The sequence below is a fragment of the Rissa tridactyla genome, chromosome 1, assembly GCF_028500815.1.
Source record: "Rissa tridactyla isolate bRisTri1 chromosome 1, bRisTri1.patW.cur.20221130, whole genome shotgun sequence".
Taxonomy (NCBI): domain Eukaryota; kingdom Metazoa; phylum Chordata; class Aves; order Charadriiformes; family Laridae; genus Rissa; species Rissa tridactyla.
In genome coordinates, this window is record NC_071466.1 from 190,092,701 (window position 1) to 190,236,879 (window position 144,179).

General features: G+C 39.9%; 1 protein-coding gene and 1 long non-coding RNA gene across 9 annotated transcripts; both read right to left on the minus strand.

The window, feature by feature from the left end:
- Nucleotides 1-13,955: 13,955 nt before the first annotated feature.
- On the minus strand, nucleotides 13,956-101,233 carry LOC128904178 (uncharacterized). Of its 7 annotated transcripts, none has more exons than XM_054188135.1 (7): nucleotides 101,131-101,227; nucleotides 87,619-87,698; nucleotides 71,657-71,735; nucleotides 69,681-69,811; nucleotides 65,413-65,557; nucleotides 61,908-62,073; nucleotides 38,645-39,269 (listed from the first exon to the last, which is right to left on the minus strand). In XM_054188135.1, the coding sequence occupies exons 4-7, from the start codon at nucleotides 69,770-69,772 to the stop codon at nucleotides 39,058-39,060; spliced, it is 615 nt and encodes a 204-aa protein (XP_054044110.1). In that variant the 5' UTR covers nucleotides 69,773-69,811; nucleotides 71,657-71,735; nucleotides 87,619-87,698; nucleotides 101,131-101,227; the 3' UTR covers nucleotides 38,645-39,057. The 7 variants fall into 7 exon arrangements, 6 of the variants coding, with proteins under 6 accessions (XP_054044114.1, XP_054044113.1, XP_054044110.1 ...); XM_054188137.1 differs by lacking the exon at nucleotides 87,619-87,698 and adding an exon at nucleotides 74,098-74,167 and having other exon boundaries at nucleotides 101,131-101,153; XM_054188139.1 differs by lacking the exons at nucleotides 38,645-39,269; nucleotides 87,619-87,698 and adding an exon at nucleotides 13,956-14,000 and having other exon boundaries at nucleotides 101,131-101,233.
- A 20,863-nt stretch (nucleotides 101,234-122,096) lies between these two features.
- On the minus strand, nucleotides 122,097-132,044 carry LOC128902033 (uncharacterized). Of its 2 annotated transcripts, none has more exons than XR_008463600.1 (4): nucleotides 131,999-132,044; nucleotides 125,468-125,601; nucleotides 124,311-124,501; nucleotides 122,097-122,288 (listed from the first exon to the last, which is right to left on the minus strand). It is a non-coding gene; the product is annotated as an uncharacterized LOC128902033 (long non-coding RNA). The 2 variants fall into 2 exon arrangements; XR_008463601.1 differs by having other exon boundaries at nucleotides 131,409-132,040.
- Nucleotides 132,045-144,179: the final 12,135 nt, after the last annotated feature.

Genomic DNA, 144,179 nt, shown 5'->3' on the forward strand with positions numbered 1-144,179 from the left:
TTCAGGGCATGCTCTGAAGGGCAGAGATTGTAGGGGGGTTTTGTTTTGTTGTTTGGTTTTTTGGTGGTTTTTTGTTTGTGTGTGTGTGTGTGTGTATGGTTGGACTCAATGACCTCAAAGGTCCTTTCCAACCGTGAAGATTCTATGATTCTGTGATTCATATATTCTGAGTAAACTGAACTCTCAAAATGAACGCAAGAGGACCAAGTTATAATGATAATAAATATGGTAAGAACCAAAATATGAAAGGTTTCCTCTCATGGCTATCAAGTAGGACTCTGCTGCTACAGCAATTTGACTACTGAATGTGAAGATAATGTCAATAGGGGCTCAGGACAATTGCAGCACATTAAAATGATAGTGGCTTGTTCTGAAAGTATGCAAAGAATATGCAGGTGATAGTGGAACTTCAATAAAACTATTAGGATACCCTTCACAGCTGGTCAACCTATGCTCTAAACAAGATGCTCAATAAAGTTACAGTAAGGTTGTAATGTAAGCACTGAAAAGTTACTGAAAAGAATTAAGCTTTCCGTGTATCTATCTGAATTTCTGTCTGTACGGCCCTGGGCTGTCCCCTTGTTGTGTATGAATTGTGGCAGTTTGACTGAGGATCACATACTGTTTTTTCTGCAGGACTGTCTCATTCAGTGCCCTGGGTGGACAGCACTCAGTGATTGAGTGGCTCTTCAATATTTTTGTTTTATCCTCGTATTTCAGCACATGGCCCATGGACACATTTACTTTATGCTACTCAAACCCTTCCATCTGACAGAATCACAGATGTCCTCAGGGAATTTTCTATGGTGTTACTCATTTTAAATTTTATTCGTGCAGTATTTTTGTGGCATGAGGGGTGATATTATCTACATTTTATATGTGAAGACAGACAGATTAAGATTAAAATTAGCCTTTAATTTGGGCAGATAGTTTGAGGCACCAAAACCTATATATTTTGTAGAGTATTTAGTGCAATGACTACTCTAGCTTTAAGTAGGAATTTTCTGGCATGAATAGGGATAGGATTATTGTTAGACTGTCTTAATCATAAGACCACTCTTATAGAAATCCTGTCTTTCTCAACACAAGCCTTACAGCCTCTGTTGCAGATGCATTGAGGGACCTTACATCGGAAACCTGAGTCGCCCCAGAAAATGGTCCACCTCATACAACTTTTATTCTGTGTTTGATTCCACTGTTTGGGCTAAGGGAGAAACTGGGGGATGATGTTATGTCGACATCTTTCATGTGGTCCAGTGTTAGAAGTAAAATACAAACATTAAACAAAACTCAACACTGACAAGTCCAACCTTTAAACAGTTTTGGAAGTTCACCTTAAATGTAGCTAATTTGTGGTATCGTGCACTGAAGGCAGAGCCCTGTGGGCTGCCGTAGCATAAGCAAAGCAGTGCACAAGTCACAGTTGAAACAGATCTACCCCAGTCTCCCTGATGGGAACAGCTGGAGGGAAGCAGATGGCACCAGGTGTCCAGCATAAAGCCTTGACATGATCAGGAGAAAAACTAATGAACAGTTATTGTCACTCACCCATACTCCTACATCTTCCTACATCCTCTTGGCATTTCTTAGAATAACTGTAGATGCCTCATGGCAGCTGTCATATTAGCCCTTCACCAGACAAGGAGACGGGAAACTAACTGTTATGGCTTTAACTGGTTGCAGGGTTACATTTCTCCTAGCAACTTTTAACCTCAAAGCAGAGAGCTGCTGTAGATCTTGTCAATATGTGTTCCCCTTAAGATAAAGATAATTAAAGTTTATATCAAGTCAACAGTTTTATTGAATCTGTTTCTTTCTGTGCCTTTACCCCCTCCAAACACTGTGTTCCTCATCACATACCTAAAGCCTTGGGCTCCTCCCATGGGCTTTTCAATGCAGGTGCTCACTGCCCAAACCTGCTATCCCCTAGGGACGCGGTGTCTCTGCTCCCTTGCCATGTGCAGGGGTTCTTTCATTTTCAGAGCTGGGTTCCTTACGCCAGTCTTTCCACCTCAGTTCTGTCTCCTTACGTGATATACGAGTACCCTCCTGTCAGTCCCCTTCCTGTCTCCATCCCAGAGCCTTGTTTAATCTCAGCCACCCTCTGCTAGCAGCCATGCAGGTGCCAACATCCAAGGCCTCTTATTCGCAGTGCCTTTTCCTAAAACCCTATTGCTCATACTACTCGATTTTCCTCCTCCTTATCCTCAGCCATGCTCATTTTAATCCTTCATCTTGCCTTGTGTCCGTGCCGTTCCTGGCTGGGCAGGAGAGGTGGCCTCCCTGGCTGTGGCTCCTACGCCCAGTGCTGCACAGCTGGGGCCGGCAGTGACGGGGACAGCCCTCCTCTGTCCTCTGGACAAAGTCCAGCAAAGTTATGAGCAACCGCAAACGGGGGTTTATAATGCGAAGTGGCAGATGAGGTTAACTCGGCGTCACTACTCACTCTGCCAGTGACGGTGCTGTCTGTAGCAGTCAACAGAGAGCAGAAGACAGCTGATGTGTGCCACTTGCATTACCTGTCCTTACACAATGAAACCATTTGCTATTTTTATCTACCCAAGAGCTGGCTAAATTACAGAGTTCCTTCTGCTTATCTCTGTCTCTGACATGCAGCTCATATAAAGCTAGTCATCTGGTAAAGACAGAAACAATGGACAAGCTCCTGAAAAAGTGCTCAAATAAGATATAAAATACCTTTTCCCCACCAAACAATCCACGATTCTCCGCCAACACAGAAAATAAAATTAAGGCTGTTAAAAACCTGATCTTGTTTAACATCTTTGTCAGTGCCATGGACAGTGGCATAGAGTGCACTCCCAGCAAGTTTGCCGACGACACCAAGCTGTGTGGGGCGGCTGACATGCTGGAGGGAAGGGATGCCATCCAGAGGGACCTTGACAGGCTGGAGAGGTGGGCCCACGCCAACCCCATGAAGTTCAACAAGACCAAGTGCAGGGTCCTCCGTCTGGGTCGGGGCAATCCCAAGCACCGATATAGGCTGGGCAGAGACCGACTTGAGAGCAGCCCTGAAGAAAAGGACTTGGGGGTCCTGGTGGACGAGAGGCTCAACATGAGCCGTCAGTGTGCATTAGCAGCCCAGAAAGCCTATCGTATCCCGGGCTGCATCAGGAGAAACGTGGCCAGCAGGTCGAGGGAGGTGATTCTCCCCCTCTACTCCACTCTTGTGAGACGCCACCTGGAGTACTGCATCCAATTCTGGAGCCCCTACTACAAGAGAGATATGGACATGCTGGAACGTGTCCAGAGAAGGGCCACGAGGATGATCAGAGGGCTGGAGCACCTCTCCTATGAGGACAGACTGAGGGAGTTGGGGTTGTTCAGCCTGGAGAAGAGAAGGCTCCGAGGAGACCTTATAGTGGCCTACCAGTATCTTCAGGGGGCCTACAAGAAAGCTGGTGCAGGACTTTTTAGGATATCGGGTAATGATAGGACTAGAGGGAATGGATTAAAACTAGAGATGGGATGATTCAGACTGGTCGTTAGGAAGAAGTTCTTCACCATGAGGGTGGTGAGGCCCTGGACCAGGTTGCCCAGAGAAGCTGTGGATGCCCCATCCCTGGAAGTGTTCAAGGCCAGGCTGGACGGGGCTTTGAGCAGCCTGGTCTAGTGGGAGGTGTCCCTGCCCATGGCAGGGGGGGTGGAACTAGATGATCTTTAAGGTCCCTTCCAACCCTAACAATTCTATGATTCTATGATTCTCTATCAAAATTCAGGGAGCCAACTGCCTACCTGGACCTGTCTAAATAAATACCAGTGTATTTATATGACAGCCTCATGAAATATCTAATCTTCAAAGAATTCACACTGCAAGACGGCTGTTCTGTTTCATGAACAGATGCTGCAACAATGCAGGATTTGTGCACTGAGATCTTTTCTTTAATTGATTTAAAATCAATCAAAAGGGAAATCAAATTGGCAAAAGGAATTAGTCAAGTGAGCTAAGAGACTGACGAATGTTCAGCTAAATGGGAGCATCATGTGCAGTTGAAAAAATGTGGAGCTTGCCCACGAGCATTACACTCTTTGAACTTGTCCTTGTATCTTTTAGGGAATGGCCTGTGCCTTTCAAAAAAGAAGAAACTTGGGTAGGAAATCATGGAGGAGCAAATATATAAAGAAAATTATCTAGCTGGGTCTGACAGTTTATAATCTAATAACTGTTATGATTTTGAGACATTTAAACTGTGATTCTTGCACTATTAAGAAAGCTTGGAATATTTTGAAGTACGAAGCTGCAAGACAAAAATGTAACAGGTTTGGACCATCAAGACAGTGACTGATCTAGTGTCAGAGCCACTTCTCAGCCCAGGTGTGCTTCTTCAGACGAATGAGCTCAAATCACTGTAATCAACAATTGCGGATTCATCAGGGAAGGTTTTTTTCCCAAATCTCCTCACAGTTAGTAGATGATTTATAGATGTTCTCCTTCTGTAAGTGCTTGTCCTTCTTAATATCCTGATAAACTCTCAGATGCAATGATAACCAGTGGGAATGTAAATATGATACACTAAAAATAAACAAGAATCAAGAACTTAAAATTTCCTTTTATTAGTTATAACAAATTGCTTTTGATTTTCACTGAATAGTTTAACTATACTTAGCTCTTCGTGGTTCATTCCATTCATAAAGCCAAAGAAAATAACTTCCATATAAAACTGGGGGTGAAAACTTTAGGCTAGAAATGGTCATTGTGATATGTTCTAATTTTTTACACGGTGCAAATCAGATAATCTGAACCAGAAGTCCCTATGAAGAAGCTGTTTTGGAGTAGGACTGTCAATACTGAGAGATATGAAGTTGATTCAGAGAATGAAGGCTATTATGCTCTCCCCATAATCAGGTCTTCCGGTGGTTAATTACTGCCACTATTAAATATTGTCATATAGCTTCCATTCCGAATGCTTTTAGTTTAAATTTCTAGCCATTTGATATTGGATTTGCTTTTTTTCAAGGTTAAAGATTTCACAAACATTTTGATGAAGGATTTAATGGGAAACAATTTTGGATACCTTCAATAATTCTTTCTTACTCTCACGGCTCTTCTAAAGTTGAATAACAGAAAAGATCCTCCCACTGAAGGCACTGCAGACATTAGGCAAAAATCCTTTGAAAAGAATATCCGGGATTCTAGGACAGCCAATGATGCACTGGGATAGAAACCATCTGCCTGTAGCGATGCCACAGGATGTGTACACAAGTATCTGTTCCTCAGTGGACACCAGGGTGCAAAATACTGAGAATAAAAAGAAACACAAATGCAACTGACAACATCCAGGAGGACAAAACAGCCTGAAGAGCCTAAGCATGAGATCTGCCACGAATCTTCAGTACTACTGCAGAGCACTCCCCAAAGGGACAGATGGTAGGAAATTCTGCAGTCATATCTGGTTAACCTGAATCCATTTCTAAAATCAATATTACATATCCTTTTAAACTGGTTATCACCTTTAGAGCGGCTATCATCTTTTAGAGACCATGTTCAGATAATTGAGAAATCAGACCTGTACTACCATTATCTGATTCTTTCCTAGGCAATGAAACTGTGTAAAATGTCCATTTAATCACACTCTACAGACATTCTAATTTATCGTTTTTATTACTGGAAGAAGTAAATGAGAAAGAGGAAGGCTACATTTTTAGAATACATATTTTAAATATTATTCTAAATTATTTTTCTTTTAAAAGGTGTTTTCTGCATTAGAGATTTTTGTTTCAATTTTGCATGATTTAAGAGGGTAAAAGCCAAGTGTTGTTAAAGGCAGAGTATTTAATTGTGTGTCTACAATAGCTGGATGAATCACAGATAGTTCCAACTCACGGAATTTAAGGAAGAATCCCTTTCGGCCAGGCTCCTGGCCCTCCTCTGGTCTGTGTTTTGCTGTGTCTCACTCGCCTATAAACCACAGATCAGGAATTATAATGGCACATACCACATCACTTTGCCCTTTTTAATAGACGGTGGGATTTTTGCTCAATTCAGCAGGAGAATGGCTTTCCAGACAATTATGCGAGTTAGGTGGGAGTCACAGATCTGCAGCACAGGTGTACAAGGACAGGAATGAAGCCAAGAGTCTGCACCCCTCTCACTAAATCCTACATCAGCCTAAGGTTTTTGGGAATGAGAGCTCACTTGTGCAGTCCGGAAAACACAAGCTTTACCTGTTTATGACACCTGTACTGCTACGACCTGTGAGTTTTCCGCTGCCTGGTGAGTCATAGTCATGTACGCATAAAACTGAATCAACACTGTGACCTTACTCACTAGTCACAGGTACTGCATGGATATAATGGTTTATCTCACATTTACAGTGCAGAGTTTAAGAAAAAAAAACAACCCAAAACCCAATTAAATTATGATTCACATCCCAAAATTTGATTAAAATAGCACTGATCCCAGGACCTGTGGTTCCCTTGCAGAAGGGTGATCCAGTTCATTACATCAGTTATTTTATTCAGCCCTAGATGTGCAAAAGGTCTCCGATGTCAGAGCACTGAGAGCTGCAGTAAGTCGGGATTTCCAACATGTAGCTTCTGGTGTTGTGGGAACTCCTTCAGGAGTGGGTAACCAGGTTTTTGTCCTTGGTCGAACGCTATTTCTTTGTGTCGAGCAGGCTTAACGTGATAGCATTCTGAAAGAGACTTGGAAGCAGAAACCAGAGCCTGATCCTCTCTCTCTCTGACTTCACCTGAGAGTCCTGATCCTCATGTGAGTCACACCTCAGTAATATGAGGGAAACAGCTTCAGCGGGAGGGACAAAATAGCCGTGCCTACGGTGACAACCCGGAGACTTTCCTGGGAAGGTGGAAACGGGCTCCCCTGGCTCCAAGCTCCATGGATGAGAGCCCTGGCTGAGCCCACTGCTGTGCCCTCCCCGCCTGGACCAGCACCCCGGGGGTCACTGGCTCCCCCATGTGCCTGGAGCGCCGTCTGGGCAGGCTGAAGGGAAGGGTGCTGGGTCTGTGGGCTCTGAGGGAGTTTGTGTCACCACCGTGGTAAGAATTGGGGGATTTTATTCATTAAAAAATTAGGTGTCTACAGTTTTCAAGCATTGACGGAGTCAGACAGCAGCCGAGCAGAGTTTTCAGGGATCTATATTTGGACTGGAGTCCGGAGAGGCAGTTCGGTAGGATGTCAGCGTGACAAATGTGACAGGCTTATACAAATCTTCACCTTCTCTTCAGAAAGATAGTTAACGGGGCTTGGAATTACGGAGGGCGCAGATGCGAGATCCATTTCACACCGTGACTTCGGCTGTCTGACTCTCACACTGCTCCGGGAGGAGAATCCAGGTGCTCTGTGCTTCACCAAATTTGTCTTCTGATGCCATCCTTTCCTTGACACTGCCAGCAAAGCTCTTCCCCCTTCCTATTCCCCTCCCTGAGCCAACAGGCATTTTAAATATACAAGTACAGCTAAAACTTTCATTTAGATTCCTGACGACTGGCACCACAGTTATTATATCCCCAGACTGACAGTTCCTGCTGATTGGTGCCACTCAATTCAGAAAGCAATATCGCTTTGATATATCAACCTGGCAACTGCCTGCAGGAAGCTATTCTAGTCCTTCTCTCTGAATTTCACTCTAAGAAATATACTCCTTTCAACAGGATTTTTCAGGGAAAGAAAGGCAGAACATTTAAGAGAGGGGATGGGAAGCTCAGTATGCCCCCCATAGCCTTAAACAAGAGCACCTTTTTTCTTATTGAGGAGGTAGTAACTCTACAGGAGGTAAAGACCCTAGGAAGAGCCTTTACTCCAGGATTTTACACAACTGAGAAATCCAGGTCTTATTCATAGAAAAAGGAAAGGGTTTGAAAAATTTACCGCTGACCTATACGTCCTTTATGAAGAATTTGACATGTTGGTGTTTCAAGAATATGTTGTTTGATGTTTCAGTTCAGGCTTTGTTGCAGAGCACAAGGGTCAAATAGTCAAGATGTTATGGAGCGAAAACAGTTGGGAGAGTTGTGCTCAGCAGCACTTCGGCTGGGAGGATTAGGAGAGAGTTCCCTGGGATACTTACAGTACTCAGCTGCCGCCAAGTCAGGGGACAGTCCATTTGCCCAGTGTGGGAACCTGCCCGTGCTAATACTTATAGGTGAAAAGTAAAGACAAAAGCATAATTTTTAAGTGTTCATCTCAAAGGTGGAAACTAACACAACTGGAATATAAGAACCAGGTAAATGATTTTTATTTAAACTTTCTAGAAGGAAGGGGATCTGAAATCAAGGAGTAGTAGAACCAGAGTACAATTAGATGAAAGTTGATACATATTCCCATATATATTCCCACTCATGACCTAGTACAAGGCTAATCATGTTCTTTTGCCTGTGACTGCCAAAGTGCTTTCTGTTTTTTCTGAAAGATGTTATCAAACAACCCTAGTCATGACCAGCTCTTCCCAATACTATTTCAAACAGTGGTCTCAGGACAGAAATTTTCCCTCTGTCCCATAGGACAAGCAAAATCTGAACCTGGGTTCCCTATGCAAGCAGCTGGGGCTGGCCTATTGGGGTACCCTGACATGCTTGGAAGAGAGTCTTGTGATCCATCCCTTAGCTCTCCTGAAGTTCCTCAGCTTTGTTTTTTTTAATGCTTAAGAAAGTTTCACTTCCGCTCCTGGGGAAGAATTGCCTGGCTACTACTTATTTCTAATAGTTTTTCCTATTCCTAAGAAACCACTTTCATAGAGGTAGGCTATCCTCACAATAGCAGCGCAAGCCAGAGCCTGTGGTTCAACCTGAAAGCTTTGGGAGCAGACATGGGTGTACGCTGTGAAGTGTTTTGCTAGAATTGCCAATAGCAAGAGCCCAAGGACTTTCCAGAAATGCAGGTGGCTGCTTATGATTTCTTCATCTGCTCTGAATGTGATTGCATTCCCTTTAGCTATTGTGTGTATCATCCTTCCATTTAGAGTTATTTTCTTAAGTGTATCTGTAGGGCAGTGGAAAGCTTTTAGTGAAGCTGTATTGCATGCTTCAGTAGTGCTGTATGAGAATATTCATTCAATGGTTTATTTAAGAAGAAAGCAGATGTTTTTGACATGTCAGAAATGTAAGAACGCTTTATCTTGGTGAACTGCTTCTATCAGTTCCTACAGATATTATTCACCCGTGCGTGTCTCCAAAGAAAGAAAGAGCATTTACAAGCAGCAGAGAACTCCTCCTGAATTCTCCAATGTGCTGTTAACAGACAAGGTCAGAACATCTCTGTGCACTTTGTTATAAATACGATGGTAGGTGGAGCAGGTGGCAACATGCATTATATTAAATCCTATTAATTGAGTACCTGGTCAAAAATATCCTTTTTTTTTTTTAAAGGTTATTGTATAGCTACTAGCTACAGTGATTTAAAAAAGGACAGTTATTCAGCACATTTTCCCCAAAGATTTCTACTGATTTCCTTGTAACAAAAACCCCATAGTTTCTTTATCTTCTTACCCTTCCTTTTCCTGCTATCACGTCTTGGTCCCCTTGTTAGGGTGTAACATTTTACACTTTGTTTGCATGCATCCAGTAAAATATTTAGGTCTCCTTCTTCGGCACACCTCTGAAGGAGATGCCATCATGTAAAAGAGGCTTTTTTATATTTCTTTCAAAGCTACTGTTACCTGCATGAAGTTGTACTTCTGAATTACTTTACTGCCAAGAAGTTAGAATATGAGGTAACTGACAGCTCTCTGTATCTGCGCACCCTCACATCCTCATTTACATGCATGAAAGTGAGTGAGAAAAAGAAAAAAAATCCTATATCTCCATGTGACTGTTAAGGCAGCTGCGTATAATATTAAAAAAACCCTAGACTTTTGGTGTTTGTGCTGGAGCTGGAAGAACACGCAGTATGTTTCTGTCCAATTGGCAGGTCAGTTGATTGATGGACTACCGTCTAAGTGGAGCACTGGAGAATCAATGGGTTGTGGTCAGGCCACTCGGTGCCATAGCGCTGCGGTCACGTTTGCTAAGCTGTGCGCTCTCACCGCCGCTGAGAGGAGCAGTGCTGGTTGCCTTCCCTCGTATTCACCCGAACCACACCATGAGACACCATGGCCTGCGCAGTGAAATGCATCTCATCCCCCACACTGTGAACCATTAAAAGGAATGAACCCACTGCCTTCTTTCTGGGCACTCAGTCAAGTAAAATTTGCATTTAAAATCATGATCATTCAGAAACGTATAAACCCCTCCCCTCATAGGACAACATTTTGGGTGGTATCAAGAATGATTTAAAGAGTCCTTTGTGGGAGGAAGAGAAAATTTGGGACTATTCTTGTAGCTGTATTATCTTTCTTATGTAGACAACAAAAAATGCACCCAAGGAAAACAAAAGGATGACAAGGGAAAATGTTTCTTGAGAATGTTTCTGTTTCTGGTGCAGACTCCCCCATAGTTACAGGAACACAGCACCTGGCCAGACGGGCTGCTCATACAGCTAGTACGTCCTTCCCAGTGTCTGGCTGTTGAAGACATTGATTTATCTCACAGTGTCAGTCACAGCTCACAACAAAACAGCAAGATTTGCAAACTACAGGCTTTTTTGAGACATAAAATGGAGAGTGAGATTTAAAAAAAAAAAAAAAAAACAACAAAAAAAAACAAGGAAAAGAGATGAAGATGGAAATGACCTCTTGGGACTGTCGGTAATATCTGTGTGTTTCTCTCCTAAGCATTCCTGGAAATTTGACAGGAGCAGGCTGAGGTGGTGAGGCTGCCACTTTCTTTCCCTCCAGCTGGTTGTCACTGAGATGGCTCCCAAGCATGAGTAAGCCTCAACAGGGCCAGGAGGACACAGTGGTGTTGAGGACGATGAGAAAGCCATGAAGATTCCAACTCGTTTCCAGTATCCCATGCACCCCTGCACTCACCATTAGTGACTTTTCCACTTGAAAGGGATGACAGATTTGTTTGATAAATTTAACAAATAAAAGCATATATGGATACAGTGTCCATTTCTTCAATCCCCAGCTCTGTCCCCAGCCTAACCAGTGAAATAGTCTCAACTTGATGAGCTAAAGAGGGAGCATGTTTTGCAGTTTTCTGTGGGAGGAGAGGAAAGGAAAAGAAAAGGCTACGACATCCAACGAAATTCTCAGAAAATGTGAAACAGTTAGGTGAATCAACAGTCTGATTTATAGTCTGTGCAATATCAGCCACGTCTGGTTGTGTAAGATGCCATTGTAGATGTGAGTGAAAGAGGAAAACAATAAATGGAAAAGAAAAGAAGCAAGGGGAAAAAGAGCTGCAGAACTAAATACAAGCCTTTTGTAAATGGGCAGTAGTCCGGTGATTTAACATAAATTATAATATTCTGCTGAGAAAGACAAAATGGATATAAGGTTTTGACAGACTGGTTTCATGCAACCTGGAATTCAGTCATTTTACTTGTGAAATGTCTTTGATATTGACTAAGAGGAACGGGTGCCATAAGACCTGCTGCATAAATACTCTACCCGTGCTTCTCTCACAGCAACAAAGAGAGGTGAGAGTGTTATTAACAATGAGTCAGACCACTGAATTCTCTGTAAGTGCTCTCAGGACAGCACAGCAAATTTATAAATTCTCAACACTTTCCAGCTAACGGTCTTATAGCAAGAGTACCTTCACAGATTCCACTCACAGCTATTTGCAAACTTCATCGTTAATGGGAAATATTATTTCAGTTTTGTCAGTTGCATTTGTAGAAGGGCTGCACTGTTGACAAGGTTTTCTGAGTTTGCTGTTGTTTTCCTAGAGCTACTCTGTACATTTTCAAATGAAGTATTTCTTCGTAATAAGATATGTCAAATTTCATTTTGCAGAGAATCAAAGAGATTCTGCATTGAAGTGCCTGGGGAGAACTTTAGAAACTGAAGCGTGCCTAGAATTAAAATTTGAGGTTAGGCGGTTTGTCCTAAAAGTCGGGTTAAACATCAAAGATTCCCAGCAGATGGTAAAGAATACCCTCTGTAGAAGATAGTCCAGGATAATAATATCATTTGATTACTTTCTTGGTTTGCTACATTTGAGTGTTTCGGCTTGATAAAATTCCCTTGACGCGCTACTCACATGCGTACATTTACTTGAGAATATGTGCTTCTGGAACCCATCAGAGGCACTACCTGAGCCTGAGATCTGGTCTTATTTCCTACACGTAACCTGATTTATAGTTGCTTGGAAGCCTCCAAAAAGCCCAGATTCCTGAGGCAATGATGTTAGTGTTACAGAAGGTGGCAGTCTGCCTCTGAATCGTAAGTGAAAAAATTCTCCAAAGTCGAGGCAACCGGACAGGAGGTGAACAATACATAAATCTCAATACTGCAAAGTGCTGAACAGTCTGGTACTGCTCTAATAAAGCACTTAAACAAGTGACCAGTCACTTCCCAAAAATGGACCCATCCAAACGTGCTGGACTGGACTGAGTCAATGTCAAGAGTCAAAGGCTTTGGGGCTCTTTCTGTGATACAGGTCACACAGCTGGGTTGTTTTCATCAATTCTAGTAATAGTCTGCATAACAGTTTTCCCACAGTAGAGTCAGTTTATCTGTTTATCTGTTTTCAACAGTACACTGGTGGGCAGAAAAAGGAAGAAAACAGGTAAATCATCCAGGATGTTATGAACCATTGACCTATATTTGCAAAAAAAAAAATCAAGTTTATGCAATGGCTAGGGTTTGAGTACTCAGATTAAAAATTTAATATTTTCAGAAAATTACCTACATTGGCCTCATGAAGATTGTCCCCTATCAGATGGTTCAAGATGTGTACTGATAAATAAAGGCATTCAAAACCAACAGCCACTTTGAACAATATAACTCCCTTAGTATAGAATGACCTGAAATTAGTCTCTGTGTGTATAGTTGTGTGTACATAGATGTATATGTATATATATGCTGTTGTCATGTTCATGAAAGAACTTTTTTCAGGTACTATATAGATGATTCTGAGTGGATATTCAATACCAATTCCTCTACTGAAATTATGAACAAATGCTTGTATTAAGAGAAAAAAATCTGTATGTTCCAAAATTTTTACCATAGGTGTAAAAAGTATGGTGTCCCAGGAAAAGGAAATCTGTTTGCTGAATTTTTCGGCCTGTTAAAGATGAAGGCTAAATGTCTTTAATGGTTTGCTGTTCTATAGACATGAATCAGAAGGAGGCTTCTATCCAGTTTGCTTTATGGTATAACACTCAAAACTTGTTTAGAATATAATTTCTATGATCATGATTACTCAGTCATAGTTTCAAAGCTTCTTACCTTCCCAAAATGACTACTAAAACTGCATTGCATTGAAATATTTGGATCTTTGCCTTTTATGTCTTCTGCACTAGAATCCATCAGTCTTAGGGTACTCATCCCACAAAACAGCACATAGGAAAAACCAGTAAGTTACACCCAAGACAGGGTGAGGTCCCTATCTCCATTCTTTTTACAGCAAGAAACTTTTTACATATTTATAAAAAACACATCTTTGCAGCAAAGATTTCGGTCACCTCAGCTTTTCTTCTGTGTTGCATCCCAGGCCAGCCAGCATTCACTGCATTTCTGTGCAAAGCATATGTTATTCCTTAGAAATTAGAAATATTAAAATAATACAAGAAAAAAATACTGTTTATGCAGAGAAAACATCCATAAATAAATGTTTTCTTTGGACAAATCTACTACATTAATGTGTCATTGCATACATAGAACAGCTTCACATAAACATTACTCTCGTAGTGCAATAAAAATGATTAAATACCATAGCAAAATGGAATTATCAGCACCTGACCACATCTGTGAAATGTTTCAAATACAGAGGAGGCCTGTAATGTGTTTGTTTTGTTAAACTTAGAGCATAGAATAAAAACATTCACTTCTGCATTTTTCTGATTGCATTTTTTATTTCTTTACAAAGGGAGCATCAGTGCATGTGAACAAAACAGTTCCACTCAGTAGGGCACATAGCTCAGAGCATTCTCTCCCATTTTCAGTGACCTGGAAAGCACAAAGGCTGTTGTGCTGAAAAAAGAGGAAAAAAAAGAAGAAAAAAGAGAAAGAGAAAAAAAAGAGAGAGAGAGAAAAAGACTTACCAGGATAGCCATAGACAAATAGTACCTTCATTATCAACAAAAATTTGAAACCTATCAGTTTCCTTGGAGAAAGCGATTATCAGGGAAATAGAAGCATGGTGCTCTATCTCACCATGGTTTCATTTGGGAAATGTTGAGAAACAACAATGATAAAGAATTTGAAAAGCAACATCTCTGTTACTGTCATAACAAAATGGTAATAGATGAAAGACAAAAAAAGCAGACACTGAAGAAAACGATGGGACAATTCCTCTCATAGAAGAACTCTTATCTTGTAGAACACCGCTGACTAAAGCCCTGTTTTATTTCACAGTCTTTCTTTGTGGAGTATTACACAACATAATGAGACATTATTCTGGTTATACAAAATCAATTGGAATAAATTCCAGAATTATCACACAGCGATTACAATTCAACACAGCCACATTGAAATAATGAAGACAATAGGGCTTCTTTCCACTGCCGTATACATGACCTTTTCCATAGTCACCCTGCAGCTAAAGGATGCATGTCACCGATTCCTCTTCTCTCCTGTAAAATGACCGTGTCACTCACCTGGCAAGCACTTAGCCTTCAGGGCAAGACACAGGCACACAAGGGGGTCAGTGCAATAGGTATTCATGGAATGAACAGGAAGGGAATTTTGGCAGCAATAATGTTGGGTAAGGTAGAGATAACACTCCAGATGATGAGAAAGATGACTGAGCAGGCACTGTATGGACATAACAAAAGCTTTGCTAACAACAGTAGTGATTCACGTGGAGTTTCCACATGCCACAGAAGGTGGCAGGCAAAATTTAATGGAACTCTCGCATTGGGTATAGGAGCAGCGCATGAGTGGGACTGAAGGACATGCAAAAGTGAGTAGTCAAATATAAGAGGAAAAGCTATTTCTTCAGTAAAAGATCCCTCAAACTTAGGGCCGTGATGATTATTTGTTGCTGTCTGTTTTTAATGAGACAACTGAGGGGGGATCTTATCAACATTTATAAATACTTAAAGGGTGGGTGTCAGGAGGATGGGGCCAGGCTCTTTTCAGTGGTGCCCGGGGACAGGACAAGAGGTAATGGGCACAAACTTGAGCATAGGAAGTTCCATCTCAACATGAGGAGGAACTTCTTTACTTGGAGGGTGGCAGAGCACTGGAACAGGCTGCCCAGAGAGGTGGTGGAGTCTCCAACTCCGGAGACATTCAAAACCCACCTGGACGCGTTCCTGTGCAACCTGCTCTGGGTGACCCTGCTCTGGCAGGGGGGTTGGACTAGGTGATCTCCAGAGGTCCCTTACAACCCTATGATTCTATGATTCTATGATCTAGTTGGTGGCCAATGGATAATTCTCAAGCACTTGACAGCACAAGCTCAACTCAGGATGTTCTGTAGTGGAAAAAGTACAAATGAAGAGGTAAATTTCTAGAAGAGTGAGACTCGCATTTGTGGATATACCCCGTGTGCAAAATTTGCATCTGTAGTTCAGTTATGCATAGAAATTTGAATAGCCCTACTTATAACTACCAGATAGCTAAAAGGTTAGATCATTTACCTGGAGAGAGATATGCAAACCAAACACATATTTCAAAACATAAAGCATGTTTTTCTTGCAAACTAGGAAAGATGACCTTGATCTGGCTAAAAATATCCATTGGTGACTGCCACCTTCACTGAAAGTTATTCTTAATAGGCTAAATCCAAATATCTAAAGAAATCCATATCCATTTCTTCTAATGTAATAGTCAATCATTAGACTATTTGGTGCAGAAAAAAATATCTGCTTGACATTGGCATCCAGCATCTTCCATCTTTGTTCTAGTCTTACATATAGCTGAGAGATGGTAACTCTTGCTAAAATTATTGGTGTCAGAAATAGGTAAAAAAACAACAGTAAGATCGAAGCATCAGAATAAATCAGTATGATACAATAGAGTATACAAGGACTATGGTATTTTTATATGTGTAAACCTGCAATTAACCATGTTTCTTTTTGAAATTGAAGGACGAATGTCTTCTTTATAATTCCTCCCATGAAGACTATTCAGAAATAGCATCAACTTTATATATAAAGTTATTCCTGCTTCTAAACTGGAGAAAAAGTGGCAGATCTATAAAAGTAGCATTCCAAAATAAAATTAGCTTTATATATGAAAAATCTCAGAATTATACTACCAAAAAAAAATTGCTGTCACTGGTGTGAGAGACTGTCTCATTCAGAGGAGTCTTATAAAAATTTAGGACCCAATTCCACCAACTAGCTCCCCAATAAAGTGAAAAGCATTGTGATGTGGCTTTAAAATCATGTGAAAATCAGATACACTGTGGGAAAATGGTGCTGGAATGGTGACATCTATTATGTAGAAAGGCTTTCCAAAATCATAGAATCATAGAATCATAGAATCTTCATGGTTGGAAAGGACCTTTGAGATCATCGAGTCCAACCATACACATGCACACACAAAAAACAAAAACAAAAAACCAAAAACCACCCCAACAACCTACAATCTCTGCCACTAGAACATGCCCTGAAGTGCCAACCTAGACGTTTCTTAAACACCTCAAGGGATGGTGACTCAACCACCTCCCTGGGCAGGCTGTTCCAGTGCCTGACCACTTTTTCAGTAAAATAATTCTTCCTAATACCTAATCTAAACCTCCCCTGCCGCAACTTCAGACCATTTCCTCTGGTCCTGGGAGAAGAGGCCAACACCCACCTCTCTCCAACCTCCTTTCAGGTAGTTGTAGAGGGCAATGAGGTCTCCCCTCAGCCTCCTCTTCTCCAAGCTAAACACGCCCAGCTCCCTCAGCCTCTCCTGCAGTCAGTACTTAGGAGGAGAGTACCAATCAGTACCAATCAGGAATATGTTACTGATATCCTCTGATGTGCTTGTGGGGAAAAAAAAGGAAGAGGTAAAGCAAACCTTACTTTAAGATGGTGATTTGTCGAATGAAGAAGTGGGGTCACAGAAAAAGTTTAATCTTTGAGTAGCATATTATGTAAAATATTGAAATTATAAAGAATAATTTTTCTGTGTCCAGTGTCTGCACAAAAATCCTGTCGTGATAGTAGCCAAGGTGAAGCCAGATATACAAACCTCAATGCCAATACCCGTATTTGCAATTTTAAAATGCAATAACAAATTATTTTGCCACACACAGTCACAGTTTTAAATAACACGTAAGGCTGCAAAAGTGAAGTATATCACAGTTAAGTTTTAGATGATATGCAGCAAATTCTGTCAACAGAATATGTATTTATCAACAAATTTCCCAAGTCTTCTGAATGGTTTTACATTCGATAGAATCCAAATTGTGTTGTCTGTGTCATGAAATTTGAAATGATTTGTAACATATAGTGGCCCACACTCCTTTCAGCTCTGCAAAACTACTGGATGTGAGTTCATTTGCACATTAAGATCGGTCAAATGAGTTAGCAGAAATATTGGAATACGTAGGAAAGCAGTAACTGAAAAATAGTGTTAGAAAAGCAACATCTGGACAGATTCAAAAGATCAAGCATTAGCTGATATTAAAACTTTCCATTGTCGATGTCCATCAGACTCTCCAGATTATGGATTCTTCTCCAGTTCAAGTCACTTCAGAAAAAGCAATTCTAAGAACAAAAACTCTCTGCTGGAAAATAATTATTCTCTCTGGAAACTGGAAATATTTTGTTGTGTAGGGGTAGAATTTTATACCTGAAAAACCTTCAACTTTCCTCTCTACTTCTCTCATTTTCTTCTTCTCCCCTCACTTTTCCTATACCTGTTATATATTTTTTACATTCTTTCCTTTTTTTTCCTTCACATTCACTCATTTACTAAGCTTCTCTTTCTGTTTCTTTGACCTTCACGTGTCACTGTTTGTCATCTTCCTTTGCTCTTTTTTTTTTTCTTTCACAGTTTCCCTTTTCTCCCCCCTCCTCCCCACTTCTAAACTATTTTTTTTGTAACCTCTTTCCCACTAAGTCTCTGTTTCTGCAGGAAACAATAAAAACCCAAGTCTTAGTAGTTTGATAGTACCAAGTCCTCTGCAGTAGCTTTGCAGAAATGGCAAAGTCTGTTGGAAAATGCACTGACTAAAGAGTAGATAGGCTCCAGTCCTGCGCTCAGATCTGTTACTATTAAGCTTTGTAATTAAATTTTTGAGCTTTGTTGCCTGGCTGCTTTTAATTTGCCTTCATATGGGCACAGGAAGTGGAAGGTAAGTCCTTCAGTTTTAATTTGCCGCTTTTTTAAAAATAAGTTTAGCTGACCCAGTATAGACGAGAAATACGATGCTCACTAGTGAGTGCATTGTAGCTGGCCACTGCTGTCTCACATTTACCAACGGCTGGTTCATTGGTTGGTTGGTTGATTAGTTTGGTTGGCTGTAGGACTGAAGAGTGGCAGCTGAAACCCCTTGACCTGCTGCTCTTATGAAAAGTCCCACCTCTTGTTTTCATGACCAGCACCTACTTTTTAGCTACCCGTACTAAGAATCACACAGGGTACTCTCCAGTGCTAGTGGGCACCTTGGTGATGCCATGGGGTTGTTACAGAAAGTTGCGTGCAGTAGTATCAGGGTCCTGAAAAGAGTTTTGGAGGGAACCTTTCCGTACGTGCTCACAGGGACTGGGGTGCTGTCAGAGGGATCCCTCATGCAAGCTGTCCGGTCCGTGTTGGCAGAGAGCGAGCCACACCGGGGGTGGTTATAAAGATGAATGTCCTTTGGAGTATGTTTCCCTGCCACGCCAACTGGGCAGCTCTCAGCATAACCCGGAGCTGCCTCATGAACAAGGCAAAAGGGATAGTGAAGCAGTTTGGTGTCAAGGATCCTGCCACAGATGATCTAGAAAAACGTGGAATACCATGAAGTTTGCTGTGAATGAGTAAACAAGTCCTTAAAGCGTAAGTGTTGTTAGCACTGTGTGAACAGTCAGGAAAGGCAGTGCTGGGAATAAATACCTGAAGTCAGCTAAACATCTCATGGCACTTCAGTAAGGTCATTACTGTGCAAGTTGATCTGAACTATATTTTATAGTCACTGCAATAGTCTGTGAATTTTTAACTTGAGAAGTATGTTGGTATTTGTCATGAAAAGGGCACCACGAATATATACTATCTCTGTGTCCTTTTCTTTTTCTAGACTTCCCTCTGCTTAGTTTTCTTCTTTTGTCCTCTTTTTTCATTTTTCTTGTATCCTTTCTTCAGTTTTTCTCATCTTCCTTTCTCTCCATCTGTTCTTTGGAAGATGTTGAAACAAATCCTAATATGTGCTAATGAGTATTCCTAAGTACTTTTAAAATTTACATAAGGAGGAGCAGAAAGAGAAAGAGTGAGCTGAGGAGAAGAAACAGCAGAGCTCAGTGTTGCTTCCAGGTTTAGCTCATTTCCATCATCAGCTGCGGTAAGTCCTGTGGCATTTGTTGTGTCAGGAAGGAAAGGAGGGAGAAATGCAGAGTTTATTTTAATTTTTTTCATAAAGTAATGTTGAAATTCCACAGAACCTCTTTCAGGCCCCCAGCAGAGTTGCTTAGTCACTGTGATATTTTCCAAAACACAGTCATTACCTGTACCTGAAGATTCATTTCTAAATTAAGAAAAAAGAACGGCAGCACTTTTTTTTCCATGAATGAAGCTGAGAGCAGAGCAATACCACTCATGTTCATCACATGCAGCTCTGCTCTTTTGACTCCCCCAAAATTCACGACACAATGTAAGAGCCTCAATCGCTTGTACCAAGGTCTGAGTCCCGTGAGGATGAGGCTCTGCCACAGCTGGTGTTGGAAGATGAAGAAGCTGAGGAGAGCAAGAGAAGCCTGATGAACAGCAGCGTGTTGCAGTGCTTGTGCATGTCATGGGGCTTATAGACTTTGTACCAGCTGAGTGTGGATTTGTTGGGCACAACAGAAGGCGCTGCCCTTGGAGCCCATGCTGGAGGAGGCAGGGAGCACCGTGGGCCTCGTACAGAAAGGCTTCTCCAAGGACTGGTGGCACTGGGAGAGGGAGGGTCGTTGCTCTGTTACTGTGGAAGGGAAACAGCAAGATTGATGTCATGAAACTTCTGCTACCCTCATTCACGTTTCAGTAGTCATCTCTTAAATGAAGATAACACCTCTCTGGGAGGCTCTGAGGAGAAAGCCATTAGTGATTATGAGCTGCTCAGACACTATAATAGTGGAGGCCATATAAATAAATACAGCTCCATCTCCTAATGAGAGGGAGATGCTGTCTTCATGTGAATGAAGGAGGTTATCAACCTTCATCCCTTCCTCACCATTATTTTTTCCCTCCTGCATGAGAATTCCCCTCAAAAGTCCCTGCATCCTTCTTTTTCCTCTCATGTTGCAACAGCATCTTCTACTCTGCTGAATGCCAAGGTGCCAGCTCCTTCCAGTAAAGGGACACAAGAAAAACACCTTTTCTAAAAGCTCAAATCAAGCTATAAATGGCCGGGCAGATTCCTCCTTCTCTGGATTACCGGTTGAAATGTCTTTGGTGACTTCTCTACTGAAAGGAAAACTCTGAAAATATGTGTCAAAAAAAAGCTCACCAGATCCCAGTCCCACTCCTTATCTTCTCAGCCTCCTGCGAGTTTGGCTGGCAGGCTACTGAGCGAGGCTCCCAGGCATGTGGGACAGCCCCGCTGCACAGGCAGCAGTTGTTAGCTGTGGGATGGGGAGCTAGATTTGGCAAGAGGTGGGGCTCCCAGATGTGTCTAACAAGTGTCCATCCCGGGTGAGCCATGCCCACAGGTGGATATCTTCGAACTGTTCGAACTATTCCCAGCACGCTGGCAGGAATTCACACAAGTTTTGGATAGAAACCTGCCTGATGGTCCAAGTTCCTTCAAATGTCTGCCTGTGTTTTGGCTGGGGCTTGCTGAATTAGAACTCTCCTCACAAAACATTTTGTTCTCCACAAATCAGCATTTTGATGGAAAAGCAGCTTTAGCCAAAGAGGTGTCTGTCACTGAAATCCATATTCAGAAGTATTCTGCCCTGTGGGCACGATGGGAGTCCTGGTAGCTGCTGTCCCCACAGACTGTCCTTCTAAGAAGGATCAGAGAGAAGGTGTGCCAGTGTGGGAAGGGATTCAACCTCCTCTCACCCTTTCACACTGGGATCATTTCTAGTCCTGCACAGATGTAAGGATCTGGATTTTCATTTATACTTACATGTTTAGATTATTGTTACTATACACTGTCTGAGCTTGAAGTAATTTATGTATTTTTAATCACAGCTCTCCTGAACCTGCTACTTGGTTTACAGAGACTGAAGCACAAAGCACAGTTCCTGAGACAGGAATAGGTGCTGAACAGAACACAAATCTCAACGCACTGCCTGTTATTGAACCATCATTTTCATATTCCTGTTTCACAGCTTCTACCGGCACGTTTTCTACTTGCGGTTTGCTTCCTACCCTGAGAGATCAAATGAAGAATTGCCAAGACTGGAGTCTTGTGAAGATTCCTTCCTCAAAGCTGTTTCCACTTATTTTGCTGTGCAACAGAAGGAAAAGACAGGGTCAATCCAACCCTCGTCTTGAATTTTGGAAGGACTGAGTACCAGTACGTATGCACTGAAGTGCTTCCTTCGAGAAGCTGTGTTTTATTGCTTTGTTTGGATTGAATTATATGATTTTTTTATTTACTTTGATAATAATAGACTCTATATATGAATAATTCCAGGTTGCTTAAAGGATTTCCAGCAAAGTAGAATATGTTATTCAGATGGTAGTGGATCCTTGGCTTCCTGAAATTATTATTGTAACATCATTGATAGAGACCATATAGGCCTTAGAAGTTAGTTCATAATAACTTCTCTCTCTTTCACTTTTTGTTAGAAAAAATGACTGGTTTTTGCTTCTGTGCTGTCTGGGGGATGGTGCCGTATAGCATTTTTGCTAATACAGCCATTTTAATAGAACGTGCTTTAAAAAATAAGTGGTGTATGGAAAAGCTGGGAAAATGTTTTCAAATAGCCCGTGTGTATGAAAAATTTTGCTTCAACCATAGCTTCAATACATTTTCCCACAGTACTTTAAGATGCTTCTCAAAGAGTTCCAGTTATCTACCCTGCTTCGTGCAAGGCCAAAATATCTCACATGTAGCTTCTTCTTGTTTAAGTTAGCAAAGATTTCTATATTAGTACCTAACAGAATTGCCAAACAGTCATTTCCAGGTTGTTCCTATCTTTACATTTACACTACAGAATGCAGTACAGACCTTTCCTTCCTCTTTGATTAATGTTAGTCATATAGAGGAGACACGGTCTTCTAATACAGAAATCTTATGCACTTATCATGTTTTAACGTATCCATGTGCTTATCACTGTAATTAAGAGTCTTGTCAAGGAAGAAAGAATGAAACTTCTAAGCAAGCTGAAATTGAAAACACTTAGACAACTGACGCTCTCTGGTCATCCAAACATAACAAGGAACCAATTTGGTTCTCCTTGGCACCTGCTTAATGAAGAGGAGCCCTATGCCTTTCATGGAAACAACTATTCCATTCAGTCAGAAACATCCTAACTTCTAGTTACCCATTAAGTTGGCCAAAACTTCCAGCCAATTATCCAGTTTCTTGGCTTACTTTTTCAGTGTTTCCTTTTCCTCATCGGCACCTTTATGGTCTTGTACAGATTCTTTCCTCAGCTTTATCCTGAAGGCTTTCTTACATTCAGGAAGGATAGTGGCTGCAGTTGTTGCAAACGGGAAAAATATCTGACCGTCAGGAGCATATCTGTGCCAGCTGAGTGAAGCATATGTCACTTTCTCTTTCAACGGATTCATGTAGATTTTGAAAAGCACTACAAATAGTACGAGGCCTTTGAGACCTTGGAAAGAAGGAACAGTTACACATCACCTCCCCCATCTTTATTGAACCGAACACCAACATCCTGTCTTTACTTTTAAGATTCCTCTCAACTTATCTCCCTTGCTAACTCTTCCTGCAAATTCACTCTCAAACTGGTAATTATGATAAAATCCATCTTAATCCTTTTAAATAAGAAATATTGTTGCTCATGCTGCCCCCTGAGGCACTCCCAATAAATATGTCAAAGCAGCTCTATTAATTCCCTCAGATCCTCTCCCAGACCTTGTTTGCCAATACAACCACAGTAAACTAGACGTTTGCTCAACAGGAATATGCTCATTCCTCCTTAGCCTGTTTGGAATTGCTGTTGTAAAGAGCCTGACACAGTGGGCTCATGGTCAGTGAGTGCGCGTGTGACTGCTCTAGGCCCCACAGTTGCTAGATTATGAAGGTAGACACATGAGAGACAGTTCGGTTGCCTAAATAATCTAGTGACATCTGTAATGCTGAAAAGTACCGGAGAAGCACAGGGCTCCACGGATGGAAATCCCACAGCTCTCTGGGTGACGTATTCCAGTGTTTGAACACTTTAATGGTGAAAAATGTGTTCCTTATAACAAATTCAAATAAGAATCTACCACACTGCAGCTTGTGACTGTTGCCTCATCCTTTCACTGCATGCCTCTTGAAGAAATTTTAGCTCCTCCTTCTCTGCATTGTGACATTAAACAGGTTTCAAGTTAAGATAAGATCCCCTCAAATCTCTTTTCCAATCTGAACAAACATGGTTCTCTCTCAGCCTCTCCTCATACACCATGTGCTTCAGTCCCTTACCATCTCGGAAGCCTCTCCTGGCCATGCTCCGATGTGTCCATGCCATTGTTGTCATGTGGGAACAAATGGCATGGACTCCAGACGTGGTCTCACAAATGCCAGACAGAGAAAGTGGAAAAATCACTTTGCCTGACCTGATGGCTACGCTCCTGTTAGCCACGGCACAGTTGCTGTGGAGACGCACCACTGGCTCATGTTCAATTTGCTGTTGACTGAGTGCCCTCTGGTTGATTTTTTTGTTTGTTTGTTTGTTTTTTGTTTTTTCTTCTTTTGGCAAAGCTGCTTTCAAGCTAGTCAACCCCCAGTCTGTACTGCTGCATGGGGTAACTGCACCCTCGGTGCAGGACTGCATTTGCTGCAAGTTATCACGTTATTGATGGCAACTCTTTATTCCTACCTTGGAACTGCATTTCTTCATGTAGCGAGAGGATCCTTATTACCTCTTCAGTCTGGAAATGCAAGCCATATCTGATTGCAGCAGCAGATAGATCTACACCGAAATGAAATTGTGCAAGCTTTGCAAAATAGCAGCTGATTATCTCAGAAAACTGGTAAATGTGTTTCCCAGCCTGGTAAACACATGGATGGGGTTACCTCAACATAAATGCTTTCATTAGCTAACCAATAGGAAGAAATGCTTTTAGGGTGGCCTATGGACTATGTTTGGCTCCTCCTTTCAACCCCTTTCACTGCATTCTTTTATAAGTTTTTAGCTGCAAAGTAAAGCAGCCAGGAAAGAAAAGCCAATCATAAAAAAAACACCTAATGAAAAAGCATAAACATACAGAAAGAAGAAAGAACAGAAGGTGCAGAGTTCCATTGCAGCCCTTTGTAGATAGAATTTGGTACAAATCTGATAACAGATCCTGCCAAATTTAGTTGCACTCAACATCACAAATCCTGCTCTTGTCTCTGCAGTTATGAGGCATTTGATCACAGCCAAGGTACGTGTACTCCTACTTCCATTAGGAGGAAGCTGTAGTGTCTTTGGATACAAACTGGTGGATCTGCCTTAGAAAGGGAACTGTGAGCACAAAGTTTGTATGCCATGTCTCCACCGGACATATTACTCGTAATAAGGAACAAAACCTCTCCAAGGTGCTACTAAGAAGGCATAATCCACATTGCACTGAAGTTAACAGGTGTTTTGCTCTCTTATGTGTGATCCCTCCTAAGGAACCAACATGGGGGGATAGAAAGTGCCAAGATTGCATTAGAAGATACTAGGCTTAGATATCTATGCACTGAGAACCATTAGTAAATCCAGTAAGAAAACCTTCAAATTTTCCGTGTCGTTTATCCCTATTATTATTATTTATTTGTAAATAATTTTCAAAGAGTTATGATTGTGGTTTCTTTATTGGTTGTCCTGGACTTTTACCAAAATCAAAACCTGTAAGCAGGATAGGCCCTGAAATGCAAGCTTGAGGGTCATTGATTGTATGATGGACCTTCAGGCTGAAAAGGCTTATACAAAACATTTCCACAATGCTTTTCTTAAAAAAAAAAAAAATTAAAAAATTGAAAATACACAAGAGAGTCCTGTTTAAAAATTCTAGACACGAAAGCAGACAATGATGTCAATGTAGGTTTCATTCAGTAAAAGGCATTTTCTTTTTTTGAAGCATCATACAATGTCACTCAAAATTTGCAGCTATTCTCATTCCTCAAATAATTAATGCTGCAGATCAGCTTTTCTCCAGTGTAACTCCAGTTCTGCTTTTTTCCAAAATATTGAACTTAGTACAAGTTCAGTAAAGGTGTTTGGGTTTTTTTAAAGCCCACAATTTAGCTTTAAACTCTCAGGCATAGTTAAAGTTCTGATTGAAAACAACAGAATAAGACCAGGTTTTGAATACATGTTGGCAATTTTTTGTTTTAATTGAGGCAAAAGATTCTGAAGTTTGGATGGCATGAATCAAAGTACTCATTCTGGGGAAAAATGACATGATTTTGAAACTAACTCAGAAAAATAGACAGAAACATTTTGACAGACTGTTTAAACTTTTATCTAGTTCAGGAGTGATGATTAATGGGAAAGAGGTGAAGGGGAGGAAGAAGAAGGGAAAAGAATCTAGGAGATTTGGTAGTTTGTCTTTAAGTCATCTGAATTTTAAAGCAATTAGAGCGGAGTTACTGCTGCTTTAAAAATCAAGGCCTTCTTTTCAGTACTTTCACTTGGATTAGAGAAGATTTACTTAGCCACAGTATTCCCCTGATGCAGCAAATTGAAAACTATTTCAACCGCCCAGGCTCCAGGGAAAGGTAAGAAACACAGAACAAAGATGCTTCAGAACTGGCACTTTCAAAAAATTCTCTTTCAGTTGAATTTGAAACCGAACTCAGAATTTGGGAGAGCTGGAATGGAAGACGTCTGAGAGCTACTTATAATTTCCTGATCTTGTGGACTGCATTAAGCTGGCCTGGCAAGTCACGAATTACCATAGCTTTTGTCCCGACTTAGAGCACCAGCAGATGAAATCTGTAAACCCTTGTGCAGGTTGAAAAATTATGGATACACTTTCTTTAGAATTATATTCTTTCAGTAACAAGCACTCCATCCAGCACAGAAAATGAGAGAGCAGCCACACTGAAAGGGCTCTACCACTTCAGTTCCCTAAGTTCATGATCAAGGAATGCTTACACTGTCCTTATGTCTCATTTTTTTGTTTTGAGCAGCCTCTACCGAATGATGCAACATTTCCAAACACATGCACATATTTGACATGCCATCCAGCAGAAAATATGCGGTACTTAATACACTAACTACTGACATTGACTCAGACACCTGGATGTGTCAAGAGGTTGAGCACAGAGAGTTCCTAAGCCAGGCTGAAGAGGTATGTGTCTAAAGCTCTGCCTTTGTCTCCGAGACATGCATATTGTCTATGCAGCTCTGAAACACATACCTCTGCAGAGCTTGAAATCACTTCAACACACAGGCAACTATCGTTACTTTGGGTAGAAACAAAGAACCTTTGGTAGAAAAAAGTGGAAAAATGGACAGAAGAGGAGGTAATATTGTCTTCCATCACTTATGACTCACTCTCCAGAAATGCGAGACATATTTTTAAGGATGACTTTAGGCTACAGAATAATAAACAGAAGTAGCTATTTTGAAGCCAAAGAATGAAATCAGTGGATCCAATGGCTGCTTTGGTCATTATATGTACTAGTTGTAACATTTAGCAAGATTATGGAATCTGTCCCAAACAGACTTGAAAACAAAAGCAATAAACATAATGAAGCAGGCATTGCCACAAGAGGCTTGAGAAGTTGATGACCTCCTGCTGACCAAGTGTTTCAGGTAATACTGATACATGCATTTCACTGTAGCTTTGTTCTGATGATTGGTCTGTCATAATGGAACATCTGCAATTGGATTAATGACCATTACAGATTTTCCATTACTACCTTTCAATCAATCTTTTCAGAAATATCTCATTTAGAAGTGGCCTGAATTTCAGCAAGGGAAACTACAGACATTTTCTCCATTGTTAACAATACATACCTTCATTTTAGATTTCATGTCAACTCATGAAGTTTCTTTGGTTAACAATAATACAAACTGGGACTTAGCTAATAGCTTCTGTCTGGGGTTATTCATATCACTTATTAAGAGTAGTTCATTTATAACTGCTATAACCCCTGACTATTTTTCTCTATTTTATGAATAAGGAAAATGAGTCGCAGCTGAAGGACTGAAACAAGGCTCTAAACGGCATCTGTATTTTACAGTAACAAAAGGTCTAGTCACTTCAGCAGGAGCAAACTTACCCTAGGTGACATAGAAGATGAGAATAAAGACAGCAGTTCAACTCCAAGAACAGAATTAAGTTCCACATTAAGACTGAAATTTAGGGCCTCAATTAATTTCCTAAACACAGGCATCTGGTGCCATTTGAACTGGCAGTATGACACAGGAACTACAAGATACATGTACCTTCCTGGACTATCAGCTGGAAGCCAGGCAAGATACCATCTGCCACCTAAGTTGGCACAAATGCCTATATCTAGGAAACTGAATCAAGCTTTGAGTGTCTACAACTTGTGTCTTTATCTGAAAGTAGGTGTTTCCACAGTAGGCATTGGTGATCTAGTCAACATAGTCAGGGCAGCCTGGAGAGCAATTCTGATCACCCTGCAATGGACATCTAGTGTCTGAATAATTTTCTGGACTTCTTTGGCTGTACAGGCACAATTCTGTTGCTTAAATATAGGTGTTAATACCATTTTGCACTATTGTAAATTAGCTATATATTTGAGGCCAAAAGATATGATGTAGGTCCTTCAGGAGAGACATATCCTTCTGGAGTGGAAGCTGGAGGCCAGAAAGGGTGCCCACAGTGTCTATAATGCTCTCGGATACCTATGTTTCAGTTGAATCATACACCAAGACACCTCTATATACATATGTCTATGTGTGTCCAGGGGCTAGGCTCAATAGCTAACTGGGTAAGTTATGTATTTTCAGGCCAGATGATCTTGTCAAACAGAATCATGGGGTACTTAAAGACCAACTGATTATATTTTAGAGCCATTAAGACTCATATTAAAGATATCATGGGAAAGAAATGTCACATCAAAAGACCAGAGAAAGGAAAATCTTCCATTAAAAGAAGGTAAAACGGAGGAGCCAAGTGCTACAAGCTATCTGAGTTAACTTCAGTTCTTTCTATACAGTTGAACAAATCATCATACCGGCTCTTCATAAGCCCCTGCAAGGCAACAAGGAAATGAACATCAGCCAACACGGATATGCCAACAACAAATCACATCTAGCTAATCTAATTTCCTTTCACAGTAGGATGGCAGGTTTGTGGACAGAGGAGAAACAATAGATGTCACATATCTTTCCTTTAGAAAGACATTCTCTCTCATGAAATTCTCATGAGCCAGTAAAGAAATGTCAGTCTAAATGATACTACTATAGAATAGAAAACTGTACACAGACTGTAATTGTTAATAGTTCACTGTCAAGACAGAAGAATGCATAGAGGGAATTTTGCAGGAGTCCATTCTATTGTTCTATTCAACATTTTCATTAAAGAATTGGATGATAGAGCAGTGAGTTTACTCATTAAGTTTGCTGATGATACCATACTGGGAGGGACAGTCAGTATGTTGGAGCATAGAAATAGTCAGTATGTCAGAGATGGAATGGAAAAAAAGGATGAAATTCAGAGCAGACCCACAGGAAGTACTAGAGTTGTGTGGGAGTATTAAAATGCATAAATAACACATAAAGAAGAAATGGCGTGAGACCACAAAACTGAATAAAAGAGTTATGTCATGCTATTGTGAAACAGGGAACAACATGAATAGATGTAGAAAAGGGTGTATGGCCTCTAAAATATGGGAAATCATCTCCCTGCTTAGCTGTGCATTGGATATTGACAAGATCTCAGCTGAAGTATCATATTCAATTTGGAACATCACCATCAAGAAGAATACGGACCAGCTGCTTAGTATGGAGAAAAGGAATGAGAATTTTCAGGGGACTAATAAATATTCCTCCGAAGAAGAGTCAGAAGAAGTGCAGTTGGTTAGTTGGAGAAGAGAAGGTGGAGGGGATGTGTGTCATCATTCTTGGCACCTGTATCGCTCTGCCTGCTACAAGGAGAATACAAAAAACCAGTCTTCCAAGTCCATGGTGACTGGGACAAACTGTGAGCCTAATCTGAAGCATAGGAGGTTTAGAAAAACTTTCTAATGGTCAAATGAGAAGAATGGGAACTAACAGCCTGGTAAAGCTAGGAAGTTTCCAGTGTGAAAGACCTTTAACAATATATCTCAAGAACCACCTAGTTAAGTTGATCGTGCTTTAGAGTCTCTTCAAGAACCTTCCACTAATAACAGAAAATAAATTCCAGTATTTTCAAAAGAGAATAATATAGACATTATTTTCATATCATTTCTCCATGGAAATTTAAGAAATAGAATAAATAAGATGCATAAAAGGAACATTCCTCTGCTTAACTGAAGATTCTATGATTATGGCAAAAGAAATTGAACAGTTCCAAATGAGCATCTTCCAGTGCTCATTCAAGGATTCAAATGTGCTTTTCTTAGTTACTATGTTTGGTCTAAAGGACAAATGGAGACACCTGAAGCAAGTGGATCATAGATTTTCTTTAAAATAAAAGAATTCTCACACTATTATTTAGAATGTTCATTTAGTTTTTTAGAAAATATAGCTACTTCATAGTTGATTATCTTTAGTATTTCTTACAGTAAGTGAAGGTAGCTTGGGTTTCTTTTCTAAAGGTTTGATCCAAAGCTTTCCAAGCAGATGGAAGCATTTCCTGCTAGCTAGCTTTTGAAAATCTGTGTATTATTATTGTTTGTCACATTACAATAGAAATCAGATGTTCTGACCAAAATAGAATAAATGTAGAAATATCTAGTGTGACAATAAAAAGAAGAAAGCAAAACGTGATTTCTACACAGCTTACTGTTCTTTTATCATTATACCAGTTATCTATTTTATCCAAATTACTTATCAATAGCATTCAAAACAAATTGACTATTTGCAGACCAAAGATGACCAAACTACAAAGTATATTAGGTACAAAGTTATTAAAAAAGTCCTTTAGATGCTAAAAACTCTCAAAAATTGAAGTCTTTGAAACCAAATTGGTTCTTCTCTCTCTGTTCTGTTGTATAGCTTAAGTAGCACTGAACATGATCCATACAAACTGTGAGCTGCATACATTTAATCACAAGACTGAAGATTAGCAAATTAAAACATAATAAAATAATATCAACCAGCAGCAGCAGCAAATAAGCCCATCTCCACAGCAGGATACTGCAAATGTTTCAGAGAACAAAGAACATTTCAATTATAGGCCATATGCGTAATATTATCGTGCTGTGCTAGCCAGGTTGAAATTAGCTTTCTATTTTTCATGTCCTTCTGCACAACCTACACAAAATTGTCTAATCCACTAGGAGTTCTCCATGCCACTGTAGAAGTCTGTGAACTTTCCATCCAAAGAAGTCTGGATTTAAAACAGAAGCACAATTTATACACTGCAATCTTCCTTCTCCTCCACTGATTTTGCACTGTTCAAAGAGATAAATTTTGGCCAGGACCACGGCTTCCCCACGTATTGAAATAACATACAACAGAACCCTGCAGTATCTGAGTTTCTCCAAGAATGAAGAATTCTATCTAGTTTCTGTTAAGCTTTTTTATTGCACCAAAGAAAATTTTTCAGAGAACATATCTTGCCATTCTAATTATTTTTCTTTGTATACATGCATAGCTACATAGTTTATTTATGTCATGGTTTCAGTTGGGATAGTTAACTTTCTTACTAGCAGCTGGTATAGTGCTATGTTTTGGATTTAGGATGGGAATAGTGTGGTAGCACATTGGTGGTTTTAGTTGTTGCTAAGCAATCAGGACATTTTCTGCTCCTCATACCGCCTCGCGAGTGAGTAGGCTGGGAGGGCACAAGAAGTTGGGAGGAGACACAGCCAGGACAGCTGACCCTAATGGACCAAAGGGATATTCCATGCCATGTGATGTCACGCTCAGTAAATATAAAGCTGGGGGAAGAAGAAGGAAGAGGGGAGACATTCAGAGTTGATGGCATTTGTCTTCCCAAGTATCCGCCGCACATGATGGAGCCCTGCTTTCCTGGAGATGGCTGAACACCTACCTGCCGATGAGAAGCAGTGAATGAATTCCTTGTTTTGCTTTCTTGCATGTGCTGCTTTTGCTTTACTTATAAAACTGTCTTTATCTCAACCCACGAGTTTTCTCACTTTTACTTTTCTGATTCCCTCACCCATCCCAACTGAGGGGAGTGATCGAGTGGCTGCATGGTCCCAGTTACCAGCTGGGGTTAAAATAAGACAGTTTATAAAAAAAAAATATAACCTTCATTTTCTTTGATTCAGCATATTAATAGCCTGGTGTGCAACCTGCAAGTTTGCTTTGTTTGTTTTAATGAAGAAAGTCCTCCAAATGTCTAGAGAAAAATAAGGAAATACTCCTTATGAGTACTACTACTACTAAGAATGTGAGAGGAAGCTGAATTACATTTTACAGTTGGGGATAATTGTAGTTCATCATTCAGAGTTTGAGGAAAGCAGAGTTAGTGTTCACTCAGCCTTGTTTGCTGAGTTTCTGCTTAGTTTGTAGAAATAACGAGGTGGGGAAATGGCACCTTGTGATTAGGTTTTGTACTGGCTAGCTTGCAACACTTACCTAGTGTATGCTTATTTATTTTGAATTCATACTTTTTTTTCCACCCATGATTCCCTGAGAAAAATAGTGATCCAGTTTGAAAATTTGGAGTTGGATCAGTTAAACTGTACCATTTGATGAAATTTAAACAATTTAGCTCTTCTGAATTCCAAAACGCCCAAATGCATCTCTTGAAAGACTTCACCAATATCCCCAAAACTATGTATAAACCATGTATAGTTTTTGCTGGTGCCACAAAATTTCCTGATAAAGACATATGGCAGAAATGCTGTTTTAACACTTAAACCTACATTTTTTTGGACTAGGTTCCCATTCTTACTTAAATTAATCTGTATCTGTAATATCACTGGCTAAAATGTATGAGTAGTTCAAATTTATAAGCACCAATTAATAGCAGTATCTTTTTGATACCAACACGCTTGCTGCAAGTGATTTCCTGGCATTGATATGCAGCACATATGCTTCTTCTAAGAATAACTAAGAAACAATCTGCCTAGAAATTATCTACCCCTGGCTCTATAAAGCACTGTTCATCTATACTACCAAAAATGACAGCTGGTTCTAGCCTATTTACAAAAAAAACCCCAAGCCCACTATTTTCATTACTCTTTCTGTCATCATGCAGACACTTAAAAGAATGTAAATGCTTTCAAAGAACCAGCTTAGCATAACCATTCCTGTAATGAAATATTATAATCTTATCTAATTTTATGTAAACTACATGATGAAACCGTATAACAAAACCAGTACTTATATCCATTGCTGACTTTATAAATAAGTACCTTGTACTCATCTCTCGCATGCATGCTTTACAACAAAAAAGCCATCTGCCATCTATCACAAAATACTGTCATATATTTTTGGATCTATTGTGATATGCAGGTGTCTACCCGCCATTAAATTGGCTTCCACATTTTGGGCCCACCCTGTGGGCCTTGTTAAATATTTGCTGCCTTATCTAAAATACCCAATTTTCCACCAGCTAACTTCTCTGACGAGTAAATTTCTGACTCTGGAGCTGCATATGCACTAATCGTATCATTGTATCAGCCTGTTTCCTGCCAGCAAGTCACAAAAAGTGTAGTTAGATAAGGCATAAAAGAAAACAGCTTGTGGAGACCCCAGTTCATTTTTCTTCTCTGGCTAAGATATAAGAAAACCCACTTGAATTCCAGTTTTGGACTTTCAAAGGAATGAGGCTGAGAAACACGTCTATTACTTTCTCCCATTCGTACCTCAAATAAAGAAGCGTTCACTGGGCCAGGGCGACAAAGAGAAAACTTGACATAATGGAGTACCCATGTCAGATGTGGGCATCTTAGATCTGAGTCCCTACTCCAGTGATAATTAGCTACACAAAAGGAAACCACTTCTATAGGAACAATAAAGGTACATTTACTTTATATGTACTCTGTTGTTCAGGAGATTTTGTGAAGAGGCAAATTCTAATCTGTACTCCAAAGCAGGCAAATGAGGATGTGAGCATGTGTTTCTGCCTCTCTACATAAACATACAGAGAAGCAGACAAAAAAGGCAAAAGAAAGGAGCAGGTAAAACCTTCTGTCTGTGTTCAGCCTGAAATGGAACTGATGTGGCCTAGAGGACAGACTTGTTCCTCTTGGCTGTCTACGGTCAAAGCATGGACTTGGCTAGTCTATAATGCAATTCAGAGCACCTTACAGAGGCACCTGCTCTAAATCACTCTCTGCCCTCTTGCTGTGTAAACCTAAATTAAGCATGTAAAGTAATACTGCCCTTAGCTGGGCAGGATTAGGCAGTATGACAACTTTGGAGAGCAAAGCAGCAAAACCACAGGCAATGAATTATCTCAAAGCCAACAATATGATGGCAAATATAAAGCAGAGTGAATCTATTTCTTTGTGTGTGAAGAATTACATGGATTATTATAGGAAGAATGTTAACATAAAAGGTGGGACCCAATTTAAACTCTACAAGCTATAAATATGCATTTAATTCACGATCCTAGGTTCCCTTTGTAGCTAGGAGAATGGAACATAGACCTCCAGAATAGCTCCTACATTGGGTGCTCAGGGAAAGATTCATTTGTCTACCATCACTTTTGGTACTTCAGGTTACCAGGCTGCATATCACAAGGGCAGAGGTGTCCTACCTTATCTGCATCCCATCTGCCAAGCACATGCAGATATTTGGATCTGAAGAGGCCCGAGATGCCTATTTTGAGGAAAATGATTCTTACTTTTTGCTGGCAATGAGATTAATTGCCTGATAAAGAGACCTATTTCTCTCCGTTGATTATAAAGTGAATTTATGGTAATCTCTTTTGAGCTAGACGCCCAACTTTCAGATGCCTAAGTGAGGGCAGAAGAATCTCAACTTCATGAGCCTTTGGCATGAAATAACGAAGTCAAATAAGCATAAAGAAATGCTGCACTGTGTTTTTATATACAGTACTAGAAGAAAGTATTATGATCAATAAAGTGGCTTTTTTATTTCATTGAAGATGTGTCTGCTGCATTTCGAGAGGTCATAACCATCTCTTTTCCCAATAGCTTCTACAATCATTTTCAAAATGCTAGTATGGTGTTTTATATATATTTTGACATGACCCAGTGGTGGTTGTAAATGAAGTTTGGGGTTTTTTTCCCTTATCCCCAGTTAAAATATAGAAGACTAGGGTACTGTAACACTTTTTCTATTCAAAAGCCACAGAATAATACAATAATTTATTCAACAACAATTGCAAGCAACAGCCTTAGATTCATGGATTTTTCAATTTATTTCGCTAGGTGACAAAAAATACTTTTCTGTGTTAACTTTGCTTTTTTCAGTCTCAAGGTTACATGTTTCTTAACCTTGGATTGTGTCTCAGCAGTATTGACTGCTTTAGTGAATATTTCATTGCCACTTCCATAGATATTCTCTTCATTATAACACAGCCTCACACTATAGGCAGGTCAAAGAAACATATATTATATATGCACAGATATTGAGAAATGAAGTTGTCAGCATCATTCAGTATGTCACATAAATATTTCTCTTAAGAATTATCTTCTGCTTGGTGGAGTTTTGTATTTGTATTCATAAGGATGTCTCCCTTCTGATAAAAAAGCAAGATTATATAAATTCTGTTTTTTCCCCCAGTGCCTGCAAAACATTCTAATACTGTGGTGCTCTTTGCAGTTTCTCTATCGTGTATTTCCTTTACTGTTTTCTGACTCTCACCAATGTTTATTCCCTATTTTAAATTACTTTTTATCACTCTGATGAACAAACCTAGGCTTGCTGCATACTTTCTGTGGTCTGCTTCTGTTCCTTCAATCTCTGCAGAATTGTAACTTTAATTAAAGTGAATATAAAAAAAAGTCAATATTTACAAGAGTGGTCTAGATTCTGGATGTGTTGATTTCAGGATTTATACCACATTAATTTTGTTAGAGGAAACTAACTTTTCAGTGGCTGTTCTGACTCCACATTCCTAAGTATTTAATTCATAGTAATTGCTATAAAAATATCTGATGTTTGTCCATACACAGTGTGGTTAGACTAGAGAGCAAGGATATCACCCCAATCACGTAATTAGTCATCCCCAAAGCACCTTAAAGTTTTTTTGCTCTCTTTAGATGGCCAGATGGATTGGATAAGACTCAAATAAAGCTTCCTGGGAGTTCCTTACCTGTTAAAAACAATGCTTCTGATGGCATTCTGTGGTCTTCTCTCTTATCTCAGGAGAATGAGGTGGTTTTTATCCTCTTCAGAAGACTAAGGTAAGGTAAAACTAATTGGTCAAACCCCTGTCCACACCTCATAGAAAGAAAACTACCCAAAAGTAAAGCAAAGTGTGTGTACTTATTGTGTGTGCTTCTTATTGAGCAACCATTCTTGGTAATCTTTAATATATTTTCCACCATTATTTTAGGTATAATTAGCATGTCTCAGTATATTTGGATTTGCTTAAGTTTCATCCCACATTGCTTAAATCAGGAAGCATAAATCTGTAACGACAATCTCCCTCTTTTTCCCTGTGCATTTTCTAGAGAATAAAAGTTTCAGGAATGGCTTTCTGACCACATTAATCACAAACACCATGTTTTCAAATGCTATGTATTTTGGGTAGGGACAGGGAATAACAAATTGGGTAAATTTCCTGGTGTAAATGCTTGTTTCTTCATGCCAGTTAATTCTTGACCATTTCAGAAAAAGTAGATGCCTCTATTGGTAAAAATAAAGATGTCATTCCCTGTTCTTCCCATATGACTCTTTTCCTTGTTGTTTGCTTGCTTGCTTGCTTGCTTGCAGGAATTACTTCTCCCCAGTCTTTTAGGAACTTGAAGAAATGAAAAAAATAATGCTGTTGAGACACGTTTTTGATGCAAGGCTTCCATTCCTTGCTGGTTTTGCAGCCTGCCATTTCAGGCAAGGCTAATTTCTGCAGATGGCTGTGTTATGTGATTTTTTCATACCTTTCAGAAATAGAAAAAGGGCTCGGCAGTTCCTGCATCAGGAATATTAATACAGAATTGAAGTTAAAAGTCTAGTTACATTGCTGTAGCGACAGGACTCGCACATCGGAGGGCTAAACAGTTCCCAAACTGTCCTTGGCAGTGTAAATCCTGGCTGTTGAATGAGGATGCTTTAAAATGAAATACTCTACAGCTCAAATAAAGGAAAAGAAAACAAAAGAGCCTGACTGGGAAAAGGTGGCAAACTGGGTCTGGGAAGCTGTGTCTCAGCATTTCTCAGGAAGTGTGTCTCAGGACCCACTGTCACACAACAACTCAGTGTCACACAGTGTCACACATACGCATATGAACAGGAATGCCTCAACTTACACTTCCATTAACACACTCCTGCATTAAAGTAACTTTCTTTTGTTATCTGTGAAATACAGTGAGATTATAGTGAAAGAGGGGAAATTTAGATTAGACATTAGGAAGAAATTCTTTACTGTGAGGGTGGTGAGGCACTGGAACAGGCTGTGCAGGGAGTCTGTGGATGCCCCATCCCTGGAAGTGTTCAAGGCTGGGCTGGATGGGGCTTTGGGCAACCTGGTCTAGCAGGAGGTGTCTCTGCCATGGCAGGGGGTTTGGAACAAGATGATCTTCAAGGTCCCTTCCAGCTCTAACCATTCTATGATTCTATGATTCTATAGTGGCCAAGCTGATGTCCCCAAACGCTCATGCCACCGGCTGTTTCAGAGCACTCCCATCAGACAGGGCTGCATTACTAGGGATATGCAAGGGGCACAGCTAAAGATCTACCAGATGCTGACTGAGTATTAGTTATCATTACTTAGCAAATGGCTGCTAGATGATCTAGGCAGCATAAAGGGCAATGCTGGAACAGTTCCAGCGTGGGAGATGGATAGATTTTCATTTGGTTACTATTGTATTTCCTTCTAATGGTGCTTGCTTGGCATGTAGGTATATGCGTCCTCAGAGAACAACAAGTTATGTCTCTAATAGGTAAATCTGGCAGTATAATTTTTAGACCCTCAGAATGAACTACTCACTTGTGTGCTGAGGTACTTGGCTTTCTTTACAGGAAGGGAATCAAGCACCTCAGAAAAGGATGTAAACAGCAGGGAGCCCCTAAAGCATTGCATGGGATTTGTCGCAGTGTGCTTGAAAACCCTTTTCTTTCCAATGTCTAAGTTCTCTGGAGAGAAGCAAAGCTGAAAGAAGCTGGATTTGGGATTTAGAAGACTAAAATGTGTAATTTTTCAATAGCACATTCATAGCATTATTCTTTCAAAAAAACTTAAGCAGGCTGACTCTTTTGTTGAAGGGGGCGGCATCCCCCATTTATGATAACGTTGTGATTGGACCTAGGAAAGCTGAGTCTGATTTCCACCTCCTTTCTTCTGAAAGACTGCCTTAGCCACCAGGGGTTCTCAGATATTCAAAGCAAGACCGTGCAATTCTGGCATTAGAAAGATTAATGCATAAATGGCCCCACATGCATTGCTGTAGTTAGAAGCACTTCTTGGGAATGCCAGGACATCACTGTGGTTGTGAGTATCCAACATCATCCAGTATCAGATAACCTGAGGTCATTTACTTGAAAATAGGGATCAATCTTAATTTTGTCATGTGGCTCTTATATCGGGAGGTAAAAAATGCACCAAAAACCCTCAGATTTATCCCAGTAACATAATCCACATCAAGAAAAGTCATGGGACAGAAAAAGCTGAGCAAAACCTCCTTGCTCAGTCATCATTATGCTGTACCTCCTCCCACTCTGTTTTGATGATAGGCTTTGTAAGTAGAGGTCTTTAGTTTTTAACTATGAAGCAGCTAGCATACTGCTGGTGTCATAAGATAAATGATTAATAATCATCATCATGAGAGAGAGCAAAAGGGCAAACGATGGCCCCAGATCAGTACCGAATCCTATTTTTGGCTGACAGTAGCAAGTTACAAGTCTGACAGGTTTAATAAACTGGTACTGATATTTACTACATTTTTTTTTCGACTTTGTTTCAGCCGGATACAGAACGATATGCATTTTAGCAAAAAATATGCAGCAATAGCCGAAATATCTCGGTGCCAGGAGGCATTATTGGAATCCACATGTTTAAAAGGAATCAAAGTAGGATTAGACATTAAAATTGGTAGTGATAACAGGCAATACTGTGCTAGAAAAAATGGGTCATAAGACTCCATGTTCCAGGACTGTTTTGAAGCATATGTGTGCTCAGAAAGAGCAGCCAACAAGAAGATGTAGGTCCCTGAACTTTATTTTTCCCTTCTGCCTGAATGTAGGTAGGGCCTTTCTCAACCCACACACTCTTTTTTCCTGATAATTTAATCCCTCAAAACCATGATGTCTGGGCACTATGTCTTGTTAATGGCAAGACAGTGGTGCCTAGAAGTCCAGATTGCAAGATATTGTACAGAGAGTACCAGAAAGCTGTAAAGGTACAGAAGGCAAAGACCGAATAGTCAAAAGCCAAAAGAGATGCTGGCCACATCTCGGCTCCTTGTCCCCAAAGTGTCACCCCAGTCAGAGTGACCAAGGTCTCACTGAATCAACAGCACAGAGCTGGAGGACATCCTGGGGTGCTCCTCTTGAATCCTCACAGCACATGACATAGACATATGTTGTATTAGTTAAATTTTAATCACAATACCTGCTAGGACCAAAGGAACACATTCTATGAAGATCTAAGATTTAATTGACAACCCAGCTAACATTAATGAGCAAACAGTAGTGAACAACTTTTCACACCCAAATTGGTATGTTAAACAATCTACATCTACCCAGGGCATTGCATTAATCTTCTCTGTATTAGTATAAATTAACAGTATAGAGTTCCAGGTATGTGACTGCATGTTTCTTGACAACAGCATCTGTCCAAACATCTGGAAGTACAGACCTAGGAAAATAAAAAAATGAAAACCAGAAAAGTGGTTGGTAGTCAATAAGAAATTGAAAAAAACCTCAGCTATTCAAATCAATACTTTTTGTTCTAACATAATCTGCATTATTGAATATCAATATGGACTTGCAGAAAAGCACCCAGTGTCCTTCTCAATTATAAATAAGGATTTCCTTTTCTCTTTCCTAAAGACCCATAGATAACTTAAGCAGATTCTCTAAACACTTCAAAAACTCATGCTAAGACACTCATTTTTTTAACCTAAATCACTCACCATCAAGCACACCACAATATGCAGCAGAATACCTAACTACATGAATATATGGGTATGTAAAGGAATCCTCAGCTTGCACAGCGTCAATGGAGCCTCTCCTGTAATATCCCCATCCTTGAGGCTGATGGAGAAGAGAGCAGTCAGAAGAAAAGATGACGGATCAGGAAATATTCAGAAGAGCACAAGGGGTCAGACACTGGGCTAAAGTTAGAGCAGGCCTCATACTGCTTTGTATAATATTTTACATTTTGTCCAATGATAGAAACTTTCATTGATTACAGGATCTTCTGGCTTTTTAGTCTTCTCTTTTCTGGAATAATGAACATTTATGTAAGTCTCAGAATGATGATGAATAAATTCCTTTCTGTTATCTGAACTGGCTGAAAAAAGCATCTTTGATTAGCCTGCTGGGTTGGACAATGAAGTCTCTGTGAGCATCATTAGTGGCCAGGTAAGCGGAGGCTTTTTCTGAGCTGTCTGCCAAGCGAAGAGAGTAAGCATTTTACTCTTCCAAATTGGAACCTTTTTCATTAAAACTGATAAAACTAAGAATCCGGTATTTTTTTCAACCACAACCTCTAAAGCAGAATGTGCTTTTCAGTCACGCTTTTAATGTATGGTATAGTTCAGAGATGGATTTGAATCAAAGCAAAGGACAGACTGTAGTTGGTTTGAGATGGGTGAACAAAGGGAAGAGGCCTCTGGGACTTGTCAGCCTTCATATCATGTATAACACACTGTATTATGGCTTATACTTATGATTATTAACACAATTGCAGAATTCAACTAGCCAGAACGTTCCCTGGGACTTCCTCTGGGACTCAGCCCTTTTCATATTCTTCAAATTTTTGCCTTCAGAGCAGTTTTGGGGTTTTTAGGGGACAGCGACAGCTTGCCCCTATGGCCTGTACGCATTTCTTGTATCCCCACATGGAGAATAACACAAATAACAAGCAAAACAGAATGGCTGAATAATTTCAGTGCTGCACTCTTCAAACCATTTTGTTGTCTGAGAGAAATTCCCTCCTATCTACACATTTTTACACCTCACAAAATCTGAAGAGGTTCTGCAGGTGCTGCTAGCTGATAACTCTTTATAGAAATCTAACTAAAGGTGGTATTTCACACCAACAAAATCCAGTTTAGCTTGGCATAGCCCTGATATAGAAAGAAAATGTTCCCATAAGAAGAATACGTGGGCTGATCAAGACATGATCTTTATTTATGGACTTTCTCTTTCTCATCTGAGTCATAAAGGAAGAGACTGTAGTATAATGACGGTACAACAATTTGGAATAGCAGTAGCATAGCAATCTATGCTTACCTTTCACATGTCTGTGTGTGATTGATACCTGCAGTTCTTACGCCAAGCATGTGCACACCGATAATTAATAACGTTTAATCAAATGGGGTTCACTGACACATGAGGTAGGTGTTTCATGATACTCATTAAAAATACATTTCTTTTGTAGTGATAATTTTGAACCCATCGCCATTTATAATTGCAATTAATTGAGGTATAAATAATAATGTTTTAATTAATTTCTAGCAGCCCAATTGCATCAGTAATTCAAACAGTCAGCAAGTTAAAAACCTAACCTTTGTGATTGCACTAACCATAAATCTGTCAACTTCAGAATGATAATTCATTCCGGTATTTGTATTTTTTTCCAGCATCAACCTGGACTCTCTGTTTCCTTTGCTTGGTTTTCTGTTCTGTTACACGGCGCGATACATGCTTGCATTCTGACATTACGCTTGAAAATCCCACATAGCAAAAATATTTCCTTTCTTTTTTTTTTTTTTTTTTTTTTTTTTTTAATACAGGCTTTCCACAGAGCAGTCAGTCCTCTGCCAGAAGAAAACCTGGGTTCCCTGGTGCGATGCTGGAACTAGGCTGAAGCTAGGTCATGCTTTAATAGCTGAGCGAGTGCATGTGTGACGGGATGTGTGGGTGGGTACGCCATTCCCTGCCTACACTGTTGAAGGTCATTTCTCACTGTGTGAGAAAAAGGCAAACTTAGACCTTAGCCATTGAATGGGGCCAATTTTTCATCTAGACAGTTAAAATCAATGAAACAGTGGCAATTTACTCCAGAAAAGAATAAACAAATTGTGAAATTAAGATTATTTTACCTAGAAATGTCTCTCTCTCCTTTTTATTTTTATTTTTTTAATTTGAAAGAATCACGTTGGAAATAAAAAATAGAAAGAACTGTTTTTTAACTGAGTCTCCCAGTGGTTATCCAGACAAAGTGAAAAAAAAGGAGTATTTCCCAATATTAGAATTTGATTTCTTAATTTCACAGTCTATTTCTTGTGCAATGTGCATATATTTCAAGCACTTAAGTCTCTTGTATCAATATTACTTACCTCAATAAACATGAAAGTTTATCTATTAAAAAGACTTGAGGAGATGAAGCAGCAATTTAGATATATCTACAAAGACACCCTCTTTCTTGTGGCAGAGATGCTGGGAAGGTCTATTTTTGTATTCCACAGTAAAGAGGATTTTTGAATCTGATTCTTTTGGGGGAAAATGCTTCTTTTAGCCACAAACATCAAAAGGATTTTTTTTGGCACGTGCACAGAGCCAAAGCTACTACCAGATGTGAGCAAAGTGACAATATTGCAGTGATGAGACTGAAGTTGGAGCAAAGAATTACACAATACTGCAAAATTACTGACGGGAAGGAAAAAAAATACTTCCTAAGAGCTGGAAGTAGCTGTGCCCTCACCCCGATTTGACCGATTAGCCTCCCGTTCGCCATATACAGGTGATGTATAATCTTATGTGTCCTATTGGCTCAGCTCTGTTCATAGACAGTCGTTCAACCAGTACAATTTATGGCTGAATAAAGATGTCTTGAAGACTTCTTTTACTGTGTGGCACCTAATATATTTGTACTGTTTCTGCGGCATTATACGAAGCGCAACGTATTAATGGAAATTGAAAACAGAGAGATGATTGTATTCTGTCTTTGCACCTTCCATCTCACCTTTGACAGAGGTTTATCATCCAGATGATATCCACCGCAAAACATTTCCCTGATATGGTCTTCACATGCTCTTGCCCTCTCTTTCTCTCGTAGTATTGATTTCTGTTCCTCTCCTGGAAGCACAGCTCGACAGGTCATTCTTCCAGATCCCAGTGCTGCAGCACTGAGGCTATTTTTTATCAGTGGTCAGGGAACACGAGTTACAGCTTCTGACTGTACAGAGTTCTCTTAAAGGGTCTTTTGAAGCACTGTATCGAGCTCGTGAAATACAGTAGATCCTGTGCATTGAGGGAACAGTTGCAGCAAAATAGTCACAAATTCCTTACCCCATACAGAGGTTTCCATGTTAACATCCTCACACCTGGGAGGAAGGTTGGGGAACCTAATATTTATAAGTATCTAATCAACAGTTTTCACTTGTTTGTTGGAGAGGCTCAACACTGGTAGCTTACAGCACTTTCAGTGAGAAAGTAATAGTGCTGAATGTCAGCACTTTGTCTTCTTCCACATTGAAATATAATGAAGTGCCTATAGATGAACCCTTAATAATCTGTTGAGATCCTAATTATTAATTTTTAGTCTGCAGTTTATCATATATATACTATATTATTTTATAATATATTATATATTTATATGTAGTATCATCTCCCATTATATAATAGTATATTATATCATATCATCTATTTTAATATATAACATAACTAACATAACATAACATAACTAACATAACATAACATAATATAACATAACAGAGTCTGAGGTGACATAGGTCTCTGTCCTCTGTTACTTTTGGAGAATCTTGAGTTCAAATTTGAAATCACCATCCTCCCTTCACAAAACTCACCTGCTCTAGGTATTTCTTTTTCAGTTTTCCTTTAGTTATTTCATAAAAAAAAAAAAGATCCACCTCATTTGTTTTTGAAGGAAACCCTACCAATAACAGCGGTCTTCTTAACCACAAGCAAGATTAACATCTACCTGTCTCCTATGGTTTTCAGTTCCCAGAGAAACAGCATTTAAAGTGTGAAGTACTCCATCATGTGCTGCTGAGCTGAGGCAGGAGAATATAAACCTGTCAACTTCCAGTCCATTCTGTTCTCCAGCCTTTCCAGAAGTCAGCTTATTATTTGCTGATTCTGCATGCTTGATTGAAATTCAGTTTCTACAGCTTTTACAGGCTTATGCGGACTCCAGCGCTACATAGAAGGTTGAAGACCAATACATGAATGAAAGCTTAGAGAATGCGCTCCGGAGTGTAGCAATGAGGATGCAGAGGTGCAAACTTTATTAATCTTAAACTTGTCAAGAAATTTAGCTGTACATAGCAATAAATGATATGGTCTTGTTAAGCAGTGTGCTTCATTGGATTACGAAGATCAGAGATTCAGAAAGAAATCAATCTATTTTAGAGCCATCAAACCAATTACAGCTGCAACTGCAATATTTTAAGGGGACCTAAAGCATGATTTATTTTACCATTCTTACACCTCTTAAATGGAATTGCTTGTATAGTCACATGCCTTGCTGCTGCAAGTGTATGTATTTCACAACCAAAACCAAACTCTTTGTTTTCTGTGCCTGATGACATTAAAATGAGTGCTCCTTAGTGAGACATTACCGGCTGATTTTCTGCCACTTCTTTCAATTCTAAACAAGGCAATTACTTTTCCTTAAGAAGAAATAAAAGCTTATTTATGGTCTTTAGAGCCATGATATTCTCCTCAGTGGCATACCGAGTGATAGCCTGAAAGATTTCATTCTTTTGGCTGTTCGTGAAAAAGGTAATCTTGAAGCAGATCTCTGAATACGTCTTTGAGGCTTTGAAAGCATGACATCTCTGAGGGTGCATAAACAAGAATTCAGAGTATTTAATATGAACAAATTCTTGGCAAGACCTTACATAACACAAGCACGGTATGTAAATCCATTGAAGGATGAAATGGAACTAGTTAGAAGCAAGTCAAATCACTTTGGTAAGTCATAGCTACTCAACTACAAATAAAAATAGATGCTGAATTTTTAAACAAGATTCAGTTGATTAGATTGGGATCATTCCATATTATTCAGGAGCAACAATTTTATGCAAGATGAGCAAACATCAGGAGCATTCATCGTTCTTTGGTTTTTTAAAAGTTTACTTGTGCGTGGGTTCAAATTTCTCTTTCTTATTATTATTGCTGAATTAAAGTGATACAATATTACAACGGGGAAACATGGATTACACTAAAATAGGTTTCAAATATAGTGTTGAATACAAAATGATGACTTTTTATTGAATATCAGACTGGAGGCAGCCATCAAGTAAATGGAAAGGCACTGCAGAACAGCCTTCAGCCGTTATTGCCTTGTGATTGGGTTATCGTTAAGTTTCATCATCCTTCTTGCTAAATCCTCTGTTTGACATCCCTCTTTCAGCAGAAGACGAAAGCAAGAACAATTTGCTACATAGAAGTTAACCTGTTTTTCAGACAGCTCTTCAGTCTCATGGCTTTGAACGCTCTGCTCACAGAAGGAGATCTCCAGCACACTCTCTAGGACATGAAAAGGTTCGTTCCAAGCCTCTAAGTTCTCTGCACAGGATGCACAATTTCAGTTTAAATAGAGGGTTGGTCTGCACATTCTTTGGAAGCAAAGCTATTTCTTACTGTGTTTACACATTGGATGCCAGTGATTTGCCTTAGTCAATGTGCATGTGGACTGTGCAATTCATAGGACTTGATAAACCATCTGGCAATCCAGATGAAACAAAGTTTACGTGTCCAAAAGAGTGTATGCTCCCATTTGTGAGTACTTCATAATTCTGGTTGATAAAATAAGTCTGTTTTAGAAAATAAATGCCAAAAATGCCAGTGGGGAATGAGAGTTATTCCTAGATTGTGCAATCAGTTGGGGAGTATGGCTCAGTAGCCCTACCAGCCCTGGGTTATCTTCCTGTTTCTGTTATTTCCACAACTCATTCTACTTCACTTCTACTTACTTGTTAGAGTACTGTTTGGACATGTGTCTGGAGGCTTTTTTTGCATCAAAACTAAGATGACAAAGGGGTCTGGCTTGGCTTGTGGGTGCAAATAGAGAGTACTCTTGGACTTAGCTCCTCAGAGGTAGTCCTAGATGCTGTGTGTTGTATATGGCCTTTCAGACGAGGATAACATGACACTTCTTAAGTGTTTAGCAATGTGGATCTTCTCTCATAAATCAGGACCTAAAAGACATTTCTCAGTTGAAAGGGAAAAAGTTCCCTGCTTCAGAGAAGTGCCTTTTGGATAACTGTAAATGTCTGTGATGTGCCCAGTTGCCACCAGAACAGATGCTACGCAAATGCTTAGAACTATCCATCTTGAAGCATGTCAATATGAAACAAAAATACAGTCTGGCCTCCAAGCCCTATTTATAAAGCCTAGAGAAAGGTTGGTCTTGGTCTTTTGACCTCACTGAATAGGTCACAAGAGACAAGGTTCAGCAGTAAACAAAAGGCACCAGAGATGCTTGGGACCCCTCGATATCTCAAAAACCAACTTTAAAAGTAATTATAAAACCTTTGCTGTTATAGAGGTGTGAAATAAGATGACAGATACATAAGATAGTGATTTTCTCACCTCTTCTTCTAAATGCCACTTACCAGCCAGTCCAAAATTATGATTACCCAGATGAGCTGGTACCTCTTGTATTCTTTTGTACTCTGAACATTTGATAAATATCTTGAGCATGGGAAGTGTTTCAACATTATGAATTCACATGCCATTAATTGTAATATACTGATGAAAGGAATTCATTTTATGTTCATGCAGCTGTCATGTGTACTGCCAAGGGTGTTATGTTCTAATTTAGTGCTAGTCAATGGACATAATAAAGGTGTTACTCATCAAATCTTGAGCGTGCTATATTTGTGTATCCTATACTGCAACCGAAGCCCAGGGTAGATGTAAATAGCTCCACACTGACATTAATATGCTATAATTTCATGACGCTTAATGTCTGTGCATCATGAAGATAAACTGATAGAGCAGAATAATTAATTAAATTGCATTTTATTTTTAACAGAAACTGAATTTAGCATTACACTTTCACATAATTTGAATCCACCTTATTAGTATTATAGAATTAAAGCTGCTCTAAGATGAATTGGTTCCATATCTTTAGTTTCTTCATGCTTCTAATATCTGTGAATTACATTGTACTACTTAGATATCCTACCATCTTTTCAAACTGCAATATATACAAAGATTGCTTAACTCTTCTTTAATAAAATAGCTAAGCAAAGAAGAATATAATGAATGAGAAATATGTTACACAGTTCTCTAAGTCCTATATTTTAGCCCCATCACAAAAGATGGTCTTTGTAGCATGCCCTTCAAGCACTGAACTAAAATTATTTTATATCCAGAAAGAAAAATAAATAAATTCAGGAGTGAGGCAATCCCTGAAGCGTGCTGCCTCCATTCTAAACCTCTGGTTCAGCTGTATCAGCAGGTTGTGGCTGAGCACGTGGCAGAAGAGCCATTCAAGAGCTGATAGTCCATGTGTGACTTGTAAAGTGGAAGTGTGATGGAACTCAAGAAATTAAGAATAATTAAGACACAAAGTGAATTCATGGTTAATACTGACTTGCCACCTCCAAAGTGAGTATCAGATAACCTTCAGCATGGTTTATGCCTATTAAACACATTATATTCTGTATAAACTCATGTTTATGTACTGCTAGTACTAGCTATGAAAATTAAGTAATTTTTTGTCATGCACTGTGAATCTTGAACAGAAAACAACTAAAGATCGCTAGTCTGAAATTTAAAAATGGTTCATGCAAAAAATGTTGGATATTTCTGGCATAGGAAAATGAAGTATCCTGCATAAATTAATTGGACTTGTTAATTTTGATGGAATAAACCCCTGAGGGAAAGACATTAACACAGTTATGCTATTGTGCAGCTTTAAATATTTAAATGTAACCTGGTATACAGGGATACAAAGAGTAGTTCATAGGCAATAGTCCCTAGCTTAGTCCAAAAGCAAAATACACTAGAAAACTAATACCAAAGTTTGGAAATGAATTCTTGGGAGCCCACAGCTCATAAAGGAACAAAACTAAAACGTACATTATTTTAGACAAGTGTTTATAAATCTTGATCAACCCCTGCCCCATTGGTTAGAGGGAGCATTTAGATGAAGACAAAAATTGTGTAAACCCAACCAAAACTGGAAGGAATTTAAGTCTCTACATCCATCAGAGCAATCAACAAACCTTTTTTGCCAGCACTGCCAACCAGTAACGCACCTGTCAAAACTCATCAGGTACCTCCTTGCACAACATGAAAGTTTCTGCCAAGAACCAGCGTACAAACCACCCGTTCTGGACAGGTGGGCACCAGCCACAGGTTGCCGTGATGTCTTGCCTGCCCAGGACAGCCTTGTCCAGGCGCGCTCACGGCTAACTCACACCCGGAGCAGTGAACCAGGGCAATGCACAGGAGTCATGGCCTCTTTCACCAAAAGCCTAGTGGAGGATCAAGTTCTGGGCTCTTCCTGTGATAAATCTTGCCAGAGCTGTAAACTGAAGAGCTGGGTTTTGTTTCCATCTCAGCCTGCAGATGAAGTTAGAGGGAAGCACTTTCCGAACCCGTTCACAGATTACTGCTTGAACAACTGGGCTGTTGGCTAACGCACATGGTGAGCACTCTCCTCTGGAAGCTCTGCTGCTATGCAGCTAGAAATGCAATGTCAAATACAAGCAAGCAAATAGCCGTAGGACTCTATAAGCTAAGAGTTATGATGCTTTGCTGTGTGAGATCGTGACCTTGTTCCTGTCATTTTTTGCCTATGAGGTACACAGTAGCTCAAAATTAGGTAGAAAGTAACCATCCCATTATGTCCAGTTCAACTTGTTGAGGGGTTTTGTTGTGGGTTTGTTTTGGGTTTTTTTTGAAAAAGAAAAAAAAATGCCAAAGCACAGAGAGATTTGTGTGGGATTGCTGAGACCAGGATCCTTTGAGCAGAGGAAATTCTGAACCCTCTCCCAACATAAGTAATGATATGTCATACTCATAACATCAGACACTTCCAGATTCCTTTTCTGAAAGTGTTTATTTTCAGTGGTTTTCTCCTGAGGTAGCAGAGATGGCTTTGAATAGTGCAGTCTGAATGCAAAACAAAAGGCCAGTGCCCTCTGACCAGTGAAGATGGGAAAAAGCCGTCCTAATTAATGTTGTTACTCGTTTGCCTAAAAGCAGCTGGGAATTTAATTAGTTCTGTAACTTGTTAGTTTTGATGGATATCTGCCCTCTGCCACGGAGCAGCTGTTATCTCACCTCCAGCTGCTTCTTGCGGATCAGCAGCTCCCAATCTTTTTGGAGCCAGCCTCCCTGCTACCAGCCTTGCCTTGCCCCTCTGACCGAGCGCTCCTTCCTCGCCGGCTTTCCCCAGCGCTGGATGCTGCTCCCTTCATCCCTGCAGCCTCCTTGCTTCTCCCGAAGCTGCAACCCTGCTGCAGCCTTGCTTTGCCATGCTCCGAATATCTGCTGGTGCTCTGGTCTCCCCCCAGCTGGCTCTTCCTCCCTCCTTCTTCTCTGATATTTAATGTTAACACACGACGATGTTAACAGAGAGAACTGTGCCAAAAAGCCCAGCAGAGCTTATGAGACTGGGGTCGATCCTGTTTTTCACGGTGACTTGTCTCCACTGTAACCCTCCTTCACGGATCAACACCCCTAAACCTGAGGCTTCAAGAGTGGACACGGTAGAGCTAGAATGCTTGGTGGTATCATCTCAGGCAAAGTGATTTCCTTCAAGAAAAGAATGGAAAAAAATGTGCGTATATATATATATATAAAAAGATAAAATAATTTGAGAAAACTAATTTCTGGTCAATCCGAAACAGAAAATGTTAGCTTTATCTCACTGGAATGAAAAAAAAGGGGAAAAAATGGTTTCAAAGTACTTAATTCAGTCTAACGCAAAGTTTTCATTTCTTTTTGCTGTGCAATCCTTTCAAACATATTTGGCTAAATTCAAAACAAAATTTATTTAAATGGTTCTATTTTTGTAATTTCGAAAGTTTTTGATCTTTCTTTTCTAGCTCTATCAAAGCTGGTACTCTCTATAGCACAGTTTTCAGAAAAAAAAAACATTTATGATAACAATGTTGTCCAAGTCTATCATTAACCATTTTTGCTCCTTCCTTTTCTCTTGGTGGACCTGTAAAATAGATGGTCTTGGAAACAAACTATTGTGTTCCAAATGAATGCCCCACTAAACTGGGACAGTGCTTAAAGTTTGCATAATAAATGTCTTGTCTCTATGTCTGTATAAGAAAGGGAAAAAAAATATATCAAAGGGGTTGTGCTAATTTTATATTTCTGCAAAATTTAAAAAAGCAAGAGATTTAAGCTACTGTCAAAAAAGCCTCTGCTCTCTCATCTAGCTCTGTATATTGTAATTATTATATTTATTTGTTATTACAACTAGCATTAAATTTGAGATCAGTTTGGCTAGATGCTCAATGTTTTCATATAACACTGTTGGGCATAGCAAAACTTTCTTAAGAATAAAAGAGAATCATCTCTTAGGACTGTTTCTTAGAACTATTTATAGTATGAACACCATATTACTCCCTTTTCCTCAACTGTTTTCTTTCCTGATTTTTTTAATGATACAGAATTTGCCCTTGTCATCCAGAGCACAGAAAAAAAGCATTTTAAGATGTTTTACTGGAGTCACTCTCTGCTCACAAAGTCATTTTTCAGATTATATCAGACCACATACTAATAACATATGCATACTCACTACCAGCTTGTCTGGGACAAATGATAATTTTGACACTCTCTAATACATCACTTTCACTGTGTTTAAGGATTTATTATACTGGAAATGCTCACGGGCACTGCAGGGGAATCAGATCTCACAGACTTTCAGTAATTTTCTGAAATCTCTTCCTTAATCAACATTTCTGTTGCTTAGCAGTTAGAGGGATTCTCAAAGTTAAATATAAAGCAATGCCAACCTGTTATATCTGGACTTTTTGTTTTACATTTTTGCTGAATCTCTTTTTAGGCTTGAGCGCGTTCTCATATCTCACTTTCAAAAAAGTAAAAATCCATGAGGATTCAAATGTTACTAATATGGCCACCTGTGACCCAAATATAAGATTTTGGGGGTAATGAGAAACTCACTTCAGGTGGCTAAGTGTTGCTATCAGCCATTTGAATATTTCACATTCAGCATCAGCAAATTTTTATAGTGCTCCAACTAAAGTACTTGCTGCTCAAACTATTTTACAAATCTCAGTAAGTCTCATGTTGGTAAAATTTTAAAGTTGGTGTAATGCAACATTAATTTTTCCCTATATTTTTGATGCTTTGGTTAAAATGTACAATTTAGAAGCTAATGTTTGAGGCTGGATCAAACCACTCTGAAACTGGTAGGTTGGCATATTTTCACACAATACAAAGCTCTTCAGTGCTTTTGGAAAAATAGCTCCATGTGGAAACGGTTTGAGAACGGACATACAGTCAGAGGGGCTGGAAAAGGGTGGACAGAAATGAAGGGCTACGTCCACAGAGCACAACTCAACACCGCATGGAGGTACTGCTGCTCTTCAGCTCCAGAAAAGTACCCATGCCAACCTGCTTTGAGTATCTCGCTCTCCCTTTAGTTACCTGTATTTAGTTATTGAGCACAGAGTTATGCCATGATGATCTGCGATAAAAGACCAGGAAACCTCGGTACAGTCTGACCACGCACTAACATATGACTCACAGGGAAATCTGGAAGAAGGGCCCTCAGCTTGAGTGCTCATTGAAAATATTTCTGTTGTGAATAGAGAACCTGTCTTTCTTTGTCTGATTACCCCAAAGCTCAAGAACATAAAAAAGGGAGGTTTTTTTTCTGCTCATAAAGCCATACAATTGTGTTAGAAGTACATGAATGATTCTTTTTCTTTTTCTCTTTTTTCTTTTTCTTTTTCTTTTTCTTTTTCTTTTTCTTTTTCTTTTTCTTTTTATTTTTATTTTCATTTTTATTTTTATTTTCATTTTTATTTTTATTTGTCTTTTTCTTTCTTTGTCTTACTCTTTTTATCTTTTTCTTCATTTTCTTTTTCTTTTTCTTTTTCTTTTTCTTTTTCTTTTTCTTTTTCTTTTTCTTTTTCTTTTTCTTTTTCTTTTCCTTTTTGTTTTTCTTTTTGTTTTTCTTTTCTTTTTCTTTTTCCTTTTTTCTTTTTTCTTCTTTCTCTATCTTTTTCTTTTTCTCTCTCTTTTTCTCCCTCTTTCTCCTTTTCTTTTTTTTTCTTCTTGAATTTAAAAACACTGAAATAACCTTCAGAGCCCTAAGTTTTGATTTTTTACCAGCCTGAAATGGACCAGCAATATTTCTTCTTATAGTTTTCAAAATCAGGTTTCGCCAAGTAAAAAGAGTTCTGAGCACTGAAAATACAGGTCTTGGTCTGCAATTTGTTCTCAGACAAAATGTCAAGCATAGTCAAGGATCAGAAATCTGTCATTAAGTCTTACAGACTGCAAAAGCTTCTGAGCAGGCTTAGTGTTTTTCGTGAAAACAGTTACACAGAAGTCAAGTTTGCAAGTGTCAGAGTCTTATAACTGAATCCTATATCTCTAGTAGAGAGGTAAAAAAGTCCCATGAAACCTGACAAAAGTCAGTGGTACAAAGTGTGAATATAGATACATATGGGTGTAACGATTTCAAAGCTAAAACTCTGAAATGCAGCAGTCTAAAACATTTCCAGAATTATTCCACATCTGCAAGACACCTTTTCTTACTCTCATTTAGTTCTCTGTCTCTTCTGGTACTCAGTCCTGATCTGAAATGTAGGCGGCAATAAAAGGAAAGCACTTTCTGCTTGTACAGAGAGTGAAAACATCTGGGGTGGCATTTTTACTGGTCCCATTTAAGGAGAAACCTTTGGGACATCATTCACACTCTCCACACGTCAACATAAAATGACAGCAAAGAATTGGCAAGCTCCATAGCTGTAATTGAAAACTGAAGATCTCCCATATTTAGATTCCTTTAGGCATTTCATGGCTACCTCCACCACATTAAACCATCTCACAATTTTATGGATTAAATCTTTGTCTTTTTCCTTCTGGACTTAAAATCTGACAAATACAAAGCTCAGGTACTTCAATAATTTATAAAATAAAGAGATTAAAAATGGGATTTTTTTGAGTCTAATTCTTTCCACGTTTCTCAAGTAAATATGATTAAAAAAATATAAATAGACTCATCACTAACAAAAATAGGTTTCAGATAACAAAGTGAATATTCCACTTAAAATAAAAGCCAGACATCCTATACTACTAAGTAAAGAAACATTAACAAGCCCACAGACATTTTTTGTTACCCTAACTAAAACTCCATTAAAAAGGTGTATCTTCTTTCTTTTATATTTTCCTATTATTGTTACTTTACTGATATGGTCCTAATTCAAGAATATCTGTAGAAGAGAAGCATGAGCTTCAATGTCTGTCTGCTGTGTTGCATAGGGAGATTTGTATATGCCATGACAAAGCGATGCTGTGCAGTCTACAGGCTGGATTTGGGCTGTAAGAGGTTTCCATACTGCTAGTCACCTTTTCTCAAGAAAAAAATGAGGAAAAACTGGTCAAGCAGCAAAATCAGATCAACCAGGTAAATGGTTTCTTGTACAGTTGTTCACAGATCAACAAAAGAGTTTGCTCTTCTCCCAAGATTTAGGAAGGGATTGTTCTCAGCAGGTGTCTTGCTTCCCCTTTTCCTGTGGGCAGCTGTAACCGCAACACAACCTGTTCTTCCTTTCGCGAGTCCACAAATTCCCATTTGCCAAAAGTCGTAGTTCTCTGCCAAACACAGAGATCGCTACTGAGACAATGGGGGTAATACAGGCCAAGGAGAGTCTTCAGAATGGTATCTTCCCTTTGCAGATATCGAAGTTGGACGATGGAAAATTACTACAGCATGACTATGACACTGGTATAGGGATTTTTTTTTTAGTTTCCTCCAAATAAACCTAGAAAATTGCAAACCTGAAAAACTATGCTGTTAAAATTCAACAGTTTCTAGCCCCACGATCACTCCTTGTCTCTCATCCTTTCTTTGACCAAGTACAATAATGAAGATGACCAAAAGAAAGAAGTCAGATACAGCAAACCCTGAAAAACAGAGGACTTGCCGTGGAATTTAGCAACATCTGTTAACAGTGAGTTCATCTTTTTTGGGATGTGAAGATGGATGACTCTCACCTTTTTTTCCATATTCTCTATTATTATCTTCTTGTATATCCTGGGATCTGCCTACATGTTAATATCATTTATGTTCTCCCAAATATAACTAACTCCCCTTGGGAGACAGTCCTGAAGGGCAAAGGGGTCCAGGAAGGCTGGACACTCTTCAGGAAGGAAATCTTAAAGGCCCAGGAGCAGGCTGTCCCCAAGTGTCCCAAGTCTAAAGGGCGGGGAAAATGGCCAGTCTGGATGAACAAGGAACTTCTGATGGGACTTAGGAATAAAAGGAGGGTTTACCACCTTTGGAAGAAGGGACAGGCAACTCAGGAGGAGTACAGAGATCTCATTAGGTTATACAGAGAGAAAATTAGGAAGGCAAAAGCTCAGCTGGAGCTCAATTTGGCCACTAACATTAAGGACAACAAAAAAAGCTTTTATAAATACATCAACAAAAAGAAAGCCAGGGAGAATCTCCATCCCTTACTGGATGCGGGGGGGAAAGTTGCAACCAATGGCGAGGAGAAGGCTGAGATACTGAATGCCTTCTTTACCTCCACCTTCAATAGTCAGACCAGCTATCCCCAGGGTGCTCAGCCTCCTGAGCTGGAAGATAAGGATGGAGAGGAGAACAACCCACCCATAATCCAGGAGGAAGTAGTCAATGATCTGCTTCTGCACCTAGACACACATAAGTCTATGGGGCTGGATGGGATTCACCCAAGAGTACTCAGGGAGCTGGCGGGAGAGCTCACCAAGCCCCTCTCCATCATTTATCAACAATCCTGGTCAACAGGGGAGATACCAGATGACTGGAGGGTGACTAATGTGACACCCATCTACAAGAAGGGTCGGAAAGAGGATCTGGGGAACTACAGGCCTGTCAGCCTGACCTCGGTACCAGGAAAGATCACGGAGAGGATCATCTTGAGTGAGCTCTCACGGCAAGTGCAGGGCAGCCAAGGGATCAGGGCCAGCCAGCATGGGTTTGGGAAAGGGAGGTCCTGCTTAACCAACCTGATCTCTTTCTAGGACCATGTGACCCGCCTTATGGATGCGGGGAAGGCTGTGGACGTTGTCTATCTGGACTTTGGTAAGGCCTTTGACACCGTCCCCCACAGCATTCTCCTGGAGAAGCTGGTGAATCATGGCATAGACAAGTGTACTCTTCGCTGGGTTAAAAACTGGCTGGCTGGCCGTGCCCAGAGAGTTGTGATTAATGGGGTGAAATCCTCTTTGTGGCCGGGCATCAGTGGTGTCCCTCAGGGCTCAGTTTTGGGGCCAATTTTGTTTAATATCTTTATCAATGATCTGGATGAGGGGATTGAGTGCACCCTCAGTAAGTTTGCAGACGACACCAAACTAGGTGGGAGTGTTGATCTGCTTGAGGGTAGGAAGCCTATGCAGAGGGACCTGGACAGGCTGGATCGATGGGCCAAGGCCAACTGTAGGAGGTTTAATAAGGCCAAGTGCTGAGTCCTGCATTTTGGTCACAACAACCCCAAGCAACGCTACAGGCTTGGGGAGGAGTGGCTGGAAAGCTGCCCAGCAGAAAAGGACCTGGGGGTGTTGGTGGACGGCCAGCTTAACAGGAGCCAGCAGTGTGCCCAGGTGGCCAAGGTGGCCAACAGCATTCTGGCTTGTATCAGGAATAGCGTGGCCAGCAGGAGCAGGGAAGTGATGGTGCCTCTGTACTTGGCCCTGGTGAGGCCTCACCTCGACTACTGTGTTCAGCTCTGGGCCCCTCTGTGCAAGAGGGACATGGAAGCGCTGGAGTGTGTCCAGAGGAGAGCTGCCAGGCTGGTGAGGGGTCTGGAGACCAAGTAATATGGGGAGAGGCTGAGGGAGCTGGGCATGTTTAGCTTGGAGAAGAGGAGGCTGAGGGGAGACCTCATTGCCCTCTACAACTACCTGAAAGGAGGTTGGAGGGAGGTGGGTGTTGGCCTCTTCTCCCAGGTGAATAATGACAGGACCAGAGGAAATGGTCTGAAGCTGCAGCAGGGGAGGTTTAGATTAGATATTAGGAAGAGTTACTTTACTGAAAGAGTGGTCAGGCACTGGAACAGCCTGCCCAGGGAGGTGGTTGAGTCACCATCCCTAGAGGTGTTTAAGAAACGTCTAGATGTGGCACTTCAGGGCATGCTCTAGGGGCAGAGATTGTAGGTTGTTTGGTTGGACTCGATGATCTCAAAGGTCCTTTCCAACCATGAAGATTCTATGATTCTGTTCTATGAAATATAGCTGTATTTTCGTATCAGGACTCTTACATACTTAACCTTAAAATTGTACATGTGTATGTCCATCATAAAACTAGATATTCCAAAATATTTGATGCTATTGAATTCAAACGATTTTATAAAAAGAAATATGCTTCTTTACCGAATCATTTGATCTATCTGTTCTGAGAATTCAAAAGTTTAAAATTTAGTTATTATATCCCAGTGGTAGACAGAACTAAGAGTGTCTTTCATGCTTTGATGTTAATGCATTTCTTACATTAACATATGTACGTACATGAGCATTCTCAAGGCTTCCCCAGTTTGCAGTGTCTCATTCACTGAAAGGTGGAATGCTTTGTACTTTCAAATACATACTCTCAAACCACCTTCAACTTAACATAATATTTATCTGAGCATACAGAAAGATTGGTGCTGGAGACGTTGTAAGGTCAGGAGACACTTTTTAGGCGAATTTCATGACAGTGTAGTTCTTTTCCATTAACAACAGCAGACTTCACTTCACTCTATAGAACTCCTTTTGTTCCCAGGTATAAGAAAAAACATGCTATATAATAGCCTAGTGTAACATAAGGCCTAATGTGAACTAAGACCTCATATATCCATACAGTTAACTGTGTATGCCAACATTTAATATGTACTGTTGCTGAAACTGTAAGGAGAGGCACAATTTCTTGGGTGACACAGTGACAGTAGTGAAAGCTGAGAAATACAATGGTAAATAGTGAAAAATAACCACCTATTTAAGGAAACAACAGAGAACATGGTTGTCTTAACTGATGGTAAAATTTTAGTGTAATGACAGCAACTTCCCTGTAGGTATCCCTGAGTTTCATTGGAAACACTAGCATATTGTTATTTTTTTCATTTTCATTCTTTGTCTACAGATATTTCTACAAGAGCACAGAAATGCCTCCTGTAGTAAACAACATCTACTTGCTAAAGGATAGACACAGTGATGAGCAACATTCCTCAAAATTGTGATTCTGAGAAGCTGGAAGAGTTTAGAAGGGTTATTTTTTTTCCTACGTTATTGTGTTAACCTCAAATAAATTACACAGAGACAATTAGGTAATAGAAGGGCATAAAAACCCTTAGGAAAATAGCAATGTCTAAAATTTTGAATACTCAGCTTATATTAAAGCTGTGAGAGTGAGTGCGAGATCTCTTACATTTCCCTTTGCCTTCTCTGCTCTCAAATCCTAACACAGACGGCTCCATGTATGACCCAAAATACACGTGGCATGCCCATTACTTTAATTATAGTGGGATAGGAATCTTTTCTTTCTTTTAATAAATGAAGTGGATCAAGGACCAAATCCCTCCAGAAATACATATTTCTAGCTGTTTGTATGATAAATGTGTCTTGTTTGACATACGCGTGCTGACTTTTTGTTTCACATTTAAGGTTACAAATGAAATGAAAGGTGAACTTTAAGAGTGATCTCACCGGGTATTGCTTTATGATTCTGTATTATTTTTGAATTTTCGTTTGTGACAATCACAGCTGAGCTTCAGAAGGCCATGTGGATTTGACGGGATCGTTTTGACTATAAGATATAAGCCAGTTCTGCTATGGAAATTTAAAAGACACTCTACACATTGCAGTCCGACTTCTGTGTTATTTAACATGTCAAAGGGCTAAAAGAAGGACATCAAGCTTGACACTGAAATGTGTACTATGCCTGACATAAAGAATGTCCTCCCTGTAAAGACAGAAACTGATTCATAATCAAACTGCAGGGAGCTAGCTAATGTACTAGACTGGGCCTTCCTGGAGCTTTAACTTCTAAAGCAACCTACTGAAGAAAAGAAAGCCTTTCACTGACACAAAATGTACAGGAAAAGTATACATTTGTTAATTCCTTTATATATCAAGTATTCTGATACCTGATATTAAAAGAACTGCTAAGAGTTATAAAACAGCTCTGAAAAGTTTCTCTTTAGATATGGCATTTATATTCAAGTTACATGAGACGTATTGAATTTAATGAAATGTTTGACAATCAGCATTCATCAGTATCTGACAGTAAAATTCATACTGTATGAGACTGTAATGTAGCGTTAGTTCATACAGAATGAATACTGACTGCACTGTGTTAGTTAGCCAGGAAAAGAAGACCATAATATATTAGTGTCAAAAATTGAGATGTTAGAAACTAGAAGACTGTAACTATTGCAATCATGAAAGTTACTCTGGCAAAAAAAAAAATTATATGAATTAATCAGAAAACATTAGATTGGCACATATACTACTGTTGTTGAGGCATATTTCGACCCCTTGCAGTTCTACAGAAATACAGTCTTGTGTGCTATTACAACATGTATCACTAATGACCACTGACCTAAGCAATTTTTATTTATTATCTCCAAACTGCTGGCAAAGTTTTAAGTTTTCTACGCAACACAGGAAAGAAAAAAGCGCTATTACTACCCTAACCCTAAGGGCAATGCTGAGGTTACAGCCAGAGCAAGAGACAGGTTCCTTCTAAACTGGGATTCTGCCCTGAACTGGTATCTGTAAAAGCCTTTCCCTCTGCACTGAACAGATGAAGACTCTGGGAGACTAAGCCTTCAGTTTGGGTACCTTAAACATCTAACATACGATATGCAGTGTAATTACATCCTTAGAAGCTTGTCTTGGTCTTACTACAGACTACATGACAGCAATATATTCAGCACACAAGGACATGCTCAGAAGATGGAATTCCACAGGGAATCCCGGGAAGCAGTGAAGCACAGTAGCTTACAGCAGAGCAATGGACTGTCACCCAGCAGCGTCATATGGGCTGTCATACAGCAATGGGTACAATTCAGATTGTCATGACATTGTGAGAGCAGATGCTGGGGGAGGGGGACGGGGAGGAGGACTTGTGCTAACTCTATGTGCATGCATTTCATCAGTTTGGAGGCTAACCCAATGCCTTCCGATGACAAATGGTTCTGTATCAAATCTCATTAGTATAAAACCTAGAGGAATTTTTGCACTGATCAGTAGCTAGAGATGGCCTAAGTCAGGCTATAGTCTAGCTTTAATAATTCACAAGGTTTGCAGATTTGCTGCTAAAAGCTGCCAGTGATACCATCAGAGCTCAGCATGCTCAGATCTGGTGCTGTCCCCCATAGCCACGACAGACATTGTTCCCAAAAGGATGACTGATGAGTGACTGAGGGAGTTAAACAATGACTCTTGATGAGAAAGAACTAGTTTCAAGTCTTAAATCTGTAAATCTAGCCAATTGATTTTCTGACCCTTTGAAATTATTTTCTGGCTAGCATCACTCATATGTGGAGATGTGAAAGAAAGCAATACCCTTCATCAAACAAAAATTGCAGAATTAATTTCAAATGGGCTGACTGTGGTGACTAAAGCTAGAATTTGGCCAATATCAACATATTTGTTTTCCCTAAATCTAGTTATATTTAAATCTATTTTCAGCAGCTAGAGATGGCAAACTTAACATTTACGATAGTCTGAAGCATTATCAATGCATATGTAGCTTTCTGAAGGTTTTCTGTATTCTGACTATTTACAGTACGGTTGGTTAGTTAGTGTATCACATGAACCGTCTTTATGTTTATTGCTATATATACAGCAAGAATTGTTTCCATGTCAGGCCTCTCCCCTCACCTGTTTTAGCACAGACTTTCACTGCCTTCTACCAGTCCACCTCCCTAACACGCATTGCCAAGGAACCTGCAGTACCATCCATTAATAATGAACTTTTCTACACATTTGAGAATCCTAGATTTAGGATGGATAGACACCCGATTTAGATGAAGACCACCAACTGGTGGTCTTTAGAAGTGACTACCTCTCGCTTAATTAATTTTAGTTTCAGTTTATCTTACAAGCAACTGAAGTTGCTGCTTCAGAATTACTGGATGACATTGCTGTGTTGGATGCCAGTACTACTGGCAATGCAATGACTACCTTGGTACATTCGCTTGGTTCAAGAATCCCTTCTCCACTTCCTCAAAGGCAGGAAACTACCCAAGCAACTTGAAAAACACATTCCCAGCAAGTTTGACGCTGGTGCTTGAGCCCCTCATTGAACACAGGTTGGTGCTGCCCTTCTATGTTCCCTGTCTGACAGCAGACTGAATCCTGCCCTTTGCCAGAGGAGTGCAGGAACAGGCAGAAAAGGACAGAACTTTTCCAATTTATCCTTCTACAACAACAAAAAATCTAACCCTTTTGAGAAAAATCTGTCCGGTGTTTGGCAGCCTGTATGGAAAATCAAAAGCCACTTTTAACAGTGCTTAGCGGAATGAAGAAAAGAATAATATTTGAATGCATATAAATCAAACTCTCTTCATCCTTCAATAAAAGGCATTTAAAAGTAGGCAATGAATTTGACCCACTGTGGCCCACAGTATGTAATGGAACACACCTACACTCCTCTTTTGTTTATTTCAGACTCTAGTACAAGCCACTTCTGCAAGAGAAAATTGTTCAGTAATCTCAAGGGCTAAGCTAAATGGATTTTTTAAACCAAAGTATTAATAGTTCAAATGTGTACCATTTAAGAAATTATATTATGATATCAATTCTGAGCAACTATGCTTATTTTGGATGTCACCTTTCTTTTAAGCCTTTCCTTTAATCAATGAGGAATTTGAAAGAGAAGAAAAAATTTATAATTAAAAAAAACCCTCATACATACTCAGTGGGGGTCCTTAAGTGAGTTGTAATGGTTCATTTTAATATTTAAAATTACTTACTAGGTATATATGTTAATTTGGAATATAAATATTGCACAACTTTAACCCTAGAAAATCGTCTGTAAAAAAACCCAACAGCTGAACTGAAGGTAGTGAAATAATTAAATTGTCAACAAAAAGATGACATGTTAATATGGTGCATTTTCCTTATTGCAGAAGAAGAAAATAATTAATTGCTCAGTAAGAACTTTAAAAAACTCAGGAATAAATATTCATGGATTATAGATGGTCAGTAGTAAACTCATTGGCAGTTTGAGAACTTTGCATGTTTATGTTTGGGTCTCATAGATATGCTTTTTGAAAGAATGCCAGAAATAAAGCCAGTTAGGCAAACCCAAGTGATCTCTTCAATACTGGGTTCCTTCAGTTAGTTTTGTTATCCAGATATTACCAACAGAGCTGAATGTATTTCCCTGGTTAACATAACAGCTCTCTATGCAGCGGGACATTAAAGTGGGTAGACGCAAGGCATCAGCTGGCTAAGAGATGAGAAAAATAGAGTATCCACTCAAGTGTGTGTATTATTCCCTCATCCATGTGAGGGATACGTCCAACAGTTCCAGCACCGATGGTAGGTTAGTCTCTTGAAATCAGTGGCAGCTCTAAAGCTTTTTAGCAGGCTGGTCCTTAAGACAAAATTCTGCAGGCTAAGTCTGTGTGCACACAGAGACACACAGACATGTGATACAACGGGGTTTCAGGTTTCAGAGAACAATATTGTGCAAAATATAAGAAGTGTAGGTCATTCGTTATCAAAATAAAATTAACAAGACGTGAACATTTAGTTGTTACATGCTGGAAAGCAAAAATGTTCATTACTTGTAAAGGACCTTCTAACTTTCTCCAGTGCTCCCTCCTTTGCACTTAACCTTGGTTCCCCTGTGCCCATCTCTGCAATCCTGGGATGGCCAAATATAAGAAGTGTAGGTCATTCGTTATCAAAATAAAATTAACAAGACGTGAACATTTAGTTGTTACATGCTGGAAAGCAAAAATGTTCATTACTTGTAAAGGACCTTCTAACTTTCTCCAGTGCTCCCTCCTTTGCACTTAACCCTGGTTCCCCTGTGCCCATCTCTGCAATCCTGGGATGGCCAGAAAAATCCCTACGGAGAGCTTTGGAGCAAGTGCAAATCCATGAGGACTCTGCTTCACTTTTAAACATTAACAAATAACAAAAAAGCTATAGAAACCTGTTGGAAGTTGCAACAGGTATCCTGAGACAGATGCCTGCTTGAAAGAAATCCAGCGGTCATTTTGTTGCCTTGACAGAAAGGTTTCTCCTTGGTCCAGCCCTTTGCAGGTGCCGCTGACCCACAGTTTCTCCTTGAATCCTCTTGTTTTCTCCAGAAAGCATTTCTAAACAACAACAAAGATACCATTTTCAAAGTTGTTTACAGGATACAAGTGTCTAAATTCCCTTTCAGAAGTAATGTTTCAAGTCTCTAACAAAATACCGTAAACTGAGGAAAGTAAGAATGCAAGACATTTTGGAAAAGACGACATCCTCTGACTTTCATTTTTCAGCCTGTTGCCTTTTTCTTGTATTATACTTGGTCAATATTTCTGCTTTACCTGTATAGACACCTATAAGTTACTTAGTAGCAGATATATATGAAGTATGAATGACAATCCTGTCTATTGGCTTAATGTACAGAGAACTCAAATTTTGATGAACGTCATTGATACCTGGCAATCTAGAGTAGTGCGATTAGTTCAGAATAAAATATCAAGAAACATTTGGTATTATTTCATGGATTATACCATCTTACTTGACCAAATATTTTCAATTTTTCTTGCTAGTGAAAACCCTTAACAGAATAAATCTGTAAGAAGTAAAACTGAGATCCAATTTTTAATGTAAAAGTCAGATCACCTGCATGAATTCTCTGAACATTCACACTCAGCTATAGCATATAGCACAAAAAATTTGGCCCCAGATCCTTTATTTATAGGAATGTTTCTACAGAAACAATATAAGACAAAAGTTGAAATAGCTAAGCACAATCAAGTCTTCCACCAGTGCAAGCACTAACATCATGTAGAACCTTTTACAAATGTATCAGTTTTGATTCTAGGTCTTTTGAACCCCTACCTCCATTAAAAAATATTCGGTCACCTCATCATTTCAGCATCTTGGAATTATTTTTTTTTTAATTTCTAAAAACACGTGTTCTTGTAGCAACACTGTCCATTAGCTTTCTCTCATGGATGAGTGTCTTCTCTCTCCTTATTGTTGTTTGTATACAAAGCAATAATTTGCCCTCTTCACTCTCATTTTATACTTAGCTGTTGCTTAAAAAGAGAATTAAGGTATTGTTTGTTAGATGGTAACAGCATCAGCTAAAAATGCACCTGTCACTTAAAGTTACATTTCCTTTTCATCTGTGACTGTATAAATTTATCACACACGTGCTATCCCTTGACCTAAAGAATAAACAACCAGAAGGAAGGAGTCTTAAATCGGCCAGACTCAAGAAAAAATATATATTGGCATTTTACTGTAATTGATTGTGCTACTGAGATTAGAATTGTTGAAATCAGAATTTAAGCCTTCATTTATCAGACAAAAAGCTAGAGAGATGGAAAGGAACTAAGTAATTACCTTGGCAATTCATCTGTCAAACCTTTCACAATTCTTCAACAGGGTTTTTCTGAATAGAGACTCCAATACACAGCAAAGAGTAATTGCAACATGAAAAAGTGATGCTCGTTTTAGTGGACCTGCATTTAACAGAACTACGGTTTTTAAGCTGTCATTCCGTATTTAGTTTTCTCCTTCAACCCTTATTGTCCTAAAGCATCTAATCAAAACAGACTTAGACACTGCATGAATTAGAAGTCACTCTAAAACCGGTGAGATTATCACCAGCAGTCAATGCTGCAATATAATGACAGCTTAGCAAATTTCTGACCTGCATTTATTTTAAGTAATTTGAAGCCCTAACTGTGAGGCAAAAATCAAAGGAAACTGGGGTAAAAGACACGGGAGCATCTTAAAAATAATTCTTCAAAGGAGTCTCAAATTTAACTAAGGTATTTTTAAAATATTTAATATTTGATTAAACGGAATCAGAATTCATGCTAATCACAAATTTGCTTCTGAACTAGAAAGACTACTTGAGTAGAAGATGCTGAAAAGTTCATTTTACAGATTACAGGCTAAAGATTCCGTAAAGAACTTGGCCTTTCAGACAAGGTCAGATGGAATCAAAGCACCCAAGTCCCAAATTGTGACCTATAAACCCGATCACTGTTCTTAAACATCTTTCCACTCTGCTTGCCCCAAGTCCCCCTCTTCAATGCCCAAGACCAGAATTCTTATCAGCATTATTGGATCATGCTCATTACACACCGATGAGATCAGGTTTCTTCTAAAACAAACATTTGCTTACATTCTTTCAAAAAGACCTCTTTAAGAAGACCTAGGTTCTTCTAAGCAAGGTGGTAACGCCTCCTACTCCAAAAGAATGAGAACCAGAAATTCTTTCCAAACTATGAATAGGGACCCCTATGTCAGAAAAGGGATGCTCAAGGCCGATATCTGGACAGAGGTCATCAGACGTCATAAAAATGACAGTTGTAGTCGTTCCGCTAGTGCTTTGTCTCCTACTAGAGAGATTCTAGATATACGTGGTCTTTTGTATTGGGTAACAAGGTTCTTTCCCCTCTATGTCCCCACAGGAGGCAACCTAACTCAGGTTTCTGCTTCAGGTATTAGAATTTAAACAGTAGACATTGAAGCTTTTAATATGTGGGCTTCAAAGTCCTCTACTGGATTAAGTTACAGGTTGCTAAGCATTAATGTATAGTTATTTGGATATTACCATAAAGCTATTACAATTAAAGCAAGTAAGTCAATATGCCCTATGCATTGGCCTTTTGAACCTGGCATCGTCTTGAGAACTGCTATAAAAATTCTTCTCAGTGACACCCTAATTTATAGTAACATTTAAATGCGAAGTTACCATGCATGAATGCTTTGTTGTTCTCCTGAATTAATATCAGGCAGGTCAAAGCATGTGCTAGCAAATAGATTCAAATATTCATGGTTTTGAAACTAAAAATTTACCAATGACAGTGACTCAGTGATGTCCTGAAGCAATGCCACACGTTGAAGAGACAGGATACCAATTTGGCCAGAACAGATTTTTGGCAATCAACAATTAAAGTGTTGCTCATTGTCTCAAGCAGTGGACACTCCCTGTCACATTAGTACACAAGGCCTCACCAGTTGGCCATTACTTACTATCAACTAGCTTTTCAACTACGCAAAATAAAACGGATTTTTAATATCCGTCTTTACAATGATACCTGAAAAATTCAGGGCTCTCTGAATTTTTATTCTTTTTTATATGAAACAATGGAAGTGATAGATGTAAGGCCCCCAGCAGATGGCCTGGATCTTGGCTATACAGCCTGAGATCAGAAGAGCATTTATGCTCCTGTATTTTCCAACATTTTTATTTTAACATTTCACAGAGGTCAGGCTTTGGGGAAACCAATGTGTATGCCTGCCTCTCAGGTCTCAGGCAGATTGCCCTTTGAAAATCAATCTCATCCCTTCCTTCTTTTCCTGATTCCCAAACCATACGCTGACTACTGTCACCCATCTCTCCATAACGATGTCAGCAATGAAAAGCTATAGCTTGAGTCTACTTTTCCAGAGCTGAAAAAGGCATAGACTGTATGACCTACCTGCAGACCAAATGAAGTGCCAAAAAGCGAATCCTGGTCAGACCGAAATGAAGTAACAATGTCTGTGGGCTTTCTCCCCCTTCTCTGTAGTGTTGTAGAGGTGTAGTACAGAAGGCTTTCCCTGTGGTCCAGAGGGCTAGCTTGGCTATTAGAATAGCAGAGAAATATTATTACATCTTTATGGTTTTGGAGATAAAAGAGTGATGCACAAATACCAAACAGGATAATTGACTTTGCTACTATATTTCTGATGGGCAGAGGACAACTAAAGAGTTATACACTAAACATTTAAGTCATGCATTTAGACAAATTTGTATATTTAATCACAGGCGTGGTAAGTCTTAAGGCATGGAATATATACAGTTTATTCCAAACAAAGCACTGAATCCCCACGAATAAGACACAAAAAGTTGCTTTCTCGGACTTTGAATGACTTTGTAACAGTATCTCAAGTCAAAATTTTAATAGGGGTTTTTTAATTTTGTTTTAACCATGAAACTGTTGTGTAGTAGTTGCATAAAGAACATCCTTTAATTTTATGAGAGAGAGGGTTACAAAATCTTCATCAGAAGTCAAAGATTTATTCTATTATGGCAATCAGTTTTTGTTTGACCTGAAAATGCATTGGCAAAGCTAATAACCTGGGGAGAAAAAAGATAGTTTTGAAAAAAAAATAATATTAAGAATATGTCATATAAAACTTTTCATCCTGGTACATGACTGTTAACAATTTCTACATCTAATAAGGAGAACTAATACACTATCTTCTTTTTCAGGCTTCAAATCATGATTTCTTTAAATATTCCTTTTTTGTAGTTCCCTGTAACATGTCAGGAGCCTACTCATATTTTGGTAGAAAAACCAAGTTATTTCTGTGCATGGCAAATGTATAAGACAATACATCTATCCCTTCTTCGTAGGAAGTCACTGACCTATTATGTAAACTGCCTCCGTAAGATAAATCTAAGCTTTCCCCTGTTACTAGTTTCAAACAAAAAATGAAAAGGGATGTGCTATGCTGAGGTCATTCCTGAAATATGCAGTGTTTTACTAAGTGATTTGGTGTCAGTTCTGTGTGCAGAAGAGAGAGAACTTTCCTTAGCTGTAGGAATACGTAGCTCAGCCTGAGACCTCTCATGTTGCAGGACACAGAGCTCTCCAGGAGGCTCCTCAGCAGTGTCTCTCTGGTCTGTCTGCGCCTGTCTTCACAGCTCTTACTTCAGACTGACAGTACAGCAACTCATTTGCACTGCCCTTACTAGGAGTTTTATTTGTGTATATGATGTAAGGGCATGCAGGTTTCTGTAGCTGAGTTGTAATCCTCTCCTGCATTAGTGATAACCTAGTAACTCCAGCAGTTTCTCTTTCCAATAAAAGAGTTTTTTTCCAATTGTCTTCTTCTTATGCCTGGCTCTAGTGAGCTCATGATTGAGAGTTCGTCACATATTCCCCAGGGAAGGTCTTCTGCTGTGAGAATAGTTATCTGTATCTTTTTCATTGTCCAGTGAGATTTTTCTAAACTTTTCCTTACCAATATTGCGAAGATCTGATCAGATAATCACAATAAGCAAAACTCTAATGTAAGAGCATTATTCTTAATGTGCCTGGTCCATCAAAGCTCCAGAAAAAAGGAGGTAAAAGAAATTGCACTGAGTCATTTTCCATCAGGGAAAAGAAAAGAGGATTTCACTATGCTAAAGGATTGACAATCCTTCTGGCAGCTCTTTCAGAGGAAAAAAAAAGTCATTGAGAAAGTATTTACATACTGTACTTTATATGAAGTACTTATATCAAGAGGGTTTTCTTTGAAAATGGAAAAGATTAATCCTCAAGGAAATTTAATTCTATTACAGAGAAAACATTTTATTTAGTTCTTAATTTTGGAAATAATGATAGATGTAATTAAGGTAACAATTCCATGTAATTTATTTCCAAGTAAAATTAAGATGTTTACTCTCCAAGCTAATTTTTCTTTGAGAGAGAAACAGTGTTGAGTGTTTCTTCCTACAGAACAACAGCTTAATATGAGTTGGATCTAATAGAAGACCTGAGCACAACTTCCAGCATCTAAAGGGCTGCACAGATAAATATTTCCTGTACAGAATGCAACAAATCTTGGTGCTGTTGAGTTGTTCAGAGCCCCATCTCACAAATACTCTGTGGTGGGATTCACAGACAACATATTTCCCACCAGATTTACCCACAGGGCTCACTACATGAATTGTTTTCCAAGTATTCAAAATGTGAATACAGCGGAAGGACAAAGGCTCAGGTTCTGCTGCCCGTGAGAGCAATTATTGTGCACGTTACTGCAACAACAAGCGTGTAGGAAACATACACTCAAGACATCGCTCCAAATCCAACTGTGCTCCTCAAAACAATTTTCTTCTGGTCCAGCTGACCACCCACATAGGCTACTGGGTTTTGCGTTTCCCTTAAGGAATTTATTAGGTACTTAATTCCTCTATCCTTTATCTGACTCTCCCTATCAGCTACTGGAACAGGCTCTGTGCTCAGCATCACTGTATGAAACTCCTTGTTAGGCACCTAACTCTATCCTTGTGTTTTCTGGGAAATTTGGGTCCCTCGCTTAGACTTGAAGTTACTTCATGAAAGGGGAATATGTACACTCCAAGCACAAATCCTTTGGTCTCTATGAAACCGATTTTTACACTCTCAAAAAACTTCAATGGTTTTCTATTTTTAAAAATGTTTAACCCCCTTCATACAACAACGATTTGTCTATGTTTTTTCACAGTAGTGAGGGGCAAGCAGAAGTTTGAGAAAATGTGAATTGTGATAAATTGCTCCTTTTGTTCTCAAGACCTAGAGTAAACAACATGTAATTGAAACTGATGGAGGTACTGAAGTTTAGTGGTGGCATAATTAAGAGCAAAACATGGGTCATCACATCTAAGAAAGCTTCACTTTTTTTCCTGAAGCATCTGCAGAAAAGCACTAACATCAGTTTTCTGCAGACTGAACTGAAATGTCAGGAATTAACTATTAAAGCTTTGCCTATTTTATTGTTTTCTTTTCTTGGGCTTGGTTTTCTCCCATATTATGGGTTGTTCCTTGGACTTATCTATAAGATCGATAACAGGACTGCCTTTATATATCAAATACCTACCATATACTATAATTTCTTGGATGCATGGAAAGAGGGTAATTTTTACAATGTTCCATTTAATAGAAATTAGTGAAACTTAAAGCATATATATAACGTGTATATTTAGAAAATACTTAGTATTTAAAAGTAAGTACTGACGGATAGTTATTGCTGAGGGACCATTAGTCGGTCACAGATGGTTACTGTGTGCAAGTTGTGCCTAGTTGCAGTGAATAAACATATTTAGAAATGAATGTAACTTTTTTGTTAGAGGTCAGAACCCTCATCACGTTTCTTCCATTCACATCCAGCTCTTTTCCTACTGACTTTGACTTTCAGACATGTCCCTTTCTCACAATTTTTTAAGAATCTTTTATCTGCAGACCCCAAAGGTTTCAATGGAGAACAGCATTTCCCCACCTGGAGCAAGTCCTTGGGAAAATGCTAGGTGAAAAGAAACTCTGCAGGCAATGACAGAAGAGGACAATAGCAACAAAGAGGCAGAGCATCTCTCAGACACATAAGGAAAGAGAGTTTCACAGTCCCTATTATACCTCCATAGTGACGTACGACCTCCATCTTTAGGGAACTGATCAACCTCACCCCACTTGTGTCAGATGAATTACCCAGTAATTGATCTTGCTGTAGTTTAGAGGATTAACAGGACATGAGACATAGCAAGCTAGAAGGTAATGTTGAATGGAAGCCCCACAAGCTGTGGAAGAGCCATTTGTTTACAAATAAACATAAGCGCATACAATTAGCTGTAGATGCTTATGCTGAAGATAATTTTTGCATAGTGTGTCAAGCCAGGGACCCAAGAATGAATTAGCCTAGTATGGTAGCACAGGGGTGAAAGTGGAGTCCACTGTGGCTCCACTGCCTCCTTCTGCACAGCTGTGGTATGTGGGTAGAAGGGAGTCTTCTGTGGAGATGGGAATAGGCTGCAACTGGGGGTGCCAGGAGCAGGGACGGGCTTCAGCTGGGGGAAAAACGGCATAACTCTCCCTCAGTGGGCACTTCTATCAGCCACTTTTTAGTTTGTGCAAGGCGACTTTCCAAGCAGAATACAGCCGATTTAAGAGCAGAGTGCAATTATTTATTGGCTAATACATATGATTCATGAGTTACTGAATAAGGTATTAATATTCTCACCAACCTTAATGAGACATTCAATGCGTCTTCGCTGGCCAGGCAGTCATCAGTCACATCAGGGCTGGTCTCCATTGCTCTTTCAAACAGGCCGAGCATCAGGGTTGCTGAGTTTTCGTCTAATTTTCTGCTTTATTCCTGGGATTTCATACACTTTAAGGCAGTGTTTTCCCCATTGAATCCCTTCCTGCTAACTACTGGAGTATCAAAAATCCTACTTCTATCTGTTTCTTTCCTTATCTTGCACAGTTTTAGCTCGTGCCTTCAAGACAATTTTCTCAGTAAAACCAAGACAAGGTTACAGAGCCTAGGCCTTGCAACACAGACAGCTGAATCCCTCCACTGTCAAATTATCCTACTTTTTCCAAGTTATCCTTACCCTTTTCCCCCAACATTTTAACTAGTTTATGTTCCTAGTGGGCTAGCAGACTTTTTTCCTCATCCTATATTCAAACCCTGTTGATTCAAAGACAAAATTTGCTGGGGGTGAGGAAGGCGAGGAAGAAGAAAACAGTGTCTTTGAAAGGTCACAGCTGGCGAGGTTTCTCCTTGTTTTGTACACACGTTGTGTGGAGTTTGCATCCCAGGGCCCAGGTAATGAATCCCTGCAAATGACTGGTTTCAGCATATTCTGAAGTAGGCCAGGAAGAAAAATCGCTCGGTCAAGTGTCCTGGACAGTTCTGTCCTACTTCAGCATGAGGAGAGATGCTTCTATCCAAAGTGGTTAGGTTTTTGATTTTGCCCAACTGAAGGGGGTGCTCACAAACCCTTTCAAGAGTGACCTGGGGCAGCCAGCCCTTGCCAGGGTAACCCAGACACTGTCTCAGAGAAACAAGAAAGCATCTTGAACAAAAAGTGGTGCAGAATAAAAGAAAGGGGTAAAGAGAAAGGAGAAGGTCATCTTTCATGTTCCATCACTCTTTCATTCAACCATTCAGTACAACAGCAATTTTATAAACGACTGCCTCTGAGAACAAAGTCAACTCTGTCAGATCAACAAAAAGTTAATCTTCCTTAAAATATTTCATTTAGGGATACTTATTCGATAACTTCTTAAAAAAAATTAATCATTCAAATTATCATTTAAATCCTCAAAATGGGGCTTCAGTGATACATAGATGTAAATAGAAACAGAAACTAAGAGCTATTATATCTTTAGTCAATTTTATCTCATTAATTCACTTTCTTTCATACATAGTAAGGGTGTTTGCATTTCACTTGTGATATAATCTCAGCTTTCTTTTCCAGGCTGACAAGTTTTTGATGACATAAAGGAACAGCATGAAGTACTTTGTAAGGTCTCTCTGGTACCTAATTCACCCTTTATTCACTAAGAAAAACCAATATTGAAAATTGCCTTTTGCCCTAGTGCAGTTTTAACACTGATCAGTTTAAAGAAACAAAATTTCTCTTCCCAAATTCTCATATAGAACCTTTTATTTTGAAGGATCTGCAGCACTTACACTTGTAATCTGTTTTCAATTCACGTGTAGTTTTCCTTGAATTCTGAAAGTAATTTTTTTATGATATACATATGGATGAGAAAAATTAAAAAAAAATGGTGGCAGCTTCAAGGTTTAAAATACATATTTTCTAATAAATTTTGCATAGATTATTAAAGAAATACAAACTTTGGCACAACCTATTTTTCCAATGGCTTCTGATAGGACAGCTTCTTCAACATAAAGTGGGAATCATTTGAGTTATTCTCTTGAAATATTGTTCCTGAACATATACCTTCCAATAATAGAGAAATTTGATTATGTTTAAACTTAAAGAGATGTTGTGATGATTCAGAATATGTCACTATGTGGTTTGCGGGTGCCAGTTTGAGCTGAAGTGCTGTTCCCTTAAGTCATATCTCTCTTTTCCTGTTTTCTGCCTCATTCATCCTGCACTAAGAAGGCAAGGCAGTGCTATCACAGGCTGATATTAAAAGTATTAACAGCTGAAAAGATCTGACTGTAGGGTGAGCATCGTACCTCCAAGATAAAGCCTATTTTCATCCTGCAAGGAGCTGGAGGTTGAAGAAGAGAACGGGTGATTCAGAAAGTGTAGGATCTGAAAAACATAGTAAGGTTGGTTAAGTTTCAACAGACAGCAGCTCACGCAGACATGTGCAAGCTGATGACTGACAACAAGCGAGCTAACAGTGTAAGCACAGTGGAAAACAACTCACCCTGGGTCAGCTACTCACAAATTTACCCAGTTTGTTGAGATACGCTGATATTACATCTATACGGCTTGTGGCATCCAAGCTAGCTAGCTTAAAATTACATCATGTGAGCTGAAGTCATAAAGGCAAAAATAGATCAGATAAAAAGACCTAGAGATCTTTGTAGCAAAAGGCCCTTTCTAACTGAGGAACAATAAAAAGCTGGGTGGTTTCAAAGTACGACTATTCCAAAATCCCCTACAGCAACTGAGATGCTTAGAGAAATGCATCAGAAAAGAGCAGCCATGTGATGGTGATGTTTTCCCAGACTATTTCCCCAGAATATTTCCTCAGATTGAAAAATCTATGGCTTGGGGACTTTCTGAAGAAAGAAGCAAACTGATGGTATGGTAAAGAGAAATGGAGAAAGACACAGGAGAACCTATATACACACATGAAGAAGACCCTGGACTTTTGTGAAAGGGAGAGCTCTCAGGAGAGGGTTCAGGCAAGAAAAGTGGCATGTTGTGAGAGCAAGCTTAATCCTTTGCTGTTGCTAAGCAAGGACCCAGTCACGCACTTGTAGTGTGTTTGTGCCCATGTATTGGGTTTACATGGCAAAGTTTTGGCAGCAGGGAAGAGCTGCGGGGGTGGCTTCTGTAAGAAGAGATCAGGAGCTTCCCCCATGCCAGACACAGTTTCAGCCAGTTCCAAGACAGAGACAGACCTGTTTGCCTTATTGCAAAAGCAGCTGGAATGCAAGCAGGCTGGATTGGATGACCTTTGTGTGGGCTCCTGTGGCCATGTGCATCCTGCAGGCAACGTTGTAGAGAGTGGGCCACTGAGAACACTGGGCTTTAGATATTACCATAAAGATCAACTAAAGCCTCCATAGACAACTTCTGTAGGACTACCAACAAATAAGAAATAATTACATGCCAGATTATGTCACAGGGAACAGGCAGCCTCCTACCATCTGCTTTCACCTTTGGGATTCTTCTGTCAGAAAATTTTATTTTCAGGTTCTTTCTCAGCTTGAGGGCTTTCAGATCCATATCTCCAAGGAATGACTTTTACCCACCTGTTTATAGAGGCATCTAAGGGCATAGGAAAGTGCTCTCAGTTCTACCTTTTGACACTGTTTCACAGTGCTTGAAAACAGACCAAGGTCCCAATCTTCAAGCACTAAGTATTTTGTCCAGTCCTTGGAACATGTAATATAAGAGTTTCAAATGTCCTAAGCCACCAGGCAAGATAGTTTTATTTTCCTTTTCCGACATAGGGAATCCTGAGCCCTTTTCTGTCTGACACGGAGATCTCAGCTGGAAGAATGGAAATCATCTCCTCCCTCAACAAAACACACAAAAAGCTGGCAGATGATGCACACTCCAGAGCACTGGGAGTCAAATCTCTTCAGAAAGGGAAAAAACTGCAGAAGACATATCTGATAGGAGCTGATGTTATTCTTGGAAAAGACTCCTCAAAGTCCAGCCATGTGATAAAAAAAAATAAAATCTGCTGCTGCTGTAATTTCCAATTTGGTAAAGCTCCAGTGGGAATTGCACAACACATCCATAGGGACACAGAAATAAACCTAACTTCAGAGACAGGTGCAAGCCTGGCACTGCATTGCTCTGTGCTACAGAAACTCAACTAAAGCCTCTTATCAGACCTGAAATGGGGAGCCGCAGTAGCGTCTGCAGAATCATGTCTGCACTGGTGATATTCTGTATTTACCACACAGGCAAGCATACTATATGTTCCCATATGATTAGCTATTCAAGTATTTGCTCTTGATTTGGTATTGATAGTACAGTATGATATAAAATTAAACCCACACGTGGAAGCTTCCTCTCACGTTCTGCCACCCATGTAATATACTTCACTATTTCTGAAGTCACATAGAACACATAGAAGCCTAAAAATGCACAAATGAAATTAACCATATTTTTATTAAACTTTAGGGCTTCCCATCTTACTAAAACCAAACATTTTCTGTACCTGAATTTTTATCACAAGAACTAACACCTAACTTTCCTATGAATCACCATTACCTCACATTTTTTAAGACAGATCTATTTGCAAGCGTAATGGCAGTTGCTGAATGGTTTGAATTCCAAATGACGCTCGATATGGCAGCTTTGCACATATAAGCACAGTCACTAAATCTACTTTACAGTTAGAGCTCAACAACAGCAGAGAACGATGATAGCTGTTTGAGAGAGGAATGAAGTGCTCTACCCATAGCAATGTCCTCAGATGACTCACTTCAATGCAGGTTCTCAGTATTGGACCCACGGCAGCCTGAACTATACATATGACCTTTCAAACTGTTATTCTGAAAAATATAACACGAAAAAAAGTAATCTTAAAAGTTACATGCTACCTTGCAATGGCTAAGTCAACCCATATTTCACACACAGGTTTGTGTTGTTGCATAGCATTTCAGTGGGGGGAAAGTCCCATGCAGAATAAAGAAAACTGACTGTGGAGAAAACTCACTGGAACTCCAGAGGACAAAGACAGGCAGGTTCCACGCTGTCAGGGAATCATCTTACACACTTATTTTCTGTCATTCTGTAATATTATACACGCACTATATTTATTTATTTAATTAATTTGTCTGGTAAATTATGAAATGATATATAAGCTGCCAAATGCTATGCACCAATATCCTTCAACGACGTGCATAATTTTACTAGGTGACATTGTTGACCTATATGTAGTTGTCCACTACATTTCAATTGAGGGGCATCTGGATGATGAGAGATATTTTATATCGTCTCCGCGCATAGACAGTAGGATTGTGTCATGGTGGCTACAATTTTAATGCAGTGATTGAGCATCATTCAGCTGGTTGCCATTCCATGGTGAGTGCTGTAATAAACCCAGACTGACAAAGGGTGGGAAGGAAAGCTAATTTTCCTGTGATGTCTTTTTCACAAAATGATTTATTTTAATGCTTATATTTGTTGTCACTGTAAGCCTTAGAAACCTGTCGATGGCCAAATCCCTATGAGGTCAGTCATTTCAGATGTGAAGATAATTTCCTAGGATGCCAAGCTTATGTTTCCTCCAGAGATGATTTCATTAGTGATGTCATGACATAAAGCATTTAAGACTGCTTCAACTAGTTAAATGTGTCGTTGGTGGATGCTCTGAGATAAACACAGAGACTGACCCAAAGCAGCAGAGCTCACACATACGTCTTCTACAGACGTCTGTTAGATTTTTAGCAACCAGGCAGGAAGAGAGAAATTTCTGTCATTTATTAAATAAAAAGGATAATGTAATTTTCACTAAATGTCAGGCATACCTCAGGAAACAATCCTCTTATGGAGTCTATCCTTTCTTTAGAATGTTTATTCACCTCCCCAGTGAATAATCTGATTTGGTGATTCATTAGGTCTTCTCAATCTAACCTTGTTGATTGATATTAGAGCTGATTTAAGAAATTAAAAAGTGAGAGCAAATATAAGAAGTTAAAAACAATCAAGGAAACTGCATCACATTTCATAATTTATTATTTTTGACAAATGGCAATTCCACTAATTTTGAAACAATTCTTTGATTATATTATATCAAGTTTTATTGATCCAGAGTAATTCTTTATAGCACAACAGAAAATTACCAACATGAACATTTGATAAAACTATTAATCACAACATAAAGCTTCCACATAAGACTTCATAGTAACAAAAGGTCTCATTTTGCTGTTCCTTGCTATTTCTCTAGAGACCAAATTCTAATCTCAGGTACACTGAAACTAACTGCTATGGAGGGACTATTTTGCCAGGAGAAACAATCCCCGTTCACATTCCTGAACACGAAAATGGAATTTGGCCCATTTTGGTTAAAATGCAACTACAGTGCAACAGAACAACAGGAAGATTAAAGGAAGGTGGATCCATCTCACACGGTACATTGTTGTTTGCATCCTCTAGAAGCCCAGGTTTCCCTCCATGTATACTTCACTCTGTCTCCAGCTGAAAGAGGTTTGAGCAGCTGGGTGGCTTAAGCAACTGGGTGCCTTTTCATACCTGTTGACAGCTCCTCGGTGACATTTAAGAGTAGTTAGTGACATTGAAACCCACAGAGCTTGCCTTGACTTTAAGCGCAGCTGACTCTAGCTTCTTTATCTGAAACCAGTGTCTGAAAGCATTCTGCAACATTTAATAATGAGGTCTCTTGCTATTCACTAATGACCACTGTAAATTTTTTAAAAATCCCACTTAAGTCCAATTATTTTGACAATTATTCCTTTCTTTAGGAAAAAACTAAAGAATATTTGAAATAGAGCTGGGCACTATATTTCTAATCATGCTTAATTTTAAAATATTTTTTTCTAGCTGCCTTTATTGGCATGTTATTTTCCCAATTTCTTCCCTCTCACAAATGTCGCTGTAGCAAATGAATTGTCAGCTTGTCACAGTGAATCAGAAAGTTCCTTCTTGTGTCCCCCACCTTGGACATAGCATCACGATAGCAATGCCCAGTCTGAATATTTTGTGTCCCTTTCTAAAACAGGAATTCCCACCACAGTGAACACAAAGCCAAGGGCTACATCCCCCAGAAGAACTGACTCTTCACGTGCCATTTTTTGGGTGCTGCACTCCATTAATTTTTCTTCTGCTCATTTCCAGAAAGAGTCCCCTTCTTCTAATGCCTGACCCTTACAGCCTTCAGCACCTCATTGTCTGCCATGGGGGGAGCCCCATAGATACCTAATTGATGTCACCGCTGCACCACGCTGGTTATGGCTCTGCGTGGGACGTGCCTGGGGGTGCCTGGTCCTGGCCATCATTCCCACCGCCCTCCAAAGCGTCGTGGCAGGCAAAGCACCAGGCTGTTTGCTCTTCTGTTAGCAGGCAGCTCTGTTAACACGGTGCTGGCAGGATGAGTTGGGTGGGTGGGTAGAGGCTGCCATGATTCTGTGACAGATAGAGGCCCCGAAGACTGAGATCAAAGGTTAAATGGCTTTTTGCTGCCATCTCTTGATAAACCAGAGGAAAAGGCAGCAGAAGCTGATACAGTGTCTGGGTAACATCTACTAGGCTGGGGCAGGCATTTAGCGCTTGCTGATGAGGATGAATTTACCTTCTGGGTGGACAGAGCACTAACAAGTTGTCAAGAGTGTTTGACAGATGAGCATCAGTGCTGCACTGGGAGACAGGTTCATTATAAATAAAGCTCATCCTCATTCCCCTGACTCAGGGCTGGGAGGGAAAAGTGGTTTCTGCCTTTGAAGGAATGAGTAATCTCCTAATGGCCCAGTCTCTGTGTACTATGGAGAGAGCTTTCTACTGTAAAAACGAGCTTGAAACACAGGCTCTGTCACGATAAGAGACACTAGGTGTGGACCCTGGGGTGATCCGGGAGCAGCGGTGGCAGAGGTCAATAGGGACCCTGAGTCCCTGCCAAATGTCAGTGATGAGGACATTTCTGTGACTAGACTATTCACTCAGCAACACGCAGTTTCATGTGTCCCACGTCTTCCCTCTGGTACCTACATGGCTCCCTAAAATCTTCTAACTAGCTAGCTAAATCTTCTGCGTTCACACAGAAGATCACCCACAGTAGTAAATACCCACTACTGCAGATCAAGCAGATCTGTAGACTGGGCCTCAGAAGCAATCAAATATAAATAATACTTCCCTTTCCTTTTTCTTTTTGAGATTTATTGTGAAAAAAAACAGAAATTAAGATTTTAAAAATAAAAAGTACCTTCATTCTTAGTAAAAGACTCCTGAAAACTTTGGCCCGTGAGTACTGTTTTCATGAGGTCCAAAGCTACCATAAGTTCTGCTTAGCCAATGTTAAGGCCTTGCTTCCCCAGGATGGGGAAAAAAATGAAGGCAGCATAAATTCAAATCACCAGAGGACCTACTGAGAAATTCCTTTAAATGAGCATTGCATAAAATGCCACTGTGGTCCCTGAACAGAAGCGAGGATCCCTACAGAAAGCTGAGCCCTGCAATAATAAGTCACTTTCCTCCTTGATCTCTTCTCTGCTCCTCTGCCACCACCCAAAACAAGGTATTGCCAGATGCTGTGGTACTCTGCTGGGTGAAGTGGGATTGAGGAGGCAACTGAATGAATCTTCATTAGCTGGTGCGTTCTGAAAAGTGTCGGTAGTGCATAAAATAGAGCTTTCCTGGAAAGTTTTCCAGCGAGACCTTGAGTGAGATGGTATGCCTCCATAATTAGGTGGCAGCTGAGTAAAGGGGGATTTTAGATTGAAGTTTTGGTCTGAGAGACTTCATACTATCTAAATCCTTTAGAGAATCAAGCGTTTTTATTGGATCTGACCCTGAGAGGAGACCAAAGTGGCAGGAAAGATTAGAAATAAGTCAGCAGAACACCAAAGGGATTAAGATTGTGATAAACGTAAACTAGTAAAAAATCAATAGAGTAAATTCTGCTTTTTACTTCAATTGTTTGTCCTTAACTTTTCTCTGGAAATCATTTCCTATAATTGAAGATTGCTTGGAAAGTTTAAAATATTTTTGTCATTTTTATTGGGGTAGCCATCAGCAGAATTAAAACTAAATTATAATAACAAGAATCAATACTCTCCCAAGTTTTAAGACGTGAAATATGTATCTTCACCAATATGCACACAGCAAATATGTACTTTTCATTTAGCTAAATTGATGTTATATACAATAACAAATACAAATACAAATATACAATATTTGGCATTATCTGGCAAATTGAGAAAGCAATGCAACACTACTGTAGCGATAGGACGAGGGGTAATGGTTTTAAACTGAAAGAGGGGAGATTTAGTTAGATATTAGGAAGAAATTCTTTCCTGTCAAGGGTGGTGAGGCCCTGGACCAGGTTGCCCAGGGAAGCTGTGGATGCCCCATCCCTGGAAGTGTTCCAGGCCAGGCTGGATGGGGCTTTGAGCAACCTGGTCTAGTGGGAGGTGTCCCTGCCCATGGCAGGGGGTTGGAACTAGATGATCTTTAAGGTCCCTTCCAACCCGAACCATTCTATGATTCTATGAATACATGGTACAAACCCATTAATATAAACACACACAGTCACAGTTTGAAAAACGAGAAACAAAACGCTAAAATATCTGTTACACTGCTGCTTGTGGCCTAGGCGTATTCCTGACTGCTAATTGAACAACCTTTACAATTAAACAGGTAAATTACCTTGTTAAGACTATGAATGTCCTTGAGGATCTCCTTTTTAACAGAACTTTGTACCCTACTTAAGATACTAATGTTGTTTATCTTAATGGATAGGAGAAAGTTTCAGTCCCTGTCTTTCAAAAAATGGCTGATACAAATACAGTAAAGAATAATGCACACTTATTAAAGGAGAAGGCCGGAAAAGCCAAGAAGTCCTCCTTCCTTCCCTTAGTCACATATTTTATATGAAGTAAGTCAGTTTTGATTGTGTTAGAAAATTACCTCTCTTTCCCAGTTTTAAATTTTATACGTTATGTCCATAATATTTCAATGTCGTGGCCTCAGCTGTACTACCTTTGAATTGTCCTAGACCATCTAGTAAGACTCCCGGTTGCACAGTGGAGAGTTAGACAAATGGCTTTCTAGTATCAATTGCTTAATCCCTGCAGGAGACTTGGAGGAAAGAACTCTTTTGAACAGGAACACGATTCCTGTACATGCATTTAAAGCCATACTCCGATGCCCTGCTGTATCCTCTAGGAAATTCTAATTGTGTTTAGCTGTCATCTTAAGTTCTTATGTGATTTAATGATATGGGATAAGAAGATTATTCTGATAGGATATTAAGGGGAAATATCAATTTGATTTAATCCCATGTTTCTGCATCGACATCCTCAAATGACCTGTGCTGCTGAGCCACTCTACCTCCTAAGAGGAACTAAGCTTTCTGTCATTATTCCTGTAAAAATTCCAACTGGAAACACCAGTCCAAGAGCTGTGTTTCAACTTACTCAACTGTGGTCTGAGACAAACAGGCAGATAAAGGCACAAATACAAAAGCTAAGATAAGAATGCTTTTTGATAGTTTGCTGTCCAACTGTCCAACCTCATGACCCACAAGTAATCCTAACTGAAGTTCTCATACCGAAGACCAGAAAGTACATGCTTTTGTAGGTATGAATTATATTGTGCACAAGTTATAAAATGTTGCTAATTTACTATTAAACTGTCCCCCATTTTCTTCAACATTCAACTAGAAAATGAGAGTCCTGTTGAATCTTGGGAAGTTATACAAGGCTAAAAAGAAGTCTAATAATGGAAGAACAAACTAAAACTCCTACCTTCTGCTCCTGGTTGTCTAGATAGCCTCTGACAGATTACTTTATTGTAGGCCAAAATAATTTGCATGTCAAAAATGTAAACTCTCCTTTTCTTGACTTTTGTCCATGTCATGCTATTAGATGACCCAGTATAATTTCATAGGTTTATAAGCACATGTTTACTGGATCAGATTAAAGCACCGTCTGGTGCTCTCTCTGACAGCAGTTCACCCTCCCTCCCACACGTCCCCGAACAACAGCTTCAGCTTAGCATAGACTGTAAAAAGAAACCAGTGAAATTTCCTTCAGAGTACATCTAGACTCCTTCAAATCTATGGGTTAAGGTATTACTGCCTATTAATTCCAGAGGCAACAAGCTGGTGAAGATAAAAATACCCTATCAGGCTCCATTAATTAAGGTCAATATGTGAAGTGGTAGCAGGCTCCGATGCCAATTCAAACACATTGCTGTCCATTTTTACCTCTTATATGCTAGAATATTCCAATGTTGCCATGTTGCCTGATAGCACGTTACAATGCAAAACGGACATACAGCTTTGTAAAAACCTAATCTTATGGCAATTAAAATTTTAAGGACAATGACTGGATTTTTCTTTAGAACAGATAACCTAGTTCAATACATCATAACCTGGCTCAAATACATCATAGCACTCTAGATACCACATAACTCGAGTAAATGGAAATATACTTTCTTGTTTCAGTGCTTTGAGGTTTGCTGTTCCCCTTTTTCTCTTCAAATAACAGATCAGCTTCAGCACAAAAATTAAGAGAAATACATGAACCCTGTAAAAATGTGGATGAGAGAGAGGACAGATGGACCTTCCTTCCAGGATGCATCCAATATAGACTGGATTTCCTGCAGCAGTAACGGCCAAACCAGACAGAGCTATTCTGAGGACTTTTACATTATTATGCCAATAATCTCACATTTAAAGACATGTTAGAGAATGCTAAAATAGCCAATACTTTGATATAGTAGAAGAATTTAAAAGACAAGCTATTTTTCAGCAGGTTTTCCTGTATTGAGCCAGGCCCTTTGCCTGCTAGGAAACTATATGATCAGAGGGGGAACTATGACGCCACTGAGACTTGAAGAGGCCTCTGTTGAATGTGATTGTCCATCAGGAGCTTATGGAACTCACTAGGGCATGGGCTAACTTTTCCTGGATCCAAAATACAAAAAAATAAGGAGCATGTAGCCTTGAACACTTTAACTCTGTGGACTACAGTAAGGATACCTTTACAAAAATTAAATAATGAAACTTTTTGCTATGTGAAACAAATTAATGTCCAATATCCCGTGAAATTTTAAGTCTTTGGATGAAAGTACACTGAAAACACAACCAAACATTTTGCCAGTACATGTTTTAGCAGAAGGGACAATTACATAACAATGAATAATCCATTAGCATTTTAAAGATACAATCAATAAATACAGGTATGACTGTATTATTCTGCTGTCCTAAAAAAATCTCAATATGAAGAGTTCACCAAACAGCAAAACTATGAAGAATATACAGAACTGTGTAATTCTGTAGTCAGAAACCAATTCTTCCAGTCTAATTTTGCTGATTTTAAGAACTTTTCACTAAATCTGTATTTATTAAGTAACTATCAAGGTACCCGACTAAAGATTAGTCTGATGTATGAGTCACCCTAATCTTAGTATTGCCTATTGATGATGTGTGTTGTCATGACATCTTCACTGTTCTATTTTCTCTCTTTCTTGTCTAGGCCTTAGTTTATTTTGTGTATGTATAGTCCCTCAGAAATCCTCTATTAATTCTAATGAAACATTTCCACCCCATCGCAGAGCAGATCCCAGTATAACCCAGTAGCTAAAGCAAAGAAACCTGCATATGGGTTTGCGTGCTCAATGCATGAAAAACAAGATAAGGCCTGCAATTAAGATTTGATTCAGTGTGATGTTAAACTGGAATCTGAATGTGATTGCACAGAAAAATCAGAAAATATCATCCATTAAATTAAATAATGTATCAGAAGTTTTAAAATTCATGCCTACAGATGCAAGGTAATGCACAATTAAGTAATGTAATCTAACATATGTCCTACATACTTAGGTACAGTGGGGGGCAGCCATAGTATTAGAGCACCAATCTACGTATTATAGACCATATGTCACATTTGTAGACCACTTGGAAGCTGCAGCTGGTGCAAAATCGAGTTCCTATTTGCCTAGCAGATCTGGCAGTGGGAGAATACCTTATGCTAGTGTTATTTTTACTATATATTCCCACAGTACAATTTCACACTGTTGATGCTGATTGCTAAACCTGCATGTGTTTTTGATCCTTGTTACCTGAAACGCTCCTTTTTCTTCATGGTGAATCTCTTGCAATCCTTATGTCTGCAGTATTGTCTCTATTTTTCTTTACATCTTGCCTCTTTTTATTTTAGGACATTTATGGTGCTAAAAACTTTCTTCACCTTTCTGCTATTCACTTTCATTCTTCACAGCAGTTTTTCAAATCTCTCTTCTCATCCCACCAAATTTTTAATTAAAAATAAGGCTACATTTTCCCAGGAAATGTTTCTCCAAGATCTGCTTTCTAGAATGTCATTAATTACGGGAAGATTAGGAAATACTGATGATTTATGTTTCTCAGTTATTAACAGCTAGGTCTGAAAAAGCGTCGCACCCTATTTAAACAAATTGCGATATCCTACATCACTCTCTAGAGCCAAGAAAAAGAAGTCTTATTTTATACCTTGATCCTCTCTATAATTCAATTTATTTGCGTATATATATAATTTTTTTTGTCCTATGGGGCTATTTTTTTTCATTTTTCACTAGGTGATGTGTGACGGGCTTCCCCAATATACCGCCAAACACAGTATGCCAAAACTTCCTAATATGTCCAGGTCAGTAATTAATTTCTTCTACCAGTCTCCATCAGAGTATGCCCTGCGATCGATCAATCTTATTATGATACAGTATCAGAGCTATACAGGCTTGATTAATTGCCCAGTTTTTCAAAGGTGTCATTTGCTACTGGAGAGAAAGAAATGTTTCCTCCCCCAGCAAATCCCTCTAGCATACACAAAGCAGTTAGTGATTTCAATTTTAGAGGAAGAGTGATGGGCTAGGGCGGTGACTGTGGTACACCCAGCAGTACTTGTCCATCTTTCCTGAAGATGCCAAGCTCCTTCCTTAGCTTGTGCAACGCCACTGAATGTTTATATCTGTGTAGTTCATATCTCTTGACCTGCATCAAATGAATGTCTGGTTCCTTCTCTAGTTCTCCTCCCCTGATGCTGATGCACATCTTTTAAAAGAGAGGATTCTTTTTATTGTTTCAGGAAAATGGAATGATGCTGAAAACCTGTCAGAATTGCATCAACAATTTTTCGTAGAAAATGAGTTTCAGAAAGCTGCCAGTTTGTCAACCTGTCTCTATAATAACCAACCTACATAATGATATAATGATCAAGAACAACACCAAAACATATTAAAGACAGATTTTGACTCTCTGAGATGAAGTAGGGAATCTCAGGTTCTCCTGGTGTCCTTCTTTCTCATATTAAAACTGTCCCATTAACAATTTGAATAAACAGGAAGAACACTTTTCTTTTACTTGTGATATTATTGTCATACCCCTGACAAAGAAACCTACAGGATGTGCATTTATGCAAAGGTGCGGTGTTCTGATCAGATCTGGTCTGTAAAGTACCGAACCTGGTTGCTAAGACCCCTCTCAGGAGCAAAACCCTCTTGTCAAGACAGAGGTGTAAGCCCAGGGCTGACATTTCTGTGCATCCATGGTCTCAGATGCAGCAAAGCCCACACAGACATACTGAATTTTAAGCATTTGCTTAAGCTCCTCCTCTTTCTGGGAAGCATTGAAACTTTAACACTTTGCTGAATCAGATTTCTGGTTAGGTGCCAGCTTTTGGCCGAGATGTTAAATTGAAAGCCTTTGTGCCTGGTTTCTTTGACCAGCAGCTGGGAAAGAACAGTCCAAGTCATTAAAAAAAAAACCAAAAAATGGCAAAAAAAAAAAAATAATAGGATTTGAGAGGGGCATGTTTTCCATGGTGGCCAGTTTCTCTGGTTCTGGGGATTTTTTTGGTAATAGTTCTGACATGGAAGTATACGAAAGGGTCTTTGTTGAGTGCATATAGTTACTGTTCTGCCTGTGCCTTTGCAGAAAGTAATTAATATTGAAGGTTTTCAGAAGCTTAAAGTAAAAAAAAAAAATAACCACATGATGTTCTATTACATCATTTTACAAGTGCATCACTCTTTTGTTTCCTTTAACATGTGGCTTTCAACTTTCAAGAAAAGCACTCCCAGTGATTGACACCACAATTGTATGTCTGCCTTTTTAGCTGGAGAAAGATTCAGCTGTGTGCAGGATGACTTTCACCACCCCATTTAACACATTCTTACACTGTTTTGAAGCTAGAAAGCAGCGAGGGAGGCTGCATTTTAGTCCTCAGTGAAATTTCACCCCAGGCGTTCACAGCTGCTGCTACCTTCAAGCCTGATAGGTTGCTGCATCATTCTGTAAAGCCTTGCACGTAGGAAAACACAATCCAGGAGTGCAGCACAGGCTGGGATCTACCTGGCTGGGGAGCAGCTCTGTGGAAAGGAGCCTGGGGGTCCTGATAAACAACAAGCTCAACATGAGTGAACAGTGTGCTGCTGTGGCAAAGAAAACCAACAGGATGCTGGGTTGTATCTACAAGGGCATCACCAACAGAGATAAAGAAGTCGTTATCCCACTCTACTCAGCGCTTGTCAGGCCATGTCTGGAATACTGTGTTCAGTTTTGGTCCCTGCCATGCAAAAAAAGATGTAGACAGGCTGCAGAGGGTCCAGAAAAGGGCCACAAAGATGATCAGAGGACTGGGAAGCCTGACATATGAAAAAAGGCTGAGACAACTGGGTTTGTTCTGCCTTGAGAAAAGAAAGCTTAGGGGAGACCTTATCACCACTTTCCAGTGTTTAAAGGCTGGCTACAAAGAAGATGGAGACTCCCTTTTTACAAGAAGTCACATGGAAAAGAGGAGGGATAATGGGTACAAGTTACTCTTGGGGAGATTCTGATTGGACACAAGAGGAAAAATTTTCACAATGAGAACAATTAGCCATTGGAATAATCATAGAATCATAAAATGGTTCGGGTTGGAAGGGACTTTAAGATCATCTAGTTCCAACCCCCTGCCATGGGCAGGGACACCTCCCACTAGACCAGGCTGCTCAAAGCCCCATCCAGCCTGGCCTTGAACACTTCCAGGGATGGGGCATCCACAGCTTCTCTGGGCAACCTGGTCCAGGGCCTCACCATCCTTGACAGTAAAGAATTTCTTCCTAATATCTAATCTAAATCTCCCCTTTTTCGGTTAAAAACCATTACCCCTCATGCTATTGCTACAGTCCCTGACAAAGAGTCCCTCCCCATCTCTCCTGTAGGCCCCCTTTAGGTACTGGATGGCTGTGATAAGGTCTCCCCGAAGCCTCCTCTTCCCAGGGAAACGGTGGATTCCCCATCAGGGGACACTTCAGATTCAGCTGGACAGGATGCCGGGGCATCTTGCCCAGACCCTGCTTCTTTTGCCAGGAAAGGTTGGACCGGATGATCTGTGAAGGAAGGTCCCTTCCAACCCGCTATTCTCTGATTCTGGCATCCACGTCAGTTCCGCACAGCACCATGTAAGCGGGAGGTGTGAGCATCCCGAGCCCCGACCGGTAGCGAGGAGGCGGCGGGGGGAGCCGCCGGGCGGGAGCCGCCGCGGGGCAGCCGGTTCCCCGGCTGCCCCGCGGCGGCTCCCGCCCGGCGGCTCCCCCCGGCGCCACCGAGCCGCTCCCGTTCCCATCCCCGACCCCTCTCCCGTCTCTGCGGCTGTCTTCCGGCGCCCTCTGCAGGAATCGGAGCGGAGGAGCACCCACAGTATCTGCAACACGCCGGGAGGCGGCGGGGGGGAGCTCCCCACCAAAGCCGGGCGCTGGCGGGGGATGCGGTACCTCGAGAATCTGAGAACTCCTAATATAACTCCCTTCGAGCTGCGATTTAAGCCTGCCAGGATTTAGCAGGAGTCAGGCAAGTGGTTTTTTGTGTTCGGTTTTTTGTTTGTTTTCGATGTTTTTTTGCACAGATTGAAAAAAAGAACTTATAGGGTGCTGTAAAAGTTTTAGAAATCTTTCCCCAGGCGTCCACAGAATAGGTGATGCTAAATGCTTTTTAAGACATTCAACTATTTAAAAAAAATTCTCCTACTTTACATCTTTCTCTGTTGACAGAATGCATTTCCTCCCGTCGTGGTTTTGGCTGGGATGAAGTTGACCTTCTTGCCGTCAGCTGGTGCGATGTTACGTTTCGGATTTGGGATAAGAATACTGTCAATAGCGCACCAATGGTTTTCATCGTTGCTAAGCAGTCAAGGCCTTTTCTGCTCCTCACACTGCCCCACCAGTGAGTAAGCTGGGAGGGTACAAAAAATTCAGAGGAGACACAGCCAGGACAGCTGACCCCAACTGTCCAAAGGGATATTCCATGCCCTGTAATGTCATGCTCAGTATGTAAAGCTGGGGGAAGGAGAAGGAAGGGGGAAGATGTTCAGAGTGATGACGTTTGTATTCCCAAGTAACCACTGCACATGATGGAGCCCTGCTTTCCTGGAGATGGCTGAACACCTGCCTGCTGATGGGGAAGCAGTGAATGAATTCCTTGTTTTGCTTTGCTTGCATGAGTGGCTTTTGCTTTACTTATTAAACTGTCTTTATCTCCACCCACAAGTTTTCTTTATTTTTTCTGATTCTTCTCCCCATCTCACTAAGAGAGGGAAGAATTGAGAGAGTTGCTGTGTGGTCCTAGTTCCCGTCTGGGATAAAACCACGACAACTTAAGATAGTGTTAAAATCTTTTTGCATCTAATAAGGCATAAGATTTCATCAATGGCTTGATTAATTGCAAACAGTATCTCTTTTCCCACCGTCTTCCTTTCTCCTTAGACCGTATGTTCTAGATGGGATTATGCATGTCTCTTACAGGGTTATGCTTTGTTAGCACACAATATGTTTCAGGCATTACCATAGTATATGTTTCCATATTACAGTTCCCGTTGCAGCACTTCTGATTTAATATGTGTTTTTGCCAATTTCACACTCACTGAAAATTATTTCTGGTTCTTCTCCAAGAGGTTATCACACACGCACCTTATTTGTGCCAATTACACTTGCTTGTGTGATCTGGGAAATAATATGTTTTTCAAAAAAACAGTGTCATTATTTTTTAAGAAAGATGCATGCAGCAGACATGGTGGATGGTACAGTCATGCCATTGAAGGAGCACAAGCAAGGACCAGCAACCTCTTGCAAGAGATGAGGAATGAGCACCTCGAAGGCGAGGGGGAAACTTAAACACATCTGTTGCTGAGAGCGGACTCTCATTCATTAGTCCTAGTCTGTTTGCAGTTCATAAATGTGTGTCTTTCATAAGTTATTAAATATCTTGCCCCACAACATGATTAGTAACACCTAATGACAGCTCGTATTTTACCTGGGCAGCCTGTGAAACATGCTGAGTTTGTGCCCCCTGTAAGACATTTGCATCGTATGCCTCCTTATTCTTCCTCACATCTGTTGAGGGCATATAACAAAAAGGGAACATGAGCACTGGAGAAAGAGCACATGAGCTTCACAGCAGGGACCATTCCAACTGCCAACAAAATAAATCATATTACAGGAGGTAACTGTGAAGCCAATGAAACTATCACTTGGCATGCTACTATGAGGAGCATGAACTGTTTGCATGCATCCTGTTTGCAGGTATTTCCATGTCGGGCAACCACATCAAGGGAAAAACAAGCGGCATAATAACAGATGTGACAGACCACAAAATGCTACATGCTATATCAAACTAGCCCAGAGTCCATAACTGAGGTTAGTCAATAATAGGCAGTGCCTTCCCCACGTGGACCAAAGAAGAGGAAAAAAAGCCCCATCTTGTTCCTGCCCAAGAAATATTATTCGTTTTGTGCGTGGATGTGTGAGAGCAAGGGTCATCCATTTCTCAGCTACAATCAGCCTTTGGAAAGTAGCAGACTCACACAGCGGGTAGCAGGTTTCAGCAATCACCATGCATCATGCGGGACTGGCTGTCAGCGGAGCGCAGGAAAGCAGAAGAAACGAGCATAGAGGAAGGTCAGTTTGCTGCCTCAGTGTCTTTAGTTTCTCCCTCCCACCCCCAAAGCCTTCTCTCCTGCCTGTTCAAGCACTACACAGTGACTGCGCCAGAGCAAACCAGTGCAGTTCAAATGAATTCAATAAACACAACTGGCCTAACAAATGGTGGATGTTGAGCAATCTAATACTCCTCTAAGGCAAAGCTTCACAACCAAAATAGGCTTTTGTCTTGTACATCTACTTGATAAACGTTCTAAGCAAGTAGGAGCTTGCATGTATTGGGAGGCAGTGTCTCTAGTGCTCACAAAAGTAGAATTGTCTGGATTCAGTCTTTCATCTGTGATAAACAGGTCTGCATTATGTACTGTGCTCTGGGTTAATATATTTCTCTACACTAACCGGAGAGGAGCGATAGCTGTGAAAGCAGGCTATCAATAACTCAGATAAAGCAGTTCTGCAGATGTACAGATAGAGAAGCCACAGGAAGAAGTTCCACTGACGTTACCTTAGTGCCTACGGGCTCCAACCAAGGGTCCCCTCTGCCAGAATTCATCCCAGCTAGCGTCGGGTAATACCAGTTGCGTAATACTGCTGTGTAGTCATCTCTATACACTCCCCAGTAACGGCATGCCTTTGGACAGGGATCAAAGGGATTTCAAGGGGGCTTATGTGGGGATCTCTCCCCTTACTAACTCCCTCACATTGTAGGATGTCAGGATCTCTCCCTAGCAATCTCCCCATCAGACATCTGCTTCTTCACAACTCCCTGCCTCATTCTTTACCCTGTGGGACTCCATGATGCCCCTTTACCCCACATCTGATCCAGCATTTACTAAAGAAAAGTTTCACCAGAAGGGGAACCTAATCTTTCTTCCTCCCCCGCTCTTTTCCTGTTATTAGGAATACCCTCTAGATACCATCACCTGAGACTAAGATGAGGAACAGGGAGTAGAAGATGCCGGAGCACGACAAGGTTAGGTGGAGAGGGCCAGAGCAGTCCACAGTGTGTTTTGGATATGGTAGTGCTATTGGCACCTTTAATTGCAGTATACTTGGCACCACTGTCATTTAGAGCCACAGCAATACCATAATAACAGTATATTGTCTGCCATTAGTACAAATAGGGCAAAAACCAACTCTGCAATACAAAACCTAAGTTTAGATTACGCGTAACACATGTGGTCTGTTCCTTATAAATTAAAGGACTTTCTGTAGTTTCTGTAAGATTCATGCTTGATTCTTTCTAAGGAAGCACAGAGATAGAGTCTTTCCAATAAGGAGGTGTTGTGGTTTAAACCCAGCTGGCAACTAAGGCCATGCAGCCACTCACTCACTCTCTCCAGTTGGGATGGGGGAGGGAATCAGAAGAGCAAAAGTGAGGAACAAATCATGGGTTGAGATAAAGTTTTTAAGTTTAATAAGGAAAGCAAAAGCCACGCATGCAAGCAAAGCAAAACAAGGAATTCATTCACTGCTTCCCATCGTCAGGCAGGTGTTCAGCCACCTCCAGGAAAGCAGGGCTCCATCATATGCAGCCGTTACTTGGGAATACAAACGTCATCACTCTGAACATCTTCCCCCTTCCTTCTCCTTCCCCCAGCTTTACATACTGAGCATGACATCACATGGCATGGAATACCCCTTCGATCCATTAGGGTCAGCTGTCCTGGCTGTGTCTCCTCTGAATTTTTTGTACCCTCCCAGCCTACTCACTGGTGGGGCGGTGTGAGGAGCAGAAAAGGCCTTGACTGCTTAGCAACAACCAAAAATGTCAGTGTACCATCAGCACCACTCCCATTCCAAATCTAAAATACAGCACCACGCAGCTGCCAGCAAGAAAGTCAACTCTATCCCAGCCGAAACCATGACATAAATGTATTTAAAAGATACATTACATATCATCTTCTCACCTACCCTCTTTTCTTCAGCACCATTCACAGAAATTATTAAACAATATTCCAAAACCTGAAAAGATTCACAGTTTTCCTTTCAAACTAAAAGTATGTAAGTTTAAGGGAATGTAACATTATCAACACAGAGTTGGGAAAATAAAGAAATTACATAATTGCTCCATGTTCCTCAGTTCCTAATAAGTTTTGATTAGTTGGTTGAGGGGAGAAGATATCTACCAAAAACTTGTTCAAGTTTAAAATCTGGGGTTTTTTTATTTACTATTTTGAGGCAAGTCAACTTTTGGGTTTATTAAATGATGAACTTTTCAACAAGGAAGCATATATTTGCATAAAGTAAATAATATATAAATAAAAAGCTCATAAAATGTGACTTGTAATAAAGTATTTCAACATTCAATATTTCAATAAAATAAAATGTTTCAAAACACAGAGGATCAAATCACTGCTCTCTGATCTTGGCATTAGCCACGGTGTTTTCACAAATCGTAAGTCAAGAGTTATTTTTGCCTTGCCGTAAGAAAAGGAGCCGTCTAATTCAGGCCACAGGAGGCCCCCACAGAGCAGGCAAAACGGCAAACTTCCACAGCCTCCCTGGATTTCATACTAATAGCCGTGCAGAATGTCTGCGCTGTGTTCTTAGCGTGTAGAGGAGACAGAATGAATGGACCATCAGCAGTTCTGTCAAGGAGTAGACACAGAGTCTATACTTTGGATGCTGATAAACAACAAAGCTCAGTAAAATAGAGACAGTCACTTTAGATTAGTTATTAGAACACTAAGTACAGTACCTTTCACACTTTGAAACAATTTCTATAGTAATAAAAGTCACTGTGACAATATAGTACCATTGTTGCAAATTTCATCTATTCCTCTCTTGTTTATAAGCTCCACTGTAATAATACTTTGCCCATCAGAATTCATTGAAATGCATTTCATTATCCCAATCAGCCCCCTGAGTCACTGCTTTATTGTATTACATTTCCTTCCTACTGTATTTGAACTTTCTTCTAATACTAAAGCTGATTCCGAGCCCATTACAACCAGTTGCAAATTAGCTTTTATTCTGCTCTGACTGATGAAGTGTGTTTTAATAAATTCATGCCAATAATTTTATAACCTAATATTCATGCACTTTATCTTTTAATTACTCTACCCTAAATTAATCTAGTTATATTTCTGATTTATTTCATGCTTTTTCTTGGTCCCAGGGTGGGCTAGCATCTTTACCGTTCTCATGAGTATGGGCAGTTGTAGTATTACATTCTCCCTGATTTTAGGAATTAGAAATTAGTATAATGTACTTTTATAAGGGGGAAAGAATACACTGTATTTTATGTGCATGTTTTCTTGGGAACACACTTTTGAAATAACCTGGAAAAGCTCTGTAAGTGTGATATACATAAATACACAGGTCGAAAACATACTCATGAACAATTTGTTAAGAGCAAGAAGGAAGGTCTGACTCCCTGATAGCACCAGCTGATGTGCTACATGCACTTGGGGAAGTTAACTGCACAGTCCCCCTTCCTCGTCATTCAACTCTTCCAGTGGATACCAGCAGGCAGATACCCACTGAATCTCCACAGCTCAGGATTATGTTTGCAGTATCTAAACACATTTCACAGATTTGAAGTACGCTCATAAAAGAACTACGCCTTTAAAGCAGTGAGTGGCAGGGCCAGAGAATATATAGAACTGCTCCAGCAATGCAATTAGAATCATTTAAATTCTGCACTTTCCAGTACTGTTTTTTCTGACAGAAAAAAATCATTCATGTTATGATATTCTTTGCTGAGCAAAGTCCTTTCTTGAATCAGAAGGCTAAGAAATGTAACACTAAGTTGTTCTGCAAACGTCTATTTGATGCTAGTGCACGAAGTCATATAGATATCTCTTCATGTAGCCAGAGAAGAGATCCATCAAAAAAGAAACAAGACAAGGGGAGTCAGCAAGTCCCGTCTTTCATCTGACTGACACTTTTCGCTGTGAAAGATTTGGGGGAATATTTTCTTTGAGAAGTTCCCACACCTCTGAGGCTCTCAGTGATGTTGCGACTTACTTGACAGCGATATGCTGCTAGGTTGGGGAGCACACATTCTTTATCTCACAAAATTCTCTATATGTTTGCTGAGATAGAATTTGTGAACAACTACTTTTTCCTGTCTTAGCCTGTATTTTCCAGGTCAACTTCTGTGGCATGTTAAAAGTAATTAAACAGACCTTATTACTGAAGTTGCAGCAACACATATAGCGAATACACATGGGTGTTAAAAGTGGGAACAGTCAGGGCCCATATTTCTTGATCCTTTTTTCTCTTTTTTTTTTCTTTCTCTCTGAGTCATTCAAATGGCTTGAGGTTGTTAAATAGAAGGAGAAAAATATGTATAATTTACGGGGCTAATTTCACTACCTCCACAAATATGTTCCTCTGTGCCAGTAGCTTATATCTAAGACTCAAGCAAGCAAGGGCACAGAGAATGTGCTGAACTTTGACATGCTGGTATCTTGCCTGAAATTTAATTTATGGGGGATCTTAGTTCACTCTGCTTTAAGCAGCAACGATTTTTTGCCTGTCTGGTCCCAGAACAAAAGCTTTAGCTGGAGGTAAAACTCCTCCCAGCATGTGATGCTAAGGGCACTGCTGCTGTGTCCTGGCTCCATGGAGAGGACTTGCCTGACTTGCCTACTAGTATCCCACCACTTTCTAGTACAGTATGAACTGCTGCTACAACTTAAGTGTCAAGAGAAAGTTGATTCCAAAAAGTGTCTGTGAAGATGAACTCTGCAGGAATTACTTGGTAGGTGATACAGTTAAACTAGTTCTGCAGTCACAGTCTTACTCTATAAGAAAATGAGTCTGAGCGAGTGAGAGCAGATCGGGAAGAACACCTCTAAGCCACTCCATAAGAGAGGACAGACTCTGAAGGAAGATGCAGGAGATATATTCTACAACAATGAGAAAAAAAAGAAAGAAAATAGATCTCCGGGGTGGACTAGTTGGAGAGAGACAACAAAATGGAAGAAAAAAAGAAAACCAAGAAACCCGTTTTTTTTTAGTCATGAAATAATTGTTAGCATGATTTGCTATATTTGTGTTTCACCGCTTTTACATTTGCATCTCAGATAATAAGAAAATTGCCATTGTTTCTGAGAACTGTTTTTATTACTTCTTTCAAGATCATTAAAATTCTCAGTTCCACCCGTAGTTTTATTTTCTATTTTTATCTTTAACTTTGCATTCTTGTCCTTCTCCAGATTACCTTTATGGAATCAAGACTAATCACTAGAATTAGAATAACAAGTTCTTCCTTCCCTCAGACAGTATTGCTCTCTATGTAATTAAAGATTCAAAGGTGATTGTTTATACTGGAAATCATTTTCCCATTAATTTCAAATTTTCAAATATTATACTGACTTATCATATATCTTCACTTGGCAACGTGCTGCTTTTCAGATAAAAAAGAGTCTCTTCTTCCTCAGTATTTTTTTTTCCTTTTTATTTTCCACTGTAAACCCTCCCCGCTCGGGTTGACATTATCTTTTAAGGTTGACCTTTTCCACTAGGTGGCACAAGGGGCCATATGAGTGGCAGGACATAACACAGGTTGCTGGGCCATGGTGTAAAATGCATGTAATGCTTAAAAAAGAAATATTCAATTTAAGAGCAATACATTCCTTAACTACTGCTAACTGTAGTAGCTCCAGTGCCTTCACTGGTAAATGCTGATCTATTATAGCCAAAGATTAATGTGTACTCCATATAAAATTGTTTTCTAAGCTGTGTTATTTCCCATCTTGGAATTTCTGTGTTTAATATGAAAAATGTCCCGTATATTATATCCTAATACCTCGTTCTTCATAGTCCTTAGAGACAATTTTTAAGAAGATTTGAGCATCAGATAGAGTTGTACCTGATCACCATATCAAGATGCTAGTAAAGGAGTGCGCCGGCACAGTGCAATGGATAAAAATATGCAGATGACCTCAGTGAAAAGGAATAAAAATGAAACACGTCATTAATTCTTTGGACATCTGATATCTCTTTAAAATTGGCTTGAATTATGGTCCTTGCTTTTAATTCCTCCAGCCTCTTCAGTGCTAATTACTGAAGCCTATACTTGATCTAAGAATTTCTGAGCCAGAATTTGTATATCCTTCTTTGCTGCCAGAGGACTGGTTGCCCAATAGCCTTTGACTGCCCATCTGCTGTTGGAAGGGACAGGCATTCACTCCTATCTGTTAGATTAATTTTAAAAAGCTTGCCTGACCTGGAGGGTGAAAACCTCGGAGGTAAAAATTCTGGGTGAATCTCAAGCCTGTTATTCGTCTGGGAGCCACAAAAATCACCCCTGTAAAGACTCTCTTGTTGCACTAATGGCTCAGATTACATTTGGCTTATACCAAATATAGAGACTTCTGTCTTTTATTCTTGTCTCAGGCCACAGTGAAATTGCTGATAGCTGGGAAGCCATCCAGCTCACCAAACGAAGTCCATGACTACATTCCACAGGGTCCATGACACTTACCCAGGTCCTCCCAACTGATATTTTCCCCATATGGAAAGACTTTGAAGAGATTTACACCTAAAAGCTTTTATGCAACTGGTGCAATCACATAACATTTGTTGCTGTAGAGTGATTTCCAGCTCTTTTTTGTCCTGAGGTGAACTCCAAGCGGTCTCTAAAAATAGGCCTTCAATTTTGTTTTTTTGTTATTACACTGACCATTGTGCCATTTATGACTTTTGCAGTTATAAAGACTCTAGAATAACCACTATCAAAAACTGGCAGAAATCAAACCATCCTAGTGCTATCTTTCTTTCTTATTTGGCTGTTTGCCCAGGCTAAGGAAAACCTAGAGTAAGTAAACGTGACTTTTATCTAAGCTACAAATCTGAGCTACAGAGGAGGTGACAATTCCCATGGCAAGGACTTTCCATGAGAAATGTTCAGTTATTTCTTCCCCAAAAGAAAAGAGCTGGCAGAAGCGGTCAGTAAGATACTTGATTTCAAATACTATGCAGAAACAAAGATGAATGGCACAGAGACTGCACGTTCATGCCAGCCAAGAACTGCTTTAGATAAGTTGGATCTTTTAAGTGGTCTCTAGGATTCATCTGGAGAACAGACTCTTGCAATTGCCCACCTTTGTGATATGAAAGCAAAGTCACTAGTTCTGCCCTAGGAACACAACATGAAACACATGAACATGGTATGGTCATCTCATGTGGACAGTGCATACAGAAGCTCTCCAGTACTCTCCACCATGGCATCAGTGCCTGCTGTGCCTCATCTGACCCTCAATCTTATGTCCCTAAAATTGGCCACATCAACCATTGCTTAGCTTTTCTTGCCTAAAGACTCTAGATGAGCATCCAGGATGGAATGGGATGAGCTTGAAGAACTTCAGCATCAGCAATGCTCTTCTTCATCATGAAGAAAAGGTCAACCTGTAAACTGCCTGAATAGGAGTGAAAATATCTGCTGTGTACTAGAAGTGAAACATTCCGTGCTATAGTTTTCTGTGAACCACCATCCAGTTTTGTGATATCGGTCTACCTGTTCTGTAAAAAATTTTGAGCCATGAGATAGTACGTAAGACCAATCTGTGAACGATGTGAAAGAGAAGAAAAACACTGATAGAAATGAAATTGTTGGCATGTTAGCAGTTAGTAACTCAAGGACTCAAGAGAAAAATACCATTGTGATTTAAACAGTGATCTAAACTAAAAACCAGTAGAAGTCCTGGAGACCTCAGAAAGGTCAAGGAAGAGCCTATTCCAACTTCTCTTGCCTGAATGCCAACCACCAGGCCAGGAGGCAGTCTGACTTTCTGGGTGTCTACATTGGGATGGTGATCACATTAGTGTTTTGGCTAGTAGCATGTGGATCCCATCTATCTACATCTCTTCTGGGTATTAACCAAGGAAAAATTGCAAATTACTCTGGAATTTAATTATCATACACAATTCAGAGTTTCAACTCAGCTAGCCCCTCAGTCCATGCTGCTGCTGGGTGTTATGGATGCAAAACCTGAGCTTCCTCTGCTCAGAAGGGGTCTATCTGAGAAGGCAGTCTAGAGGAGACAGTCTGAAAAGAGAAAATCAGCATAATGAAATGCAGAAGTTCTGTGTTTTCTAACACACTTTGTGGTGGGAGCACCTCAAACCCACCTTCCACAGCCCTGGGCATTAACTCCTGCACCACTGGCTTAAACAGAGTTGGAAGTGTGAATAGTCATTTGCCTGGAGAGAAACGTCCCTCTTCATTTTTGCTAACACGGACACTAAAATGCTAGTCTGATAAAGTGGTTATACGTAGTGATGACCAATTCACAATGTTCCTGAATGTTCCCTGCAGGCCAAACACATTGAGAAGGAGACAATAGCAAAAACTAACTCTATAGGACCTGTTAGGATATCCTTGAACTGCGCAAGAACTGGTGTACAAAATCAATTCCTGCCACTGCTGCTAGACCCTGCAAAGGAATTAGCTGCAGTTTATGATCACCTGCATAAACGCCTGCCACAAAAGCTAATGAAACTGGCATGAGCGCCTGATCACAATCCAGCAGTCAAGTATATCAACAAAATAAACACACTTAGTCCCTACACCAGGTATGGTAGAACAGCTTGCTAAAAATGATCCTGGGAATTGGATAAGATCATACATTATTGGAACTGGAACAGTTCTTCCTATTCCCTAGAGGTTACAAGGAACAGAAAATTTGATAGGCACAAAACACTGATAACTTAGGAATAACAGCCTAGACCTAAACACCCGCAGCTTCTGACATTCATGTAATAGTCATATTAATTATCAGTGGAGCAGTTCATAAAAAATAACATAAAAGAGCCACTTTTAGCGGTCAAACACCACTTACTCAGCATATCCTGAATCTTGCTTTGTGAGCACGAATGAAATATGAACTGGGGTTTTATTTTTATCCCTGACTGCTCAGTCACTGTTTCAGTGGAGTAAGACCAACTGCAGTGTCATAGGTCTGAAGAGTGCTGGTTAGTACTTTCAGGATTTTCTTCTTCCCATAAAATTGCTTTTAAACAAAAACAGTTAGATAGGAGCATGTATATTTGGGTAAACTTCTGAAATACAGGCAGATTTTCCATCTAAAACCTGCCTTCTTTCCTAGAAGTTGGTTTTGGAGGTTGTTGAGGACTAGAGAAAGCTAGTGAGCATTTTGCCTAAGGAGACCAAGGGTTGCAAGAGCTGCATAGACAGAAATTATATCCCTACATGTCCAAGGAGCCTCATTTACCATGTCTGCAACAGGAGCCCAGAGCTTCTCGGTCCTTAATGTGCAGCAAGAGCCCAAAAGCCCAGGAAGACACAGAAGCAGCTAAAATGCTCAGAAATTGTAGGCAATCCCTTTTGTCACTGTTTTCTTTCTCTGGTTGTTCCCAGTTCACATATCCTGACGGATCTGTAACTGTCGTGGCAGCCAGCTGCCGTATTTTCTTCAAGGGGCGGGGAAATGAACGTCACAAAAGACACACGGTTTACTATTTTCTACTTTTTTTGGGTAGAGTTCCTATAGGTCAGGTTTAGCATGAAAGCTTCCAAAATTTTGAAATTGCCTTCAAAACAGATGTGCAAAATTACGTCACCAGGAATTTAGAATTCTGTCAGATTTTTTTAACTTTTGAAGCTGACGGAAAATGTGCTAATAATGTATTCCATTTTTAATCAGTTAAAAATAGATCTTATTTGCTTCAAACCCCTGTTAAAACTGTAACAGCATTGTTCTACAGCTTAAAGCACCTGGTTATACAATAGGTATAAATATTGAAAGCGTGTTATGATTTGTTTCAAAGGTCCTTTACATAATCATGACATCCTAAATATAACCCGGGCTAAGGAAGTTCTCATTTGTTAAGCTTTTTGTTGCGCTTCACCTGCCAGTGAATATTTGCCTGTAATCTCCTCTCAGTCTGAGGAGTGGTGATGGGTCCCGAGAGGTTCCCCTGCAGTTACTGTCCTCAGATGCTTAGGGTGTGAACTCTCCCTTCAGTTTTGCATGGCACTTGTTGCCTGTCATAGAGGGAGGTGCAAATTTATGTCGCTTGTTTGCTCCAAGAATCCCGTATTAGCAAGTACAGCAAATTAAAACCACAGGAAATGTAAACAGTAGTAGGGCAAATGCAAAGCCATATCTGCCTATCTGCCTTCTCATAAACACGAGGTCATTTTTACTTGCTTGCTTGTTAGGTTTCCTGAGTGCTTTTTCATGTCGTTGACCTTGAGAGTTTGCAAGGACTTTACTTGACACATTTCCTCAGTATTAACTCAATTTCCATTTCTCTCCCTTCCCTCTCCCCCTCCATATTTCTTTTATTCAGTAAGCTGGGCATGAATCATGAAAACGGAACTACAATGGTGAATATAATATTTATGCATTTTGGTAGAAAGTTCATCTCCAACTATACAGCAAATGAGCATGAATTTTATTATTGTTTATTCAGGTGTAGCAGAGAGGACCAATTAAGCCATCTCCCTGCGTTCCCAGCAGACGTACTGGAAAGAGACAGAGAGCAGGAGCCTAGTTTAACTGCTCTCCATGCCCCCTGAAGGCAACTATTTCTTTCCACTGCAAAGGAGTTAAAGATTGACTTTGTGAATGCCTCAGTCATACCCTATCTGTTGCAGCTTCAGAGTGCTGGAACTGGTCCAGCCCAGTGGGAACCCCCTGGGCTCCTCCAAATATTACCCACTTCCAAGCAGACGAGTGAAGAACTGAGCAACCCTTCCACCTGTTAAAACATATGGACAGTATAGCAGGGATTCCCAGCTGGCCAAATCTGACCCTTTCTGAGCTCCTTTGTACAGGCAGACCAATCTGGTGGGCTCAGAGCATACCAGAAAAGGAGAGTCATTCTTTTACCCTTTCCTACATTTTCCATGGCTCCTGGAATTTCACAACCTAGGATCTGGGATTGCTAATGGTGTTTTTCAAGCTCATTTCAAAGAAAATTAAACCTTCTGAGAGTATTCTTATGATAAATTGTGTTTGTGGTGCTGTAAGTAGTCCACATTTAAAAATATATTTCCTTGTATTATAAAACATATTGCTACATCATAAAAGAATGTTCAGTAGCCCTGAAGAGCAGCTGATCATATGGGTTTCAAAACATAACTTGCAAACAGTACAGAAGCATTTCAAGGTATGTTTTCAGACTGTTTAGCAAGCAACTGCTTATAGTATTAGAAAACTTCTGCCGCAGCATCAGAGGATGCCAGGCAAACAGTCGGATGGCTTAATCTGAGGCAGCAGTAGCAGCCGTATGGCAATAACCGTATTTAAGGCAATAGCAATATGCCATGACTGCACTCTGGATATTTTACTGCTTATCTGCAATAGTGCTGTCAGTAAACCTACAGTACCCAAGAGCACTGAGTCTGGTGATGTGCAGACAATGCAGTTTTTCTCACTTCGTCGATAATAAAGTGCCTAGAGATAAAATTACCACCTAAGTGAGAGAAGATATACCACTGCCAGAACTGTAGATCTGATAACCCATGGCAACTTGTATTCTCATCTTCAGCAAGAAGACCATAGCTGTATCTACTCTCAAATAATTTATTTAAATACCTACAAATTCCAAGTGGACAGTTAAACTTGCAAATAACTCCACAATCACCTCTGTATTTATTTATTTATTTTTTTAATATCTATTATGTATGTAACTATAATTAGCTAGAATTCTGCTCAGGTCTAAGGAGAAAGACCTAGTGAGTCACCATTTTGAGTCACATCACCTGTGAGGTGACATAATCCTGCAGAACAATTGGTGCAGCTCTCAGATCTGGGGCAAAATTCTTGGTAGATTTCGATTTTAGATTTTGAACAGGGTAGTTACCTCAGGCCCTGCAGGATCCCCCCTGGGTTTACACACTGTCTATAGAGGTAAATCACCCTGTGTGCCGCTGGTGGAGGACAGGTCCTAACCACTGATTTCAACCTACATCCTCCACAAATCTAATACTTTAGACTTCTTGCTTAGCTTCGTCAAAGAGATCCTGTCACTTCCTTTGTCATATAAATCTAACTGAGGTCTCCAGTGTTTACATACTGCTAAGCAAGCAAAGAAATCTGAACATACATCTTCAAACAATCTGATAATATGAAATCTGATGGATTATGGAAAATAGTACTTGTGAAAGACACAGGAAGATAAGGAAGATTTCTCTGGAAAAAAGAAAGACAAGAACAGTGAGTAATATCTTTGTCAATAGCTACTGGGCACATAACAAATTAAGTGAGTCTGCTTGCAGTTTAAGATCAGTCCTGAGAATTTAAATGAGTTTTGCTCAGGAAATGTGAACCTGCCTGAAAATACTTTCAGTTTTGAAATTTGCAGATCAAAAATTTGCGCTGCACAGACTGCTTGCTTGCTCTGGAGTTAGAGGCATCTGTGTCTCTAAGCGTGTTGCATGCTAGGGCTTCCAAGGTCTGGGATACAGTTACAACTACATCAGAAAAATACGAAGGGCAGGGTGTTTATGACCTTTCCTCGTGCATCTTTTCAAATGTACATGCTGCATACCCAGTTGTCACGCAATCAACCCTCTCTTGAAATGAAGAGCTGGAGGGATCAGCAAGGAAGTTCAAGGGGAACTCAAGGGGAGAGGAGAACAAAAGCCCAGCTGAGCGCGACGCCAAGCCCTGCAAAATTTCTGCCTTCGGCTACGTTCTAGGGGGTGGTGGTGACAGAGGTACTGGCTCCTCGCTGCCTCGGTGCCGGTCCTGCCGTTCTCTGCTGCACCCCTGCTCTCCCCACACATGCACTGCGGGCCGAAGCCCAGCTGTGGGCTCCCACCGGCTGGAACAAAATCTCAGTGGATGGCATTACAGGCCAATTTAATTCATTAAAACTGCAGAAAACAAACCCAGGGAAAAAAAAAAAAAAAAAAGGAAAGAAGCATTTTTTGCCAGGTTAGTAGAGTGACCCAGCTTACCGTATGATTAGATGAGTATCAGAATGACGCAAAGGAGGAAAAGATCAAGCAGCTGGGAGCAGAGGAAGGAACAGAGTAAGCAGGAGACAGACTGACACCTCCTGCCTTTACTGGAAGCAAGCCCTTAGTTTAGTTTAGCTGTAATGTGAAACCATACCCTGGATATATCTACCCTGACCAAGAGTCACTGCTACATGAGAACAGTGCTCAAGGTACCTCTTGAAGTGAATGAACAGCATACATCTCATAAAACCAGTTCTTCAGGCCCTCTGCTGATTCAAACAAGCATCACCGCACCAAATTCTGTTCACGGGTGATTTATAGAGCCATGTTTGCAAAGTCATACCCAGCACAGAAAGAACTGAAACGGACTATTAGAAAGGAGGGTACAGAAGGAGAAGATCATTGTCATTCTCTGCACACCTAGACAGGAGTCATGGCCCTGTGTCCAACAAATCCCATTCTAGAAAAAAATATATGTATTTAGGTATATTTTTTTGCAGATAGATATACTATGGAAAACCCTTGCTGTGTCTCCTATCGGCGTTCAACCGAAGTTGCCAAAATCTGAACACACACTGTGCCTAAGGATAATGATGTCAGATCACGATGGTCCTTTCTGTTATTCCCTTTCAGATCAGTAGACAAAGTAAAGGCTGGAGCCTGAAAACAGTGAAGTCGACGTGAGGTCTGTCCCTGCCAGGTTTACAGGATCAGCCCATATGTCTCACAGGATGGGAAATAGCAACATCGTGACGATGCCAGAGGTGACAAATCTGAAATGTAAATCTGGTGGCATAGGCTGGATTTGACACAACCCACAAGATCACTGCAGCTGGTGATGCTAAATGTATTTATTTTTCATAACACATTTGAAAACTTAATTTTCTTCCAGAAGATAAAGAAAAGTACAGAGGGATGAGGGAAGGGCCAAGATATATGACTGTAGTATGCTTGTTAAAAATGAAGATTTCTACATGTTTTAATATAGCTCTATGATCCAGAAAAGTAAATAGTTATACCAGTGAGTTCTACTTAAACAAAATACTTATTAAAAACTGCAAAAATACCAAATACTTCTGAATGTAAGTCAACATGGCATTTGTTTTCAGGTCCATGACTAACCTGACAAACCTTTGACTGAACACTAACAGCCTACACTGACTGAAAATCTGGATACGTGCAGCAATAAAATAAACCTCTGATTTGTCCATTTCTTTATCTGCTGTACAGGTGTTGGGGGTTAGAACCTCAAAAGGACAAAGAGGCCACAGCACGAGTGTTGCAATGCCCAGCCTGTATGTGCCCTGCATTGTAGTGATCGATTAGGCTCCACGTTTTCATATGGCAAACGGGAGAGGTAAGCCAGTAAAGATGCAATAACCCACTGCCAAGAATCAGGGTAGAAGCTGTGTAAACTGCCCGGCAGCAAATGCTTTTTTTAATCAATATTCATTGACCCATAGGAAACGACAGTAACTTGGTAATACAGTGTCTGGGAACACAGATGAGGTCTGTGTGCTAATTAACAGCTATTTTACATGGACACTTATAACACTGGTAGATGTTGAAGGTCTCCACTCCAGGATACCCAGCAGCCTGGGAGCCCTGAAAAGCAGAAGTGCAGCCTGCAGTCTGTCCCCCAGGTGGGATGAAGGAGGGACTTCTGTCACTGACCCTCAAGCAAATGACTTCATATCTTCTATTATTTACTTTGAAAACATTGGGTCATTTTGTTTTTTTATTTATATTAGTTGGGTTTTCTATACTGAACATTAATCACAACTTGTTGGTGTAACCTAGAGGAACTCAAATGCAGCATTTTCCAAACCCACCTTCCATGACTCTGTGCTAACGACGACCCAAGAACATCCCAGCCATTTCCCTGTTTGCTTTGCTGTTTTGGGGCTAATGCCCACCTTCTATATCTTATCTAACAACTTCTACATGACACAGTGCTTAATTTATGACCTCTTCTTAGATGAGATCCATCACGTTTCCTCTGTTTACAAAATCTATTATCCGATCAAAGTAAGATACCAGGCTCTTCTACAGTGATGATCCTGGAAAATCCATATTGCATCATATTACATTTTCTGTTTACTCACATGTCTTCGACTATTAACATCTCTCCATTTATTCTAGTAGTCTTGTGTAACTTCAAGTTCAGTCTACAATTTCTTCAGGTATTTGCTTCAATTTTTATTTTTTTCTGAGATACTGTACAGGCTGCTCTCCAACCGGGCAGTCACCACGTAGGTTTATTTAGAATACCTGCTGTTTCATTTAGCATCTCTTCAGAACTATAAGACAGAAATTATTGGATCCCTTCATCAAAAGAGCGTTCACTATTTGAGTAAATATTTTCATCATGTTTTGGGCAATCTACTCTACAAATCCTCATCCTCCTTGCCAGTCTTTACCCACACTTTTTACACTATTATCTGCACCGAAATGTACTGATTGGCACAGTAGGACATAATTTAGCACTGCCTCTATTAGCAGGATTTTTTCTCCATTCAGTACCTGGGAATTCCAGAGTGCCCCATAGTGACATGGGGCTTCTCATGGGAATTTGGTGGTATTTTTCTCTAATAATACTCTAAATATCTCTACCCATATTCAAACTCAGCTGCGGATATTTATAACAGAGTCTGGTTCCCATTGCTATGCAGGAGAAGTTTTTGGTTTTTTTAATCTTGCGCTTTTCCTCACTTTCCCCTAAAAATATTTAGACTCGCTAAAATTCCATATTATACTTTATCTCTCTTAGTTTCTTTACAAATTTTTACATAACGTCTTTAACCAAAAGTCACAAAATTGGTGTTATATTAACAAATAAAAATTAAACTATTGCAGGTACACACTAGCACTACATAATGCATTTACTACACCTTAGCTGAAACAGTTGAATAAATGGTGTGCCAGTTTTTCTCTGATGTCTCCATGAGTTTGTCTGTGAAAGTCAGAGGGATCTGTGGGTGTTCTGCTTCTCTTAAAATTGGGCTTCAAATCTCCTTGTTTCTCCACTGTGGCATCATTGTTCTGTTAACATCCAGTCTCGAGGTAAAATCCAGTCAGTGCCATCACAAACTCATTTTGATTCACAAGTTAACTGGGAGATTGGGTTCTTTCAGGGAACGCTTGTGCATGGCCTTCCCTTGGTCTCTGAACTGAAAAAATGACTGTCCCGTCATGTTGTCCCACAATACGAACGTTAGTGGAGGACCCTGGTAAGAGCATTCAGCTTTGGAATGTACTCATTTTTTCTGGGGGAAAAATCAGCAACAAACCTAGACTGGTCTTTCTCAACCATTCATTCAATATTAAAACCATGCTCCTATGCATGCCTAAATGTCAGAGGCAGAAACTAGGGAACACACGAATAAACTGCAAAAACTGCACCATTATTCTATGCTGTCCTACAGCACCATTTGGAATTAGAAACAGACTTTAAACCATTAACCTATTTCATCTTGTAAAGATAGTTCTGTAACACACAGAAAACATTAAGGAGATATGTCTTAAATTTTTAAAACTAATTTCCAAGCTAATATGAAAGTTATTACTTGAAGCTTAATATTATCATATGCACCTGTAAAGGTTGGTCAATTACAAGTTACCCATAAACCCTTTTTTGTTATTTTAACATCATAAATAGTAATCTGGCATTAAATATTTGTGATCTGGGCCAGTAACCTTTTTCAGTCTCACAGGACTTTTTTTAATTAAACTATATCTTTGTCCCATGTCTATAATCCTCTCTTTGACATTTTATATACAAGACACCTTGCTGCAAAAAGGTCAAGCAGTACAGTTATAAATGGAAAAGAGATTAAAAGTATTCTCAAGCCACAGTGATCTAAAAGAGAGTTAAATATGGAGTGTTCTTCACAGGCTTCCTTAGATGAGTTAAGAGGAAACCCTGTTGGCAGATTTTTATTATAAGAGCAGAAAAGCAAATGAAAATTATTTGACAAAAAAATGAATAATGCACAGTTTTAATTTGCATATTGGAATAATTATCTCTAAAAGAACCCTATAGGGTTTAGTCTCCATAAAACTTTTATGTAGACCATTGCCAAATGTGGCTTATGTGTTTATATAATTTTCCCTTCTAACATAGTTTCATTATAAAAATAAAACCCCAAAACAACTACAGTAACATCTTGCTGTAGTTAATTACATCTTCTTTTTTTTTTTTTCATGCAAAAGAAACATGATGGAAAAAAAGAACTCTTTCCTGAAAAGTCTGTGAGAAATTCAAGAATGGGAAATGGCAAGACATATTACAGCAGCCGGTGTAAGTCAGAGAAGGGTAGTTATAATGGAGTGTAAGTAAACATATCTGCAGTAAAAGTGAGTGGCTTCTTTATTTTCATCAGAACATTAAGCAGAAATTGAAGGAACATTTTTCCCTAATATTCTCCAGCTGGCATATTATGACCTCAGCTTGCTCACTCTGTGCCACACTGGAATAGCTTTAATGGTGTACATGGGTACAACTAAACAATACATTACTTGTAATGTCTTAAGTAACCTAGCAAAGCATGGTACCCAATTGCTGAAATGCTGTTGTGTATCTTTCAGAGTCTACTTTGTTACCCCCAGGAGACCAAACCCTGAACTGGAAACTCTTTACTGCTAATTTCTTTCTATCAATTTTATATAGCCCAGTGAAAGAAGGATATTTCTTCTAACTCTATGTCATCAGAGCGTCTGTTGTTTAGATGCAAATGCTGGAGACGGCAGGGTTTACAATGACCCCTAGTTCTCCATTTTACCTTCTGATGGTCTGTTAGCATGTGTGTCTTCAAATGCTCCACTGACTGACTTAGATATAAAAGAGGGGTTTTACACCATCTGCTTAACACTATATCAGAGCCCCTAAGTTTGGGACCTGAGTTTTCTGCAGTCTCTCTTCACAGCTATTCAATGTGCCTAAGTTAGCTGAGTTAGTGGGGATACCCAAAAGATCCCAGTGCAGCCATAGTATTTGTGGGACAGGGAAAACAGAGTCAATATACTTGGATTACAGAAGTACATTTACATCAGAGTGTTACTGTTCAAAACATTAAATATTATATGAGCTTGGATCCGGTTGTTTCTTTCTTCCTTTCTACCACTTTAATCTTTGTCTGTCCTAAATAAAAGGTTACTTACTGTTTCCAATTTCTTTCAGCTGTTAGGAGATTGTATAAAGCAACTGAACTGTTGATATCCAACAAATCCAGCTCCTGTCCAAAGAAACTAGACACCTTGTTTGTAGAACGTCATATCTGACAGGGCTAGATTAGCAGCTCCGAGCCTGTTGACTCAGTCTTATTAGATCTGTGTGCTAACGAAATAAACATTCGAAAGAGAACCCATAGCAATTTATAAGGTAGATACTCGCCAGCAGTGCAAAGGCAAAGTATAACAAACACGGGAAGCTCAACTCCACATTACTGTGAAGAAGCAGCGTGATGAATCGGACACCCTCCCCACATGCACACAGCTTCGTTACGCATGTGAAGACCTATCTGCTTACTTGTGTGCAGAGTTTTCTCTTGCCTTTTCAGCTGTTCAGAATAAAAGCAAGCTTGTGACGGTCACACTCCACGTGCCTCTAAGGCAGCTCTTGCTAGACGAGGGAGCTCCATTGCAAAAGGCGCACGGCAGAGTGTGGGCTTTGGGCTTGGCATGCTCTGAGACCCCCCCATCTCCTCTCTCTATCACTCTGGCACTCCTGTGACTCAGGATTTTCGGCAGCTTTCCTAAAGCACCATGCATTAGAAATCTGTAAGAGGAAAACACATGCTGTTCATTTTTTTTGTATTACTCAAAGTATGTTTGCACTGGTAAAGAAAACTCTAACTCCATTTTAAGCATATTGTCAACATTGCAATGGTTCAGAATTGTTTTAAAACCAACAGATCCATCCGCCTGAGCACAGGGTTATATAGCACACTTCACTCAATCTAAAAGTAAGCTGCCACAAAAAAGAGTCTCCTTTTTACGGTCCTCCTAGACTTCTCCCTTTGTACTGGCTTTGGCACTTGTCCACCTCTGGAGTGAACTGATTCAGCTCACTAAACTGACAGAAAAATGTTTGGTTACTTAGTTATCATTATTCACCTCTTTGCAAATGTTAATTTTATGATGATTTAACTCCCTAAACCTGGTTTCTGTGGGATCAGGTAAGTCCCAGAGACAGCGCCAGGAAGTAGCAGAAGCACATGGCTGGGACCAGGGAGGAAGGGGACAAAGCCTGCTACTCTAGTGGCTCAGTAGTGACACAAAACTTTTCCCTCTGCCTCTCTTCTGCCCATGGTGATTCCCAGGAGACGCATGGTTTGCCTTGGCACTTCTAGGTTGCATTCTTTCTTGTTGCCCTCGCAGACGGTATAGTTAAAGAACAAGAACACAACCATGTTTTGATCGCTTTCTGGTTGTCTGGGAGTTCATGGGATCAGAGCGCGTGAAATTTGCCCCAAGCACCTCTGCTTGGGGCAAATTTCTGCCTCAATTTCTCTAACCATGCCAAATGTGCCTGAGTTTCTTTCTGAATATATCTTCGGCAATACTGTGAGTAGCAACACTATATTTATAAGAAGTGAGAGAACATCAAACATCAAAACAATATAAAATGTCATTTACTAGTTTCTGTGAAAATGCTGAAATGATGTTTTAGGAAAACTGCATTGTTTCAGCATTTCAGAATTCACTGAATACTGAATAGCAGTCACTATTCAGTTGACTAAACAAAGTTGGAAGTTGGCTTTTCCAATGCATAAGGAGTCCCACCTGGCGTCCAGCTTCCACTCTTAAAGGTCTCAGGACTGTGTCACATCTGCAGTCCCCATGTGGATGTCTCAGATAACCCCAAGGTCATCTCAAATTGCACTGAGTTTTTCACAACTGTTTTGAATCCCATGGTCTGTTACTGGGATTCAGGTACTCAGGTCACGTCTCAACAGCTACACATAGATGTCTACATCCATGTGTCTTAAACTGAACCCCATCCCGAAAGCTCAGCTTCTTTCTTAAACATAGGTTCCTAGTGCCATTTTAGAGGTTCTAGAGTATCTCAGATAGCTACATGGGGGTGCCAGATATAACACAGGATATATGAAAGACATCTGTGCCCTCCTGCAGTGACAGCTGGAATCAAAGGATCTCTGAGATGGCACTAGATCTTTAGACAAATGAATTGAGTCGTCCAGAGTCATCAGTAGGGTATCTGAAAGGAGTCACCCCAAAATATAGCAGCCTAAACACTTTTCACAAGTGTGTTGGTTTTTCTTTTTCTGGACTCTTTTTCCTCAATTAAATAATTTGGGCATCTCTTTCTCCTAGCTCCATGCCCACAAATGGGTGAATACCCACACTTTTCCCACCTGCTTCAAATTCCTGGAGCCCCAGCCTGCAGTCCCTCATCTCCCTTTGCAGGTGTATGCTGCTCAAGGCATACCTATTTCTTGGTGAGCTGGGGCTGTGGCTGGGGAGCTGTCAGGAAAACACCCTTGTACCTCAAGCTGCATCCAATCTGTTCCCAGCTGTGCTTGCTGGTGACGCCTCAAAGGAAACTTTCTCCTTTCACGTGGCTTCAAAAGAAGACATGGAGAAAATGCAAGGGAAAAGGAAGGACATAGGCCAGCTGACATATTCTTAGAGGCTTCATGTATATATTGCACGCCCTCCTGACGTTGTCTACCTTGACAGTTGAGAATCGGCAATTTAGAACTAGAAATACAGAAACACTGCAGGAAGAACAATAGGGAAACAAAGAGTATATTACTTTCTTAATCACTGCTGTCTCTTATTTGAAATTAAGGAATGTATGAAACTGCATATATGTTTTTTCCCTCCATGGAATTCAAACTATATTGCGTATGTGATAAAAATGACTTTCCCGTAATAATTTACTTTCCCATTCACATCAATATTCATACCCTAGTGTACGGCTTTAAACAGATTTTTCCATTGCATCTGTCCACAGAGCAAACAAATCTTTATGCATGTTCTTCAATTAACTTTACTTGGAGCAGACTCCATTAACATGTAAATGAAAAGTCACTCTGGCCTGGTCTACAATGCCCTAGAAAGTTTCATTGGCCTATTTGGTTACAATTATGAAGAAATCATACCTTTAACAAACAGAGCTAAACTGCCAAAAGCAGTATATGATGTGGTTACGTTAAGAACTGATTTAATTTACTATTGTCTCCCCTCTTGGAAAGCAGCGTTTCATTAGTTGTATAACTATGAGAAAACTTTAAAGCCCAGTTATCTACACTTTGTCAGCTCAGCAACAAAAAAATAGTCCATAAATGTAACAAAGCCACAATTCTTTTTAAAGGCTAGCAAATGCTATAAAGGTTCACTTCAAACCAGCATTGTGGTTGTTATGATGTTAAAAGCTATATTGCTCTACCCTCACTGTTGTTGATAATCAGTGGGGACTAGAGTTACTGTTTTGCTAAACACTATTTCAGACCTTAACTGTGATTACAGTAAGCAAGTTAGCACCTGCCAAAACTTATAGTTCTGCTAATGAAAAAATTCACACAAAGCACCGGATTTAGCCGCAAACCACTTTTCAGCATCAATCTACTTCTTTCACAGGTCATCACAGGTTATGAGAGAGCTTGGGATGTAAAATTATTTGTGAAATATTTTCCATCTAGTAATTCATTGTGTATAGTTCTGCATATTATCCCTAATGATTTAATGTGCCACTGAATAAGCCTATCTCCATTATTCATCATGATTTTCACAACCTTTCTTTCTGCAGCCTTCTCCAACAATTTAATATCACTCGTAAAGTAAATATCCTCCCCAAATAGTTATTTATTTCATGAAGGAAAGGCCAGAGTCAGAAATCCTTTAGCTAACCACAGTAGTGAGGTACACAACATAAGAAAATCCTGGATGTTTGGGTTGAAGACGTCCCCTGGTGATTTTGCCTTCTTTTTTGGGACAAACCTATTTCTACACACCAAAAGGTAGCCTATGCCCTCCTTCAGTGGTTTTTTGTTCCTTCAGGTGGCAGTTTATTTTTAAAAGCCGAGCGTGCAGCTCTGTGGGAGCGGTGCTGCCCTTCTGTGCAGCACGGACCTGCTGAGGAACGAACGTTCCCCTCATGTTCTCCAGACACGCACGTGCCCCACAGCTCAAGGGTCCACCTGGGAAGTGCTGGGCTCTCCTAAACATTGCTGCAGGTATTGCTGATGTGTTTTGTTGTTGGTTTTTTTGGGTTTTTTTAAGCGATGCAGCTCTCAGCCTCTGCAAAATAAGAATCTGCCTGAAAAATTGACCATCCTTCGATCGACCATATGTGAATTTACAGTATGTTAAATCCTGAGTCACTCAGACAGGCTGTCTGGTGAGTACTCACAAACCATACCCCATCCACCAATCAGTTTTTGATACACGACAGAATGTTTTGTTTTCAGTCTGCTGTCATTAGTATTTGGCAGAATACTAACTTCTTGAGCCAGAAGCTTTTTGGAAGTCAAGGTGAATTATACCTACTTGGATTCCTAGCTAAACCTGTGTGGCTTCCTTCCTGGATTTCTGCGGTGCTGCAAAAGTAAAAATTACACCGAGAGAAGCTGTGAAGATCAATTTAAAAATGTATCATATATTTATAGCAATAATACCTGGGTAGTTTTAAAAAGGTCCTTTAATGGCTGCTTATGGAAATGGTTTTAGACAATTTCAGTGGCACTAAAGCACTGTTCTCTTTTCTGTAATTCCCAAGGTCATCTTTTGTTCTTTCTTTCTTTCTTTCGATAAAAATCAATCCTCGGGAATGGCTTCTGCTATTAGAGGTATATTACATATTTTAGTTAGTAGTTCAGCTACTTTTTGTTTTTCCCTTTTAAAACTCTCAAATGAATGCTATCCAGCCCCAGGGATTTTCTACCATTAACTTTATCTAGTTGCTCTAATGCCTCATCTTCAGAGGCCACTCTCTCTGACAATGCCTCATCTGTAAAAATTAACCTTGAGTTAGAAATGTCTGCCTCATCCTCATTAGTGAAGACTGATTACAAAGAATTCATGTAATTTCTTCACAATCTCTTCATCCTTTTTAATTACAATTTTAGTGGTCCAGTTGACCTAGACGCTTATTTAGTGTGTTCTTCCTGATACAGTTAAAGAATTTCTTACTGGTGGTTTTAATGCGTTTTGACTATTAGTCTTTTTAAAAAACTTTTCATTGAAAATTATAATTCAATCTATACGAAAATGGTTTTTCCTCATGAGAGGTCTAGCTGCTTATAACAAGTTTGATATCTGGTTTTTCTTTTGCATAACTTTCTTAAGAGGAGCGTTAAGCAGCCAGACCAGTGGACACTCAGGGACATTGCCCACCATGACATCTGTCGTTCAGGTCAACGCTAGCAAGAATTTTGGGAACCACAAACACAAACACCACTTGGAGGAAAGGGATCCTTTCTGTCCACACCATCCAGCAAGATGCATCAACATTAGGAAACACGTGCTGGATCCCAGCTGGAGCCAGGTACCACCTGCAGGGCATTCTGTAAAAGCTGGCTTTGTCTAAGCGCACAACAGGCGCCTCCATTTGGTTAACCTTCCTGCCTTCCCTTTCTTGATTATATTTTTTTACAGCTTAGAAATCAACACTTTTGTCTCGAATTTTTGTATTATGAATGAAAATAAAAAATTTTACTGTGTTTGGTCATTGTATATTCCCTGCTAACTTTGAAATCCTTTAAGAAAAGAAATGGTCTGAGTGGTACCTGTGCAGACCCAGTCACGTCTTCACATCTGATCGGTTTTTAGAGAGAAATTCTGCATTGTTAATAGAGGTTGCATAAGGGGAGCAAGAAACATCTTTTATCTACACCTAACTATCACAGGGTACCCTGAATAAGGATGTCTTTTTTTATTTTCTGTGTGAAATTGTATCTTGCCCAGCATTTCTGGGAGATCCACTTCCCCAAGCCATTCCTACTTTGTGACAATTGCATACCACTGAATAAGGTTTCGTAATAGTTTGTAATACCTCTTACCTGAGCGATATAATTATATAGTTTCATGTATTCCAATACTTTCCATTTGGGAAAATAGAATGCTGAGACATTCACCTTTACTCATATTTCCAGCAGTAACTGCTTGTCATGTCTCTAAACACAGACACCTAACGTACACATAATAGAAGGAGAAATGTTGATACTAATATTTACTGTACCTATTCAAGAATATTTTATCCCTACATGTTCTGCAAGGGCTTTTGTTCTTTAAAAATAGTTGCATAAAACTATATTCTAATTTTTTTCTTTAAATTTTTCATACATTCTTCCTGCGTGTATTTTTAATATTCAAATTTACTTTTCACAGGAATCCAGATTTGCACATTTCTGATTTATCCAAAAGAATTAAAAATACAGAAACTGAACTGAATGTTTATATTTAGAAATTTGTTTTTAAGAAGGAAACTCAGCCTTGAAGAAAACGCAGAACATGTACTTCAGAGAAGACTGTATTACACTCTGACTTTGATCTGTTCTAGCTGTTAGTCTTCTATATTACTGTGCTGTTCTCTGTAAATCTGTCTTTGACCTTGACCTCATGTTAATCACACTGTAGCTCTATTCCTTAATGTTTAGTAACCTGTTGTTTTTAATACCTATTGCTCTCTTTGGCTGGCTTTTAGGTGTTCTACTGCTTTATACTAGCCATCTAAATATTTACTGGCAGATAAGAAGTATGACTCTACATGCTGATTGGGATTTTTTCTGGGAGTAGGTACTTCTGTATCAACACTGTGTCCCAACTCATCTGGGTATGGAAGCAAAGAGGCAGTTCTCCTGCTCTTCCCCTTTCCCAGCCTAGAGATTTCACCTTCAACATGAAGGGCAGATTTCTACAAGTATGATACATACATTAACAAAGCAGTGTATTTTGCTGAAAAAAAATCATTGCTGGTTGAAGTAGTCCCTAGGTTTTCTTTGATTCTGCATCTTTCATTGCTCATTTTTGGCTATGCAGGCTAGCAGCAAAATGCCATGGAAGCATAAGGAATCCATCCCGGCTGAGGCAGTGCAGTTACTCGTGCCGTCTAGCTGCATTTAGCAGGGCTGTATTGATGATAGCCAAACCATCTGATTGAGAGCTGTCAGGAACACTGTTGGTTATAGAATCACAGAATTATAGAATTTTCTAGGTTAGAAGGGACCTTTCAGATCATCGAGTCCAACCATTATGATACCACATTGCAGCTCATGTGTTTTTTTTTCTTTATACAATACACATAACTTTTTATGTAGACATTTTAACTCTGTTTCAAGGTTGTTGTCAGTTTTAAGAATAAATTTTTGAGATACTCAAGACCAATTATTTTCATTTTAATCTTATTCAGATTATTTGGTCTCTATTGTGTCACATTGGGAGACATCTCTGTGTTTGGGATTTGAGTAGTCATGCACTTTTACGCGTGAAGGCAGTTCACCTGTTAAAAGAAAACACCTTAATGAAATTGTTTAAGCTCTATTTAAAAACTGCAACCTTATTGATAGCTATTGAGATGCCAAGAAACTAGAGGCTAGACTGAAGTCACAGAGACTTGCAAAGGGACTTGACCCGAGCTCATACCTGTGGGACTGCAGTTTCCACTGCTGATATATAGCACAGTAGTCCACTTTGAGAACTATTATCATAATTCAGAACAGTCTTCTCTAAAGTGGGAAAATGCTTTATGCTCCCCCTAAGGGTGAGGAGAGTATTGAATTAGGGTCTTCCACAGCCTCAACCAGTGCTCCATCAACCAGGCTGTTGCTTAAAGCAAAGACCGATAATTTTAAACAGAAGAGTGAGTTTGGCTCTGCTGCTAGAAGGAAAGTGAACAGGACCAACACTTCAGCAGGGAGTTGAAGACTGTGGAGGCTGAGCTGTCTTTTCATGTCCCCAGTTGCAAGGACGGGCACCAAGCATTCGAACTAGCCTCAGAGGCACCCAAAGCCTTGATGGGGCTAGCTCTTCTCTTGATTGCCTTCTCACCAAGAAGATGAAAATATGAATTGGTGTCTTTGCCATCCTTTTATACCATCAGTCCCAAATCTCCTGTTGGTTGAGGTCCAATTCTGCCACCTCTTTGAGCAGCACCTTAATGCACAAGTAGAACCGCTGAATTCAATGTGACTAATGGTGCAGTAAAGTACTAATCAGTTTGAATAATGGCAGCAGAATAGGGCCCTCGGTAGTAAGAATTAATCATACCAGATCTTTGAAACTGATTTTTTCATTGTACAGCTGAGCTGACAGAACAGATGAAAGGAAAAGAGACAATACTCAGGAGCATAGTTACTGATAAATAATTACAACAAGGACATTATAATTATTTAATTAAAATTTGTGCATGGGGAGAGATTATGAGTCTTTCAGCTTGCTGCCTCATTTAGATGATACTAGTCATTAACCAATTTTGCTGTAGTCAGCTACTAAATGTCCACACAGCCTGCCTTATTTTTTAAACCTCTTCAATCAGCAAAACTGGCTGCATGCACTGTGTAATGCTACTGAAGAACAAAGTGCCACACTTAGGACTATAATTAAAGGCAGTCTCAAGTTTTTAAAGGAAACTTGTACTTTAATTAATCAAGACCATCAAATAAACAGGAACAGTAGAGTGTTTATCTCTGCTTCTGAAGTTATTAATTACCGAACCACACAGAGATCACTGTGGAGTTGACAATGCCCCTGTAATTTTTCCTACTGAAGTTATTTTGTTCCTTCCCTTAGTGTCATTTTCTACTGGCTTTTGTCTGGGAATATAAACATCACAGACATTTAATGTGTCAGAACAGTGGTATCTACACCACAATAAAAGATACGTTTTCAAGATCACCTTCCCCAGCAATTTCTTCACATCTACTAATTTTCTAGTTCAGGTCTGTCTTTAGAAACTTTCCCCCAGCACGTCTTTCTGCAGCTTGCCGTCTGAATTTGCACCCTTAAAGCAGGCATTTTGCAACCAGCTGTATCTTTCTGTTTTCCAACTGGCAGATATTTTATTTCTTCTTATGTTTTCCCTCAGTTTCCAGCTGGTAGGTATTCTAACACCTCTAATGTTTTCCCTCAGTTTTCAGCTTCCCATTGCCAAACAGATGGCATGTTCTCACATTTACACAACAAATCCTAATGTTCTTTCGGTTATACCAATACACAATAGGAGTGACACTTCTGCATCTAAGAGAGTTCAGGCTACGTCAAAGAGGTATTTGCAATGGAAAAAAATGAGGCCCACAAACATAAGGAGTTATGAGTATACAAAATACACAGAATTTAATTTGACTTACAGAATTTAACTTGACTGAAAGAAAACAAGCACTTCAGAAATTAATGTATAACTATTGTAGAATAGTATCATCTTTTTGTGGGTTTTTTGAGACACCCTGTTGCATTTTATAGCATTACTTCAACACTTTCTGTTTTCCTTCTGTTCTAGCAGACTTTTCGATAGGACTTATACACTCTGAAAATCCAGTAACATTGGAATGGAACCATTTAATTCTCTGGTGCAAAAGAGTGCTCAAGGTCGATGTGTGCAATTATTTTTGCTTTTTCATTAGGAACAGCACATCCAGACCAAAACCAACAGATGCCCTTAGCCACCTGACTGAGAAATTTTAGATGGGATCATCCCACATGGGCAACTTCAGCTTCCTGGGCTGAAAGCCGAAGATGCTAATGTAAAAAGCAAGAAAAAATAAGAATGCGAGCAACAAAAAAAATCCATTTAAATCTCACGGATCAGGGTCCTCTTAAAAATGCTTAACCAATAGGCATGAAATACAGCATTTTGACTCTAAAATGAACAGGATGAGAAATAAAGCAAAAATATCACTGTAACTATGAGCTCCCACAGATTTCAATGTCTGGGTATTCAGCATGAAAACAGAAAAAAAACAGACTTTCAAATTCATTCTCTCATCTGTATTTCAGTAACAAGTGCTCTGTGATAATCAACTATTAGAAACACACTCGATTGATAGCAATCAATAATAATTGTATTTATTCAGTTGATATTAAAGTGATAAAACCTCTTCAAGTTTTTGCTGTGTTCTTGAAGTATTTGTAGGTTAGGCTGCTTGCAATACTTACGCATCACTTGAAGCTCCGTTTCTCCTTTCCGGTCATGAAGAAATTAAGCTACCTATAAAAAACATTTATTAGAACAGATATCAATGCCCAAATTTTTTCTTACCCTCCCTGCAGGACAAAATTAGTTTTTATTGTACTCATCAGTTCTCTAGAGTAATGCATGAACCCTATCCTTTAACAGTTTCAGTATTAAATGCAAGTGTTGAAGACAACCCTCATTTACTCTGAGATCACTGTTTCTTCTCAAGAACTAACCACACTTTATACCTTCTGAATCAACCAAAAAAGTCATGCCTAGTTTCCCCTGAAGATACATTTTTAATTAATTGTCAATTGTTTTAAATCAGTATTTACCATTTCCATTTCAATATTTCCAACGCAAATGATCAAACTTGAGAATTTGCTCTACAAATAAGAAGAGTTCTATTCTGAGGACCAGGTGGCTAAGGGAAGAGGGAGTTCTGCGGTTGTACAGTCTGGCACACTTAAACTCAAGTTCGTTCCATGACAACTTGACTCAATTTCTTGAACATCTTGTTTCATAACAGAAGAGGACCCAGTGACAATAAATTACACTGCGATTTTGTTTTTTACTGTCAAATTTTACCAGTTTCTTTGTACGTAAAGCTTCCCCACATCGCGGTCATTTTAAGGTGCTTCCCGAATGAATATCTTTGATTTATCCTTTCTGGACCATATAATTCATTTTCTGCTGAAATTTGTCTTTTTTTTTTTTTTGCTAAGAATAAAGAGTTGTCATCTATTTATAAAGGGAATTTATATATACTTCAGTGCACAGGTTTTGATACCTGAACTAAATGCACTCTATTTCAATGATGTTATCGCACTCCATCCAGTCTTCTCACGAGTGATTTTTAATGCAGCTAGAACTCTTGTGCGAGCAGTGGATGCATTACCGTAGGAACTACCATGGGCAATTTTTGCCCATGCTATTTAGCATTCTCCTTGTTTTGGAGGATATCATGGGCCAATTGCAAAAGCTCTGTTTAAGATCCCCCTAGGGAAATGCTGAAGGATTGAGACAGTGTTTCAGACTGCGTATTCATCACGTACTAAACAATATTGATGCAAGATGCCATTTCCCTTCAAAATGCACTTTTCTGAACCTTTTCCTAGATACATAAGCCCTTAGAAATTGAGGTAAGTCTCTCTTCCAAAACACCATAGGAAACAATAGTGACACGAGCCTTCTATTTTTTTTAACCCAGGCATTCATAATTTAAATTCACGTCATGTCCTAAGGAAACACATATTAATCAAGCTATGACAGAGGGCAACAGAACATTTTGATTCTGTCTGCGTAGACTAGTTATATATTCTTGGAGCCAGAGAAAGTGTGACTTCACATATGTGTGACTTAGTGGTTAGGACACTAAGTGCCCAAGGACATTAGAAGCTGACATTAGGGATGGAGAAGACTGTTCTGATGAGTATTTCACCTAAAGATATCTGACAATCCAGTGGTTATGAGAGTGCCTTGGGAAATGAAGGTTCACATCCCCTTAGACAAAACTGAGTGCACGTTTCTCACATGGCAAATGACTACAGAAAGCACTGAGCTTTTGGGAGGACCACTTCAAGAAGGATTTTTTTCAGTCAAATTCATTAGATTTGATCTAACAGTGTCTAATAAATCATGCTCTGCAGAGAAGGTGAATGGAGAATCATTCATGGGCCAGGCGTGAAAGAGATGTCATGCTGCACCGCACCGAGCTGCAGCTGGCCGTGGTCAGAAGCAGAAGAGCAAACATACAGGAAATTCTCCTGGAGAAACCGCTGGTGCTTATGATTTTGATACCTCCCAGGTTATTGAGGAGACTAGACGATAAAGAGAAAGAGGGCCTAGAGCTCCAGTTTGGTTTTCAGTTTTTAACCCTACCCACAATTCTTTTTCTGATCTGGCCATTAAAAGCTTTTCCTTACAGAGATGAATCATTGTAGTAACATGGGTGAGTAACTTGACCAGCAAACACACTCAAACCTTTTGTAGGAAAATCGTTACTCTTGCATGAGAAGCTGAGACAGTCACAGAAGTAATCAGCCAACGCTGCTGCCAGTAGGTTAATTGGCAGAGAAGTGTTTCAAAGAGTTATTTTCATTCAGAAATACATCACATTTAATTCAGGCTCACAAAGGCCATGAGTTATTTCTTTTTTATAACAGACTAGCAGTGGCAATGACAGGCTAGCATATTGCTGCTGACGACATACTAACGACACGCCAATGATGAGCTAAGTTATCTGCCAGTTTCCCAGCTATTCCAAACTTTTAAGACTTACATGCCCAGAAGTCATCTCCATTTTACTTGTACTGAAATCACTCTTGTACATTCTGGCTTTCTCAATGTGTGTGTTTTAGTTCTCATGAATTCGAGTGCTTCTTGTATGTAGATGAGGTTCAAATTTCTTTCCCAGTTTTCTCTGAGGACACTGTGCTCCAGAGCCATTTCCTGCTCTTTATGTGAAGTATCTATTGGAATGCCTGAGAAATATGCTAAGATAAATAAAAAATATATTTTTAGGTTCAGATGCTACTCAGAGGTCTTTTTCCTTTGAGGTGAACTAATTTATTTCCTGTTTCCCTGGCTGGCAGTCTAGACAACATGCCCATTCAAGTCAATCACATGCCAACAAGCCATCACTGCTGTGTGAACTAGTTCATCTCTTTTGCAACAGCAGTCCTACAGCTGGTCGGAGACATAGATGATTGCCAGAGAAGTGCCTTCCTTTAAGGATGCAACATCCCATGGTACAGGGCAGCTAAGAGCTGAGTAACCAAAAACTGGACTGTGTAACACCATGGACATGTGAAGGTATGGCTGAGCAGAGCCGGGTCGTGGACCACACTGAAGCTGGCCCACTTCATCTGGGCTACTTTCATCACATACAGCATAGATGAAGCTTTCACATCCTGCTCGCACCCTGTGTGAGAAAACCGTGGGACACTCTTCCCCTCCAGTTTATTGCATTCCTCAGATGTGTTTGCTTCTCAATATTGTTGACTTTCTGTTGTCTTATTTGAAAATACACAAGTGGCCAATGAGAGCACAGCCCTTTTGGGCACCAATCCAAAGCAATATCAAGCCTCCCGTTAGCTTCCCAGCTGGGAATGCCACAGTAATTAAAATTAGTCACACATACAAGATGAGTGGATATGAGTGAGAGAAAAGCTAAAGAAAATGAATTAATGGGAAGTGTAAAAGTGAAAATTAAATACAGAGAAAAATGATCATCGTTATGAAGCTTGGCAGCAAGACAGTGACCAGAAAACACACAAATTATGCAAGTGGCATTCAAGCACTACAACTAGAGGCTGGCAGTCATAGTGATGAACTGGATGTACTTGACCAGCTGGCTTCAAGGACCTCTGGACTCCCGGCAGAGAACTTTTCCAGGGCTGTGTAAATTGAGAGAAAGATAAAGGAACACTATTGAAAATATGTTCTCCAATACCGTTCCTTCTTCCTTAATACCTGTGCGGTCAAACTCCAAGAAAAATGGTGAGTGTTTGAGACAGGAATCTTCTACTACCGATTACCCATATTAGACTTCATAGTACAGCCTTTCTTCACTGTGTTGGAGTACATTATAGTTTACTTCTAACTATATCAGTCCCACTTTCCTTAACAATTCATGAAGGGGATGAATATATGGGAGATAGTAAACATCAGGGAATATTTCTTCTTGGCAGTCTAGGAAGAGACTGACTGAAGTTTTGCAAGTAGGGTCTTTGCAGAAGTCTGTGACATAGGAGCACTCAATATGTTGATGATGGGAACTGGATAACCTAATTTTCAAAAAATTTAATGACATCTTCCTAGTGGAGGGCTGGATTTATGCCGAGGCAGACCACCTTTTTTTGTAATGATTCTTTTTTTGGCCACTATTTAATTTGTGGTTTGCTTTTGACCTCTTTGTATTCTTTAACTCTTTATCTTCCTCTTATTGAATAATCCACATTGATGACCAAATTGGAAATTTTACTAGGTATTTCCAACGTGCCCTCTCTATGTTACACTGCAGACACCCTCTTGCTCCTGTGCACCTGTAGAAAAGGAAGGAGCTGACTGCTTTGTTGTTGTTAGAGAAAAGCTTTTGACCTGTTTCCACTGTATAAAGAACTTACCTAAAACCTCAGATGGATAGAAGTTCCCCAGCAGAAAGAGCTCCCTGCCACCTCCCAATGGAGTGTAGAGGAATATACACTTACAGAGAGAATATTCATACTACGTCAGTAAACTCTCTAGTCAGAAATCCCCCATTACTTTTTTACGAGTGAGCCAAACTGTGCACAAGGTTTGGATTAGTCAGTTGATAGGACTGATCTTCACGCATGGCAGCTTCTTCAGAGTAACAATCCATACGCGGGCACTCCAGGCAGGAGCAAATGGGGATACATTTCCCTGCCGGGTCCATGACAGTTGTATCAGTTAACTCCTAGTAACTTCACACTCAATAATTGCGCCCCTTCTAATAAAATTTTGCTGGTGTTACACAGTGACAGGCCTGAAAAGAAGAAGCTACAGCCCGCTACAGACAAAGAGCATCAGTGATTCTAGAAATGCTTCGGCTTTTCTTTTTATTTTCTGTCTAATTGCATGTGATAATTTTAGCAAGGGTCCATATTTATTTGAACCTTCATTTCCTGAAGGTAAACCGTGACAAAAACTGCACAGACAATGTAGAGCACCCCAGGAAATATGGCAGCAATCACAAAAGCAAACCAAAGCCATTGCTGTGGGTGGCTGGGTAGCCCAGAAGGAAGGAAGTGCCTCTGGGAGGGGAACGTGGAGGGACCTTCACCTGAGTCATCTCCAGCTTGAAGTTCTCATCATTTGGCAATGGAAACTCAGCTTTGTTCACCGACTGGCAAGACAGTTCTTTAGGATTCTTATTTCAAGTTAGCTCTCTAGGCAATTACTTTATTACACGTTATACTTGGAGCCTAGTTTTATATAGTCTTTGAGCGTGCACAGAAGCTTATTAAAATTAATTTTTTCCCCAAGGACTTCTTCATTCTGCTTTTTCACACACACTCTTCACAAGAGAAATGGCTCTTCAAAACTCATGCTTTTTGTCATAATAATTGCTTTACACCTCTTGGCAACTTTTCACACCATGTGTAAAGTACTGTTTCATTAAGGTTCATTAAGAGACAATACTTCCATTACAGTAAAAAATCACAATAATGCCTACATATTGTTTTTAATGTTAATCATGTTATTTAATTTATAGAGAAGCATAAATGTATATGCAAACACAGACACAGACACAACTTTTGCAAAGCACTCTTGGAACTTAAGTGATAAGACAACAATTATTATTAAATGAAATATTTAATTCTGATTGACAATAGGGCATGAAAAATAACTTACATTGCATGGTTGGAAAAGAAAATTAGTTTTTAAGGAAACCTTAAATTGCTATGAGAACTTTATGGTAAAGTAGAATAAAATTGTACATTACAGTTTATTAGACCTGCGTGTTCCTTCATTGTTTTTATGATAAAATACTCATTTCTGTTCAAATTAATATTTCACTTCTTTTTATGGGAAAAAAGAGCTCAAGGGTTAAATTACTAAAGTAAAACTCTAGTATTGATTAGACAGGATGTATTTATAGACTACTAAAGAGAACAATCACAGAAAGATCTACTGGCTAGTTCCTGCTTTATTTCAGGTGGGGAAGCTGGTGCTGCAGTCAAGCCTCATCTAACAACAGTGAGAAGCATCTAGAGATTTGCCCTCAGAACAGCCTAATCACCAATTTACCCCCAAATTTTTCCATTTTATTGTGACACAGAAATTTTTTTTTACAGTTATCACCCTCAGCACATAAGTTACAAGAGTGCTCAGCAAAGGAGGTGTTATATAGGGTTGCTTATATTGTAGTTAAGAGATGATATGCCAAATAATGATGCTCAAAAACAGGCAGTATTGTTCACCAGTGATAGTTGTACACAGCAAATGTCTTCCCATGTGCGGCTCTTTATGTGTAACTGTTATCACCAAGAGCTGTTACCTAGGAAACAAAATGCACTTACATACTATGTATGAGTTTCTCCAGAGTTACTTTTCCCACTAATACTCTAAGACATTTAAACGCTTTGATACAATACTTGTAATATACCCTTGTCTGAATACCACCAAAATCACAGTCATCAAATGGCCAGATTGGTTAGTGTGGTTTTATTCAGACAAAACAGATTTCTTATTAAGGAAAACCATCTTTTAACTTTTTTTTTTTCTTCTTGAAAGTGTGAGTGTGTTGCTTGTATACTTGTGGGAAGTATTTAGCAGTGAAAAGATGACACAAAAAGGATTAAAATATGTAGCCACTGTGTAACCAAACCGATATCTTAAACTCATCATTCTTTTGCCAAACATTGATACCGAAATCTGAGCTGTTTTATAAATGGAATAAGAATATTGAATCACACAACCGATTTTCTTATTCCAGCTCTGAAATTCTGGAATGTTTGGACAAGTAGCTCAAAATTTTAGCTATCATGTGAACCTTCTTGCCTTTGAATACACACATAATTCAATCACAGTTTGCTGTGGAGATAATGGTCCAGAGCTGCTTGTTTTTCCTTGCGCATTACATGTTGGTGTCAAAGATGACACCAACTTTTCAAAATTTTTTACTCTGTAAAGGTAAATATTAAGGGTTCTCTTTACATCTAAAGTTAGCACGAAAGGTTTATTGGAATTTAGGAAGGGTGGTCAATCTGTAATTTGGGATATACAGATGCAAAACTGTATGTAAAAATCTAAAACCACTTATGAAAGGAAGTTGCCAAAAAGTGCTGAATCTCATAGTCACTAACTCCAAAGCTTGTTGCACTGGCCTCTGAAAAGTAAATTTTGAGGGTTACTGAATACATTTTACTTGACAGATATGATGTTGTTAACAGATGAGTGTTGAGCGGCTGTGATCAAATGATTCTGAATAAACCCAGACCTGATCACTCCCTATGCTGAGCCTTTCTTAACTCTATTGCAGTAAAGTGAGTGATCTTTAACAAAAGATAATTTCTGAGAGGGAAGGAAGATATTAGAGGTCTATCTGCTACAACGAAAGAAAAAAGGATGATCTGAAACAAAAATACAAGATGAGGCTGTGAGCATATGCCGATGATGAATGTGTATGTCAATAACGTAAGGTTTAGAAATCCTCACAAGAACTCTTTGTATTAAAAATAGGAAAAATGTCAGAAAACATAGCTCCAAGTGTAAAAGCTATCACAGTGATATCCAAAATGAGACATTCTGCCCACATTAGCCATCCTTGACAAAGTTTTATATTATCAGCTGTAGCAAGCGGCTCTTCACAGTATATTTGTTGTGCAAATTGGCTTATTTTTCTCTGTGGTGATTCCATACAAGAAAAAAAAAAAAACAACACATTTTTTCAACCCTTGTTTAGTCAATTAAAGACTCTTTTTCTCTTTTCATCATTAATGAACCAATTCTACAACCAAGCATTATAATTCCATAAAAAATCAACCACCCAGTTGTCATTAGGCACGTCTCATACACACACATCTTCGGACTGGAATGGAAAGTCATTTCTTTTTCATGAAAAGGGGCTGGACAACTTGGCAGGAAGACACAGCATCTCTTATAAGGCTTTGCACAGGGGGGGGCGCTGTAGAAGCACTGCTCTGCAGCCTACCTTTTGTGGGAAAAGAGAGGAGGCAAAGATCTGAAGGAAGCAGGGTTAGGAAAGTCTAGACAACTTAAGCCGTCAAATCAATGGTCAGAGGCTTACAATTAACCTATTGATTGAAACGTTTGGGGTTTTAATGCTTAGAAATTTTGCTAACTGTAGTGATTTTGTAAGAAACGTCCAGCTATTAACTTACTGACTTGAACTTTCCTTTTCCTGTACTTGAGCAAAGATTTTTTTTGTCAGGAAACGCACGGGAATCGATTTAGTGACTTCCAGAGCATGGAAGTACTCCAGACTCTGGAGGTTACAATCCCTGCAGCAGAAGGAACCTTGTGGTTTGCTTTGTCTTGTTTTGTTTTAACTGCTCACCTCTGGCAGGACCAGGAGTATTTATTTTCTCTCTCCACGCCGTGAGTTCAGCAGGAGCTTAATTACCAGGCAGCGTGTTGTGATTGGCCGAGGAGCATCAGAAATGAGCAAATGTATCACGGTTTGTGCCGGGGCTCAGGAGTAACAGCTACAGTCACTCACCAGCCTCAACTGTCAGCTCCGTCTTCCTCCTGCATAAAAATAAACATTTCCCCCACAATAAAGTCTTTTTATAAAAGCAATAAAACAACTCAAGGGAGCATTGTTATCATGAGCTAATCACCCCCTTAGGGAATTAGAGGCACTTAGCTGCATCTAGAGCTTCAACACCTGAGGGGCTGTGATTATTTCGTGATAACCAACAAGGCATGACAGACTGGGAGGTTAATTAGATAATATTCAAACTTGGTAATATTGAGTTTGAAGATTTCTTTTGAAGTTGTACAAGCAAAGCTCTGCTTATAAAACAGCAGTGGGATATCAGCACAGAAAGGATAATTAACATTTCCTACAAACGAACCAAGGTTTTGAATAGCTAAAGGAAAAAATAATAAAGTCAAAGTACTAAACCCTGAGGCACTCCTTTAACAATGAGTAATCCTGATGAGTTCACTCCCTGGAATCTTGGGCAGAAATTGACTCAAATTATATAATGCCATTTAGTTGCTAACCCCTAAATGGTGGAGGCACTTCAGTCAGCCTCATACTACTTAACGGTCCATTGTCTCAAAGAATTTAGTGGGGTAGTAAACGCAGTATTAATAATAAATAATCATCCCAGCTGCAATCATAGCCAGTGGTTTGAGAAACTGTAAGAAACTGTGCCACTGCACCGTGAGAGATTAAAGACAAAGGACGCTGCAAACATTTAAAATTATACAAGCAGTCATTTTTCTGGAAGAGCATTTTATTTTTGTGGACAATGGCAGTGTAGTTTCAGGAGTATCTGCAGGCGTATGCAGGGATGGAGCTGTGCTGCAGACGTCTATTAGTGGCTAGTTGCTCTGCAACGACCTGGCCTACAAAGCCCATGGGCTGATGCCGTTTCTTCCTGGTCCAGCAGCTGGGGACTGTGGGGTGAAGTGGCCCGGCTGGCTGGTCTGGCTGAAATTACACTACCAAACCCTTGCATCAAGGCTTTGCATTGCCTCGCTGACCTGAGTCATGCTGTGGCCACGTGAGCTATGGATCCCACGCAAGGCTGGTTGAGGAGCTGCAGCTGAGGAGAAGAGCTGGATGTTCCCTCTTGGTGGGCAGCTGGCTCTAACATCAATCAGCTTGTAACTCTCGGCTGTAAAGCAAGTTCCAGAAACAACACGCAACTTTTAAATGTAATTATTTATATTGATGATCAGTTAAAAAATAAGCAAAAACTCAGCTATCTCTAACTTGTTTACTTATAAAATGGAAAATGAAGATGACTGTTGGTGTCCCAAACAATCTCTGATTCAGGTAGCTTGCTTTTTAAACAAACTTTTGTTGAGTCAGCAGAACTGGTGAATTAAAGAATGTAGTCAAGCACTTCTGGTCCTAAACTATATATATTCTGCAGGACAAATCATTACAACAAAGCTGAGATTGCTGGTCAGTCAGGTATTTGCCAGCAGAATGGTTTTTCATTGTTAAATTCTGATTTAATAGAATCAAAACATCTCACTGGAACCTGTCAATTCCATAAAAACCTTCAACAGGGAATCAAGTCATTTTGTGTGTTTTCCGGCCAGCCTTCCAGCCTGCCGGTCAGGGGGGTGGCAGCCTGCCTGGCTCTGCAGGCTGGCTCCTTCCCTAGCTCCCCGCTGCCCGTGCCATGGGCTGCCGGGCTGCCTGCCTCCCCGGGCTGCCAGGCACTCACAGCCACACGCTCCGCTGCTCCTGCGACACTCCCCGCGTCAGTGCCCTGGCATGCCTGGTGCATATCCAAGCAAGATTTCCCTCCTTGCAAAAAAAAAAAAAAAAAAAGAAAAAGACGAAAAAGAGCCCTACGTATAATTCGCCACGAAGCACAGATGTTTTTACATGCTCTTTCTGCAAAATCATTCATAAATCTTCGCTTTTAATTTCCATGCTACAAAAAAAAAAGTTAAAAGAAAAAAAGTGGAACTCTGGAATCCTGCACAGAGCTTAAAATTAAATAGAAAAGAAAAAAATTAATAGATCTGAGATATGAAGGGAAAAATACATATGTAGGTACCAATGAGGCAAGGATACATGGATACTAGAAAAAAAATAGGAACAGGAACATAGAGGAAGGAGTCACATAATTTTTCTCAGAAGCTCAAGTGTTTGTAAGTCATTTCTTCTGTTTAGATATGAAACAATGGGATGCCCAAAAACATCTCGTGTACGTCCAGGAAGCGTGTCAGAGTGGGATGAGCCAGCTTCTGAAGGTGCCTGCTGCAGTGGCTAAAGACGACAGTTTGATGGCCACCTTGTGCTAGATTTCTAAGTTTGCTTAGATTGCTCAAGTTGGCTGAAAAGTATGTCATGCGAAAAGCTGAAAAATGGAAATCGAGAGCAAAGGACAAAAGCTACATGAAAATACTTAAAGTACATCTTCCTCGGTGATACTTGCACTAATCATTATCCAGAGAGCAGACTGCTCTTCTCAAAGTGCTTTTCCTTATATCACTTGCCTCCTTCACCATCACCAACATCCTCTTTAAGTGCTTTCTTTTATATTTACTTAATTATTTATTCCTTTATGTGTTTGTATGTTTTTATCACTAAGGCATCAGATATTTAAGTCACCAGGAACACATCCTGCTCTTAGACTATTTCAGATCATTTGTTCTTTATCTTACACTTACGAAATGCCTAGTGACACTTGTGGAATAAAGCATATGAATGTTTAATTAAATGAATACACTTAAAGTGCCAGTGCAATTGCATTTTAGGAAAAAAAAAAATGAAAACTTCTCCCACTGGGTGTAATCCAGCACCCTCTAAAATCACAGGAAAGACAGCCATTGGAGTCGTTGGAGTGCCTGAGACTTTTTTGAGAAAATATATTTCAAGACTAAAGCTCTGGAAAAAGATACACTAGGGTGTCGTGTGGGTTCATCAGTGGTCCCTGGGGCTGCTGATCAATATAGCCTTTGCTGTTTCTGCTCTTGTTATCAGATATGTCTTTGAGTTCAATAAATAAGCATCAAGGTCTCAAGAACCTCAGTGCCTGTATCGATACAGGAAAGAGGTTTTAGCATGAGGCTCATTTGAAAGAGCAATCACAGACTCGGTTCTGTGGGAAACATTTGGTCATGTCTACTGCACGCAATCATGGCCCTAATGCAGTTTGACCAGTAATGATCAGAGCAAGAATTAAAGTCCAACCTGCCTGTGGCAAGGTGAATGGTCTCAACCCCAGAAGCCTTCCCTTGGAGCGCATGCTCATCTCTGTGTTTCCACTCTAGTTTATACCATGCTACTTCCATATTTGCATTACACCAAGTCTTTGCTTCATGGCCGACAGTGATAGACGTTTTCATTTCAACATCCTCTCTTTCATCCTGCACCTAGCACTTTTGTTTCCTCCGTCCTGATAAGGTTGCACGCTTAGCACCTGAGCATCCTCATCACAGATGCAGTTTTGCACTTTCTCGTTAGGTAATGATTTCACATATCAGGTTTACCAGCTTCACCTTCTAAGCCTTTTTATGAGCAATTTTCGTAGACCATGACTCCAGTGAAGCTGACATAGAGTGTACCTGTGCGCATGGGTAGGCTGGTACAAATCCCTTCTGTCAGCAGGTGCACCAGCAAAAAATAGAACTTAACAGTGACCTGCTTTCACTGGTATGAAGTTCATTTGGTATTCATGAAAGCCACGAGGATGTTAAGTTTGTAACGGTATAAACACTTAGCTACAGTTTTTCTTAACATCGACTCCCATGGGGTTGCCAGAAGGGAAAAGAATACAGGTGAGCCTATACAATAACTTATTTATATCCTTGCCTATAGCTCTCAGTGGCATCTATACAGTGTACATAATCTTTCTTGTTGGAACAGTGAATCAGGATCTATGCATGAACACAGATATCTATGTGCATTGCATGTTACCAGCTTGTTGGTACGTAGTCAAATTCTGCTGCTTTTACTCACAACGCACCGCAATTTTCTCCAGGGAGGAACCCTCTGTTCCTTCTTGTGTTTGCACTATATCTCCCTGGAAATCTCACTTTCTGTTTTCAGTTAAGAATTTCAGAAAGGAAATAATTTGTTTCGGATACTTCATTTGGCGTCTTCTTTTTGCCAAGCTGAAAATTTTGGAAAAAAAACCCCAATGAGTCACAAAGTATGCGGTTTAAAAATAATAAGAACTTGATTCAGCCGTCAACCCCTCAGCCAGAAATGGATGATTTAGGTCTGGTTCTGATCTTTTCTGTCAAACAACTGCTGCCGAAGGTAAACCCATCAGAAATACTGTCTAAACACTGAAAGTAGACAGGAGGGACGAGAGGAAAACAAGTAACTGAGAGTCCTCTCACAGAAGGACTTTTCATGTGAGTAAAGTTACTCACAATTAGCAAGTGTTTGCAGTCAGCTTTTTATGCTGTAATTCAATCTAACTTCAGAGAAAAAGATTAACGCTCCTTCTGCTTGTCTTTGTTCATGGATGATTTAGGCAAACCTGTCTCCTCCTCCGCCGTTTCATTCTCTGATAATTACGGCACATATGAAGCTCCATAGGTGAGAAGTTTTCAGATGCTTTCATAGGGGAGAGCACAACTTAGCAGTTGCAGCTTTGGGAGCTGCTTTTCTCCCCACTTGACATTTTGTGGGCAAGCTCCCTTCCCGTTACCGAGCGAGTAACATCCCTGTGGCAATTGCAGCAGTGGCTCACATGGAAAAGTAATATTAGGAAAGTATTTAGTGTATGTGCAGCTGTCTGTGGTGTCACTCTAGCTGGTGGAAATAAACCGAAGAGATCAACCAGTTATTTGGGAAACACCACGGGTTGATAGGCCGCAGTTAGCTGTTATCTATGTGTTTATGCAGCTTACCAAGCATTTAAATGTCAGAAAGGAATCTCTTGAGAGGGTCCTCCCAACTCCATCCTTACCAACAAATATCCCATATACTCAGTTCATGTTTTGATTTAAGGGTGTTTCAACTCGCTTTTGGCCCAAATTCCTGTCCAACACTTGTGAGTTTTAGAACAATTTGTTGATTCTTTTGGTATTTTTGTATATTCTTATAAGACTCTGCATTTCCTTTTTCCTGCTAGCAGAAGAATTGGAAGTGGCACTCTATATGGTTCATAAAAAGGCTGAAAAATCTGTTATGAAACTTCCAATCTAATTGATAAAACAGATTATAGTACAAAGGAAAATGGGCAAAATACAAATCAGAAGAGAAGAAGTTAACTGAAGAGGGAATCTAAAGGCACTAGCAAAAAATAATAAGGCCAATCTATTAAGACGAATAAAGAGGAACAATACAGAATATGGAATACTAAAGAATCATTAATACATATTTCTCCTCGGTTTTGAAAGAAGGAGGTTAATGAATTCATATTGTCTTTCATTTTATATACCATGCGTTTTATTTCCTCGGTCACTGGGGAGGATGTTAAACAACACAATGTCTCCATATCTTCAGGGCCAGAAAGCTGCAGTCAGGAATGTTAAAAGAAATGGCTTTAGAAAGGAGTGTAAATCTAAGTCTTTGCTGCACAATGCAGGGGTACCAGGACGCTCAAGTTAGCTGAGGTATCAAGATCCGGGCAACAGCCTTCTGGTAGACTTGTTAACCTAGCTGGGAAACAGCCCAATACTGTGCCACAGATAATCAACATCAACATCGCACAGATGAAATCCCAGAAGACTCAAGATGATAATGACAAACTGATGCTTTAAGAACGGGATGATCCAAGTAGCCTTACAGTTAGCACAGGTAAGATCATACACAGAGTCTGGATGCAACTGGGGATTACTTAAGTACAGTATCAAAATCCCCATTTGTTTATATCGGAAAATTCTGTTCGTTTATTACTTTTTTATGATACTATCCATCTGATTGATAAAGATGGCTATAAAATTCTTCAAGCACATCTATACTAGCGGGCGCAGACTGTTGCTAAGTTTCTTCTACCCAGTTAGGCACAACGTGCTTCAACCTGGAAGCCATGTAGATATGTCAGCACGCACTATGCCTGAGCTCCTGGGGCAGCTTGGGCAGAGAGGGCATTTTTAAACACAAAATCTCTGCTCCCAACCTGACTGCTAGACAACGATGATGTGGATATTCACTTGTTTTCTCTTTAGCAGTAAAGTTTACCATTCTTCAGGATATAAGAATCCATGCGGTGGGAGCGTATGTCTGGATCACTGAGTCAAGAGTAAGCCTGTGGTAAATAATATGGAGGAGGTGGAACACAAGTCCTGGCTTGGAGCTAGATATTATCTTTTTACATGGGCTCCTCTGAGGCACTAGTCCACCTGAAGATATGTATTACTTGGCTTTTGCATAACAACATGGCCACTTCCCAGCATCATGGCCTCAGCGTTACATGTGGGCATCTCTCTCGTAGGGAAGAGCAGCCGCAGTAGACGTGGTTCTCTGCTTCAGACATGGGAGGGGACTGGTCAAAAAGTGCTGGTCAGAGCAACAATCAAGACCATGAAAACAAGCCATGACCTCACCGATGTAGTTATTTCCCTGCATTTTATTAAATGTTACTAAAAAGCTGCATTTTACCAAACCAAACTCTTAAGATGGTTTTAATTATTAGTGTACTTGTGGACCAAATAGATATCCTTAGTCAAGTTAGCCTCTTATAAGATTAGGCAGGCAGCTTCATCAGACCCAGAATACAGGTATTTTTTATTACCAAAAATCTCAGGTTTGTCTGCGCGCTTCTGACTAACTAGAAGTTTGTGAGAGCAGTTTTTTAACCTTGAGAAAAAATGTGCAGATATTCACACCCTGCCCCCAAATGTGTTGTATTTTGATAAGACCTTACAAACCCTTCCTTGCAAAGGGGAAAATATGGCTCATTGGCACAAGCTATGCATCTCCCAAATTTCTTTTGTAGGCGGATAGTTACGTCATGACACAGAGCCAGTTTTTACGGCCTTTGGTCTGTAAAAAGGCACTCACCATTTGGACCCGAGGCCAGCGCAGGAATGTTTCTCGTCTCACAAAAAGCGGCTCTGACTCTCAACACTTCCCTTGCCCTGGGAGCTGCCACCCACGTGAGAGCCGTGGGCTCCGTCCCCTGCCAGCCGCCTGCCTGTGCAATACAGCGCAGCGGAGACCACCCCAGGCAGCAGGGACAGCTGGGGCGCATGAGGATTGGGGTGAATTTTTGGAGCTACGGAAAGGCAGTTTCCCAGCACGTGCCTGGCAGCTACGATCAGTCTACCGGCTTCTCCTTCACAGGGCTAGAGCTTAGAAAGTTCCCACATCGAATTTTTTTTCTTCAGAGAGCACCAGAAGAGGCCATTCTAAGCTCACAGCAGCCCAAGGGAACGGACTGCAGAGCAGCTCCCAAACACCGCGACACGCCAGCGACAGACTTGCCCGGTTTGGGTGGGTTATCGCCAGACCCCAGCACACCCCTGGCCGGGGCCGGGGGCAGGGACAGCCCCGCCGAAGGGGCGCCGGGGGCGTCCCCGGGGCCCGGCAGCGCCGGCGGCGCCGCAGCCCGGTCTGTCCCGGCCGCCGCCCCCGAGAAGCGCCGCTCTTACCGCAGCTTCTCCGCAAAGCAAGTTTTCCTCCGTGCCCCAGGGTACGCAGCGACAGTTTATCCGTTAACCACTAGATGGCACCTGGTATTTGGCAACCACGTCCCTTTTTAGGCTCTTTTTTTTGTTTGGTGTTTTTGTTTTTTTTTAATCCCTCGAGTTGAAGCTGATACAGGGATAGGGAAGCTCTGACAGAGCAAAAATAAAACCGGCTCCTCATCCGTGAGATTTACACTGCCACGGGCCTACCCATAGTTAAAAATATTGACCACCCCTTTTGCAAAATATTCCCCAAAATCGCCATAATCTCTCTGGTGCCCCAGCTGCCGGCCTTTGCTTTGCTTTGCTTTGCTGTGCCTTCCCTAAGAGTGCTGCTCCTGTGGGGCAGGGACACAGGCTGGGGACATCGTGTGAAGAGTTAACATGCAGGAAGAATTTGGTTAGGCACCTACCTCCAGTGCAGCAACCCTTGCTGTGGAGGCTTGGATTTGACATCGAGCTCACTTCCAGAGAAATTCCCAGCGGCGTTAATGTGAAGGATACGGGGAGGGGGGTGTGTGTGTGTGTCTATGTTTGTGGGTATACATGTGTTTCAATATATTAAGGCATATGAATTCTCAAATTTTGGGCTACTTGGAGTGTTATTTTTTCTAATCTTTAAAATCTCGTTCCAAACATTGTTTCCACAAATTTCTCTTCAGTGCAGTGACCCACTGTCTTTTCACAGTGGTATCTGTGTTGTCTGTAACACTGCATCAATACCTGTTTTTGTGGATGAGTTTCTGGGTTCGTTGGGAGCCTTTCCCTTATGTTCCATGGAGAGGCACTGGAATAAAACGCAGATTTCTTGATTGCAAAGGGTCACAGTGTTGGAATTTACCTCTCCTCTGCTTTTGGCAACAACAACCTCTGTGTAAATCTGATAATATGGCTGGCAAATACATGTTAGGTTAGAAAACGGTACAGCAGCTGCTGTGCTACTGGTAGTAACTTAGTCAAATAGATTCAGTAATGTCCAATATTTAGACATGGACTCTTGCAAATACAGTGGGCCTTTGGGGTTCAGGAAACTTGATAAAGCAGCTCCCTGATTTTGGACATTAAATGTGATAAGGCTAATCATAATAATCCTTTTCAAAAGGAAATTCCCAGCCCTTCCTGTTATATTAGGCCCTATAAACTGAAAAACAATATTTAAAGCTAAAAGCTTATCAAAGGGTTGGGTTATTTTGTTTGGGGTTTTTTTTTTTTTCTTTTTCTGGGGAGGAGGGAGGAGGCGGGTTTTTTCCTTGAAAATTAAACTCCTGTAGTATTTTCTTTCCCTGCTCTGCGGGGCGGTTTTCTCCTTTGAAACATCTGGGAGATGTCCAGCTGCATCAGCAGTGGAGAGCACTGAAGTACCTTCCTAATGGCATTCGGAGAGTAACGCTCTGTATTAGGTACTGTGTTGGAATAAGAATCAAACGTGAGTGCAGGGACACCTCTCTTGCAACCGGATTCTGATTTCTGCCCTGATTAAATCACTTAGCATTGCTGCTGTCAATGTTTGTTACAGTAATGTCTATAAACCAAATATTGCAGGAGACCCCATTGTGTTAGGCACCATGAAAGCAGAGAGCAGACAGCGTCCTCTCAGCTGTTGTTTCCCCATCTGTCAAGTGAGGACAATGTACTTGCTTTCTACAAGTACATGAGCACTAATTAATTAATATTTGTAAAAGGATATGTAAATGCTAAGTCTTATTTATGAATTATATTATAAATGAAGATTAGTAGAGAGGCCGTGGAGAGAACACACAGATGGCATTATGAGGGCAGAGAGAGCAGTATAGGGTGCAAAGATCAGCCGGGAAGCAGAAGAAAGGAAGCACAGCAAAGTAAATGGTTAACAAAAGAAGAAGAGATACGTTTGCTTAACTAAAATAAAGTGAGAGTGCAAGGGATGTGGGCAATAAACAGGTGAGTTAAAAAAAAACCACAACACAACAGTGGTCTGGAAATTGATGAAACAAGTTGGAAATGGTAATAAAAAAGTTGAAAGAAATAGGCAAGAAGAGCCCTAGTATTGTACATAACACTGCAATTTATGTGTGCTCTTTATTTTAAAGGAGCTCCTGTACCCTTCGAGTGTTAAAACCTTGTTCAGCGTAACAGAGCTTGGACACTTCAGTGAAGTGATTAGAAATGCTGCACTACCAAGGTGAGTGAGCATCTAAGTGCTCATAAGATTGGGGCCTCAGCATGGACCACAAGGCAAGTGATGAAAATCTCATAGACAAGTAATGCTGTATGTTACTGTGTTATATGAGCTGTTCTGAAAGTGGTGAATAACTCCAACAAGGGACATTCAGAAAATTTGGGAAAGTGGTTCTGGATAGAGCAGCCACCTCTTCTTTCAGTCACATCCAATGTCTATGGAAGCATCTGTGGGTATTTCAGTTTTCTTCTGTATTGCATAGGTCAAGCAATTGCTTAACCTTCCTAGTTAGAAAAGTGTATTTTGGCAACACATCAGAAAACAGTGTCAGCACATTTTCCCCAAAATACTGGGAAAAATATTTATAAATATTCATATTCAAGTTCTAAACTAAATTTTAGTTTGACTTCGTTCTCACCAATCTGTTATTTCCTTTCCAGGAATGTTCAAGTACACAGCTTTTACTACCATGAATATTCATGACTTCAGGCTTTGGAGGTGAAGTGCTCAGCTAATTCAACAAAGTCAGCTTCAAAATTGCACTGTGAGTTGTAACTCTTGCAATTTTCTATTTCAATTGTAGCTAAAAAAAAATTAAACAGTACAATGTCACCTATGCAGAAGACCAAAACAATGTACAGTGCTTATTTCCAGAATGCGCAGTAAACTGCTTGTGAATGGTCCTACACCAAGTTTTAGTCAATGAGGAAATACCCAAATATTCGAAAGGAATGGAGAAATCCAAGAACTGCATGATCTGCTCAGACAATTCACAAACAGACCCAACAGGCAGCATTTTCCCAAGAGATTGCTCATGGAAATTATTTGCTTCATTTCAGTTGTTAACAAGCCTGAGCAGCTGAGCTCCACCTCCTCTGCGGCAGAGGAGTGATCTCCAAGGTTTTTCCTACCAGCATTACTAGAAAATGAATTAATTAGGTTTGGACAGTTCTCCCTCAGTTATTTCACTGACCCTCAAATCCAGAAGGCTGCTTTGAGTAAATGTGGAGAAAAACATGAAAAATTATATATCCTGGGTTGGCTTTGATCTCTAAAAATGAGGAGGATTTTATTTTAGGTATATAATAATATTGTTAACCTCTGTTCAGTAGGCAATCCTTCCTTTTTCCTCAGTTTGACACATCTCCAGCATGAAATGGACTAAGATTGCCATGAAACGGAAAGCTGTGGGTGTGAAAATTGGGGAATGCATAGACAAATTCTTCTTTCCTTTTTAAACATATGCCAGTGAATAGGTCCTCTTTTTTTTCTCATCGGTTTTCTGTGTTTCTTGGTAAAAATTACTATAAACCTAGACTAGAAAGCCCAAAGGAAATTCCTTTGCAGGAATTCCATTAGAGCCACAGAATATCAGAGACCAAAAACCAGGGATGGGCTCAGCCCTGAAATGGTGCCCTGGCTGAAAACTGCCAGGACGGGTCACTTTTCTACCTGAGTTTTGCCAATGTGAAAAACAAGAGGAAATGGGAAATCACTGCAGAGCATTAAAAAGAGCCAGGAAGCAAATGCAAAGGTATTGATTCTGACATAATTGTTTGGCCGCTATGAAAGAAGCAAGTACAGGTGTGGGGGTAAATCTCACAAAGGATGGGCATGTTAAACTGTAGTTGTTAGGTGCATCATCTGGTCAAAGCAGTATGAAAGCTTCTCCACCTATTAAATGTTGCTCAGAAAATGAAACAATCTAAATATTGAACATAAACTATGAAAAAGAAACCCCGTGATTCACAGCATGTGTTGTGTGAATCAGTTCCTTTAATGCACAGTAAACTTCTGTAGCATTGCTACCTGAGACATACATGGTGTAAAGACGCTTTCTAGGAAGAGCCGATTGTTCAAACACTGGCAGAATATTCTTTGTAGTCCATATTGGTTGTACCAATTCGCCACATGGGATGTCTGGACAGAGCAACATTTAAGATGGCTAAGAAGAATTCCTAGGTCGTTGTGCAGACATAAACCCTTCCTTACTTGAGCAAGCAATCCCAAGCAATTCGGGCAGGTTTTAACAGGAAGGCAAGAAGCGTTTATTTGTCAGCTTCCAGAGGCCTGGTGAAGGGCAGGACGCTTGTAAAACTTCTGTGAACCAATGGCTATGGGCCCGTTTATTTAATGGCCAGTTAGCCATTAAATATATCATACTAACCACATTTCCGGGAAACAGAAACACTGAATGGCACAGAATGTACTGCTTCGTTGTCACACCCATGCAATTTCAGGACTGATGAGAAGATCTGTGATATATTTACTTCAGTTTGTAAGTGGAAAGCAGGAACTGCTCCAGCTATGTCTATATACATGAAGGGGAGATTCAAAAGTAAAATGAGTGCTGAGGGTTATCGTATATTTGTTTGCAACTAAAGCCAGCCAAACCAAAGGTTGGGCAGCCAACCGCTGGCTGCCTCAACTAAACAACATTCAAAATCTAAGGCTGCTCAACCACCTTAAGAGTGTCTGAAAAAATTATCCATAAACTGCAGTTATTTGCATGTATGTATTTAAACGTTATCAATGTTATGGTGGAAAAAAAGAGTCCTTCAAATTGCCAATTATGTTAGGTTCAATGGAAGGGGTTTGAAGATAAATAACTGTCACAGATTTTACAGCGATTTTTGTTACCAATGGCAGAGAAATCTCTTCTTTAATGTAGTGAAGTTAGTTACATGAATAGGAATTGAGAAACTCAGACACTTCTCAAAATAGTGGTGTTATACAGAAAACAGGAAAGGAATGCTTCAGTTCTCCTTTCATCATGCTTAACTTAAATGAAAGTCAGCCTACCTGACTGTCCTTTAATGAAATTTTCTGTCAAGGTAATTACATATTACCTAGTGATTAAATATCCAAAATACTTATGGAACATATATTTTAATGAAAGAGATGTTTTCATTAGTGAGCATTTATGTGTTTTAGTTGTTTTGCTACATGTGACGGCATTTTACATTTTCCTCACCTTTTTAAATGTTTCAAATATTTCATTTTAACTTATTAATATTATAATTTGGAAATAAGAATGTGACAAGCGTAGTAGTTCAGCTGTAGTTCAGCTAAAACATTTTAATAAAGGACTAATATTTAGTAGATAAAGTGCACTAATATATCACTGACATGCTGGTGACTAGTAGCTGTTTTAAACTTAATTTTCTATTTTTTTCTTCATAACTCATTTACTTATCATCCTTGTATTATCTCCTTTTTAAAAGTCTTTCTGCACTTCAGCAGTTTGTGAAGACAAATTTAAGGTAAGAAAGATATTTACATATAAAATTTGTAAAAAACTTATTCTGTTTTGCAGCTGAGAATGTCAAACCAAAGGACTTCACTATACTTTCCACTTTGCAATCTCTTTTTATGAGTTCAGTACAAGAGATATGACCATGATTTGGCACATCGTTGGTTCATTTAATTTGCATACAAGAGCCACAGAACCATCTACGCACCTGCTTTTATATGTGCTGGTAGGGATATTAGAGAAGAATGACATGTTCCTTGCTGTGACATATGCTTTCCAGGCTGGTTTAGTTGAATCACTTAATGCTAGATCCACAGAGACATCCAGACCCAGAGCCAACTTACTTTATTTTAAATTTGAATATAAAATGAAGTGAGTGTCCCTAGAAAAGGCTTTGATAATCTGATAGTTGATATTTGCCTAAAAGGTAGGAAAAAGTGTATCTGATTTACTTGAGGTAGAAAAAGGAACTGAGCATTGGTCTTCCTCATTAGATTACTACATTAAAGGATAGGCCTCTTTTTTTTTTTTTTAACAAGGTGGACATACATCACAAGTTACGGGTGATTTTTTGAAGAGCTCAGTCCTGTCTGTGTGCTTTAGGGATGCCCTGAGTAGGTTGGATTGAATTGCTCACTATAGGTGAGGAAATACCTTATTTGAAGATCTCAACAGCACTTAGATGGAGGTAGAAACCAATCTATTTAGGACTTTCAGGACATTCAAGGCTCTCCTTTATATAGTGCTTTTATCTAAGGACTTCAAAGCACTTCATAAAATAAAATAAGTATCATTTCCTCATTTCACTGAGTGAGAACCCACAGAGATGTAGTATTTACACAGGGCACTTCACCTGTCTTCACACAGCCATGAGGCAATCTCCCTCCTAGTCCTGCCTTCCCGGCATACACCAGGTTGTACTAATCTTACTGTGTCCAGGATTGCTAGCTCAAGCACCTCCAACTCATAGGAACTGTTAAAAGCAACTAAGAATATGTTTAAATAGGCATGGCCAAACCCTTTGAGATCCTAAGTTTTCTCATCTATGTACATTTTATAGACAGAAGACAGAGATATTTTTCTTTGCAGCTTTGGTTGAAGACTTTTGAGACTGCTTGTTTTAAAACCTCTCTTTGAGAAAATAGCAGGAAATCATTGTCTCCTTTTATAGCAGCAGTTAGCCTAAACAATCATTGGTTCCAAATCTGAAAAACAAGCGCTCTCTCTATATATTTGACTCTACACAGAGATGAAGAGGTGCTGTTGAGTAGTGTGCTGTAATGAGAAATGGCTGAGACTCATGAAAGAACCAAAAAACAGTATTAGAAGAAGGATGCCTCAGGAGTCAGACCTTTGAGAGCATTACAGATAGAGCAGACTGATGAGTCAGAGTGTTTGGTCAGGTTTGAAAGCAGAGAACGGTTCTCCGGTTGCCTGGTTTTCATGCATTTAAAAAAAAAAATCTGTAAAAAAAACAGGATTAGGTACATTATTATAAATAAGCAACACTGCAACAAAGAAACCTGGTTGTTGCCCATCTCTTATCATTGCTAAAATAACCCAAGTCTGATTTAATAAGCGACCAGTTTAGCAGGTAAACAGAAAATTGATCAGGAGGGTTCTAGTGAAAGTGTGGTAGAAATTACTTGGTTTTGCCAACCTGAGCACAGTCATGACCTTTGCCAGAAACAACCCTCCAGGGAAGCTTTAGGCTCCCACGTTCATGGCAAACCCTAGTGCAAGGAGTCAAGACCCCAAGAACCATCTGGCATCTTCCAGTTCCCTAGAATTATTCATCAGAATGATCCACATTTTTATTCTAATATTGAGAAGCTCAAGTCCACAGAAAGCCTGGGTATAGCTCTCTCTAAGGGGTCTCTAAATGTGACTGAACTCTCAAGCCCTCTCAAGGAAACTTGAATTTTTGCAAACCAGAGTCTGGAGCCAATGTTTGCCGACTCCCCACTTCACCTGCTGCGGAACTGCCAAGCAGCCCTGGCTCCAGCCCGTGCTCAGCTCCTGCGTTTAGTGCTGAGTCCAAAAGCCAAGGGTGAGTCATAAGCTAAGGAGCAAACCACTTTTAATTTTCATTGGAAATGTCTGATTTTCATACCCAGAAGAATAATGTTGATAGACCTTTATTCATAATTCTAGAATTCTGTGAAAAATGCTTTTTCTGACTTCTGGTCACTCTGGTTCATGGTGAAATCTGTCTTCGAGACCTGATAAAGGTTTGAAAAATGAGATATAGCAGAGATCACAGAGCAGGACCTTGAAGGATTTTAAGGAGCTTTGTACAGATCATTATAGCCGAGCTGAGATAAACAAATGTGAGCCCGGAGAGATACCTGCTTACATTAATGTTATTCTGAGTTATAACGTGGAATCAAAATCAGTTTCTACCAAGACCAGCATTCGTGGGGAGGCAACTGCAGAGTTTTTTGGTCTCCTCCCTCTCCTCCCCACCATGCTTCCCTTGCCACTGGAGTCTCAGCAGGAGCGAGGGAGAGCCAGACCTGCAGCCCATGATCACCAGCAAGCTCACCCCACACGCGTGGTCTGCACCATGGGGAGGGCACGGCACTGCCCTATTTGACTGGCCTTCTGGGGACGAGTTCTGGCCCCTATCAGAACTGCTGGCCTGAGGCTGGGGCAGGATGGTTGGAGTGCTCCCTCCTGTTTGTGCCACCTAATTGCTTTTCTTAATTAGACCCATTTCTGTACCTTCTGCACACATGCAGAGATGGCTTGGGATTGTCCATACCACAAAAACAGCATCTGGAAGAGATGGTTGAACATGGCATGGGAAGAAGTAATGTAGGGGTATGGGAAAACCTGGGGACGATGTCTCCAACAGTTGTGTACAGATGACTATTTGCTGGGATTACAGGGTTTCCACAGTGCCTCGGTGGGTGGTCAGCAGTGCGAGACAGGAGTGGTTTAGCTGCGCTTACACGTTCATTCTCTTCCCTCCGTCCTACCCAGAGTCTGCTTGCGTTTGGCCTGAGGTGGTCTTCATTTTTCACCTTCTTTGCAGGTTCATAGCAAGCTATTTGTGGAAAACTAGGATGAGAAAATTGTGTAAGAAGGATTCATAGGCTCTGGCACATATAGAGACAGGGTGGTGAGACCACCACGGCTCACAGATGGAGTGTGGTTTGAGCTGGGGCTGAAGGCACCAGCCGCCGGGCATAAAGGAAGCCTGGGACTTCATGGGGAGCTGCAAGAGAAAGTGTCTTTACAGACCTAAGGCCTACCTTGTACATCTCTATCTGCATTACATACGATAAAGAGGGGAGATTTGCAAGAAATTAAATAGCAAAAAAGCATAACATGGTTTATTAGTTATAATGCTTTATTACTCTTCATTGGACATGATTAAATGTCTAGGACATGAATGAATGAATAAGATGAAGTTAATAAAAAAGTGGCTTGCTCCTGGACTGTCATCCATTCTGGATTGTCCTGATTAAAAATGAGTAACGGTGTAAGTGCAGGAGACAGACATATGATAAAAAATAAGATAGAGAAGCTTAACGTCCTTTTCTCTTGTCTTGCCATATAAATTAAATTAAAGGAAACCATTTGAAAACAAGAAATAAAATACCTCTATGCTGCTTTTACAGCAATGAATGTCTACACCTGAATGATGGAGGCAGAGAAAACACCATTTTAGGGGACAACAGATTTCAATATCGGAAGAGAAGGGACATTTGGAAATCCACCAGTGCTTGCTGCTTGAGGAAGGTGAGGCACACCGTGGGATTTTCTCTCTCCTTCGGAAAGAAGCAGACCGTTGTCAGAAACTGAATACCACACTGACTGTAACAGTGGATTTGGTTTGCAGCTCCTTTGTTGTTTTTTAATAACAAAATAATTATATTCCTATATTGAAGCGTCACAGCAAAAAGAAACTTGAAGCACGAATTTAAATAAAATTAGCTTGTTAGTGGTGGTTTTTAGGAGTCTTATTTTTTTCCCTCAGCTCCCATCCTATTTTTTTTTAAATTTCTCCAGGGCATGTCATATATAGTGAAAAATCTCAATGGAGGCCCACAGGTATCACTGCTGTTTAGTCAGACTTCAAATTGGGCTCTAATGGTTTTAGATAGAAGAGCAGATGGAGAGGGTTTGTTCACTAGTCGGTGCCCTTGCCTCAGAGTTCACCTCAAGTTGTTTTCAGAAATTCTCACTTCGTGCACATTACTTATTTATATCATCACTTTTTTTTCCCACTTCATAGATAATTGCTACTTAATTGATACTGCCTTTATACAAGCCTCCACAATAGAAAGCAACAAGACACACTGCTAAATAGAGGAATCATTAATCTGTGTATATATTCTGGATTTCCTTTAAAGATGGGCTGGAAATAAGCAAAGTCATTAGTAGTTTGTTTGCAACAGTGTATTTATGAAAGCTCTATGGAGAATGTGTCAACAGTCAGTATGTAACAGAGCAATTAACACAGTACTTTTGTACTTTTGACTGTTAGCATGGGAGTAAACAGAAGCAGATGTGAAGTGTTTGTGCCGTTAGTATTCACAGACTGTTCTGACATATGCAAATACAACTAATGCTTACAGAGCTTGCAACCCTTATTGTACCATGACCTTACTTACCAAACCCTGGGACAGGACTGCTACATTTGCACACTTTCCTAATAATTATTAACAATACGCAGATACAACCTTTTTGTTCTTAAAGCGTTAACCGACTGCAACGGTAAAGCTTCACAGCTAAATGTGTTGATAATGTTATGCATGTGTGGCTTGTTTTAGATGCTGGTTTTTTCCAGTGTAAATAGAGAACAAATAATAAAGAAGTCATGAAAAATATGTATAGCAAGATAGAACAGGAATCACCTCCGACACGCTGGTTCAGATCTAATTATACAAGACCATTGAAGTTCAATAGTTAATACATGCATCGGATTCTGTGTATTATTCCGTGTATTTAGGACAGAGTTCAAAATGAGACCTTTCATTGCCACAGTCTTAAAATGTGTATCTTGCTAAAGCAACTCCAGTCAGTCTGTTAAAATAGGATGAACTGAAATTATTTTCTGCCCTGTTAAAAAAAAAAAAAATCACGTACTTGACCTAATAAAATCACCTGCCTTCTGAAAAATAAAAGGAGAAAAAGAAGGCTTCTTGTGTTCAGTTATTTTTCATGTGAACTATATATATCTGATATACCTGGAGTTACTACGGTGATTTTCATCTTCAAATACTATCTTAAACCTACACAAGTGAAGGTCAGATGAGATTTTATTTTCCAATTTTCTGTTACGGATATGCATTTCCAGAGTAGGAATTAAACAAAGCTGAATTAAACAAAGTGCAGTATTTATGGTGATGTTTGGCATTATTTACAGCACGGAAATTGCTTTGCCTAAAAGAAAACAATTCTTAGAAAATATCACCAAAAAGAATATTGAAAGGCCATCTTTTCAATCCCATTTCCCTGTCTGAAGGTAGGAACAATGTACAGCTAACCTTAACAATACTGCCTTTTTATTCTCTTTAAAAGCACAGTGCCTCATGAAATTAAAATCTTCTTTTGCAAGTAAATATATGCTTTTTTTTCTTTTGCTTTTTTTTTCCCCCTCCCATTGCAAATCAGTTTTAGCAGGTCTCACCATACTGTATTGTATTTCTTAACTGGACCCACAACAAAGCATCTTCTTTTTTTGGCTCTGCTGGGGAAAAAAGCCCCGATGTAGGACTAGCAGGAGCAGAGGGTGGTGTGGAGCACCACCGCTCCCCGGGAGCTGGAGGCAGGAGGGCGCTGGGTTGGGGGCTCTGAGCAGCAGCCCCCGGGGCCATCTGCTTCCGCAGGCTGCACGGGACCTGGGGAAGATGTCACTGCAGGTGGACGTCTGGGAAGCTCTCAGTCCCGTGTTACTACTTTCAAATAAACTATATTTCCATATTCATTGTTGTAAAGAAGGTGTTTTACCGTGTTACTGCCACTAATGGATGTCTTTTCCTTAAAGTACTTCATTGGTGTACTTGGGATTTCTTGACTCGTCAAGATCATAGCGACAGGCTGAGTTTTTGAAGGCTTTAAGACATTTTGGTGCTTGGGAAATCAGTGGGGGTGTTAAAGATGTTTAGGGATGTTCCTTACCAGGTATTTTAGTTCTGTGTTATGGGAGTATGTTTTCTCTTCCAGCTTTTTCTTATTTTTTTGAGTTGCTGATAATATCTGAGGTACCCAGAAGAGTTAGTTTTTCAGGAGGCTGAAGCTGTTTTTTTATATTTCTTTTGATTCTCTTTTTTTTTGTGGTTTTGACACCTGAAAAACACAGGTGTTAAAATTAATTGCAGACACTTATTTTCTCATTCAGAAAGCGATGTGAAATAATCATTATCATAGCTTTCCATTTCTCATGGCTGCCTTTTTTTTTTTTTTTAATTTGAAAGATATCACTTGCTAAATAAACAGTGAGCTGTGAAGAAATGAAAACCAGGGTTGAGATGGTTAGTAAAGTTGGTTAAAATAAATGTCATTCAGCATCACTTTGCTATTACGCTGCCTTATCCCTAAAATTGGACCACTGTCTAAATTGCAGAAACATTTTGAAGTAAATATTTGTGCTGTAAGCAGTCAAGGATATTCTATACTGTTGTGGGCTAATGCCAAAACAAATACAGTAGATGAGTTTATCTGGGCTCTTTAGTCCCAGAGTGCCCCAGGGGTTCGAGCTGTTCTACCAAGCACCAAGACTG

What these genes read in the sequence shown, in the direction of transcription:
- LOC128904178 (XM_054188134.1), bottom strand. Translation starts at nt 69,772, where the DNA reads ATGCTCGGCCTGTTTGAAAGAGCAATGGAGACCAGCCCTGATGTGACT. An exon ending in GCATTGAATGTCTCATTAAG is followed by an intron (nt 65,558 to 69,680) that starts GTTGGTGAGAAT and finishes CTATTCTAATAG; the next exon opens with CCAAGCTAGCCCTCTGGACC. An exon ending in CCTGTTGCAACTTCCAACAG is followed by an intron (nt 39,270 to 61,907) that starts GTTTCTATAGCT and finishes TTATTTTCCTAG; the next exon opens with GTCTGTACTTCCAGATGTTT.